This window comes from Oncorhynchus mykiss, chromosome 30 (genome assembly GCF_013265735.2).
Source record: "Oncorhynchus mykiss isolate Arlee chromosome 30, USDA_OmykA_1.1, whole genome shotgun sequence".
Taxonomy (NCBI): Eukaryota; Metazoa; Chordata; class Actinopteri; order Salmoniformes; family Salmonidae; genus Oncorhynchus; species Oncorhynchus mykiss.
The window spans coordinates 10,175,875-10,318,303 of NC_050570.1; the positions used below are offsets into that span (position 1 = coordinate 10,175,875).

The following is a 142,429-nucleotide window of genomic DNA, read 5'->3' on the forward strand; positions in this document are numbered from 1 at the left end:
GCAAGTGGTTTTTGTGTGCTCTCGTCTAGGTGTCAACGCTAATTCGTTAAACATGTTGTCTCCTTTCGTAGGCAATTGTTTGTTCTTAAAAACATCTTAAAGATTGTACCCATTTTTTCAATTTCCGCCTAAAATGACATACCCAAATCTAACTGCCTGTAGCTCAGGACCTGAACCATGGACATGCATATTCTTGATACTATTTGAAAGGAAACACAGCAGGGGTTCAAACTGTAGAACCCAGTTCCTACATTTTAATATATCAATTGATTTTATCAAACAAAACTATGCTACATTTTATCTCTGGGACCCTCAGGATGACAAATCAGAGAAAGATTACTTAATGTATGTACATTATTTACCTTCAGAGGTGAATGTATCAAACCAGTTGCCGTGGTAAAAGTGTTTTGTTGTTGGCTAACAAGTTGAATCAGCAATACAAAATTTGGTTAAATTATTTATTTACTAAATTACATATACACAGAATGAATCATACATTGATGGACCTATTATGTCATAAAGAAAACGTCCCTGGTGGACAGAACAGGGTTTGATTGAAAGAGTGGGAAGACTGAGTAACAAAGGGAGATGCTATGCATCATAAATACAGAATCTTATGCATTCTAAATAACCGCCCATTTGAAAAAGGAGAATGCAATAAATATTTACTCTGAGCTGCGCTTTGGTAGATTGGTCGTCGATGGAAGGCCGGTTTGTCCTTTATGTATCTCTGGTCCTCCGAAGAATGTCTCGTGGTGAACTGGAGCGTGGTAGAATACTCTGTCTGTCCTCTCTTAGCCCACGTTTAGCGACTGCTGCTAACTCAATGGCTAGGAAGTATCACTTCTGGAGTGAATAAGAGTTCAAAGTTCATACCAAGTTGCCATACTTTTAAGCTCATGCTATATTCTGGCTGGTATAGTCGAACTTCATCCTTCCGGGGTGTAGGTCGTCACCTACACATTGAAATTTGATGCTAATTTGGTTAGGTTCTCTAAGGTTGGCTTAGTTCTGTAGGTGGTCTTTGTCCTTTCAACGTGGGGACCTCAAGTCCACACATCCTTGGAACAGCTTACTATCTGAGCCCTTTTAACGTAGGACTGTCGCCCTAATGTCCTCGGAACAGAAAGTTACATTTTTGTCAAGGGCTTTATATAGTGGTAGGAGAGAGGGCATGTTTCATAGTTTACAACCAATGTCTCTTCACATGGGCGGGGCCACTGAGTGAGCAGAGCTTTAACCTTATGAAAACCCAATTCTCTCATCTGGAAGCTAAAAGTACATTTCATCTTTTCACAAATAGTTTCATATTTAAAAATGTAAATTGCACAAGAATTCCATGTGAATCTGATAACTAGAATGTGTAGACTTTCCAAGATACAGTTTATGTCGTCCTATCAGTAATAATGTCTCAGACGCCGACTGATCTGGCATCATATTCATTAACTTCTTATGGCTGAAATCCTGTTAACGGGATTGATTTGACAACAGCCTGTCACGGTCATCGAAAAGAATGGACCAAGGCGCAGCGTGATGTGTACATGTATTTTTATTTGAAATTACTGTTGCCAACAAAACAAGGAAACGACTGTGAAGTTTAACTAGGGCTATAGTGCCACTAACAAAGTCAACTACCCACAAATGCGAAAGGAAAAAAGGCTGTCTAAGTATGATTCCCAATCAGAGACAACAATAGACAGCTGCCTCTGATTGAGAACCACACCTGGCCAAACACAAAGAAATAGAAAACATAGAAATAAAGAAACTAGAATGCCCACCCTAGTCACACCCTGGTCTAACCAAAAGAGAGAATAAAAGCCTCTATGGCCAGGGCGTGACACAGCCAGTAAAAGTGCAGGGCACCAAATTCAAAAAACAGAAATCTCATAATTAAAATTCCTCAAACATAGTATTACACCATTTTAAAGATAAACTTGTTAATCCCACCACAGTGTCCGATTTCAAAGAGGCTTTACGACGAAAGCATACCATAAGATTGTTAGGTCAGCGCCTAGTCACAGAAAAACACAGCTATTTTCCAGCCAAAGAGAGGAGTCACAAAAAGCAGAATTAGAGATAAAATTAATCACTAACATTTGATGATCTTCATCAGATGGCACTCATAGGACTTCATGTTACACAATACATGTATGTTTTGTTCGATAAAGTTCATATTTACAGTGGGGAGAACAAGTATTTGATACACTGCCGTTTTGCAGGTTTTCCTACTTACAAAGCATGTAGAGGTCTGTAATTTTTTATCATAGGTACACTTCAACTGTGAGAGACGGGATTCTACAGTGTTCTACATTCTACAGACACAATGACCCTCCTCCACAGAGTCCAAACCACATTCACTCAGCCCCTCTATCCTGGGTTTTCTTTCTCTAGACTGCTGAGCTGGTTAAACTGTAGTAGGGTCCACATAGATACTAGTCATGCTGGTGTAGTCTATAGCTGAGCTGGTTAAACTGTAGTAGGGTCCACATAGATACTAGTCATGTTGGTGTAATCTATAGCTGAGCTGGTTAAACTGTAGTAGGGTCCACATAGATACTAGTCATACTGGTGTAGTCTATAGCTGAGCTGGTTAAACTGTAGTAGGGTCCACATAGATACTAGTCATGCTGGTGTAGTCTATAGCTGAGCTGGTTAAACTGTAGTAGGGTCCACATAGATACTCGTCATGCTGGTGTAGTCTATAGCTGAGCTGGTTAAACTGTAGTAGGGTCCACATAGATACCAGTCATGCTAGTGTAGTCTATAGCGGAGCTGTTTAAACTGTAGTAGAGTCCACATTGATACTAGTCATATAAAATAGTAAAAAAATGTTTAAAACTTGATTTAACTAGGCAAGTCAGTTAAGAACAAATTCTTACTTACAATGACGGCCTACCCCAGCCAAACCATGATGCTAGGCCAATTGTGCGCAGCCCTATGAGACTCCCTATCACGGCCGGTTGTGATACAGCCTGGAATCGAACTAGGGTCAATAGTGATACCTCTAGCACTGAGATGCAGTGCCTTAGACCGCTGCGCCACCCGGGAGCCCCTAAATGTTAGTAATGTTAGTGGTTACCTAATTAGAATAACACACTGTAATGTTAGTGGTTGCCTCATCAATATCAACAATTCATCATTATAAAAATAATATTATCTCCACCCACCCACTTCATGTCTGTCCCAGTTGTGTTAAGACCTCCTCTCAATGAACTGTGCCTCATTCTAAATGGTAACTTTGTGTTGATACTCCATACTGGACTTTACTATGGTTCTACATACAGTATCTGTATTGATAGTCAATACTGGGCTTTACTATGGTTCTACATACAGTACCTGTATTGATAGTCCATACTGGGCTTTACTATGGTTCTACATACAGTACCTGTATTGATAGTCCATACTGGTCTTTACTATGGTTCTACATACAGTATCTGTATTGATAGTCCATACTGGTCTTTACTATGGTTCTACATACAGTATCTGTATTGATAGTCCATACTGGTCTTTACTATGGTTCTACATACAGTATCTGTATTGATAGTCCATACTGGTCTTTACTATGGTTCTACATACAGTACCTGTATTGATAGTCCATACTGGTCTTTACTATGGTTCTACATACAGTACCTGTATTGATAGTCCATACTGGGCTTTACTATGGTTCTACATACAGTACCTGTATTGATAGTCCATACTGGGCTTTACTATGGTTCTACATACAGTACCTGTATTGATAGTCCATACTGGTCTTTACTATGGTTCTACATACAGTACCTGTATTGATAGTCCATACTGGGCTTTACTATGGTTCTACATACAGTATCTGTATTGATAGTCCATACTGCTGGTCTTTACTATGGTTCTACATACAGTATCTGTATTGATAGTCCATACTGGGCTTTACTATGGTTCTACATACAGTACCTGTATTGATAGTCCATACTGGTCTTTACTATGGTTCTACATACAGTATCTGTATTGATAGTCCATACTGGGCTTTACTATGGTTCTACATACAGTATCTGTATTGATAGTCCATACTGGGCTTTACTATGGTTCTACATACAGTACCTGTATTGATAGTCCATACTGGTCTTTACTATGGTTCTACATACAGTATCTGTATTGATAGTCCATACTGGGCTTTACTATGGTTCTACATACAGTACCTGTATTGATAGTCCATACTGGGCTTTACTATGGTTCTACATACAGTATCTGTATTGATAGTCCATACTGGGCTTTACTATGGTTCTACATACAGTATCTGTATTGATAGTCCATACTGGGCTTTACTATGGTTCTACATACAGTATCTGTATTGATAGTCCATACTGGGCTTTACTATGGTTCTACATACAGTACCTGTATTGATAGTCCATACTGGGCTTTACTATGGTTCTACATACAGTACCTGTATTGATAGTCCATACTGGTCTTTACTATGGTTCTACATACAGTATCTGTGTTGATAGTCCATACTGGGCTTTACTATGGTTCTACATACAGTATCTGTATTGATAGTCCATACTGGGCTTTACTATGGTTCTACATACAGTATCTGTATTGATAGTCCATACTGGTCTTTACTATGGTTCTACATACAGTATCTGTACCTGGAGGGTTTTTGTCCACATATTTCTTCATCTCCACAACTTTATCTGATTCTCTCTCTCCCACCTCACTTCATGGATTTAAAAGGAAATTATATTTTTACTGACATTCTGTTTCACCGACATAATTGCATAACACAAAATAATGAATGCTGGATAGATAAAGGTCACTTCCTCCCATAAGAGTCATTGAAGCGTTCCATGAGATAGGCCCCTGACTTCACAGGGGGATATTTGTCGGACCCGTCAAAACAGGTGATGAGGGCTTCATCGTCTGGCTGCACAAAGAAAGCCAGGGACTGCCGTGTGCTCAAGTCTCCAGCGGGGGGCAGCAAAACCCTATGGACCTGAAAGGGAAGGTGAGACGCAAAATTCAAAGGCAAATTTAACTTTGCTTCCACAGAGAGCCAAATCATATTTACTAGGCAACAAACATAAGAAAATGAAATGAAACAGGCAGGGACTAACTGAACTTAAGAAAATAAGTTTGTTTGTTGCAAAATGTTTTGCTAAAGTGTGCCCTAATGAATACGACCCTGGATTCAAATACTATTTGAAATCTTACAAATGCTTTAGCATTTCCTTTTGTGCTCCAGGTGGGTGGGGTTTGTTTCTACTTTTAGGACTTTTCTATTGTTTCCATTACAATAAACTCAATCAAGCCCTGCTTATTCTAAATCATTTTAAATAGTATTTGAACGCAGGTCTGTTTCCACGAGCAATGAGCCTGAAACGTCTTGTATGATCTTATCAAGTAACGGTGTGTAAAATGGAAGGGCAAGTCTCACCGCTGAGAGGAAAATATCACTGGTCCACCTCTGCATCAGGTCAGCTATGTTGATCAGTACTGTCCCAGGGATGCTGGGAGCGGAGATGAACTCCCCTGACCTGGTACGCACCTATGGAATTGTCATTTTAATATCCAGTTTACCACATTACTGATAGAACACACATAAGCCACGTTAATTCAAATTAAATTGATCAATGTTCAATTTATTCTACAAAAGATTTCACCCCAGGTCACTTGGTAAATTTGTTAATATCTCCAAAGTGGTCTGATATTGAGATGACTGCAGGTCTCAATTCCAAACTAATGGGGGGAAATGGCAACATCTAATAAGATGGCATTTAGAGGTATGGATAAAACATTGTTTTGTCAAACTTTGCTATTGGGGTGAACAAATATCATTAACTTACATACAGTGCATTCGGAAAGTATTCAGACCCCTTCCCTTTTTACATATTTTGTTATATTACAGCCTTATTCTAAAATGTATTGAATAAAACATTTCCCTCATCAATCTACACACAATACCACATAATGGCAATGCAAAAACAGGTTATTCATTTTTGCAAATGTATTAGAAATAAAAAAAAACAGAAATGCCTTATTTTCAAACCCTTTGCTAGGAGACTCGAAATTGAGCTCAGGTGCATCCTGTTTCCATTGATCATACTTGAGATGTTTCTACAACTATTGGAGTCCACCAGTGGTAAATTCAATTGATTGGACATGATTTGGAAAGGCACACACCTGTCTATATAAGGTCCCACAGTTGACAGTGCATGTCAGAGCAAAAACCAAACCATGAGGTACGAGACAGGATTGAATCGAGGCACAGATCTGGGGAAGGGTACCAAAACATTTCGGCAACATTTAAGGTCCCCAAGTGGCCTCCTTAATTCTTAAATTGGAAGAAGTTTGGAACCACCAAGACTCTTCCTAGAGATCACCACCCAGCCAAACTTAACAATTGATGGAGAAGGGCCTTGGTCAGAGAGGTGACCAAGAACCCAATGGTCACTGACAGAGCTCCAGAGTTCCTCTGTAAAGATGGGAGAACCTTCCAGAAGGACAACCATCTATGCAGCACTCCACCAATCAGGTGTTTATGGTATAGTGGCAAGACGGAAACCACTCCTCAGTAAAAGGCATAGTTGGAGTTTGCCAAAAGGCACCTAAAGGACTCTCAGACCATGAGAAACAAGATTCTCTGGTCTGATTAAATAAAGATTGAAATCTTTGGCCTGAATGCCAATCCTCACTTCTGAAGGAAACCTGGCACCGTCCCTATGGTGAAGCATGGTGGCAGCAGCATCATGCTGTGGGGATGTTTTTCAGCGGCAGGGACTGGGAGACTAGTCAGGACCGAGGGAAAGATGAACAGAGCAAAGTACAGAGATATCCTTGATGAAAACCTGCTCCAGAGCGCTCAGGACATCAGGGGCGAAGGTTCACCTTCCAACAGGACAACGACCCTAAGCACACAGCCAAGACAACACAGGAGTGGCTTTGGCACAAGTCTCTGAATGTCCTTAAGAGGCCCGGACTTGAACCCGACCGAAGATCCCTGGAGAGACCTGAAAATGCTCCCCATCCAACCTGACAGAGCTTGAGCGAATCGGCAGAGAAGAATGGGAGAAACTCCCCAAATACAGGTGTGCCAAGCTTGTAGCGTCATACCCAAGAAGACTTGTGTCTGTAAACACTACCAAAGGTGCTTCAACAAAGTACCGAGTAAAGGATCTGAATACTAATGTAAATGTAATATTTCAGTTTTTTGCAAACCTGTTTTTGCTTTGTCATTATGGGGTATTGTGTGTAGATTGATGAAGGGGGGAAACAAACAATTGAATCAATTTTAGAATAAGTCATGGGGTATGAATACTTACCGAATTCACAGTAGTCCATTAAAATGTGGCTTAATAAGTTGCATGGACTGTGTGCAAGAATATAACTAGAGCCAAAGTTTTTAATGCCAGGTGACGTAGCCAGAAACACTGCCCCTAGTAAAAGCTGCAGAGGATTCAGTTATCTTGTTTACCTGCAGGCCACCCTCTTGACTCTGGAAGACCAGGGTGATGCTGCCATAGTCCGAGTGTTCTCCACAGCGCAGCTGGCCCTCCTTCACCCTGTCACTCCTCACCGAGGGGTAATACAGCGACCTCAGGGTACTGCTGTTCTTATCACCTGCAGGGGACAACAACAATCAAGCCTGATTCACACAATAGGGCCCCAAATGTATTTCCCTTTCACAATGTCCTTTCAAAGATGGTTCCAGAACTATTGCAACACAGTGTCAGAATGTCACAGATACACATTGACATTGAAAGGAAACCATGATTCATGTGTATTTGTAGCATTCTATACACTGTGTTGCAATAGTGCTTTGAGGAAGAAGCTTGATCCAAAACGCTTCAGCAATTCATATCGTTGAAGGGAATAAGCTGTTATCCTGAACTTTATTTTACAACGGGGCAATTCCACAGTAACAGACTGACACAGACTCAGATTTACACTTTAAAGTGTCAAACAGAATGAGGGTTTGTGCTGTTTGTGCCGTCATTCTGTTACCAAACTTTGCATCTGCGCTGTTCTTCAAGTAAATGTGTTTTTGTAAAAAAAAAAAAAGTAAATTGTTAAAGTAGTCCTTGTTCCTTGTTGCAAGGTTTGTTTAACTTTGCAAGCACAGTTTTGTTTTTTTACATACATTTTAAAGTGAAAAATCTGATTCTCAGTGTCACTTACCATGGAATTTCCCAACTTCAGTTTTACATTCTTAGGACTGAGCACCCCTTCACCCAGGTGTGATTGTACATAGATAGATTGTACATAGATAACCCCGTGAGAGAGAGGGAGAGAGCTGTACTCACTCCCTATGTGTCTGTGTGCACTTAGGAAGACCTCAGCCTCCAGGCCCAGACTGTAGGCCATCACACGAAGCACCCGGAGACACAGGTCCTTACAGCGCAGGAAGAACGACGACTGAACCTCAAAGAATCCATTCCCTCCATCCCACGATGGCCATTTCTACAGACCAGGAAGAGTTGTGTAAGAACTGTGAAATCAAAGCTACATAGGATATAAAAGATGACCGGTTTTGACAACTTTCAATGTATTCCTTTGTGTAGCCTGGTGAGTTCTGTTCCTAGATGGAGTTCTATCAGCCTGGTGAGTTCTGTTCCTAGATGGAGTTCTATCAGCCTGGTGAGTTCTGTTCCTAGATGAAGTTCTATCAGCCTGGTGAGTTCTGTTCCTAGATGGAGTTCTATCAGCCTGGTGAGTTCTGTTCCTAGATGAAGTTCTATCAGAGTGGTTGAACTCTGTATATGGCTCAGAGTGAAGTCAATCCCTTTGTACCTTGACCTTAACACTGATAGCAACAACAACCACAGCAGAGAAGTTGGATGTGTCTACAGCTGTCGCAAACAAACAGAGAGACAGATTGTTTACTATGTCTGGATGAAGGGATGCAGTGTTGAAGGCTTCCTTTAGGTCTCCTGGTCTCTTGGGATTTAAACTGTGAATACAGAGAGATTGTCCTAACCATTCAATCAATGTACACAACACTATACTGAGTGGAGACTATGGACATAATATATTATCATAGAATATAACATAATGACTAGACTGTTTGGACATGAAAGCACAGACAGATGTTTTGACTTGACAGTGTGCCTCTATACCTCTCTGTCTCCAAAGACACCCAGCCATGGTTAGGATTATTAGAGAAACTTTTCCTGCTGAAAGGCAGTTTCATTTCGTCTGGTTGCAGAAAGAATTTCTTGGATATGTTCATAACCTCATCCACCTATGAAGAATAGCCTCATGTTGATCACCCAAAGCACAACATCCACTCGTACTGACATGCCAAATATTTCCAATAGCTTTAAAAAAAAATAGATCTCTGAGCAATGCTGTTACTCACGTCTTGTTGTACTATCCCAGTATTCTTCAGATAAACAAATCCCACTTCCGTAAAGGCCGTTTTCAACTGCCTGCTCAGGATCTCTAACTGCTCGCCTGAAACATCGTTTCCCCCTAACTTGTATGCTCCAAAATCAACAACTGGTATCTTCATGTTGAGAGTTGGAACACTGATCTGGCTAAACAATGAAACAGTGTGTTGAATATGTCCCGAGGTTTGGAATTATGCATACTAGATTGCACCCAGACCGTGTGTCGCTGGGGTTGTTTTCATTATGAAGAATCTGTTGCACAACGTAAAGAAATAGGGCGGGACCTACATGATTTTGTCCAATAGAAACTCTCGTTTTATTTGACAAACGTTTTGCAACTGTTTGGATTTATGATTTTACAACCCAGTTGAGTGAGCGAATTTTTACATAATTCCTTTTTCTCAGCGTGCGTGAACCATGTGACAACTGTGAGCCAATAGTAATGTGACCCTTAATTATCACAGGTTGTGCAATCCTGTTATTTCACCTTTGGATGTTGTTAATTGTCTGATATGAGTCAGAGCATTTATCCCAAGGCCAATGTAGTGTGATCACTGTAAAGCTTTTTGGTCAGGTATCAAGTGGTTGCAGAAGGGAGAAGCCGAGATGTCCAAGTTTTGGAAAATATCATATTATGTATTATAAAAGTGATGAATATGTGAAATGTTGCAATTGAGGTGGGAACCACGAAGCAACCTCTTCCGAATGCCCCACAAGGGTCGAAGAGAAGGAGGTGGCCAAAGTCAGGGCTGTACAGAGCATTTCATATGCAGCAGCTGTGAAAAGGGTTGAGGGGTTGAATGGCGCACCAGAAGATGTAGTTCCCTTCAGTAACCACGAGCACAACCGTTCCTTGATTTTAACTGGCGGCTTTATTCTGTAGTTTTAGTCAGAATTATCACCTTCCGTGAGAACTATAAAGTAAATGAAAAATACAGTTAAGCACACTCTTACAACCTCCTTATCTTACGAGTGACTTATTAGCTTGGTATAACTCTGAAATGCTTACATACGTGACAGTTTAACCGGCGCGATAACAGTATCATATTAAACACATGAATAAAGGAAAAATACTTAATTGGCTGCTTATTACAGAAGGGAGGAAATCAAACTTTACACTTATTATTCCTGGCATGAATTCACACTTCATCCCAACATACACGCTGCAACCTTTATGAACTACACCCGATGACATGAAAACTTAGCTAACACAGCGCAGGATTGCCTTCCCTCCCAAAGTGTGTTGCTACAATAAGGATCCCCGTTACAACAGTATTAGCTACGTAGTTCCGCAGACACGTAAACAATTCAAACAAAAGACAACAACATAACCTCTAAGTCTAACTGTCAGTTACAGAAGAGTCCATGGCAGTGGATAGGCCTACACTGCAGCATGCAGGGGATGCCTTTCACCTGAATGATCCTGACATTTTAAAGGTTAAGAAGGTTGAATTTGTGGCATTTCAGGTATTACAATTTTTTCCTGAGGTCTTGGCTGATTTCTTTTGATTTTCCCATGATGTCAAGCAAAGAGGCACTGAGTTTGAAGGTATGCCTTGAAATACATCCACAGGTACACCTCCAATTGACTCAAATGATGTCAATCAAATCAAATGTATTTATATAGCCCTTCTTACATCAGCTGATATATCAAAGTGCTGTACAGAAACCCAGACTAAAACCCCAAACAGCAAGCAATGCAGGTGTAGAAGCATGGTGGCTAGGAAAAACTCCCTAGAAAGGCCAAAACCTAGGGAGAAACCTAGAGAGGAACCAGGCTATGAGGGGTGGCCAGTCCTCTTCTGGCTGTGCCAGGTGGAGATTATAACAGAACATGGCCAAGATGTTCAAATGTTCATAAATGACCAGCTTGGTCAAATAATAGTAATCACGGTGAACAGGTCAGGGTTCCATAGCCGCAGGCAGAACAGTTGAAACTGGAGCAGCAGCACGGCCAGGTGGACTGGGGACAACAAGGAGTTATCATGCCAGGTAGTCCTGAGGCATGGTCCTAGGGCTCAGGTCCCCGAAAGAAAGAATTAGAGAGAGCATACTTAAATTCACACAGGACACCAAATAAGACAGGAGAAATACTCCAGATATAACAGACTGACCCTAGCCCCTCGACACATAAACTACTGCAGCATAAATACTGGAGGCTGAGACATGAGGGGTCAGGAGACACTGTGGCCCCATCAGATAATACCCCCGGACAGGGCCAAACAGGCAGGATATAACCCCACCCACTTTGCCAAAGCACAGTCCCCACACCACTAGAGGGATATCTTCAACCACCAACTTACCATCCTGAGACAAGGCCGAGTATAGCCCACAAAGATCTCCGCCACGGCACAACCCAAGGGGGGCCCCAACCCAGACAGGAAGACCACGTCGGTGACTCAAACCACTCAAGTGACGCACCCCTCCTAGGGACGGCATGGAAGAGCACCAGTAAGCCAGTGGCTCAGCCCCTGTAATAGGGTTAGAGGCAGAGAATCCAAGTGGAGAGAGGGGAACCAGCCAGGCAGAGACAGCAAGGGCGGTTCGTTGCTCCAGTCACTTTCCGTTCACCTTCACACTCCTGGGCCAGACTACACTCAATCATAGGCCTACTAAGAGATGAGTCTTCAATAAAGACTTAAAGGTTGAGACAGAGTCTGCGTCTCTCACATGGGTAGGCAGACCATTCCATAAAAATGGCCTTCAGCTGTTTGCTTAGAAACTCTAGGGACAATTAGGAGGCCTACGTCTTGTGACCGTAGCATACATGTAGGTATGTACGGCGGGACCAAATCGGAAAGATAGGTAGGAGCAAGCCCATGTAATGCTTTGTAGGTTAGCAGTAAAACCTTGAAATCAGCCCTTGCCTTAACAGGAAGCCAGTGTAGGGAGGCTAGCACTGGAGTAATATGATCATTTTTGTTGGGTTCTAGTCAGAATTCTAGCAGCCGTGTTTAGCACTAACTGAAGTTTATTCAATGCTTTATCCAGGTAGCCGGAAAGTAGAGCATTGCAGTAGTCTAGCCTAGAAGTAACAAAAGCATGGATTAATTCCTTGTGTCATGCACAAAGTAGAAGTCCTAACCGACTTGCCAAAACTATAGTTTGTTAACAAGAAATTTGTGGAGTGTTTGAAAAATGAGTTTTAATGACTCCAACCTAAGTGTATGTAAACTTTCGACTTCAACTGTAGACTCTAAGCTTTCATTTGATCCCCAATTTGACATATTGAACTTCACATGTTGGTGCTCATAGGTCCTTTCACGTGGAAATGACCATAGGCTACCGGTCTACTTTACTTTCAAGCATGCTTGGCTATTGAATGAGCGATAGATAAATGGTAGTCTAATTTCAGTTGTGCAGCGGGAATAAACCAGTCATGTCAGAACATCTGCTAGTGATTTAGATATAATACAAGTCAAGGAAACATATGAGGCTACATGTTGCTATGCCGTCTCCTTACTAACGGAAAATACATCTCTTTTAGCATTACATTTAAATGTTTTCATTAGCTTAACATTATTATAATTCCCGCTCGTCAAACGCTGACATTTCACCCAAAATAATATTAGCTTGAAATACGATTCTTCAACCATTAATAGTTGTGCGTAAGTATTGTCTGAGCTGTACATCAAGTTCAGAATTTATAAATACCAACCTTCGCGGGAAAAATGCTGTACGCAAGGTTGTCTTTTTTCTGTGTTCGCACCTTTGGGGTCAACAACTAGATTCAGGTTGCTACGGTATCAAACACAAACCTTTGATAAATGAGGCCCTAGGTCAGCGATCATCTAGATTCAGGTTGTTACGGTATCAATCACAAATCTTTGATAAATGAGGCCCTAGGTCAGCGATCGTCTAGATTCAGGTTGTTACGGTATCAAACACAAACCTTTGATAAATGAGGCCCTAGGTCAGCGATCATCAACTACATTCAGGTTGCTACAGTATCAAACACAAACCTTTGATAAATGAGGCCCTAGGTCAGTGGTCATCAACTACATTCAGGTTGCTACAGTATCAAACACAAACCTTTGATAAATGAGGCCCTAGGTCAGCGATCATCAACTACATTCAGGTTGCTACAGTATCAAACACAAACCTTTGATAAATGAGGCCCTAGGTCAGCGATCATCAACTACATTCAGGTTGCTACAGTATCAAACACAAACCTTTGATAAATGAGGCCCTAGGTCAGCGATCATCAACTACATTCAGGTTGCTACAGTATCAAACACAAACCTTTGATAAATGAGGCCCTAGGTCAGCGATCATCAACTACATTCAGGTTGCTACAGTATCAAACACAAACCTTTGATAAATGAGGCCCTAGGTCAGCGATCATCAACTACATTCAGGTTGCTACAGTATCAAACACAAACCTTTGATAAATGAGGCCCTAGGTCAGCGATCATCAACTACATTCAGCCGAGGGCCTTTTGTTTTTTCTTGAGCGGATGATCAAGGGTTCCAAACATAATTATAAATCATTTGCAGACTGCAAATTGACCGCAGGAAGCGATCACATATACGTACTGTCTCTCTATTATGCGTGGGAATACTTTGGAACAGAATCAATATCACTTGGAGCTGATTTTCTGGTGTTTTTAGTCTTATGTCCAACAATAAATAAATACAAAAATGTGGTGTATGAAGGTTGCTACAGTATCAAATGCAAATGTGTCCCTTTCCAGAACAGAGCTGTAAGAATTTGATGTGGATGTCCAGAGAGGCCAGGAAGTGTAAACTGGGCCCCTGCTCCCCTCTTTTAATCTGATGAAGATGGTCTGTCCAGAGAGGCCAGGAAGTGTAAACTGGGCCCCTGCTCCCCTCTTTTAATCTGATGAAGATGGTCAGTCCAGAGAGGCCAGGAAGTGTAAACTGGGCCCCTGCTGCCCTCTTTAATCTGATGAAGATGGTCTGTTCAGAGAGGCCAGGAAGTGTAAACTGGGCCCCTACTCCCCTCTTTTAATCTGATGAAGATGGTCTGTTCAGAGAGGCCAGGAAGTGTAAACTGGGCCCCTGCTCCCCTCTTTTAATCTGATGAAGATGGTCTGTCCAGAGAGGCCAGGAAGTGTAAACTGGGCCCCTGCTCCCCTCTTTTAATCTGATGAAGATGGTCTGTCCAGAGAGGCCAGGAAGTGTAAACTGGGCCCCTGCTCCCCTCTTTTAATCTGATGAAGATGGTCTGTTCAGAGAGGCCAGGAAGTGTAAACTGGGCCCCTGCTCCCCTCTTTTAATCTGATGAAGATGGTCTGTGATTCCAGGAGCGTGACCTTCCAGCTGATGTTCACCTCAGTTGCCTTTGGAAGACTCTGTGTGTCCCTCACCAGAGTGTCCGACGAAAAGATTGTTCTTGTGTCAGAGTTTGACAGCAATGTAGAGGTACTGTAGAATGGGTTGCTCCTCTCATGAGCCCATCACGAAAGCCACTAGAATTGGACCAAATTGTTGCTCTTTTCTTGTTGCTCTTTATAGTGTCATCATGAAACTTTCATTCTTACCCCCACAACAAAGGCTGCATTAGACTAACTGTTAAGTTCACTTAGCTCTTTCACACATGCCCGATGTGGGGCTGAAGTTCATTATGTTTTCTAGGCCTGTCTGTGTAGCTGCTTCATCCCATTTTACTGGAATGGGAGATTCAATATAGGCCGAAAGTTTTTTTTATATTTTCTGGGTCACTTTTTCAAGAGAGCTTTTATTACTGCCACTTTTAGTGAGTTTGGTACACATCCGGTGGATAGAGAGCCGTTTATTATGTTCAACATAGGAGGGCCAAGCATAGCAGCTCTTTCAGTAGTTTAGTTGGAATAGGGTCCAGTATGCAGCTTGAAGGTTTACAGGCCATGATTATTTTCATAATTGTGTCAAGAGATATAGTACTAAAACACTTGAGTGTCTCCCTTGATCCTAGGTCCTGGCAGAGTTGTGCAGACTCAGGACAACTGAGCTTTGAAGGAATACACAGATTTAAAGAGGAGTCTGTAATTTGCTTTCTAATGATCATTTATTCAAAGAAGTTCATGAATGTATTACTGCTGAAGTGAAAGCCATCCTCTCTTGGGGAATGCTGCTTTTTAGTTAGCTTTGCGACAGTATCAAAAATACATTTTGGATTGTTCTTATTTTCCTCAATTAAGTTGGAAAAATAGGATGATCGAGCAGCAGTAAGGGCTCTTCGATACTGCACGGTACTGTCTTTCCAAGCTAGTCAGAAGACTTCCAGTTTGGTGGCGCCATTTCCGTTCCAATTTTCTGGAAGCTTGCTACAGAGCTCAGGTATTTTCTGTATACCAGGGAGCTAGTTTCTTATGACAAATGTTTTTAGTTTTTAGTTGTGCAACTGCATCTAGGGTATTGCACAAGGTTAAATTGAGTTCCTCAGTTAGGTGGTTAACTGATTTTTGTCCTCTGACGTCCTTGGGTAGTCTGGAAGGGCATCAAGGTATTTTGGGTTGTCTGAGAATTTATAGCACGACTTTTGATGCTCCTTGGTTGGGGTCTGAGCAGATTATTTGTTGCGATTGCAAACATAACAAAATGGTGGTCAGATACTCCAGGATTATAAGGAAAAACATTAAGATCCACAACATTTATTCCATGGGACAAAACTAGGTCCAAAGTATGACTGTGGCAGTAAGTAGGTCCGGAGACATCTCCGGTAACCTGCTTAAATGACTACCGACCCGGAGATGGTCATGGCTCACATCAACACCGTTATCCCAGAAACCCTAGACCCCCTCCAATTTGCATACCACCCCAACAGATCCACAGATGATGCAATCTCTATTGGACAAAAGGAACAGCTACGTGAGAATGCTATTCATTGACTACAGCTCAGTGTTCAACACCATATTGCCCTCAAAGCTCATCACTAAGGTAAGGACCCTGGGACTGAACACCTCCCTCTGCAACTGGATCCTGGACTGCCTGACGGGCTGACCCCAGGTGGTAAGGGTAGGTAACAACACATCCGCCATGCTGATCCTCAACACAGGGACCCCTCAGGGGTGCAGGCTCAGTCCCCTCCTGTACTCCCTGTTCACTCATGACTGCATGGCCAGGCATGACTCCAACAGCATCAGTAAGTTTGCAGATGACACAACAGTGGTATGCCTGAACAATGACAACGATGAGACAGGCTATAGGAGGTCAGAGACCTGGCCGTGTGGTGCCAGGACAACAACCTCTTCCTCAACGTGATCAGGACAAAGGAGATGATTGTGGACTACAGGAAAAGGAGGACCGAGCATGCCCCCATTCTCATCGACAGGGCTGTAGTGGAGCAGGTTGAGAGCTTCAAGTTCCTTGGTGTCCACATCACCAAAAAACTATTGTCATGGTGCTGACTTTTGCCCAATACCTGCAGCAAAAGCCTCTACCCCGTCCTCTGGCTGGGCAGAGTACTTTAGGATTTTAGTTACCTTGGTGTAACAAGGGCCTAGCCGTGCGGCCCTACCAACCCTCCTATTTATTCGTAATGGCCCTTCGCGTGAATTGGGTTTGTTCCTTCGTTCACGTTGTCACTCCCTTATTTTCCGGTCTAGTATGAGGCCTTGGATAGATATACTCCTATTTAAATATTCTAAGTGTTATGGATTCCTCCTATATGTCCTTACTTTCAAGTTTCTTTACCTCTGTATATATCAATACCTAACAACTTCTCCTATTAGTTATTATGCTCGTCAGCTAGTAGTTACTTGGAAACTAGAATTGTTATATGTTTTGACTCTCTTAAAAATATATTATTGTCCACACAATGAAATATTCTTTAGTGCAATCACTTTAACCTATAACCAGGGTTACTTTCTGTTCAGTGAGAGTGTCAAAGGCGTTTGCTCTCCAGATCGTTAATCTGTTCTAGTTGTCAAAGTTTCAAGCTTTTATTAAGTCTCTCTGTTTTTTGTCTAATACACATTATTACAATTCAATGGTTATACAGTTTCTAAATATAATGCTCAATCAATCCTTAATGCTTTAAGCTATGCCAGATAATATTGCAAAACTTTAAATGCGTTAACACTTCTAACAATATTGACTAAATAGCAAAAATAGTTCAATTACCTTAAATGCTCAGCCCCTTGGTCACTTTCCTATAATTGGTATTCTCACAGCTATGACGCTAGATTCCCAATTCCAATATCTCTATACACTTCCAACTCTGTGTATGGACTCAATATATTGTAACTGGTACTTGGCTGTTTTTCCTTGAATTGCTAATCACCTCTGGTTCCTGGTGTCTAAAATGCGAACGCCCGCTTTGTCTGTGTGATCAAGAGGTGGTTAGACCCCTGTTTTTCGGAGACTCAGACTTATTTTCATCTCTTGTCACACCCTCTCCAGTATCTGAACACTCCTTTCTCTTAGTTCCTCGCCTCATTATCTCCCCTTTATAGCGTACCCCTAACATTAGCACATCTATCCTCTGTACCATGCCATAGCTAACCTCCTGCCCATTTTCCATCTTCAACCAATACCTACTCTTGAGGTACTGACCATCACTCAGTACTGAGTACTGTTTGCATATGACCCATCTTTGGGCCAGTCCTCTGTGTCATCTTCCGTATATTTACAGTACCCTAACTTATTACATGTTGCACCACAAAAGCAAGCTTTACAAAAATATGTAATAAGGCTATTCCCAGATCTTGTATCTCTAATTATTTTTCCTTTGGTTATGCTAAAACAACGCTCGCACCGATGATTCCATCCTCCCACGGTCCTGGCTCCATCCTGTGTAATATATTTCATTGTTTAGCCCTGGTAACTCTATCCTTCCTGTTTGCCTGCCCCATTCTATTTCTTTACCATTATACACAACCCTCAACTTTGCCTCTTCTCTGTCCTGGGTCATTTCCCAAGCCATCCCTCTTTTTACCATTACCTTTGTTCTACTCTAACTATCCTACCTTTTTTGCCCACCCTTTCCTCCCTCTCCCCATCTTGTTTTAAATAATATCCAGGTCTTACCCCGTTGCACTTCCCGGGGTTTTCCTAGGAATATGATGGGGAGAAAAAATTGGTAAGCACAAAACCCATAATTGCCTTAGTTCATTCTATTTTCCGTGAAAATGGTGTACGGCATTATGGACCATGGCTATAACTGCCCATATTACTATGGGTAGTGCTTTTCCTAATACCTCCCTCCGAATTTGGCTTCTGTTATTTTTCAGTTTTTTTCAGTTCTTTCCACAACTGCATTACTATTATTATCAATATTAGCCCTTCCATTACCAGCGTATGCAAATCCCTTCAATTGTTCACATAGTCCTGTGGTATCTGTCACTTTTACTTTAAAGCCTCCTATCTGGCCTATTGCCCCGAAGACTGTTGCCATAGTTTCTCCAAATTGTATTAACCCATAATGTTTCCCCAGTACCGGTGCCCCTTGTTGTATTACCACCACAGGTACCATAGACAACATTACTATCCGTCCTTTGGATAAACCAAACCTAATCACTGCCACTAGGGTGGTAAGTGTTATTGCTAACAACGTTATAACCCCCTGACCCTGCCTATTTTTCCAACCTAACATTCCCCAAATCATAATCTGTAGTAGTTGACACAATGTTATAGCTACCTTCTCCTGAGGGTCGTTTTGAGTCAGGTCCGTGTCCTCAAAGTCGGATTGGTTGGAGGAGTTGGATGCCATTTTCTTAGAAGGTTTTTGGTAATGTCTATGGTTTAGAAGCTTTTCTTCAATGTGTTGTAATCAGGCTGCTTAAGTCGTTTGTGCCTTATTGTGCAGAAACAGCTACCCTTTATTCACCTTCAGCCAGTGTCTTCTCCCCTTGTCATGCATTGCCTACTTCCTTTACTAGGGCAGTGCATGCTCGCGGTTGACACCTCGGCGGGTCACAAATTCGTGACCTCTAGCAGGTCTACCCGTGTTCCATCTGTTTCCCGTTGCTCTAGTCGGCCAGGAGACTTTAGACGTACTCTCTCGTATACCATAGTCCATATTATTAATCCTTTGCATATCTTCCACAAGAGTTTTAGCATTAACTTTAATAACTCTCTCAGTAGTCTAAGGGTTATTTTTATTATTTTAAACAGGAATAGGCACACTTTCCTCAGTACTGCATCTACTGGGAGTCTCATTCTTTTTAGGGTAATAGGGTAATCATGAACGCTATGAATATCAAGATCCCTACTGTAATACTTAGTCCTAGCCAGAATCTTTCTTTTATTTCTTGCCACCATGAAGTGACTTCCTCCCATTTGTCATTTATGGCTGTGACCACCTTATTTACCAGTTCCACTATTATATAATTTGCCATTTTAGCCATCCCTGTGGTAAAACCCCCTCATGCTCTAGTTAACCAGTTGACTCCTAAAGCATTACTCATAGTGGTGTCCTCATCTCGATACCACGTTATGCCATCTGCTCTTTCATCCCAGAACCTTCTCTTCAATTTGTTACAGTAGTTTTCCTGCCCCATAGTTTTTAACAGTTCCAAGTTTCGTTTAATTATACTGCACCCGCCTGATGCCGTACCATTGTCAAATAACTGTTTACACGTGGACATATTCCAAGTTAGGGTCATATTCTTATCCCAGTCTGACCCTTTTCCCCATAGGTCTCCCCATGGTTCGTCCTGTTGTGGCCACATTAGTTTTATGGCCCATTCCTTGTACCCTCCCATCAGCCACCGGGCGGTCATGGGTTCAAGGGTATATCTAGCCCAATCCGCTAGAGAGGGATCTGTTCTAAGGGTCTGATCCCTAGTGCCAGCAAATCCCCTTGGTTTACATGGAATGTAATGCCTCCATAGCATGCTAATTGTACGTATCCTCCGGTTAACGGAGTGGGGTCTAACGGGCGTTTATCCCATCCCATTGCTAATGGGTCAAATGTTTTGGACACTGTGGTACTCTTCATACTAGTGCTGGCTTCAAAGTTTCTAATGACCGTTTAGTTCATTATTAATGCCTTCCTAATCATTTTACCCATGGTGGTATTCCATTTTTGTAGCATTAATCCCTGCATCCATATATGGGTATCAGTATTCAATCTTCCTATCGGGGGGAAACTATATCCAAATTGATGCTGTCCTGTGCTCTTATATGTTTTAAAATACCTCCTCCAGCCAATATTCTGGAGTGGCACGCACCCCGTGCGTTTACCATGTCTACCAACTTTTGGTTTGCTTCCTCATCCCTGCCTGAGAAGGCCGGAGCTACCCCCAGCATTCCAGGTGAAGGATAATGTCCCCCTGACCATCTATGGAAGTGGGGGATTCCTGATTCTTTCAATATGCCGTGGGCTGAGATGCAATGGTATCGTGTCCAGGCCTCAGTTTTATTCGCGGGGGGTCTAACCCATTGGTCATAATACTGTTGGGCGGTCTTCCCTCTTTTCCTATAGAACAGGCTATTTGGTTCTTGTCCCCAGTTCCATAATGGGGCTTTAGCACACATTCTTTGGGCCATCTCAAGGCTTTGTTGATCATTTTCTTTCAAACTCCTAAGGTCTAGTGTTGTCCATGGGGTTGACCTGGGACAGGCCAACCCGGGGTTTGTATTATTCTGTGTCGTAAGGCATACCCATCCTGAGGTGGAATACTTTATCGGTTTTTCTCCTGGCCTGGCGGAGTGGGGAATGTCATGTCCCCACACTCCATATTCCATCATGTGGAATCTATCTAATGGACCACTAGTAAATCCCGGATATCTATAGGTCCTATTTTTTGCATATGGTAAAATAATACCCTTGCTTCCTCCCAGTATTATATTATCCCATGAGGAGGAATTACCAGTGTGTAGGTATAACACTATATCATTCAACCATTTAGCTTCAGGGCCTGGTCCTGTAATTCGCTTCTGCGTGCTGCGCCTTACTCGGTACCTGGAGCTATTCCCTTTCAGGCATAGTATGTCTAGGCCTTCTTGATCCATACTCTGTTTTAGGCCTTCTGTCTGTGTTAGGTTAGTTTCTGTTTTGTTACGTGCCAGTGTGGTCGGGGATGCCACTTCCCTTTTAGCTCGCTCTAGGGTGCAGCTAACTGTTGTGCTAGTATTATTTGCGCCTGGTTCACGGGGTGTTGTTATTGCTGCACTTGCAGATGCGTGACTTGTGGTCATGCTATTTTCGCTTATCCGAGGCCAACGTGTTGTTATTCTATTTGCTCTTCTCCGAGGCCAGGCCGGGGTGTTCAAAGCAGTCGTTAAACTGTGGCACTCAACAGTCTCCCAAGGTGAACTGGCCGTACTTTGATCATAGATAAATTTGATCTCCGTTATATTCTCTGCATCACCCAGCTGTCCCCTCCATTGGCCGCCTTTATATGAATTCATATATTGTCCATTCTCACGTCTGATTAACTAGTACTGGTCCTTTGGTTATATTTACTATATACCCTTGGAGTGTGTTACTGGTAACTGATTTCCACAACACCACTATGGTATTATTATGATCCCAGGTCAGATTCCAGTTCGTAATATTATATCTCTGTTTTAGCTTGACTGAAGGGTGTCCTGGGCACAGTTTTAACACACAAGGTAGAGGGGGAGACTGGGTGTTAGCTATCTCCACCACTGTGCTGATCCCGGGTAAACCCATTAACTCTCTGGGGCTGGGTCCTGTATCTGTGGGAGTATGATTTAGCGCCACACAGGCCTGTGTCAACTTGGGTCCCCAGTCCCTACCTGCTTTCCACAACCCCAATGTTGTTTTAAGCTTTCCAATTGTTCTCTCCGCGCAACCATTTGCTTGAGGAGTATAAGGAGGGGAGAATATGTGCGAGACTCCCTGCTCGCACACCAATCCTCCACTCTCTTATTCTTATACTGGGTCCCATTGCCAGTCCTTAACAATGGGAATGGACCTAGAGCAAGGGTTAGAAGGTTAAGCATCTGCAATACTGGCAACGCATTTGATGATCTTGATGTGAGCACTATTGAGTATCCTGTAGCCATACACACCGCTACTATAGCAAACCTATGTCCTAACGAGGTGGCCACCTTCATAGGACCCATAGTATCTAATGCTATCTGCTTCCATGGTGTATTGCATTTAATGTGTTGACCTGCTGTCCTGCCTAGATTACTTACTTTTTGTTCCTGACAGGTAGCGCATTTATTACACATCTCTAGAACTTCCTCTCTAGTGTAGAATATGCTTTCATCTTTTAGCCTTTTCATGAATATTCTGGACCCCAAATGGCCCCAGCCTTCATGTAGTGCCTTAAGTTGATCTTTTTACTGTTTGTAGAGAACTATTCTTCCCATTTGAACTAGTTCATCTACCTCTTTATTGCCTAGTTGGTTAAAGTCTGCTTCTGCACTTACTGACTCGGCAGTGTGAGCCTTTTAATGACTTACCACTATGTCCATTTTATCCATTAACTCATGAATTTTCCTCCACTCACCCTCATATTGAATTGGCTTATTTTTGGCACCTCTGTACCCGTTATTCTGCCAAATCTTTTTATCTGAGGTCATAGCTCGCGCACAGTAATAACTGTCGGTCACTATTTCTATCCTTTTCAGGTTAGACCCTATGCAGTATAAGAGTGCTTCTAATACTGCCATAACTTCTGCTTTTTGGGCCATACCTGTTATTGTCCGGCTATGTTTAGTCAGAGTCTCTCCTGTAGCTTTATTTTTCACTATAAAGCCCCATCTGTTTTTTTCTGACTTCTCGCTTCCATCCGTAAAGACCACTATAACCCTGGGTTTTTCTTTTGGTGTTTTATGCTTCCTTTGCCTTTTTTTAGGAGGTTCATCTTCTTGTTCCCAACCTTTGTCTGCTACAAAGAGTACTCCCTTGGTTCCTACTACATTTCTCCATTTGTCCCAGGTGGTGGTTGTCACCCCTAGCATTTTCTTTGTGTGGTTGTCTGCCCATAGCCTGTTTAGCTCCTGGTCTTTTATTATAATTTGTTGACCCTGAGTCAGTGATACTATCTTGTTCCAATATATTTGTAATAGAGCCATCTTGGCTCCTTCAGACGTATATTTCATCACTGGTCCCTTTAAGTGTTTACTGCAGCACTTCACTGTTCTCTCCGATCCTTCATTGGCCACCCATATGAACCCGTCCCTATCTATGTCCTGCCCTTCTAATTTTACAAATATCCATAGGGGCAGATCGGTGTTTCTTGGATCATTAGTCCGGGCTGCCATCTTTTTTAACTTTATCCATGATTCAGTCATTTTGTCTGTTCAAATTTTGGGCTCTTTCCCATATTGCTTATGTGACAGCTCTAGTTGGTCATTTCGTCTGGTAATGCCCTTATAGCACTGCTTAGCTACTCTGCTATAGCCGGGTATATGGTTTCTAATATACCCTAGTTTACCTAGACATTTCTGCATCTCATTCAATGTTTGTGGCTTCTCCATTTTCGGCACTTTTTCAAGGTATCCTTCACTCGCAGTTATTCCGTCGCTGATTGTGAAACCGAGAAAGCTGACTTCCTTCCTGCCTATCTGGCTTTTTGTCAGATTCAGTTTCATGCCTGCAGTATTCAACTTGGTTAAGGCCTCTTTTGTGTCTGGCTATTTTAAAAAATAAATAATTTACCAAACATTTCTAAAAACCTGTTATTGCTTTCTTATTATGGGGTATTGTGTGTAGATTGATGAAGGGAACACACTATTTAATCAATTTTAGGATAAAGTTCTAACGTAACAAAATGTGGAAAAAGTCAAGGGGTCTGAATACTTTCTGAATGCACTGTAGACGTGTCCCAGAGCCATACAAAGAGATGTATCTGTTACGCTGGTTAGGCAGCCTTAGTTGTGGAGCACAGCAGTGTCTTATCTTTGAGTCAGGTACCAAACCACCATTTCTAATTGAGCATGGTCTTGATCAGGGGCGGGCAAAATACGACCCGTAGGATGAATCCGATTTAAATGTAGCCAGCTTTGAATTTGTTTAAAAATACAAATAGAAAACAATAATCATAGAAAGAGTTTGGTTCACCACCTCGGCTAGATTTCAGCCCCCTTTGATCTTATACTTAGAGATCGCAGCACCAATATAACTGACTGGGTTCAAAATCAGGCCAACCGGATGCTTCACATTTATACATCTGGTGATATATCTGTCTCATTGTTCTATCTGTGGTCTCACCTTCCCATAGAAGGCTATATTAATGTATAGCCTAAACTGTTATGACACTGAAGACAGAATTTGGCAGATTGGTGGTTATGACTTCAGACGAGTCCTGTGAAGCTTGTGGGGGTCGTAGAGCAAAACATAGAACCCTGTTGTGTTCGTGAGAGTCTCATGTTTCCAAGGAGGTTTTGAAGGCCACATCGTTCGGACGCTGCATACGTTTTTGTGAGAAGACCAATTTTCGGGATGTAGCATGGTCTGACAAACACAGCTGTAGCTCTGCACCTTTCACTGCAGACGAGGAAGGGTGACATCAGCGGATATGGTGGATCTAATGGGGATGTTTTTATTATGCTAATTTGATTTCTGCGGGGGAGCGGATATCAACTCTAGAATTTTTTTAAACAGTTTAACGGCTGTGATGGGAGAAAACTGAGGACGGATCAACAACATTGTAGTTACTCTACAATACTAACATAATTGACAGAGTGAAAAGAAGGAAGCCTGTACAGAATACAAATATTACAAAATATGCATCCTGTTTGTAACAACAGAGTTGAATACATCCAGTTGGACAACTAACTAGGTATCCCCCTTTCTCTTCCACTAAAGTAATACTGCAGAAAATGTGTGTAAGCAATTATTTTTATGTCCTGAATACAAAGTGTTATGTTTGGTGCAAATCCAATACAACACATTACTGAGTACCATTCTCCATATTTTCAAGCAAAGTGGTGGCTGCATCATGTTATGGGTATGATTGTAATCGTTAAGGACTGGGGAGCTTTTCAGGATAAAAAACTAATGAAATGGAGCTAAGCACAGGCAAAATCCTAGAGGAAAACCTGATTCATTCTGCTTTCTACCAGACACTGGGAGATTAATTTACCTGTAAGCAAGTCAATAACCCTTAACACAAGGCCAAATCTACACTAAAGTTGTTTACCAAGAAGGCAGTGAATGTTCCTGAGTTGGCCGAGTTACAGTTTTGACTTAAATGTGCTTGAAAATCTATGACCTGAAAAATGGTTGTCTAGCAATGATCAATAACCATATGGACAGAACTTGAATTCTGAAAAGAATAATGGGCAAATATTGCACAATCCAGCAAAGCTCTTAGACACTTAGCCAGACAGACTCACAGCTGTAATCACTGCCAAAGGTGATTCTAACATGTATAGACTCAGGGGGTTTAATACTTATCTAATCAAGATATATTAAATTTTTCATGTATTTTAATTTTTTACAAACGTTAGATTTTTTCTTCCACTTTGACATTACAGAATATCTTGTGTAGATCATTGATAAACAATGACAATTAGTCCCATTTGAATCACATTTTGTCAATACTTTCTAAAGGTACTGTACTTCATTTATTCTAACAACTCATTTTTTTTTTTAAATCATTTTTTGATTTATTCCATATTCAACTTGAGGCCATCACCTGGAACAAAACTATTTGTCTCTCTTGAAGTTCCACGCAATTCTCTCTCCCTCTAATCCCTCCCTCTCTCCTTCTAACCACACCCATCTGGCAGAACCAGGAAGTCCATCCTCCTCCCACAAACTCTTCTGATGAAACAAAACTGATCTGAGTCTCGTTGTCAACTGTCTGTGTGAGAGTGAACAACCGTCCAAATGGCTCAGCAGGGAATTCAGCTGGACCCAGACCAGTTCTGTCTGTCTGGATCTACTGAAGGAACCAGTTACCATCCCCTGTGGACACAGTTACTGTAGAAGCTGTATTGAGGGCTGCTGGGATCAGGATGTTCTGAAAGGCTATAGCTGTCCTCAGTGCAGACAGACCTTCACTCCAAGGCCCGCTCTGAGGAAAAATAACATGTTGGCTGAGGTTGTGGAGAAACTGAGAAAGACAGGACTCCAGGGTGCTCCCCCTCCTGCTCTGTGCTATGCTGGACCTGGAGATGTGGCGTGTGACATCTGCACTGGGACCAGAAAGCAGAAAGCCCTCATGTCATGTCTGGTGTGTCTGGCCTCTTACTGTGAGACTCACCTCCAAACTCACAATGAATCCGCTGCTTTCAAGAAGCACAAGCTGGTCAAAGCCACCGCACAACCACAGGAGAATATCTGCTCTCATCATGACAAACTGCTGGAGGTTTACTGTCGTACCGATCAGGCCATGATACAGTGTCAGCTAGAGCAGAGAGGACTGAGAAACCGGTAAGACCAGATCAACTTGTTTGTGACTGTCTGATAAACAAAGAATTAAAGATACAGTAGGAACTAAGGCTGTTTGAATATGAGATCATTCAAATGAAATTGATCCACGGCAGAACAAATATCAACACAAACCTTGATTATATAGATATGTTAACCCAGACTCTCCAAATGTATCACCATTTTCTAAAATCAAACACTATTATCATTCTGAATGCCCTTTAATGAGTCCAAAGTTCAGTCTCAACCCATTGATACATGTATGCCTACCATAAAAACTATAATAATTCACAGAGCAACATAATATCACATATTAATATTAACATAATATATAATATTGTAAAGGGACCATCAATATTTTAGACCTTCCTCTCTATGGGCCCTATGTCACATCACTATACTATTGATCTACTGACAAATAAAGCTTGATAGCTCATTGAAGAGTGATTCTCCACAGAGGCAGCTGAGGATGAGTCAGCAGAAGGTCCAGCAGAGATTCCAGGAGAGAGAGAAGGAGCTGAAGGAGCTCCAACAGGTTGTGAAGTCTCTCAAGGTGAGTATTGTTGACCAGAGGAGACACCATTTCACTTCTCTCCTCCAGGCAGAGATAGTGAGAGGGGCCCTTATCCAATCCCACTGACCCCACTGTTGGGAACAGGCTGTCTGGACCCCTTTCAGAGAGCCAACAGGATATGAACCCAGTTCTACCGAGGGAGAAACCAACATCTTGACCATTACACCAAGAGAACATTCCTTATTGGACCGAGGGCCGACACTGATTTTGACGTCTCAGGCGGACTACCTCATCACATAACCTTGAGTAACCACGGCTGACCCATGTCCTCTATACATTCCTGTCACTTTCTCTCAATTAAATTACATTTAATTCAAAGGTATTTATTGGCATGGGAAACATATGTTTACATTGCCAAAGCAAGTGAAATAGATAATAAACTAAAGTGAAATAAACAATCAGACATGAATAGTAAACAATAAACTCACAAAAGTTTGAAAGGAATAGAGACTGTGTACCAACAGTAATAGGTGTGTCAGAAATACATGCTGGCTCTCTGTCACTCACAGGAGGGGGTGACGAGGGCCTCAGCCAGCCTCAGTAGGATGTACTGGGGAGCCAGCTGGATGCAGGCCATGGAGGACACCTGGAGCACCTTCCCTGACAGGGCCTGCTCCGTTAGAGGATAGCCCTTCCTGTGGACCTCAGACAGGCCCTCCACCAGGACAGACAGGCCCGCTACCAGGACAGACAGGGACGCACTCATGACCCAGTGCTGGGAGAGGAGAGGAGAGGAGAGGAGACATGGAGAGAGACATGGAGAGAGACATTAACATTGACTGAGTCATTGATGAGGATGATATTTGTTGTTCATGTGTGTGCGTGCCTGTGTGTGCGTGCTTACTGATGACTCTGGCGGGGGAGAAGGGTGTTTTCTCCATGGACAGGTTGCAGGAGGTGACACACTCTACTTTATGGAGCAGAAATGAACATTAGATTTGCCTTTTTTTTTACTCACAACATCTGAAAAATGTGGTACTTGTACTTTCCACTGAAATGAAAAATGTAAATATCTCATGTGAAGCATGTCAGTGAAGAGGCCTGATGTTCTCCATTACATTGACCTGACTGAGTGATGCAGGCGCGGTACAGTATCTGCAAGCCGTACAGGGGGAAGAGCCTTGCCAGGACCTTGACGTTCTCCACGTGTGTCTCTTCAGAGAGTTCAGGAACACCCCAAAGTGGTCAACAGGGAACTGCCTGCACAACAAACACATCAATACTGGAATAGACCACAACAACCACATCAATACTAGAATAGACCACAACAACCACATCAATACTAGAATAGACCACATCAACCACATCAATACTAGACTAGACCACATCAATACTAGAATAGACCACAACAACCACATCAATACTAGAATAGACCACAACAACCACATCAATACTAGAATAGACCACAACAACCACATCAATACTAGAATAGACCACAACAACCACATCTATACTAGAATAGACCACAACAACCACATCAATACTAGAATAGACCACAACAACCACATCTATACTAGAATAGACCACAACAACCACATCAATACTAGAATAGACCACTTAAACCTAGGTATATACATACACTGTAACACAAAGGTGAAACATAGTCTGTGTGAAGTTGAGGTTGTGTTACCTTTTTTGGGCCTGAAGTTGAGGTTGTGTTACCTTTCTTGGGCCTGAAGGTGAGGTTGAGGTTGTGTTACCTTTCATGGGCCTGAAGGTGAGGTTGAGGTTGTGTTACCTTTCTTGGACCTCTAATGAGGTTGTTGTAGACCATGTGTATGGCGATGAGCATCAGCAGCACAGACATGAATGAGGATGAGGAATCCCAGGTTGTTGGCCACTGACTGCTGGATGTAGGTGATACCCAGAAACACTACCGTCGACTTCAGGTTCACCAGCCAGTAGAACCTGAGAGGACAACATAACAACAAGGGTTGAGGGTGTGAGGGAAGATGTTGTGTTCTGAAGAGAGATCCGTGAACTACATCTTCTCTCACTCTATCTTGGTCCGTGCAGATGACTGGGACCTCCTCCTCAGACCAACTGACTGGGACCTCCTCCTCAGACCAACTGACTGGGACCTCCTCCTCAGACCAACTGACTGGGACCTCCTCCTCAGACCAACTGACTGGGACCTCCTCCTCAGACCAACTGACCGGGACCTCCTCCTCAGACCAACTGACCGGGACCTCCTCCTCAGACCAACTGGCCGAACGCCCAGGTTATGTTCTGGAAGTTAAGATAGGAGGCGTTGTGTGATAACAGCCAGTCAGCAGCAGGAACCAACCCTAAGAAGCATGCCTATGTAGCTTGTTTGTGTAGCAGTATATATTAGGACTGAAGGGACCACCCTGGTAGAGCTTCTGACCAACCTGGTAGAGCTTCTGACCAACCTGCAGTGAGTGTGCAGAGTTTGTTGTAACCTCTCCACTGGCCGAATCTTAAGTTAATTTACTAATTGACTTGATGAGTCCTTGATGGTAGTTTCCTTTACAAGGGGAAACTTTCTGGAATGAAATGCAGGCCCTGTGATCGCCACATGAATCTTGGCACCAATTACCAAATTGGCTAGTCATTGAGTATACTAAACATTAGGAACACCTCACTAATATTGAGATGCACTCCCCCATGTTGCTCTCAGAACAGCCTCAATTCATCAGGGCATGGACTCTACAAGGTGTAGAAATGTTCCACAGGGATGCTGGCCCATGTTGACTACAATGCTTCCCACAGTTGTAATTTGGGTGGTGGAACATTCCTGATATACACAGGAAACTGTTGAACATGAAAGACCCAGCAGCATTGCAGTTCTTGACACAAACCGGTGCACCTGCCTGGCACCTACTACCATACCCCGTTCAAAGGCACTTAAATATTTTGTCTAACCCATTCACCCACTGAATGGCACACATACACAATCCATGTCTCAATTGTCTCAAGGCTTAAAAATAATTAGTTAACCTGTCTCCTCCCCTTCATCTACAGTGATTGAAGTGGATTTAACAAGTGACATCATTAAGGGATCATAGTTTTCACCTGGATTCACCTGGTCAGTCTATGTCATGTTCATTATGTTTTGTACACTAAGTATATATCAACACAGAGATGGCCAAAAGATTCACAAAAATTGATATTTTTGCAAATACAAGATACTCTACAGACCAATGTATCAAACTAAAATAGAAAATACTTTTGTAGAGATTTATGTAGATAAAATATAAATACATACAGGTCAATACATTCACTAGTACACACCTTCACTTCAACAACATTCTCAGTAACGTAAGAAAAAAACGTTTTACTTTCCGTGACTGTGATATTTGGTTGTTTATCTACCTTAGTTGAATGCACTGATGGTAAGACACTGGTATGACACTAAGTCTCTACTAAATAACTATTATATCAATATAAAAATGAACAGTTGCAAACCACGATGGGTAATATTATTGTCCTTCTTGTGGGTGAGGAGCTCATTATTATAATACCCAGCGTGCTTCAAGTGTTCCTTTTTTCACATGTTTATAATTTAGCACTCTTATCAAACCATAGTGCCTTCAAACTTCTGATGCCAATGCAGGGGGCCCCAAAATTACAAACCCATATATAGAATTGTATAGAAACATATTTGTATTTTACAACAACATTTTTACAAATTACAGGTCTTTAAAGTATCCGGTTAAAAAATCCATAGGATTGCAGTTTAGGCCAGTAAACTACAAATGACAAAATACTCAAAAGTAATTGAAATATGTATTTCAAAGACATAACAGAAATACTGTCCATCTGTGTCTCCACATTATCTTCTGAAACATGTCTGAAGGGAATGCCTGCTGTTGGAACACTACTCTACCCTAAAGCCACTCTCCAATTAGGGACACATCCTAGTTAAGCAGTACACCTTGCTGCAGTCAGCTCTCTATGCCTGTTTGGTGAGCCACCATGCAGCTGGTGGGTCTCCAACCCAGCCACTATCTCAAAGACTACGGACCTCGTGAGGAACTCTTTTCATGTAGTTTTGATTGGTATGGTGGCCAAAGACATTTCATTTATAGTTTTGACTTAAACGGATACTTCAGGATTTACTTCCCCAGTCAGATGAACTCGTGGATAACATTTGTATGTCTCTGTGTGCAGTTTTTAAGTGATTGCCCAGTGATTATGCTCTGAGGAGAGAGAGGTATTTTGGTATTTATTTATTTTTATTTTGAAAGTGATTTGTTAAACATTTCTTTTCAATAAAACTCCAGGACGTTTACTGTTAAAAATGGTCCTTTGGCTCCAATGTCCTGGTGATGCTCTGAAAACACCCTGCAGACAGAGTATTCTACCACCACAATTACAAAATACCATGAAAATCAATTTATCAAAATAAACTAGAAAAATACTTGGAATTTGTCTTGTATTATATTACAAAATGCTTTTGCAAGTAGCCGGCCCGAACAGCAACAACATTCTTAGTAACTGTTACAAAACTATTGTTCTTGCTTGTTGACAGTGCTACTTACTGTATGTTGTTATCTACCTTAGTTGAGCAAGTCACTATGGATAAGCTAAATGACTAAAATGGAAATGGAAATGTGAAAAGTAACATTCAAAATTAACTGCAAAGCACAATGGGTATTATTATTGGCCCTGTTTCGGGGCAGAGCTCATTAGAATAATATTCAGCAGTGCTTTGCAATTGTTAATTTTTACATTTCTGTTGTAGTCATTTAGCAGGCGCTCTTATCCAAAGAGACTTAGATCATTGATCTTAAGACAGTTAGGTGAGACAACACATCACAATCGTATCAAGTACATTTTCCCTCAACAAAGTATTTATCAATATTTTTTATATTTATTTCATTTAACAAACACTCTTATCACACCATAGTGCTAACACACTTCTGATACCATTGCAGGGAGAAAGGGATTTAACGGTTCAGAAGATGTGAACTGTTAAAAAACATGGTATAGTAAAGTATTTAGTATTTTGAAAATACAAAATGCATTGGAGCCCAGTGTAATTCAACTGACAAAATACTCAAAAGTAATTAAAATACATATTTAAAATACATAAATACAAATAATCTCTGCCTTCTACCCAATACCCTATTACACTTCCTTATCAAAGAAACCACACCCCCTGTAGATACAGAGTACACAGTCAAGTAGGAAGCCACTCCCTCTCCTCTGGTGTAGAGCTCAATGAAACAGAAAGTAATATTTGAGACTACTGCCATTGTTTAACCTACGAGAGAAAGCACCAAAATGGCAGAGAATCAGGAACTGTTCTGTTGCTCCATCTGTCTGGATCTACTGAAAGATCCGGTGACTACTGCCTGTGGACACAGTTACTGTGTGGGCTGTATTAAAGAAAGCTGGGATCAGGATGATCTGAAAGGTGTCTACAGATGTCCCCAGTGCAGACAGACCTTTACCCCAAGACCTGTTCTGAAGAGAAACATTGTGCTGGCTGAAGTGGTGGAGAATCTGAAGAAGACAGGACTCCAGGCTGCTCCCCCTCCTGCTCTGTGCTATGCTGGACCTGGAGATGTGGCGTGTGATTTCTGCACTGGGACCAGAAAGCAGAAAGCCCTCATGTCCTGTCTGGTGTGTCTGGCCTCTTACTGTGAGACTCACCTCCAACTTCACTATGAATCTCGTGCTTTGAAGAAGCACAAGCTGGTCAAAGCCACCGCACAACTACAGGAGAAGATCTGCTCTCATCATGACAAACTGCTGGAGGTTTTCTGTCGTACCGATCAGCAGTGTATCTGTTATCAGTGTGTGATGGATGAACATAAAGGCCATGATACAGTGTCAGCTTCAGCAGAGAGGACTGAGAAACAGGTAAGACCAGAACAACTTGTTGGTGACTGTCTGACAAACAAAGAATTAAAGATACAGTAGGAACTAAGGATGTTTGAATATGAGATCATTCAAATTAAATTGATCCTCAGCAGAACAAATATGAACACAAACCTTGAATATATATATATATGTTAACCCAGATTCTCCAAATGTATCACCATTTTCTAAAGTCAAACACTATTATCATTCTAAATGCCCTTTTTTCAGTCCAAACTTCAGTCTAACCTCCTTGATACATGTAGGTATACAGTAAAACTATGATCATTCACATAGAAACATAATAAAATCACACTGCAAAGGGACCATCAATATTTTAGACCTTCCTCTCTATGGGCCCTATGTCACATTACTATACTATTGATCTACTGGACTAATACAGTTTGATAGCTCACTGAAGAGTGATTCTCCACAGAGGCAGCTGGGGATGAGTCAGCAGAAGGTCCAGCAGAGATTCCAGGAGAGAGAGAAGGAGCTGAAGGAGCTCCAACAGGCTGTGGAATCTCTCAAAGTGAGTGTTGTTCACAAGAGGAGACATACCATTTCACTTCTCTCCTCCAGTCAAAGAGAGAGGGAGAGAGAAGGGCCCATCTCCAATCCCACTTACCCCACTGTTGGGAACAGGATGTCTTGACCCCTTTCAGAGAATAGACTGCTTATGAACCCGGGTCTACTGCAGGAGAATGCAATATCTTGAACATTACACCAAAAGGACATTCCCTATTGGGCTGTGGGCCAACACCGAATTTGAAGTCGCAGGCGGGGCTATCTCATCACATAACCATGAGTAACCATGACCGACTCATGTCCCCTATATATGAACATGGAGCCCTCTCTCGCAATTTTTCTCAATTGAAAGGGCTTTATTGGCATGGGAAACATATGTTTACATTCCAAATCAAGTGAAATAGATAATAAACAAAAGTGAAATAAACTATCAGAAATTAACAGTAAACATTACACTCACAAAAGTTTTAAAGGTATAGAGACATTTCAAATGTTATAATTCAAGTGCAAACAGAGTGAGCCGTGTGCCAGACTGAGTTCTGGAGTTGAAATGGAAATGAATGAGGGAGAGTTAAGTGAGGTAGAAGGTGTGGTGAAGACCTCAGAACCAGAGCCTAGCATCAATGGACATGATAAAGAAGAATCTGGTGCAGTAGGAGTTACATTGTTGGAGAAAGTGGATCCATACCTTTTGGCAGATCCATGTGTGGTTTCAGGGTGGGTGGTAAAGGAGTTGGGTGCAGTTGAATCAGTGAAGGTAACCTGTAGTGGACTTGTGATATTTGTTTGAGTTTCTTCTGGCTAGAGGGAGTGGGCGTTCTGTGTCATGCAACTTGGGTCAAGATCTGTTGCTTCCTTTGCTCTTAGGAACAGGGCACCATTGAAAGGAGTGATTTCTAGGGTAGTGTTAAGTGTGGAGCAATTGAAGTTGATGATTCCTGGTGAAACAGAGGAGTCACTGTCAGTCCTTTTGAGTGTTTACCCAACAAAGTCATGTCAGGATACATCAGTTATCCTTTTTATAGGTTTTGTGCCAAAGCCGCTGCCCTTTTTCAGGTGCAATGTTGATGGTCATGTTGCAGCAGTTTGTAGGAGGGTGATTCCAAGATGTGGGAAGTGTGCCGGAGGGCATGGGATAGAAAATTGTGTTGTTTCGGTGTTGTGTGTAGGGGTGCACTGTTGCTGGGGATCGGAAGTGTCCAGTGAGAGAGAGGCAGGTTTAGGTGGCTAGAGTCAGAGTAGTGCAGAAGGTGTCGTATGCTGAGGCAGTGAAGAAAGTAGAGGAGGATGGGTCAAGGGTGAGGGATCCTGAGAGGATCCCTGTGAGTAGTAGATCTGTGCCAGCACAGAGGGATAGGACAACGAGTGATATATGCTTCAGTAAGGTTGGCTTCTTAGCGTTCATAGCAAATCACAGAAAATAGATGTTGTGGTGGCAGCTGCAGAGAAGTATTTGGGCATACGACACTGAGTTACAGGCTGTGTTGAGTGGTGGTGTCCCGTCCTCCCAGGGTGTTGACATGGTGCATGTTTCTCTCTCTCATTCTATCTCTCTCGCGGCAGTTGGTCGTGTGAGGGTCGTGAGGAGGGCTGCAATTCTTTTTTCTTTTGGTTGTTGTGTTCTTTCTTTGATTTTTTCAAATATTTTTTTCTTGGTGGAGCGTTTGTTTATTGGTTTCCACTGTTTATCATTTTGAGTTGAGGGGGGAGTAGGGGTAGTTTGTTTGAGGTTGGGCAGCGTGATGGCCGCGATGTCGTCATCCGAGTGGGGAAGAAACGCTGTCGTTCGTAGTGGCTTCAGGTGCGTTCAGGAGAATAGTGTTTATTATGGACAAACAGATCCTTAAGGAGTTGCTTAGTTTTGGTAAATTTGAAAGTGGTTTTCGTGTGCTCTCGGCTGGGTGCCAAGCATAATTCCTTAAACGTGTTGTCTCCTTTCGTAAGCAAGTATTGGTTTCTTAACAATGCAGAACAGCAGGTAAATGTCCACTTCAAGGTTAAGCAGGGGGATGGGTGGTACGCAGGGTTTGATAGCACATATTTTTCAGTGTTTTGAGTGTGTGGACTTAGGGTATAATGCTACCGCAGACAAGCCTGACCACCTGGCAGCGGGAGCTAGGACTCAGGGGGCGAAGGCTTGGTCTAGCTTTGCTATGGGACAGTCTACTGGAGGAAGTACCAGGGGGAAGAGAGTAGAGCAGGGACAAGTGGTGGTGCGCAGGCATCGGAGAGAAACGGTGTGGCGGGAGCTAGTGGGATGGTGGAGGTGAGGCGGGTTGCAGCTGGGCAACATGGGCAACATGGGCAGAGGCAGGTTGCTGTAGTAATGGAGACTCCGGTGGGCTCATCCCAGGAAATATTTATTGCCTGCCATTGGAGAGGAGGGACTAATCAAGGAGGCAGACAGGGGAGGAGGAGGAAGGTTTTGTGCCAATGGAGGAGGAGGAAGAGGTGGGGTGAGTAGGTGGGAGTGGAGGAGGAGGAGGCCTCGTTTTCAGGTGGCTCATTGGATCCAGAGCTGACAGCCAGTCAGGAGGAGGGCCCAGTATATATGGTGAGAGAACTTAAAAGGTTCCTGATGGAGACTAAAGTCTTATTTTATTGATCCTGGAAAGTTTTTAAGGTCAGTACAACTCGCGATGAAGGATGTGGTGTTTAGTGTCCTCTCACTCAGGATGTTGTATAGGCTAAGAAAATGGGTCAGGGGTGCTTAAAACCTCTTTGGGCTGAGATCCCGCTAACGGGATCGATATGACAACAGCCAGTGAAAGTGCAGGGCGCCAAATTCAAAACATCAGAAATCCCATAATTAAAATTCCTCAAACATACAAGTATTTTACACCATTTTAAATATACATTTCTTGTTAATCTCACCACAGTGTCCGATATCAAAAAGGCTTTACGATGAAAGCAAACCAAACTATTATGTTAGGTCAGAGCCAAGTCACAGAAAAACACATCCATTTTTCCAGCCAAATAGAGGAGTCACAAAAAGCAGAAATAGAGATAAATTAATCATTAACCTTTGATGATCTTCATCAGATGACACTCATATGACTTCATGTTACACAATACATGTATGTTTTGTTCGATAAAGTTCATATTTATATTTAAAAAAATCTCAGTATACAGTGCCTTGCGAAAGTATTCGGCCCCCTTGAACTTTGCGACCTTTTGCCACATTTCAGGCTTCAAACATAAAGATATAAAACTGTATTTTTGTGTGAAGAATCAACAACAAGTGGGACACAATCATGAAGTGGAACGACATTTATTGGATATTTCAAACTTTTTTAACAAATCAAAAACTGAAAAATTGGGCGTGCAAAATTATTCAGCCCCTTTACTTTCAGTGCAGCAAACTCTCTCCAGAAGTTCAGTGAGGATCTCTGAATGATCCAATGTTGACCTAAATGACTAATGATGATAAATACAATCCACCTGTGTGTAATCAAGTTTCCGTATAAATGCACCTGCACTTTGATAGTCTCAGAGGTCCGTTCTTCATCAGAATGCACTCCCAGGAATCCTAGTTCCACAATAAATGTTTGTTTTGTTCGATAATGTCCATCATTTATGTCCAAATACCTCCTTTTCCCCCGCGCTTTTAGCCCAGTAATCAAAATTAATGACGCGCGATCACTAGGTGCAGACGAAAAGTCAAAAATCTCCATTACAGTCCGTAGAAACATGTCAAACGATGTATAGAATCAATCTTTAGGATGTTTTTAACATAAATCGTCAATAATGTTCCAACCGGAGAATTCCTATGTCTTCAGAAATGCAATGGAACTCAAGCTAACTCTCACATGAACGCGCGTGGCCAGCACGTGGCTCTCTGGCAGACCTCTGAATCATCCCCCTCTCATTCATCCCCACTTCACAGTAGAAGCATCAAACAAGGTTCTAAAGACTGTTGACATCTAGTGGAAGCCTTAGGAAGTGCAATTTGACCCCATAGACACTGTGCATTCGATATTCGCTGTCCTTGAAAATAAGAATTTGTTCTTATTGACTTGCCTTGTTTAAAAAAAAGGTTCTGAGCCATAGCACAAATCTTAGTGCAGGTGTAGCAAAATAGGTGTTAGTGGTTAGAGCCAAAATCAATTACCTTGTCTTTGCTTTCATATATGTGTATGCACCTAGTACAGGGCTCAGTTCTCTGTTTCACCAGGGCCCAGGCAGCTGTCCTATCAGAAATTACATGTAATGCTCTTACAAGATACCACTTTTTCTCAAGATTCCAAGGCTTTTGCGATAGGTGGGGACAGCAGAAGGGGGCGATTGAGTCTCTTGGTCAGTTGTAGGGAAATCCCAGATTCTGGTTTTCTGTCAGCAGTATACAGATTTTTCCTCTTCAGAAGCCAGAGTACTGGGGGAGCTTGAGCGGTTCATAAGTGTGGTGGAGGCTGAGCTGGTGGGGCAGGGTAGAGTGGGGCAGGGTAGGGTGGGGCAGGAAAATTATCTATCTGAACTACGTAGGGACCTAAGGGATTTATTTTCAGATTAAAGCAGAAGGAGCACTTGTAGGAGCTAGATTTTCTATGTTGAGAGAGATGGACGCTCTCAGCTATTTTGGGTTGGAAAATCCATTGTTTACATTTATCTGATGGGCATGCAACTTCTGTTGTGGGGGAAATGAGGGAGCCTGTCGCAAAAAAATCAAATTTACATTTCCCTGGCCTTTCACAGACAAGCCCGACCACCCCATGTTGCGTGAGTTCGTTGGGGTGGGTGAACTGCTGCTAAGCTGTAAACAGGCGGCTTTGACTCTCCTGCCCAAAAAAGGGAATTTTAGCAACTTAAACAACTGGAGGCCTGTGGCATTGCTCTGTGTGGACTCTAAGGTCTTCGCCAAGGTCCTCGCTAACAGATGTTGTGAAAATTCTTACACAAGTCAATCTTAAATTAAACATCCTTTATTTTTCCGCACCCTGGAGAGGTTCCAACCAACTCAATGCACCACAGACAAGTTATATTTGCATGATTTAGCATAATTAATTAATCATTACCGTTTTGTTTCATTCATGTGACCGACCAACACTGGTTCATAACATGTGAAAGACCAATACCTCACAAGACTTCTTCTCTCTAAGCTGAGACCTTGAAACTGAGATATCTTTCGTTCTCAAAACAAGGTCTGGGCGTACTGCCAAATTGCAGCTCCTGATAGTGAGGATTCGTTCACTCAGCCACTTGCATGAACACAGAAATTGGTTTTTAGAACAGCACATGAATAGAACACAGAAATTTGTTATAAGAGCACAAACATTCAAATGTCCATCACACAGACTCAAGTCCCACCTGGACTCTATTGTACACAAGGACCAAACGTACCATGTACCAGGACGCTCAATAACAGGCAATCTGTTCATAATCAGGAGAAAGCCTTTGATAGGGTGGACCATGAATATATATCTGTTCACTGTGTTGTTTTGGTTGTGGGGAGAATTTTGTGGCCTGTTTTTAAGTGTTGTATGCTGGGGCTTCATGTATGGTCAAGGTGGGGTCAGTCTGGGTAGGGCGGGGCATTCACCAGGGATGCCCTCTGTCGGCAGTTATACACTCATGTTATTGAGCCCTTTCTAGGCCCTTTCTGGACCTAAGTTGGAGGCTACAGGGAGTGTGGGGGCCAGGCATAGGTTTGGGGACAGTCATGGCAGTGTCAGCATACGTTGATGACGTCTGTGTTGGTTAGGGATGAGCAGGACCTACGACCCTGGAGAATAGTTTGAGGGTGTATGAGGGGGCGTCGTCTGCTTAGGTAAACTGGGGCAAGAGTGAGACTCTGTTATGTGGGGCATGGAGGGACAGGGCACCGCCGCAGCTTCCAGGGGGGTGGCAGTGTGGCTGTGAGTGGCTCAAGATGCTTGGAGTGTAACTGGGCTCAGAGGGGTGGGTGAGGAAGGACTGGGAAGGAGTGTCACAAGCTGTGGCGTTGAGGCTGACAAAGTGGAGGTGGCATCCTCTCCCAAGTGTCATACAGAGGGAGGGTGCTGATCATCAACAACATGGCATCATCCTATGGCATAAATTGGCCATTCTCAACCCCCTGGCGCAAGTTAGTGAATTTTTTCTGATCGGGGCATCACTGGCTGAGGGAGGCGGTGCTGTACCTGCCTGTTAAGGAGGGTGGACAAGGCCTGGTGGACCTGGAGAGCGCAGGTGCTACTGTACCGTACGGAGGTGGGTTAGATGGTACCAACATGTGCTCTGTCGAGGAGGGCTGGTGATTTGGTGCTGGATCAGCAGCTGTTCATCATGAGAACAAAGAGACTCAATACAGCAGGGGTCTCATTTCTATGCTGCAGTACTGAGGGCCTGGAAGATGCTGAGGCCCACATGAGAGGGAGGTGTGGTGCCTGGACCGTGGGTATAGGAGGAGCACATCTTCCACAACCCACTGATCCCGTTGAGGTCTGCTCATTTAGCCACCCTGCAGGGACCTTTAATCTCTCTAGGGGGTGTGGGATGCTACCGTCCCACCTGGCCAACATCCAGTGAAATTGCAGAGCGCCAAATTCAAAAACAGAAATACTCATTATAAAAATTCTTAAAAAATACAAGTGTTATACATCGGCTTAAAGATTAACTTCTTGTTCATCCAACCGCGGTGTCAGATTTCAAAAGGGCTTTACGGCAAAAGCATACCATGCGATTATCTGAGAACAGCGCCCAGCAGACAAATCATTACAAACAGTTACCAGCCAAGTAGAGGAGTTACACAAGTCAGAAATAGTGATAAAATTAATCACTCACCTTTGATGATCTTCCTATGGTTGCACTCACAAGACTCCCATTTACTCAATAAATGTTTGTTTTGTTCGATAAAGTCCCTGTCTGTATTCAAAAACCTCATATTGTTCGCTCGTTTTGTTCAGTAATCCCACAGGCTCAAAGGCAGTCACAACAGACAGACGAAAAATCTGAAAAGTATCAGTAAAGTTTGTAGAAACATGTCAAACGATGTTTATAATCAATCCTCAGGGTGTTTATAGTCATAATAATCAATAATATTTCAACAGGACAATAACTTTGTCAATATAAAAGGAAAACAAGAAAGGCGTGCTCTCGGTCGTGCGCATGAAAAACCTCTGGGACACTGAATGGTCCACTCATTCAAAGTGGTCTTACTCCCTCATTTTTCAGAATACAAGCCTGAAACAATTTCTAAAGACTGTTGACATCTAGTGGAAGCCATAGGAAGTGCAATTTGAGTCCTACGTCAATGGATACTGTAATGGCATTCAATACTTCCTGAATTGATTTTTCTCAGGTTTTCGCCTGCCATATCAGTTATGTTATACTCACAGACATTATTTTAACAGTTCTGGAAAGTTTAAAGTGTTTTCTATCCAAATCTACCAAGTAAATGCATATCCTCTGGGCCTGAGTAGCAGGCAGTTTACCTTGGGCACCCTTTTCATCCGGAGATGAAAATAGTGCCCCCTACCCTAGTGAGGCTAATGGGAACAGGTTTGTACATCAGGCGGGAAACAGTGAGGAGGGGTATGGAGCAGCCTGAGGAGGGGCCACAAACATTTTCACAACTGCAAGTGACAGTAGAGCCTGGGGGAGTTTGAGGAGGTGCTGGGTAAGGTGCTGTACACCCTTAGTGTCAAGGTTAGACACATCAGGAGCCTAGCAGGAGTGAAGGGGCATCAGTGGCAAGGGTTTGTGGGGGATGAGAGCATGGCAGGGTATAGGTGGAAGGTCTATAAGCTCCCAGTGCTGGAAAGGTCAGGGGTCTTCCAGTGGAGGCTATGACATGGAGCCCTGAACACCAATAGCTGGTTGGCTTGGATTGCCCTGGGTGTTGGGGAGGGGTGTCCGTTTTCTGCAATGGCAGACTGTTTATCTTTTTTTGTGTTGCCAGGGTAATGCCATTACTGTTGATGCCTTAGTGTTGAGATTGAGTTTTACAAAATGATCAACAGTGTGGAGATGTTTCAGGAGGTATGGGGCCTAGGGGGGCTGTCTGTATGTATGGCTGGAGAGGAGGGGATGGATGTACGGTTGGAACGTGGTGCTGGATGGTGTATTGTACTGTGACATTGGGTACTGTATAATGTGATTGTGTGGAGGTTGTGGTGGCACACAATGTGCTTTTAGGAGGGGTTAGTGTAATGAGGATGGCTCATTAAAGTAAGACAAGTCAGTTCTGTCTCTCTCTCTCTCTCCCCCCCCCCCCCCCTCTCAACCTCTCAACCTCTCAACAGCGCTCTGCACAGGCAGCAGTGGAGGACAATGATCAGATCTTCACTGAGCTGATCCGCTCCATTGAGAGAAGGCGCTCTGAGGTGAAGAAGCTGATCAGAGCCCAACAGAAGGCTCAGGTGAGTCAAGCTGAAGGACTCCTGGAGCAACTGAAGCAGGAGATAGCTGAGCTGAGGAAGAGAAGCACTGAGCTGGAGCAGCTCTCACACACAGAGGATCACATCCATTTCCTCCAGGTAACTAAACTGCCTTGATACGTGATACATCATTATTTTTTGTCTGTCTTTCTGTTCTGTCTCATTTTTCTATCTCTCTCTCTCTCTCTCTCTCTCTCTCTCTTTATCTATCTATCTATCTATCTCTCTCTCTCTCTCTCTGTCCCTCTCTCCAGAGTTATCAGTCTCTCGCCAGTATCAGTGTATCTTCAGACTTACCCAGCATCATTGTCCATCCTCTTCAGTACTTTAGAGATGTGAGTAAGACTGTATCTGAACTGAGAGAGAAAGTAGAAGACTTCCTTAAAGGAGAATGGACCAAGATCTCCACTACAGGTGTGTTGAAATTCTACTACAATACTAAGTCCTGTAAATCCAAACTGTAGTGCAATAAAAAGGTCCTACAGCCATCACCTTAGACATGTGGAATATCAAATCAAATTGTATTTCTCACATGCGATGAATACAACAGGTAGACCTTAGTGTGAAATGCTTACTTACAACCCTTAACCAACAACGCAGTTGAAAAAATCAGGGGTTAAGAAAAAATGTACTAAATTAAATAAATAAATAACTAAAATAAAAAGTAACACAATAAAATAACAATACCGAGGCTGTATGCAGGGGGTACCGGGACCGAGTCGATGTGCGGGGGTCAGGTTAGTCAAGATAATTTATACAAATAGACAGTGTACCTGGCTGTTTGGTTAATTGGTCAGCAGTCTTATGGCTTGGGGGTAGAAGCTGTTAGGAGCCTTGAACATGGTATGATGATAACATTCCTTCTCTCTGTCAATGTGTTTGTGTGTCTGTAGTGAATATAGTGGATATTGTACTGCCTCCAGAGCCCAAGACCAGAGAACAGTTCTTACAATGTGAGTCTTTTTATTCTGAAGTAACTAACAGTCTCTTTTTACTGACACTCCTAACAATCCCTGTGGAAATGTATAGCAATAGTAGATCTAATTAAAGACTTGGTATCTATCTGACTCCTCATATTTCTCTGATTTGATCGCTGCTGTGCTCTAATCAAAGACAGGGTAGATACAGTATCTGACTTAACTTAATGTTCTAACTCCCCTCATTGGTCTCTGCTCTGCTCTTCTCCCAGATTCCTGTCAGCTCACACTGGACCCAAACACAGCACACACACGCCTCTCTCTGTCTAAAGGGAACAGAAAGGTGACCTATACAGGCCAAGTCCAACCATATCCTGATCATCCAGACAGATTCACAAATGACTTGATGGTGCTGTGTAGAGAGGGTCTGTCTAGACGCTGTTACTGGGAGGTGGAGTGGAGTGGGCTGTGTGTTATTACAGCAGTCTCATATAAAGACATCAGCAGAACAAGGAGAAGTAATACATTTGGACTCAATGACAAGTCTTGGAGTTTACACTACTATAGTGATGGTTATTGGTTCAGACACAATAGTGTTAGGACGAAAATACCAGGCGTTCAGTCCTCCAGAGTAGGAGTGTACCTGGATCACAAGGCAGGTACTCTGTCCTTCTACAGTGTCTCTGACACAATGACCCTCCTCCACAGAGTCCAGACCACATTCACTCAGCTCCTCTATCCTGGGTTTTCTATCGATTGTATTTTCTCTGGTACTGCTGAGCTGGTTAAACTGTAGTAAGGGCCCATTTACTAAATTAATTAAAATTATTCAAATGCAAAGTTTTCATCTTGTACATCAAAATGTCTCTATGGTACTTCTGAGCTGGTTAAACTGTAGTAGGGTCCACATAGATACTAGTCATGCTGGTGTAGTCTATAGCTGAGCTGGTTAAACTGTAGTAGGGTCTCCACATAGATACTAGTCATGCAAGTGTTGTCTATAGCTGAGCTGGTTAAACTGTAGTAGGGTCCACATAGATACTAGTCATGCTGGTGTAATCTAGAGCTGAGCTGGTTAAACTGTAGTAGGGTCCACATAGATACTAGTCATGCTGGTGTAATCTAGAGCTGAGCTGGTTAAACTGTAGTAGGGTCCACATAGATACTAGTCATGCTGGTGTAATCTAGAGCTGAGCTGGTTGAACTGTAGTAGGGTCCACATAGATACTAGTCATGCTGGTGTTGTCTATAGCTGAGCTGGTTAAACTGTAGTAGGGTCCACATAGATACTAGTCATGCTGGTGTAGTCTATAGCTGAGCTGGTTAAACTGGAGTAGGGTCCACATAGATACTAGTCATGCTGGTGTAATCTAGAGCTGAGCTGGTTAAACTGTAGTAGGGTCCACATAGATACTAGTCATGCTGGTGTAATCTAGAGCTGAGCTGGTTGAACTGTAGTAGTAGTGTCCACATAGATAGTAGTCATGCTGGTGTTGTCTATAGCTGAGCTGGTTAAACTGTAGTAGGGTCCACATAGATACTAGTCATGCTGGTGTAATCTAGAGCTGAGCTGGTTAAACTGTAGTAGGGTCCACATAGATACTAGTCATGCTGGTGTAATCTAGAGCTGAGCTGGTTAAACTGTAGTAGGGTCTCCACATAGATACTAGTCATGCTGGTGTAATCTAGAGCTGAGCTAGTTAAACTGTAGTAGGGTCCACATAGATACTAGTCATGCTGGTGTAGTCTATAGCTGAGCTGGTTGAACTGTAGTAGGGTCTCCACATAGATACTAGTCATGCTGGTGGTGATGGTCCCCAGATGTGATGATCCATTCTGCTCTGTTTTTCTTTACAACATATGTATTTTTGACTGATTTGATCTTCAGAGATTTCATGCATTAAAATACAACGTTTAAATCTTGAATTTTGTTGTATCTTTTTTGACTAATTTGTTCTTATTAACTAAGTCAGTTAATAAGAACAAATTCTTGCTTACAACGATGGCCTACCCCGGCCAACCCCTCCCCTACCCCGGCCAACCCCTCCCCTAACTCGGACGACGCTGGGTTATGTTCAACCCGTGCTTTTGGTTCGCCAAAACAAAAGGCTCCGTGTTGCCACCAACTATCAGCTCTCCTGCGCCTGACTTTCCTACAGTCCTTAATGCATACCTTGACAGAATACCACACCACCTACGGAGTCAGCAGGAGCAGGTACCTATGGTAACGGAGTCGAGGAGCGCGTCCATGAGCACACGGCGTTGATTCACCATCTCGGCACCGCCATGGACCCCATCGTCCAGACGATGGATCACTGGGAGAGACAGGGAGGTCCTCCAGTTCCTCCCCCAGCACAAAAGGGGTCCTCACTACCCGTCCCTCCTGTACCCAGTTCCAGTGGGATGCGTCTCGCCCTTCCCGGGGAGTATGATGGGACGGCGGCACGGTGCCAGTGCTTCCTACTACAGCTGGACCTCTACCTGGGCACCGTTTATCCAGCTCCCTCGGGAAGGGAGAGGGTGGCCGCCCTCGTTTCGTACCTCTCAGGGCGAGCTCTGGAGTAGGCCAATGCCATGTGGGGAGAAGGGTTTACACGCCGTTTCCGGGCAGTCTTTGACCATGCGCCCGAGGGTAGAGCAGCGGGTGAAAGTCTGTTCCACCTGAGGCAGGGAACGAGGAGCTTCCAGGAGTTCTCACTGGAATTTCGGACCTTGGCCGCCAGAACGGGATGGAGCGACAGGGCCCTCATCAACCACTACCGTTGCAGCCTGCGCGAGGATGTCTGTTGGGAGTTGGCCTGCAGGAATACCACTCTTACCTTCAACCAGCTGGTGGACATGTCCAGTCGGTTGGATAACATGCTGGTCACCCGCGAATGTCCAGAGAGGGCTCTGTTGATTCCCGTTCCCAACACCACCTCTCCGGTGCATATGGAGCTGGGATGTGCTGCGCACAGGGAGACCGGAGGAGAGGCTTTCAAGTGTAACATCTGTGTCCGCAGAGGTCACACTGCTGGTCAGTGCCGTGTTGGTTCCTCTAGGGTTCGAGGCACCATTCTCACCCAGAGCCCTCTGTTACACATGTGTTTTTGTTTGTCACTTTTCCTGAGTTTTCCCCGCATTCCAAGCATAAGGCGCTCATCGATTCAGTTGCGGCTGGGAATTTTATTGACAGATCATTTGCCCATAGTCTAGGGATCCCCATCGTTCCCGTGGATGTGCCCTTCCCCGTTCACGCCTTAGATAGTCGACCATTAGGGTCAGGGTTGATTAGGGAGGTCACAGTTCCTTTGGGCATGGTGACGCAGGGGGGTCATACGGAGAGAATTAGCCTCTTCCTTATTGACTCTCCTGCATTTACCGTGGTGCTGGGCCTACCCCGGTTAGCTTGTCATAACCCCACTGTTTCTTGGCCACAGAGGGCTCTCACGGGGTGGTCGCAGGAGTGCTCAGGTAGATGTTTAGGAGTTTCCGTTGGTGTTACTACGGTGGAGAGTCCAGAACAGGTCTCCACCGTGCGCATTCCCCCTGAATATGCCGATTTGGCTCTCACCTTCTCCAAAAGGAAGGCGAATAAATTACCACCTCATCGACGGGGCGATTGTGCGATAGATCTCTTGGTAGACGCTGTACTTCCCAGGAGTCACGTATCCCCCTCACAGGCGGAGACGTAGGCTATGGAAACATATGAATCCCTGCATCAGGGGTACATTCGGTTCTCCACTTCACCCGCCTCCTCAAGTTTATTTTTTGTGAAGAACGAGGGAGGTCTGCTCCCGTGTATTGACTATCGTGGTCTGAATCAGATCATGGTGAGGTATAGTTACCGGCTACCACTCATAGCCTCAGCGACAGAGTCAATGCACAGGGCGCGCTTATTCACCAAACTACATCTCAGGAGCGCTTATAACCTGGTGCGTATCCGGGAGGGAGATGAGTGGAAGACGGTTTTGTCACTGGAATTTCATAGTTACTATTAATTATACATTAAATCACTGTCTATTTTATAAGAATTTGTAAGATTCCTATTTGCATAAAATAGACAGAGACCAGTCTTGTCAAAATTAGATAGTAGTATTTATTCTCAGAGCGCGCAGCCATGTAACCATGAACAACAGTTGATATACAAAATATGACGTCATTGGTTCTAGAATGAATCTCCTCCTCTCGACCAAGACAAAGCAGGTTTAAAAGTTCTTTCCGACCTACTAGCGCACACACATGACACACAATATAACTGAATTAACTCTTGACCCCTCACCATTATCCATCACCACTTAGCTGACAGTTCCAGTTAACGGAAAACCTGGGAAAGCACTAATCTAACCTTATCTAAACATCCAAATCAAATCAAATTTATTTGTCACATACACATGGTTAGCAGATGTTAATGCGAGTGTAGCGAAATGCTTGTGCTTCTAGTTCGACAATGCAGTAATAACCAATGAGTAAACTAACCTAACAATTCCAAAACTACTACCTTATACACACAAGTGTAAAGGGATAAAGAATATGTACATAAAGATACGCCCAATTTTTCAGTTTTTGATTTGTTAAAAAAGTTTGAAATATCCAATAAATGTCGTTCCACTTCATGATTGTGTCCCACTTGTTGTTGATTCTTCACAAACAATACAGTTTTATATCTTTATGTTTGAAGCCTGAAATGTGGCAAAAGGTCGCAAAGTTCAAGGGGGCCGAATACTTTCGCAAGGCACTGTATATGAATGAGTGATGGTACAGAGCGGCATAGGCAAGATGCAGTAGATGGTATTGAGTACAGTATATACACATATGAGATGAGTAATGTAGGGTATGCAAACAAAGTGGCATAGTTTAAAGTGGCTAGTGATACATGTATTACATAAAGATGCAGTAGATGATATAGAGTACAGTATATACATATGAGATGAGTAATGTAGGGTTGTTACGGTTTTCTTCGGGTGAAGTAGAGTCAGACCAAAATGCAGCGTGGTATTCTTGAAACATGTTTAATGAAGACGAAAAAACGAACAATACAAAAACAAACGTAACGTGAAAACCTATACAGCCTATCTGGTGAAAACTAACACAGAGACAGGAACAATCACCCACGAAACACTCAAAGAATATGGCTGCCTAAATATGGTTCCCAATCAGAGACAACGATAAACACCTGCCTCTGATTGAGAACCACTCCAGACAGCCATAGACTTTGCTAGAGAACCCCACTAAACCACAATCCCAATACCTACGAAAACCCCAAGACAAAACACACCACATAAATAAACCCATGTCACACCCTGGCCTGACCAAAATAATAACGAAAACACAAAATATTAAGACCAGGGCGTGACAAGTGTATGTAAACATTAAGTGGCATTGTTTAAAGTGGCTAGTGATATATTTTACATCAATTTCCATCAATTCCCATTATTAAAGTGTCTGGAGTTGAGTCAGTGTGTTGGCAGCAGCCACTCAATGTTAGTGGTGGCTGTTTAACAGTCTGATGGCCTTGAGATAGAAGCTGTTTTTCAGTCTCTTGGTCCCTGCTTTGATGCACCTGTACTGACCTCGCCTTCTGGATGATAGCGGGGTGAACAAGCAGTGGCTCGGGTGGTTGTTGTCCTTGATGATCTTTATGGCCTTCCTGTGACATCGGGTGGTGTAGGTCTGGAGGGCAGGTAGTTTGCCCCCGGTGATGCGTTGTGCAGACCTCACTACCCTCTGGAGAGCCTTACGGTTGTGGGCGGAGCAGTTGCCGTACCAGGCGGTGATACAGCCCGACAGGATGCTCTCGATTGTGCATCTGTAGATGGATAGGGGGGTGCTCACTCTCTCTGTTTCCCGAAGTCCACAATCATCTCCTTAATTTTGTTGACGTTGAGTGTGAGGTTATTTTCCTGACACCACACTCCGAGGGCCCTCACCTCCTCTATGTAGGCCGTCTCGCCGTTGTTGGTAATCAAGCCTACCACTGTAGTGTCGTCCGCAAACTTGATGATTGATTTGGTGGCGTGCATGGCCACGCAGTCGTGGGTGAACAGGGAGTACAGGAGAGGGCTCAGAACGCACCCTTGTGGGTCCCCAGTGTTGATGATCAGCGGGTGGAGATGTTGTTACCTACCCTCACCACCTGTGGGAGGCCCGTCAGGAAGTCCAGTACCCAGTTGCACAGGGCGGGGTTAAGACCCAGGGTCTCGAGCTTGATGACGAGTTTGGAGGGCACTATGGTGTTAAATGCCGAGCTGTAGTTGATGAACAGCATTCTCACATAGGTATTCCTCTTGTCCAGATGGGTTAGGGCAGTGTGCAGTGTGGTTGAGATTGCATCGTCTGTGGACCTATTTGGGCGGTAAGCAAATTGGAGTGGGTCTAGGGTGTCAGGTAGGGTGGAGGTGATATGGTCCTTGAGTAGTCTCTCAAAGCACTTCATGATGACGGAAGTGAGTGCTACGGGGCGGTAGTCGTTTAGCTCAGTTACCTTAGCTTTCTTGGGAACAGGGACAATGGTGGCCCTCTTGAAGCATGAGATAAGTTGCGTCGGTTCAACCACAGGTTAACTACCCTTTCTGCTTACTTAAAAAAAAACACTTCCAATCTTCTCTAACCTGGCTGGAATGGTATTTATTTGATTTAATTACCCCCTGTTTCAGGCTCCACAATCCCTCACTTATGAATTCATATTGTTAATCAGATATAATAAAACAGAGTAGAAGTTTACTTAGTTACAGTTCTATTTATAATGGGGATATTGTTTAGTCATTTATTCATACAATTCTGGGCACTATGAGTATCTTGTCATGCCGTACGGGTTGATGAATGCTCCATCAGTCTTCCAATCATTAGTAGATGAGATTTTCAGGGACCTGCACGGGCAGGGTGTAGTGGTAATTGGCCGACTCCCACCACGGTAAATGTCCTGGCTCCCATTACCTTACTGCTGAAGGGTGGCCCGGTGCGCTTGCAGTGGACAGCTGAGGCGGACAGGACTTTTAGTCCCCTGAGGGCTCTGTTTACCTCGGCTCCTGTGCTGGCTGATCCGGATCCCTCTTTGGCGTTCATAGTGGAGGTGGACTGTCCGAGGCTGGGATAGGAGCGGGCTGGGGTACACCACCAAAGCTACGCCCCTGTGACAGACGCACTGTCCCGGCTGTATGACACAGAGGAGCGGCCCATGGATCCCACTCCCATACTCCCGGCCTCCTGCCTGGTGGCGCTGGTAGTGCGGGAGCTGAGGGTTTATGTTTCCTCCTGCTCGGTGTGCGCCCAGTGTAATGCTCCTAGGCACCTACCCAGAGGTAACTTACCTGTTCCACAGCGGCCATGGTCACACCTGTCGATCGATTTCCTGACCGATCTTCCCCCATCACAGGGAAACAATCCTGGTCGTTGTGGATCGTTTCTCTAAGTCCAGCCGTCTCCTCCCTCTGCTCAGTCTCCCTACGGCCCTACAGACTGCGGAGGCCTTGTTTACGCACGTCTTCCAGCACTATGGGGTGCCTGAGGATAGTGTCTGATCGAGGTCCCCAGTTCACTTCCAGAGTCTGGAAGGTGTTCATGGAACGTCTGGGGGTCTCGGTCAGCCTTACCTAAGGTTTTCACCCCGAGAGTAACGGGCAGGTTGAGAGAGTAAACCAGGATGTGGGTAGGTTTCTGAGGTCCTATTTCCAGGACCGGCCAGGGGAGTGTGCAGCGTTTGTGCCCTGGGCAGAGATGGCCCAGAACCCGCTCCGCTACTCCGTAGCTGCGCCAGAAAGTGGGCGCAGACCGTCACCGCAGTGAGACCCTGGTGTTCGCACCAGGGGACCGGGTCTGGCTCTCGATCCGAAACCTGGCCCTCCGCCTGCCCTGACGGAAGCTGGGTCCGCGGTTTGTAGGGCCATTTAAAGTCCTGAGGAGAGTGAACGATTAGGTTAGTGGTATGTTATAGGTTACAGTTTCTCCCCGATTACCGCATTAACCCCTCGTTCCATGTGTCTCTCCTCAGGCCGGTGGTGGCTGGCCCGCTCCAGGAGGTTCCTCCGCCCCCTCTGGACATCGAGGGGGCCCCGGCGTACTCCTTTCGTTCCATCCTGGATTCGAGACGTCGGGCAAGGGGCCTTCAGTACCTCGTGGACTGGGAGGGATATGGTCCGGAGGAGAGATGCTGGGTTCAGGTGGAGGACGTGTTGGATCCTTATCTGCTGCGTGAGTTCCACCGTCTCCATCCGGATCGCCCTGCACCTCGTCATTGCGCTGCCGGTGCTGCGCATGGGGGGGGGGGGGACTTTTTCCGAAGTCACTCCCACATCGTATCCATGTAGACTAATAGACAGTACATAATACACTCCCACATCATATCCATGGAGACAAATATTTGATGTATTTGACTTTTATTTAACTAGGCAAGTCAGTTAAGAACAAAAGTGAATGACAGAATGACAGATTTGTACATTGTCAGCTCGGGGATTCGAACTTGCAACCTTTCAGTTACTAGTCCAACGCGCTATGACAATTTAAACCAGTGGTAATCAAAGTCTTATTGTGGAAAAAATGGGTTTTAAAAAGTTTTCATACCATTTAAACTGACTGTTGAATACCACTGATCTAAACTGACTGTCTAAAACTGACTGTTGAATACCACTGATCTAAACTGACTGTCTAAAACTGACTGTTGAATACCACTGATCTAAACTGACTGTCTAAAACTGACTGTTGAATACCCCTGATCTAAACTGACTGTCTAAAACTGACTGTTGAATACCACTGATCTAAACTGACTGTCTAAAACTGACTGTTGAATACCCCTGATCTAAACTGACTGTCTAAAACTGACTGTTGAATACCCCTGATCTAAACTGACTGTTGAATACCACTGATCTAAACTGACTGTCTAAAACTGACTGTTGAATACCCTTGATCTAAACTGACTGTCTAAAACTGACTGCTGAATACCCCTGATCTAAACTGACTGTCTAAAACTGACTGTTGAATACCCCTGATCTAAACTGACTGTCTAAAACTGACTGTTGAATACCACTGATCTAAACTGACTGTTGAATACCACTGATCTAAACTGACTGTCTAAAACTGACTGTTGAATACCACTGATCTAAACTGACTGTCTAAAACTGACTGTTGAATACCACTGATCTAAACTGACTGTCTAAAACTGACTGTTGAATAACACTGATCTAAACTGACTGTTGAAAACCACTGATCTAAACTGACTATCTAAAACTGACTGTTGAATACCACTGATCTAAACTGACTGTCTAAAACTGACTGTTGAATACCACTGATCTAAACTGACTGTCTAAAACTGACTGTTGAATAACACTGATCTAAACTGACTGTTGAAAACCACTGATCTAAACTGACTATCTAAAACTGACTGTTGAATACCACTGATCTAAACTGACTGTCTAAAACGGACAATTGAAAACTACTGATCTAAACTGACTGTTGAATACCACTGATCTAAACTGACTGTTGAATACCACTGATCTAAACTGACTGTTGAATACCACTGATCTAAACTGACTGTCTAAAACGGACAATTGAAAACTATTGATCTAAACTGACTGTCTAAAACTGACTGTTGAATACCCCTGATCTAAACTGACTGTCTAAAACTGACTGTTGAATACCACTGATCTAAACTGACCATCAATGAAATGAATACACAGTACTGTACATATAATATATATATTAAAGTATGTGGACACCCCTTCAAATTATTGGATTTTGCTACTTCAGCCACACCCGTTGCTGACAGGTGTATAACATTGAGCACACAGCCATGCAATCTCCATAGATAAACATTGGCAGAAGAATGACCTTACTGAATAGCTCATTGAGTTTCAACGTGGCACCGTCATAGGACGCCACCTTTCCAACAAGTCAGTTCAAATTTCTGCCATGCTAGAGCTGCCTTGGTCAACTGTAAGTGCTGTTATTGTGGAAACGTCTAGGAACAACAACGGGTCAGCCTCGAAGTAGTAGGCCACACAAGCTCACAGAGCGGGACTGCCAAGTCCTGAAGCACGTAACGCGTAGAAATCGTCTGTCCTCGGTTGCAACACTCAGTATCGAGTTCCAAACTGCCTCTAGAAGCAACGTCAGCACAATAACTGTTCATCAGGAGCTTCATGAAATGGGTTTCCATGGCCTAGTAGCCACACACAAGACTAAGATCACGTGCGCAATGCCAAGCGTCGGCTGGAGTAGTGTAAAACTTGCCACCATTGGTCTCTGGAGCAGTGGATATGCGTTCTCTGGAATGATGAATCAAGCTTCACCATTTGGTAGTCCAACGGACGAATCTGGGTTTGGCAGATGCCAGGAGAACGTTACCTGCCCCAACGTATGGTGCCAAGTATAAAGCTTGGTGGAGGAGGAGGAATAATGGTCTGGGGCTGTTTTTCACTGTTAGGGCTAGACCTCTTAGTTCCAGTAAAGGGACATCTTAACGCTACAGCATACAATGACATTCTAGACAATTCTGTGCTTTTTGGGGAAGGCCTAATTGCCAAACATCAGTGCCGGACCTCACAAATGCTCTTGTGGCTGAATGGAAGCAAGTCCCCGCAGCAATGTTCCAACATCTAGTGGAAAGCCTTCCCAGAAGAGTAGAGGCTGTTATAGCAGGAAAGGGGGGTCCAACTCCATATTAATGCCCATGATGTTGGGAGATGTTTGACAAGCAGGGGTCCACATACTTTTGGTCATGTAGTGTACATAAATAAACCAAGTGGAACTCCAGCTCTACAGGGGATGAAGGTAGTGTAGAGGTCACAACACTGTTTCTATGGAGGCTATTGTGGAGGAGCGTTCCATGGTGTCGTAGAATCGCAGGCAGTTCTTGTACTGCAGTAGCTTCTCTGCCAGAAGGCTGCTTCCTACTCCTCTACTCTGCATCACACTCAGGTTTAGGTACCTGGGACACAGGGAAGGAAATAATGCTAGTGTGGATCTGTCTCAATACTGTCACCTGTCTAAATACTGTCGTGTCTCAATACTGTCACCTGTCTCAATACTGTCACCTGTCTCAATACTGTCACCTGTCTCAATATTGTCACCTGTCTCAATACTGTCACCTGTCTCAATACTGTCACCTTTTTCAATGCTGTCACCTGTCTTAATACTGTCATCTTTCTCAACACTGTCACCTGCCTCTACACTCTCACTTGTCTCAATACTGTCACCTGTCTCAATACGGTCACCTGTCTCAACACGGTCACCTGTCTCAACACGGTCACCTGTCTCAACACAGTCAAGTGTCTCAATACGGTCACCTGCCTCAATACTGTCATCTCTCAATATTGTCACCTCTCAATACTGTCACCTGTCTCAATACTCTCAATACTGTCACCTGTCTCAATACTGTCACCTGTCTCAATACTGTCACCTGTCCCAATACAGTCACCAGTCTTAATACAGTCACTTGTCTCAATACTGTCACCTGTCTCAATACTGTCACCTGTCTCATCTGCACAGACTATATTGATACTTTGCTCAGGTCACCTCAAGGTGTCAAGGAAATTCTCAAATTTGTATCACTGAAAATCTTGAACACAAGATTTAAAGAAATAAAATGGCTTCCTCATCTCTTTTGACTCATCTGCATGGACTATATTTATATTTACATATGGGAGAATCTCATACTGCACCTGTAAGATATCCACCAGAACACCAGAGTGTTTATGGTCATCAACATGGCTAAGAAGAAGAAAAAATGCTCCAGATTCCCTTCATGCAGTGTGTTTGGGTACCAGTTACCTGTAGTTGGACAGGAGAACAGTACTATCAGTGGCCATAGGACTGAATCACCATAATACAGACAGACCCCCATCAACTATTCCAACATGAATGTATGTTCCTCTTCAGTTTCTATGGTTACAATGATGCATCTGATAGAGAAGCCTTTACCTCCAGAGAGTAGGTAGACCAGCTGGATGATGAGGGCTCCAAGGAAACAGCCCCCTCCGTAGGACAGGGTGAGGAAGTGCAGGGAGATGCCTCTGATATGACTGGGTGTCAGGTGGAAGGAGATCACAGAGCCTGGAACAGAGAAGAGAAGAAGGCTGGGAAGAGGAATACGCCTTCATTCGGTTCAAACGTCCCTTGTCTGTCTGTAATACACCAGTAGGGGTCATCCTAACCCTAGCTTCCAGAGTTCACAATACTATCCTCCATGTTGGCAGTTGGTTCCTGACTCTCCAGAGTCTAACTTCATCCCAACGACATACAGTTGAAGTCAAAATATTACATACACTTAGGTTGGAGTCATTAAAACTCATTTTTCATCCACTCAACAAATTTCTTGTTAACAAACCATAGTTTTGGCAAATCGGTTAGGACATCTACTTTGTGTATGACACAAGTAATTTTTCCAACAATTGTTTACAGACAGATTATTTCACTTATAATTCACTGTATCACAATTCCAGTGGGTCAGAAGTTTACATACACTAAGCTGACTGTGCATTAAAACAGCTTGGAAAATTCCAGAAAATGATGTCATGGCTTCAGAAGCTTCTGATAGGCTAATTGACATAATTTGAATCAATTGGAGGTGTACCTGAGGATGTATTTCAATGCATACCTTCAAACTCAGTGCCTCTTTGCTTGACATCATGGGAAAATCAAAATAAATCATTCAAGACCTCAGGAAAAAATTGTAGACCTCCACAAGTTTGGTTCATCATTGGGAGCAATTTCCAAATGCCTGAAGGTACCACGTTCATCTGTACAAACAATAGTACGCAAGTATAAACACTATGGGACAACACAGCCGTCATACTGCTCAGGAAGTCAATGCGTTTTGTCTCCTAGAGATGAACGTACTTTGGTGCGAGAAGTGCAAATCAATCCCAGAACAACAGCAAAGGACCTTGTGAAGATGTTGGAGGAGCCTGGTACAAAAGTATCTATATCCACAGCAAAACGAGTCCTATATCGACATAACCTGAAAGGCCGCTCAGCAAGGAAGAAGCCACTGCTCCAAAACCGCCATAAAAAAGCCAGACTACGGTTTGTAACTGCACATGGGGACAAAGATCGTACTTTTTGGAGAAATGCCCTCTGGTCTGATGAAACAAAAATAGAACTGTTTGTCCATAATGACCATCATTATGTTTGGAGGAAAAAGGGGGAAGCTTGCAAGCTGAAGAACACCATCCCAACCGTGAAGCACGGTGGTGACAGCATCATGTTGTGCGGGTGCTTTGCTGCAGGAGGGACTGGTGCACTTCACAAAATAGATGGCATCATGAGGGAGGAAAATTATGTGGATATATTGAAGCAACATCTCAAGACAATAGTCACGAAGTTAAAGCTTCGTCGCAAATGGGTCTTCCAAATAGACAATGATGCCAAGCATACTTCCAAAGTTGTGGCAAAATGGCTTAAGGACAACAAAGTCAAGGTATTGGAGTGGCCATCACAAAGCCCTGACCTCAGTCCTATAGAAAATGTGTGGGCAGAACTGAAAAAGCGTGTGCGAGCAAGGAGGCCTAGCCTGTCAGGAGGAATGGGCCAAAATTCACCCAACTTATTGTCGGAAGCTTGTGGAAGGCTACCCGAAACATTTAACCCAAGTTCAACAATTTAAAGGCAATGGTACCAAATACTAATTGAGTGTATGTAAACTTCTGACCCACTGGGAATGTGATGAAAGAAATAAAAGCTGAAATAAAGCATTCTCTCTACTATTATTTCCGACATATCACATTCTTAAAATAAAGTGGTGCTCCTAACTAACCTAAGACAGGGAATTTTTACTTGGATTAAATGTCAGGAATTGTGAAAAACTGAGTTTAAATGTATTTGGCTAAGGTGTATGTAAACATCCGACTTCAACTGTATGCTGTTCATTGACATTCTAAATGTTACACCCAGTTTGTCTCTGTGTACGAACAGTGTAGCAGCAATAGGTGTGTCAGAAATACATGCTGGCTCTCTGTCACTCACAGGAGGGGGTGACAAGGGCCTCAGCTAGACCCAGTAGGATGTACTGGGGAGCCAGCTGGATGCAGGCCATGGAGGACACCTGGAGCACCTTCCCTGACAGGGCCTGCTCCGTCAGAGGATAGCCCTTCCTGTGGACCTCAAACAGGCCAGCTACCAGGACAGACAGAGCTGCACAGGCATGACCCAGTGCTGAGAGAGGAGAGGAGGGAGGGGAGAGGGAGAGAAACAGAGAGAGATATGGAGAGAGAGACATTAACATTGACTGAGTCACTGATGAGGGTGGTATTTGTGCATGTGTGTGCATGCTTGTGTGCCGTGTGTATCTGTGTGTGTATGCCATGTGTGCATGCCTACTGATGACTCTGGCGGGGGAGAAAGGTGTTTTCTCCATGGACAGGTAGCAGGAGGTGACACACTCCATGAGAGGGGCTAGCAGCAGCAGAGGTAGGATGCTGATGAGGTTCATGGCACCAATGGGCAGGAGGAAGCCATTCAGGTGCAGGTTAGAGTTCATGGTCTGAATGTAGTAACCTGATGGAATCTGTGGAAGAGGTCAGGCTAATAACAGATTCTATGGCATCTTTTTTGATCATAAATAAGCATTATAGATTTGCCTTTTTTACCCCGAATATCTGAAAAATTATGTATTTGCACTTTCCACTAAAATAAGGACCTGAAAATGTTGTAAAAATCTCCTGTGAAGCATGTCAGTGAAGAGGCCTGATGTTCTCCATTACATTGACCTGCCTGAGTGATGCAGGCGCGGTACAGTATCTGCAAGCCGTACAGGGGGAAGAGCCTTGCCAGGACCTTGACATTCTCCACGTGTGTCTCACTGTAGCACCCCCCGTTGTTCTCCTTGGCGCGGTCCAGCCAGCTGGCTACGTCTCCACCCAGGTGGCGGTAGTGCAGGCAGCACATCTTCAGAGAGTTCAGGAACACCCCCAGAGTGGTCAGCAGGGAACTGCCTGCACAACAACCAAAATGTAAGGTTCTAAATAAACAGAATAAAAACTAACTGACAACTATGGAAAGCTCAAACCAAGTTCTTTCACCCAATGGGTCAGACAGCTGAACAGACAAAAACATGTTCCCACCAGCTAGAATACAGCTTGAACAAATGCAAATGTAGCTACTTTGTTGTTATTCTGGCTGCACTGTTTGACGTGACAGTAAGTTAGCATTAGTTGGCTAGCTGGCAAGCAAGGGAAAAGAACGTTGCTAGCCAGTATGGCAATGGAACATTTAGAAGGAACGACTGGGTCGCGTCCATAGATACAGAACAAAAAGACTGAACAACTGGGTCGTATCCAATCTTAAGTGACCGCACCATATACATTCCTCCTACACATAACATTTAACTTCTGGTGTAGCAAGTATTTCAAATTACAACCCAACGACTGAAACCAGACATGATTGCCGTCACTGATAAGGGTGGAGAGCTGTGGATTAATAGGGCTCCAGGTCAGGTTACAATAAGGGAGAAGGAACAGTTTATTACCCACATCACTTAACTTCCTGCCTAAAGTGGACTATATATACTTGTTTTTATTTTACCCCTTTTTCTCCCCAATTTCATGGTATCCAATTGTTAGTAGCTACTATCTTGTCTCATCGCTACAACTCCCGTACGGGAGTATATATAGTCAGGCCTCCTGGGTGGCGCAGTGGTTAAGGGTGCTGTGCGCCAGCTGTGCCACCTCTGGGTGAACTCTGGGTTCACGCCCAGGCTCTGTCGCGAACGGGAGGTCCGTGGGGCCACGCACACTTGGCCTAGCGTTGTCCGGGTTAGGGAGGGTTTGGCCTTGTCTCATCACGCACCAGCGACTCCTGTGTGCAGTGCATGCTAACCAAGGTTGCCAGGTGCACATTGGTGCGGCTGGCTTCCGGGTTGGATGCGCGCTGTGTTAGAAGCAGTGCGGCTTGGTTGGGTTGTGTATCGGAGGACGCATGACTTTCAACCTGAGCCTAACCTAAATGTTATGTGTAGGAGGAATGTATATGGTGCGGTCACTTAAGATTGGATACGACCCAGTTGTTTAGTCTTTTTGTTCTGTATCTATGGACGCGACCCAGTCGTTCCTTCTAAATGTTCCATTGCCATACTGGCTAGCAACGTTCTTTTCCCTTGCTTGCCAGCTAGCCAACTAATGCTAACTTACTGTCACGTCAAACAGTGCAGCCAGAATAACAACAAAGTAGCTGCATTTGCATTTGTTCAAGCTGTATTCTAGTGACATTTATTTGGATATCCATAACAATAACAATGAGCTAATGAGGCACTTTTTTCGCCTGACATAGAGAATGTGCTCTCTCGTCAGGACAATGTTGTTCAGAGGTGCTAGCCAACAACACAGCTAGCACAATCCCTTCAAACTGAAGCTGTAAAGACTGTAAACCAGCTGCACTTTGTTTCGTTTGACCTTTTTTCAAATGACATTTCTTTGTATTCTGTGTATACATAACAATTTTGCTAGCTGATTCATGATTTCGACTGGCTGAGAAACTCTGCCTGTCTGTCTGTCTTGTTTCGACTCCCGACATGCTCATTACTATGGGTTGAATTTGAATATTGAAACAAAGTTGCAAATGTCGCAGAGGCAGACATCAAGGTTTATACAAATCCCCGTTGTTGAAAACTAAATGTTAGTCTAAAATAAATGTGAGATAATGTCTAGATGCATTTAATAGTGGAGATCAAGTTTATAAATTGCCTGGCTGGGCTGATGAGAAAGTGGATTGTGCAGTCAGATGGAACACAGTAAATAGACATTTTAACATAATAGATTTAGCCAGTGGTAACTTGTGGAATAGACCCCCTTGAACTTTGCGACCTTTTGCCACATTTCAGGCTTCAAACATAAAGATATAAAACTGTATTTTTTGTGAAGAATCAACAACAAGTGGGACACAATCATGAAGTGGAACGACATTTATTGGATATTTCAAACTTTTTTAACAAATCAAAAACTGTAAAATTGGGCGTGCAAAATTATTCAGCCCCCTTAAGTTAATACTTTGTAGCGCCACCTTTTGCTGCGATTACAGCTGTAAGTTGCTTGGGGTATGCCTCTATCAGTTTTGCACATCGAGAGACTGAAATTTTTTCCCATTCCTCCTTGCAAAACAGCTCGAGCTCAGTGAGGTTGGATGGAAAGCATTTGTGAACAGCAGTTTTCAGTTCTTTCCACAGATTCTCGATTGGATTCAGGTCTGGACTTTGACTTGGACATTCTAACACCTGGATATGTTTATTTTTGAACCATTCCATTGTAGATTTTGCTTTATGTTTTGGATCATTGTCTTGTTGGAAGACAAATCTCCGTCCCAGTCTCAGGTCTTTTGCAGACTCCATCAGGTTTTCTTCCAGAATGGTCCTGTATTTGGCTCCATCCATCTTCCCATCAATTTTAACCATCTTCCCTGTCCCTGCTGAAGAAAAGCAGGCCCAAACCATGATGCTGCCACCACCATGTTTGACAGTGGGGATGGTGTGTTCAGGGTGATGAGCTGTGTTGCTTTTACGCCAAACATAACGTTTTGCATTGTTGCCAAAAAGTTAAATTTTGGTTTCATCTGACCAGAGCACCTTCTTCCACATGTTTGGTGTGTCTCCCAGGTGGCTTGTGGCAAACTTTAAACAACACTTTTTATGGATATCTTTAAGAAATGGCTTTCTTCTTGCCACTCTTCCATAAAGGCCAGATTTGTGCAATATACGACTGATTGTTGTCCTATGGACAGAGTCTCCCACCCCAGCTGTAGATCTCTGCAGTTCATCCAGAGTGATCATGGGCCTCTTGGCTGCATCTCTGATCAGTCTTCTGATCATTTAGGTCAACATTGGATCATTCAGAGATCCTCACTGAACTTCTGGAGAGAGTTTGCTGCACTGAAAGTAAAGGGGCTGAATAATTTTCCATGCCCAATTTTTCAGTTTTTGATTTGTTAAAAAAGTTTGAAATATCCAATAAATGTCGTTCCACTTCATGATTGTGTCCCACTTGTTGTTGATTCTTCACAAAAAAATACAGTTTTATATCTTTATGTTTGAAGCCTGAAATGTGGCAAAAGGTCGCAAAATTCAAGGGGGCCGAATACTTTCGCAAGGCACTGTAGGTATATGCATACACTGTAACGCAAAGGTGAGACTGTCTGAGATTGTGTTAACCTTTCTTGGGCCTGAAGGTGAGGTTAAGGTTGTGTTACCTTTCTTGGGCCTGAAGATAAGGTTGTTGCTGACCATGTGTATGGCGATGAGCATCAGCAGCACAGACATGAAGGGGATGAGGAAGCCCAGGTTGTTGGCCACTGACTGCTGGATGTAGGCGATACCCAAAAACACTATCGTGGAGTTCAGGTTCACCAGCCAGTAGAACCTGAGAGGACAACATTACAACCAGGCTTGAGGGGAAACGTTTTGGAATGAAATGCAGTACCCTGTGATCTCCACATTAATCTTGGTACCCTTAACCAAATCAGCTAGTCACTGAGAGACTATATATCATCACAGAGACTGGCAAATGAAATATCAAAATTGATCTTGTTACCAATACAATATACTCTAAAGAACGATGTATCAAACTACAATACAAAATACTTCTGTAGTTGTAGTTAGATAAACTACAAATACATACAGGTAAATACATTTGCAAGTACACACCTTCACTACAACATTCTCAGTAATGTTAACATTTAGTTGTTTTACTTGCTTTGACTGTAATATGTGGTTGTTTATCTACTGTACCTTAGTTGAATGCCTTGTAAGTTGCTCTGGTTATGAGTGTCTGCTAAAGGACAAACCTTAACATTTAAATTAAAAAAATTGTCAATTACAAAGCACACAGGGTATTATTATTGGCCTTCTTATGGGTGCGGAGGTCATTATTTTAATACCCAGCATGCTTTTCAACTGTTCTTTTTTACTTTGACATTTTTTGTGATTCTCAACTGGGGGTCGCGGGACTTGTGTAACAGTACAAATTTAGACCGTCCCCTCGCCCATACCCGGGCGCGAACTAGGGACCTTCTGCACACATCAACAACTGACGCCTACAAAGCGTCGTTACCCATCGCTCCACAAAAGCCGCGGCCCTTGCAGAGCAAGGAGAACTACTACTTCAAGGTCTCAGAGCAAGTGACGTCACTGATTGAAACGCTATTTAGCGCCCACGCTAACTAAGCTAGCCGTTTCACATCCGTTACACTCACCCCCCTTTTGACCTTCCTCCTTTTTCCGCAGCAACCAGTAATCCGGGTCACGGCACCAATGTAACAGTACAAATTTAGACCGTCCCCTCGCCCATACCCGGGCGCGAACTAGGGACCTTCTGCACACATCAACAACTGACGCCTACAAAGCATCGTTACCCATCGCTCCACAAAAGCCACGGCCCTTGCAGAGCAAGGGGAACTACTACTTCAAGGTCTCAGAGCAAGTGACGTCACTGATTGAAACGTTATTTAGCGCCCACGCTAACTAAGCTAGCCGTTTCACATCCGTTACACTTGCACAGGAATATATATATATATATATATATGTTTTTAAAATAAAACATTATGTTGAAAGGCAAACGGTGCACGGCTTATTGTTGCTGACTTTACATATGCAGCGTGTCCAGCAGTGGTGAAATTCGCTAGCTACGTTCGGCCTTTTGAGGGTTTTCGCGCTGCACACACTCACTGAACAATACAATAACGTTCTCGCCCCCCCCCCCCCCCCACACACACACTGACGCAAAGAAATTACAGATTTCTCAACACACACGGTACAAGAAAGGCACATTGCGCATCATACCTTGCGGCACAGCACATTGCTAAGCGCAAAAAAGCCCACACTAGCAGAGAAGATCTCATACTCCCTGCTGATTTATATCTGCACTGGTATCTTGGGAGAGTCAGCCAGCCACCAACAAACTTAAAACCATACCCCTATCCAGTAGCAATTTTAGCATGTAAATCTTGGTGGGGCAAACAACCTCCCCCAAAATGTTTTGATGCATGCCAGCAAACACACAACACAACACTAAACAATACATTAATTTCACTATAACGGGGACCAACAGTGCCCACACAATTAAAGCTGTCCCAACAGCAGTCCCTACACCTTACCACTGCTACACCTAGCTATCAGCGGAGCCTTGTCTGGCAGCGAACCAGTTCATTCCTTTAAAAAAACATAGCTGGTATGACTGACTTGCTTAAACAAATGTGGTTTTAACTGACAATTGAGATGTACAAAGTATGGCATAAGGGGACGACGAGCGGATAAGAGGCAATCCATAATTTAGATAAAGACATTAATGAGCGAGCTAGGACGGACGTAGTCATTATAACTATTTGTTCAGCACTTTTAAAATGTACTGCGACAGAATTCAGAACATTGGTCATTCTTATAGTATTCTCCTTGTACACCAAGTGAGAACCGTAGGATAGATAAAGGGGGCATATAAGCAGACAATGAAAGCTCTTACGATATTCAATGATTAATATTACATTTCTCTAAAACATGTTATAGGCTACATGTGCACCACCAAGTCAGAACAGTAGGCAAAATTAAGAGGGCAAACAGGACCAAATTATTAGGGTGAGGCACATGGGCTACTAACAGCTTACTACACAACATACAATTAGTATTACTTTCTTATCTACAGTATACATAACTCCCTAGCATATTACATAATTTATGCAGCAGCATACAATACATTTTTGGACTCACCTTGTGCTGTGCTCACTTGAACAGGAAGGTAGCGCTGTGGTCCTTTGTGGGCAAATTTTGTCATCAAACTTTGTCATCAAAGTCCAGCATTCTCTGGATTTATGGTGCTTTCAAGACAACTGGGAACTCTGAAAAAAAACAAGTTTGAATCATGATGACGTCAGTGATCTTCATGTCGGCGCTCTAGAAAGAGGCCCAAGTTTCCGACTTGCAATTCCGAGTTGGATGACTGTTCAAAAACCTATTTGCCCAGTCGGAGATCGTTTTTTTTTCCAGAGTTACCAGTTGTCTTGAACTTACTGAAGTCAGATTTCTCAGTTCTGAGTTTCAGGTTGTTTTGAGTGCTGCAGAAGTCATGCTTGACACCATGGCCGATATTGAATGTTTATCCATTTAAGCTTGTTTATGTTTATCCAATGGTCGGTGAGCACCGATACGTTTTTCTCTACATTATTTATCTTCATATGACAAGGATTAAAAAGGATTTGCCAATAGTTTGTCGACTTGATTCATGATGATGACTGATAGCCTGCTAGCTAAGAATTTGAGCCTTCTTGGATGGGCACTTCTAATGTAACTCTATGGCAGCACCCAAGGGGCTTACATTTTCGAGCTTGAAAATACAAATTACATTGGAGTGTAGTTCAGTGTTATTAAAATTACAATATACATATTTCAAATACATGTAACAGAAATACTGCCCGTGTGTGTGTGTGTGTGTGTGTGTGTGTGTGTGTGTGTGTGTGTGTGTGTGTGTGTGTGTGTGTGTGTGTGTGTATGTGTGTGTGTGTATGTGTGTGTGTGTGTGTCTGTGTGTGTGTGTGTGTGTGTGTGTGTCTGTGTGTGTGTGTGTGTGTGTGTGTGTGTGTGTGTGTGTGTGTGTGTGTGTGTGTCTGTGTGTGTGTGTGTGTGTGTGTGTGTGTGTGTGTGTGTGTGTGTGTCTGTGTGTGTGTGTGTGTGTGTGTGTGTGTGTGTGTGTGTGACCATGTCTGCTAACACACCTACCTCCTCACCAGTCAAATCCATCAAGTGTGCTCGGGCTTCTGTGTTTGATTATTGAATAGCTGAATTGTTGAATGGCTCTAGGGTGCATTAGGTAATACTGTATATTTGTAACTAATTGACCTTGTGTTTTCATATTTTCATTCATTTCTCTACTGAGACTCTAGCAGGGTTGAATTACTCGTTCAATATTATAGAGACGTCTTTGTATTCCATTTGTGCATTTGAGAGCAGTTACATTTCCCCAGACCCATTCCTCAGCGTTATACTGGACCAAGCAATTCAGTCTGTGATAAGAAAGGTTTCCATTGGGCTGAAACACCAAACTCAGGATTTTTTTTACTTTTTTTGTGTATTTTCAAGCCGGTACAGCAATTCATTCCATGATAAGAAACCATTGCAGGGGCTGGCTTTCCCTGAAATGGGTTTTAGAAAATCAGGTGGAAACAAGCACTGTCATTATCTGGGCACAGGGGAACAAACAGAATATTCTAGTCACCCTGCATGTGCAGCAAAATCGACTTGGCAAAGGCAGAGCGACTTTCAATTGGTGCATTAGTATATCACCTCAAGATAGCCGCGTGAGACAGCAACATATCACAATCGTATCAAGTATATTTTCCCTCAACAAAGTATTTACAAAAAAAGGACATATACATTTAGTTAATTTAGCAGACACTCTTATCACACCATAGTTCTACCAGACTTCTGATACCATTGCAGGGTGAAAGGGTGAATGGGTTCACAAGATGTGAACCATGATAAAAAAGATAGCATAGAAAAGTATTTTGAATTTTGAAAATACAAATTACAGCAGTGTAGTTCAGCCCAGCATAATTCAAATGACCTAAGTAATTAAAAAACGTATTTCAAATATGTAACATAAACACTGGCATAAATATCTGCCTATTACCCAACACTGTTACATTTCCTTATCGAAGAAACCACAACCCCTGTAGATACAGAGTACACAGTCAAGTAGGAAGCCACTCCCTCTCCTCTGGTGTAGAGCTCAATGAAACAGAAAGTAATATTTGACACTGCCATTGCTTAAAACCTATGAGAGAAAGCACCAAAATGGCAGAGAATCAGGAACTGTTCTGTTGCTCCATCTGTCTGGATCTACTGAAGGATCCGGTTACTTTTCCCTTCAGACACAGCTGTATGCAACGTCATCTTCTTAGTTTAACTTCCATCCAAACCACATCCCTGTAGACACAGAGTTTCACAGCCCAGTAGGAAGCCACTCCCTCAATGAAACAGAAAATAATCTTTGACAAGCTGTTGCTCATCTTTCGGGTGAAAGCACTAAAATGGCTGACAATCAGGAACTGTTCTGTTGCTCCGTCTGTCTGGATCTACTGAAGGATCCGGTGACTACTGCCTGTGGACACAGTTACTGTATGGGCTGTATTAAAGAAAGCTGGGATCAGGATGATCTGAAAGGTGTCTACAGATGTCCCCAGTGCAGACAGACCTTTACCCCAAGGCCTGTTCTGAAGAGAAACACCGTGCTGGCTGAAGTGTTGGAGAATTTGAAAATGGCAGATTTCAAAGGTACCACTCCTGCACACTGTTATGCTGAACCTGAAGATGTGGAGTGTGATGTCTGCACTAGGAAAAAACTCAAAGCTGTCAAGTCCTGTCTGGTGTGTCTGGCCTCTTACTGTGAGACTCATCTCCAGCCTCACTACTATGTGTCCCCACTAAAGAAGCATAAGCTTGTCAATGCAGTGACAGATCTACAGGAGAAGATTTGCCCAAACCATGACAAACTGCTGGAGGTTTACTGTCGTACCGATCAGCAGTGTATCTGTCTGCTGTGTTTGATGGATGAACATAAAGGCCATGATACAGTGTCAGCTGCAGCAGAGAGGACTGAGAAACAGGTAAAATGTTGAATATTACTCTCCCATTATATGCAGTATATTTGTTTACATAAAGAATTGCATCATTATTGGACGGATCAAACCACATGGCATTAATGTCAACCGATCCAACAAAAAAATCTAATCTATTAGCATGCCTTCAATGTAATGTCCACCATTATAGAGTAGCAAGTGCAACATAACCCAGGCAGGTTCATCTCTCACTAAAACATAAAGGGTGGGTTTCCCAGACACCAATTAAACCTAGTCCTGGACTAAAAACAAGCATTAAGTGGCAATATGTAACTTTTTGCGCAGCCTGACCAAATTAACATAGAAATGTGAGTTATAGATCTGTCATTCTACTTGAAAGCAAGTCCAAGAAGCCGTATATATGTTCTATATGCGCTATTTCTATGCTTCCCGTTCTTAAATTATTTTACTTTCGTTTTTGTGCACCAGCTTCAAACAGCTGAAACAACAATATTTTTGGTTATGGAAAATATATTTCCAGCGGTTTAGATGGTACAATGACTCTCTACACTCTACTTACACTCTACACTCTACTACACTCTCTACACTCTGTCACATAAACTGAAATTAGGCAAACTTTTAGAGTTTTAGCAACCAGGAAAAGGCTGAGCGATTTCTCCACAGTGCAACTTTAATAGAGAATCTAAATTTAAAATGCTGTCCAGGTTGAGGCTTGATCCGTGTCTGGGCAACCACCCCAACATGCTGTTCAGTCCGGGATTAGGCTTGATCTGTGTCTGGGAAACCACCCCAACATGTAGGCAACTTAGATAAGTATGCTGAACTCTCAAAGAGATTTCCTTTTGGTATGGCAGGGTTTCTATTAGTAAAATATGTTATGTGATGTTTGGTATGGCAGAGTTTCTACTAGTAAAGTATGTCATGTGATGTGTTTTTGAGCAGCAACAGTTGGGAGAAACACAGAAGGAAGGGAAGCAGAGAGCCCAGAGGAAAGAGAAGGAGGTGCAGGAGCTGAGACAGGCTGTAGATGCCATTAAGGTGAGTTTAAATCAAGGTTCAAATTATGTGGGTGTCAATGGTGCTGGGGCTCTGGGTTTGGGGAGCCAAGAGGAACAGGGGGTTCACAGTCCTTGTGAGAGCTGTTTTTCTGTCCTAAAAGGAGTCTTCATGGGTAGCCGTGGATGACTTTGAGAGAATGTGTTCCATGCACATCCTTTCATATATTCGCTCCATTGAGAGAAGGTGTTCTGAGGTGAAGGAGCAGATCAGAGCCCAGGAGAAGGCTGGAGTGAGTCAGGCTGAAGGACTCCTGGAGCAACTGGAGCAGGAGGTTGCTGAGTTCAAGAGGAGAGATTCTGAGCTGGAGCAGCTCTCACACACAGAGGATCACATCCATTTCCTCCAGGTGACCTTACTCTCTGTCTTAGACAATGTTGTCAGTGAATTGTGTTTGAGCTCCAGAAGTCTTTGACTCAATTCATTCTGAATTTATTTTCAGAGTATCGATTCTCTCTGTGGCCCTCCTGGACCAAAGGCATTTCCTAGCAGTTTGGAAGCAGTGAAGAAATTTGTCTCTGAACAGAAAGAGAGAATGGAAAATACATGCAAGGAGGAAACCGACAAGATGTTGAATTCTCTCGAAAAAAAAATGTGTATGGCTAATAGAATCTTATCTACACTGAACCAAAATATAAACGCAACATGTGTTGATCCCGTGTTTCATGAGCTAAAATATAAGATCCCAGAAACGTTCCATATTCAAAAATAGAGTATTTATCTCAAATGTTGTGCAAAACTTTGTTTACATCCCTGTTAGTGACCATTTCTCCTTTTCCAAGATAATCCATCCAACTGACAGGTGTGGCATATCAAGAAGCTGATTAAACAGCATGATCATTACACAGGTGCACCTTGTGCTGGGAACAATAAAAGGCCACTCTAAAATGTGCAGTTTTGTCACAACAAAATGCCACAGATGTCTCAAGTTTGGAGGGAGTGTGTAATTGGCATACTGACTGCAGGAATGTCCACCAGAACTGTTGCCAGAGAATTGAATGTTAATTTCTCAACCATAAGCTACCTCCAACAGCGTTTTAGAGAATTTGGCAGTACATCCAACCAGCCCCACAACCTCAGACCACGTGTATGGCGTTGTGTGACCAAGCGGTTTTCTGATGTCAATGTTGTGAACAGAGTGCCCCATGGTGGCGGTGGGGTTATAGTATGGGCAGCCATAAGCTACGGACAATGAACACAATTGCATTTTATCGATGGCAATTTGAATGCACAGAAATACCGTGTCTGTGAACAACATATGCATTATATCTGTAATTCCCAGTCATGTGAAATACATAGATTAGGGCCTAATGAATGTATTTCAATGTATTTATATTTTGGTTCAGTATAATTTATACATATAGCATGTCAAGTGAAAAATCATAAAATCATTATTAAGGTGGTTGAATTGCAGTGAGAAGTAATACATAATGGTTGAACTTTCTCTTGGTACGTTTCTGGTTAAAGTAATAAGAGTTTTGTAATTCTCAGGTAAAAGTTTTGTGAATGACTCAAACTCTACCTGTCTTCACAGTGACAAACCCATCTTCACCACCTGTGCAAGAGTACAGTACGAGAAGTGGATTTCTGAAAGGTGAGTAATAATTATTTTTGCCTCTGGCGCTCTCCTTCTTCTTTGGTATAACGGTGTTCCACAACAATTACATGTGCATTCCACCACCTACTGTGCGGCTGGATAATAAACCTCCCAAAAATGAAATATTGAGGGACTCATTCAAGGGTTTTTCTTTAATTTTACCATTTTCTTGCACACTCTTGGCATTCTCTCAACCAGCTTCAAGAGGTAGTCACCTGCTATGCATTTCATTTAACACGTGTGCCTTGTTAAATGTTAATTTGTGGAATGTATTAATGCGTTTGAGCCAATCAATTGTGTTGTGACAATGTAGGGGTGGTATACAGAAGATAGCCCTATTTGATAAAAGACCAAGTGCATATTATGGCAAGAACAGCTCAAATAAGCAAAGAGAAACGACAGTCCATCATTACCTTAAGACATGAAGGTCAGTCAATCAAGTGCAGTCAACAAAATAACAAACGCTATGATGAAACTGGCTCTCGTGAGGACCGCCACAGGAAAGGAAGACCCAGAGTTACCTCTGCTGCAGAGGATAAGTTCATTAGAGTTACCAGCCTCAGAAATTGTAGCCCAAATAAATGCTTCACAGAGTTCAAGTAACAGACACATCTCAACATCAACTGTTCAGGGGAGACTGCGTGAAGCAGGCCTTCATGGTCGGAATCAAAAGGGGTTTGTTAGGCTGATACAGTCCTCTCTACAAGATCTCAGTGCAGTTCATTGCAGCAAAGAAACCACAACTAAAGGACACCAATAAGAAGAAGAGACTTGCTTGGGCCAAGAAACACGCGCAATGGACATTAGACCGGTGGAAATCTGTTCTTTTGTCTGATGAGTCGGTTCCGACCTAGAATATGTGGACAACTATGAATACCTAGGTGTCTGGTTAGACTGTAAACTCTCCTTCCAGACTCATATTAAACATCTCCAATCCAAAATCATAGGCTTCCTATTTCTCAACAAAGCCTCCTTCATTCAAGCCGCCAAACTTACCCTAGTAAAACTGACTATCCTACCGATCCTCGACTTCGGCGATGTCCTCTACAAAATAGCTTCCAATACTCTACTCAGCAAACTGGATGCAGTATATCACAGTGCCATCCGTTTTGTTCCCAAATCACCTTATACCACCCACCACTGCGACCTGTATGCTCTAGTCGGCTGGCTCTCGCTACATATTCATCGCCAGACCCACTGGCTAAAGGTCATCTATAAGTCTATGCTAGGTAAAGCTCCGCCTTATCTCAGTTCACTGGTCACGATAACAACACCCACCCGTAGCACACGTTCCAGCAGGTATATCTCACTGATCATCCCCAAAGCCGACACCTCATTTGGCCGCCTTTCCTTCCATTTCTCTGCTGCCAGTGACTGGAACGAATTGCAAAAATTGCTGAAGTTGAAGACTTTTATTTCCCTCACCAACTTTAAACATCAGCTATCTGAGCAGCTAACCGATCGCTGCAGCTGTACATAGTCCATCTGTAAATAGCCCACCCAATCTACCTACCTCATCCCCATTCTGTTTTTATTTACTTTTCTGCTCTTTTGCACACCAGTATCTCTACTTGCACATCATCATCTGCTCATTTATCACTCCAGTGTTAATCTGCTAAATTGTAATTATTCGCTCCTATGGCCTGTTTATTGCATACCTCCTCATGCCTTTTGCACACACTGTATGTAGACTTTTTCACTTAGTTGGCGGAGATTAGACATGATATCAACACCATACCACTCCTGGTTACTTTGACAGCATCCACTTTTCCCCGTGCCTTCTTCACCATCCTTGTGACTTCTAAAGGGTTTCCCAAATAAACCGCCTCGCTCTCTCAACCTTCCCCTTTCTCTCTCTCTTTCGCACTCTCTTTGCCTCCTCCCATCTCACTCTCACACACACACATACAGCACTGACCTAGTATGTTTTACAACCTCTTTTGCAGACTATCGTACCATAGAAGTGGATCCCAACACCGCATGTGCAACTCTCTCTCTGTCAAACAGAAACAAGGAGATAGCATGGAGTGACAAGGCCCAGGCCTATTCAGACCATCTAGACAGGTTTACTTACTATCACCAGGCTCTGTGCAAAGTGGGGCTGTCTGAAACCTGCTACTGGGAGGTAGAGTGGAGCGGGGGCATCGTTGATGTGGCAGTCTCATACAGAGGGATCAGCAGGAAGGGTTGGGGCAATGACTGTTGTTTTGGACACAATGATCAGTCCTGGAGTTTGGTCTGCTCTCCCTCCAGTTGTTCATTCTGGCACAATAATAACAACAAAACCAACATTCCTGTCCCCCGCGCCTCCAGAGTAGGAGTGTACCTGGACCACAAGGCAGGTACCCTGTCCTTCTACAGCATCTCTAACACAATGGCCCTACTCCACAGAGTCCAGACTATATTCACTGAGCCCCTCTATCCTGGGTTTGGAGTTGATTTAGGATCATCTCTAAAGATATGCCACCTGCCAGTATGACAATGCTCTAACAACACTCAAACCCCTCCTAACATGTTGTGGTCCTGGTACACTAACCCCAGGCTTGCTCTACTGGCGTTTTACTCACTTTATTTTTGTTAAATATGCTGTGTCAGATTCTTTTGTAAAAATAATTTAAAAAGGAGTGCCGATATTTTGGTTAAGGGCTTGTAAGCATTTTGATTTTTGATTCCAGATATTGACCAATCAATTTCAGCTCGTCTATATTAGTAGATGGGCACGCTCTCATGGCTTCATATGTGTTTTTTGATTAATGTCAGATTAATCCAATTAAAGTAAGAATGGTATGACCTTGACTCTGTTTTTTCTGACTTTTTTTTGTCCAATACAACAGGTTAAATGTGTATAGTACCGTTTAGTTACTGTTTCAAGGCATCACCTCTACACTGTTGAGCACATACACACCCCTCTATAATACAACAACCCACCAGTTGAAGAAGGAGAGTAGCTGGTGCTGGTCGTAGCCCTGTAGTTTGTATGGCCCCATGGGACAGAGGATGGCACGGATGCCCCCGATGCCCAGGGCAGCTGCAAGCAGGCCAGTGTAGAACAGGATGTGCTGCTCCCGGTGCGCCATCTGGTGAATCATGTTGTGCGTGTCGATGTAGAAGTCCTCGAACGGGAACGCCACCACTGGGAGCATGGCAGTGCCTGAGGGGGGACGGGGGAGTGGAATCAGAATTTCATTAGAGGGATTTTATTTGGATTGGGAAAATGTCAATAGTATGGGGAAAAGTAGGGATCTGAGAAGTAGAGAGCTCAGAGGTAATTCAGTCCTAATGTGTCAATTATTTAGAAGGGATGATCCATCAATTAATTGTATTTTATAAAGCCCTTTTCCCAACAGAAGTTGTCACAGAGTAAGACAAATGGTGGTAGAAGTGGGTACACATTTGAAAGTTCAGCCATGTACTGCATAACATGACAGAGTTGGTAAATACGGAAACAGAAGGAAGTTAAATTTAGAGTATAAGATGAAGAAAAGTCTACGTTTTTTGCATCATCTAAGATGCACGTTTTTTGTACTAAGATGCTAGCTCCATGATTTTCAAATATCTCGATACGACCCGTCAGACTCAGATAAGTCAGTTTAAGAATAACATAATCAGTTATATTCCAGGAAGATTAAGTACTTTGCCATCTGGACAAATTTAGTTAAAATTTCAAACTGTCGGAAAATCAAAACTTGCTAAATCGAGGTAGATAATTGCTAACTAGCTAGTTGAGCTAGGCTAGTTGATCTGAACCACAAATCTATGACAAACAAAAGGCATGTACTGACAATTAATGTACTGCAATCAATGTGCCATTGTAAGTGGCATATTAGCTTTCAAGACTTAGACCTCAATACATAGCTAGCTAGATGATTTTGTCTACTTGGCGGCATTCATAATTCCCTTATGTTATGTGTTAAGTCTCATTGGATCTAACGTTATTGAGATGCCAGTCAGGTAGACTGAGGCTAGTTAGATAGGCTGTGTGGGGGTAATCCAGGACACAGAGATCACCCATTAGGTGTTGTGGTATAATAAACAGTCCTTTTTACAAGCAGGCATGGTCCTTAGAGATGTAGCTAGACAGGGTGGACTCCTATGGTCAGTTGGCATAGGCCTGCACTGGGGCTCAACTGTAGTTACACCACTATCTCTAATATTCCAGAACTTATTTCTTCAGAACCTTGTCATTTTCAGTTGTCTAACTCTGACAACTGCTGTTGGAAAAAGGGCTTTATAAAATAGATTTGATTGATAGATCATCCGTTCTAAATAATTGACACATTAGGGCTGAATTACCTCTGAGCGCTCTACTTCTCAGATCCCCTACTTTGCCCCATACTATTACTGTGTGTCGGGCTGCTTTCTCTGAGGTGAGACAAAACATTCAAATAATGAGTCATCATAAGTAATGAGGTTGATTTGAGCTCAAATCCAGGGTCCAACTGCTAGCATTGAGCACATGCATTCCTCTGATGCATTTGTCACCCACAGCACTCAGACCCATGTACATCTACAGTTGAAGTCAGAAGTTCACATACACCTTAGCCAAATACATTTAAACTCAGTTTTTCACAATTCCGGACATTTTATCCTAGTAAAAATTCCCTGTCTTAGGTCAGTTAGGATCACCACTTTATTTTAAGAATGTGAAATGTCAGAATAATAGTAGAGAGAATGATGGCCACTCCAATACCTTGACTTTGTTGTCTTTAAGCCATTTTGCCACAACTTTGGAAGTATGTTTGGGCTCATTGTCCATTTGGAAGACCCATTTGCGACCAAGCTTTAACTTCCTGACTGATGTCTTCAGATGTTGCTTCAATACAGCCACATAATTTTCCTACCTCATGATGCCATCTATTTTGTGAAGTGCACCAGTCCCTCCTGCAGCAAAGCACCCCCACAACATGATGCTGCTATCCCAGTGCTTCACGGTTGGGATGGTGTTCTTCGGCTTACAAGCCTCCCCCTTTTTCCTCGAAACATAAAGAGGGTCATTATGGCCAAACAGTTCTATTTTTGTTTCATCAGACCAGAGGACATTTCTCCAAAAGGTACGATCTTTGTCCCCATGTGCAGTTGCAAACCGTAGTCTGGCTTTTTATGGCGGTTTTGGAGCAGTGGCTTCTTCCTTGCTAAAAGGCCTTTCAGGTTATGTCGATGTAGGACTCGTTTTACTGTGGATATATTGATTTGCACTTCTCGCACCAAAGTACATTCATCTCTAGGAGACAGAATGTGTCTCCTTCCTGAGCGGTGTGATGGCTACGTGATCCCATGGTGTTTATACTTGCGTACAATTGTTTGTACAGATGAACGTGGTACCTTCAGGCATTTGGAAATTGCTGCCAATGATGAGCCAGACTTGTGGAGGTCCACAATTTGTTTTCTGAGGTCTTGGCTAATTTCTTTTGATTTTTCCATGATGTCAAGCAAAGAGGCAGTGAGTTTGAAGGTAGGCCTTGAAATACATCCACAGGTACACCTCCAATTGACTCAAATTACGTCAATTAGCCTATCAGAAGCTTCCAAAGCCATGACATCCTTTTCTGGCATTTTCCAAACTGTTTAAAGGCGCAGTCAACTTAGTGTATGTAAACTTCAGACCCACTGGAATTGCGATACAGTGAATTATAAGTGAAATAATCTGTCTGTAAAAAATTGCCGGAAAAATTACTTGTGTCATGCACAAAGTAGATGTCCTAACTGACTTAAACTATAGTTTGTTAACAAGAAATTTGAGGGGTGGTTGAAAAACGAGTTTTAATGATTCAAACCTAAGTGTATCAACTGTACATGTATCTATGTCTCTAGACAAAGGGGGGGAAATTACGGCCCGCAGGCCGTTACCGGCCCATCGGGCACTTCAATCCGGCCAGCGAGGTCCTTTTTACTTTATAAAAATGTTTTGCCCTTTTTTCTCCCCAATTTCATGGTATCCAATTGGTAGTTACAGTGTTGTCCCATCACTTCAACTCCCGTACGGACTCGGGAGAGGCGAAGGTCGAAACACAACCCAGCCAAGCCGCACTGCTTCTTGACACAATGCCCGCTTAACCCTGAAGCCAGCTGCATCAGCGTGCATGCACCCGGCCCACCACAGGAGTCACTAGAGTGCAACGGGACAAGGAAATCTCAGCCTAACCCGGACAAATTGTGCACCGCCTCATGGGTCTTCCAGTCACAATGCAGTGCCCTAGACCGCAGAGTTTTGCAGTGCAATATAATGCAGTGCAGTCCACACATCCTCTCCTTCAATGCAAATGTCATGTAAACTCAGAACGTTAATCTCTCTCCCTCCACCGTGTAGTTTCTCTAAGAGACTATAATCCATAGAGGTCATTCCGCATTAAGAGATAGATAAGGATTAGGCATTGAGAAAATAAAGCAGTGAAAATGATGTTCCATGAATTAAATCAGTTTGAACAATAAGTACTCCCTATACCAATATACAAGGATGAGTGTTCAACATCAATGTTCCACTCATCCCCCTCCCCTTGAAAACAAACAGGAGCACCTTACCAAAGAGATGGAGCAGAGTACACAAGTAGAGCACCTTGGTTCTCCCAAGGCAGGTATCAGCAAACCATCCCACCATCACAGGAGTGAGTGTACTGGCCCCCACAAAGCACAGGTTAACGGTAGCAGCCTGGTAGTGATCATAGCCCAGCTTCACAGTACAGAACAGGATCATGTTACACACAATCCCAAAGAAGGTGAACCTCTCAAACAGCTCCACCAGCAGGATGAAGATGATGACTTGGAGCTTTTTGCGGGTCTGCTGGGGATGTTTCTGCGGCAGCCCCCTGCTCGGGCACGGGGTCATGGAGGGCCGACACAGCTGGTGGTGCCCCCCTTCCATGGAGGGCCGACGCAACTGATGGTAGTTCCGCCCCTCTTCAGGCAGCCCTTGGAGGTCCACTGCCACCATACTGCCTGCCTGGTTATCTGGCTGCCTGGCTGGCTGAATGTGTCTAGAGAATATAACAACAGAGAGAGAACACTGGGACGGAGCGCCTTCCTTCTCAGAAGAGGAGTTACTGTAGAATCCAGGGCTGGAATTATACACCTTTCTGTGAGTGGGTCTGGAACCGGAATGGGGGTGTCAGTGATCAAAGTGTCCGCACTGGGTGCTCTGTAATTGATTCTGTTGTGGCTCAGATGTGTCTGCTGATTATGCTGTGCCATATGTTCCCTGTGACCCATACGCAGGTGTGAGTGATAGGAGATATTTAGGAAGTGTCCCTGACATATTTTCTAAATGAGCTTCAGGGTATTCTGAGGGTATACTAATATTGTTGTTTTGAGAGCTCCTCTGTTACAAGACAGAGGTAATGATAAAGGGATCATGGGCTTCAATGGTTTCTGTAATGTTTATAGTATATTGATAAAAAATAATGGAGTTATTAATAATTGATAGTTAATGAATCATATTTTTCTATATTGATTTTTAAAAAAGCCCTAAATTATTTTCTAAAATAGCAAAGACTATAATTCTGGGTGCTGTGTTTTGTTATCAAACCCTTTGGACAACTGAGTTCTCTGGCTGTACCCTCATCTCCACCCAAAAAGACTACCTCAAAAAATGTTACATGCTTATATCAAATCAAATTACAGACAATTGAAATAGAGGCCAACACCATTACAGACACCTAAATTATGTTACACTCAACTGCTAGAACAGTCTCCCAAAGTGAAAGTTAATTTAGGTTCACCCTGAAGAGGTGCTGCCACAATTAGACAGCTTGTGTGAAGTGTGAGACCTTGAAGAGTCAGCAGGTCTCCAAACTGTTTGCATCTCTCCTCTGTCAAGCAAGGCTGGCTCTGATATAATCTAGTCATCCTGGAATGATGCTGCATTCATGTAGGCTGCCTGCTGACACCATCATCATAGGAACACCACATGGACAAACCCATATAATTACATTTGAACTTAATATAGGATCTCCCTAATGGTTTGCCGGGCCCATAGAAAAATAACCGCATTGTACATTTTCCAATATTTAAGGTTACCCCTTTTTAAGGAAATAAAACAGTCTATTTCCACGTCAATTTTCTAATGGTCGTCACTAGTTACCACAGCCACAAAGTCAGAATTATGACTAAACCCCGCCTATTTCTACAATTTATCTTCTTAACATATGATTTGACACCTGTCATATATATATATATATATATATATATATATATGTAAACATTCATACACATAGCTCATATATTATACAGCGCCAAGCCAAACCGCCTGACTCAAGTCATCTTACGTACCCTTGCTAAAACAGGAACTAGCTCACACAGCCAGCAATAAAACTACCCCCCTAACACTAACCCCTCAGCTTTGTTGTCTCCCGACCCCAGGAAACAAAGACATTCCATCGCATGAACACATACACCCAGCCATAAAAACTGCCCCTCTACCTCACGAACCCCTGACACAAACATTTCCTAGTATAAACACATCTCACCCCCCCTACTGGTCGGGTGCCAAGAGCAAAGGACTTTTGCTGTGCACCAATGGGGCCCGCTCTGGCTAGAGCAAGGCCCGCCTCCAACCCTTTGTGACCAGTCAGAAGACCAAAACGACAAGACTCCACCTACTTTATTCTATGTATAAAAATGAATGTAACCTTTGTATAAGGTCTCTTTTTCACCTGACTCCTTGCCGAGTTGTATGAACTAGATCCGTGCACGTAAAACTGCGGGACAAGATATCTTTGACTCATTAAAACTGTCTTTTGTTACAACTGAAATCCACTCTGTCCAGCGTCCGTGATTTGGTCTCAACTCTCCAGTATTTAAACACTAACACACCTAACCTTAACTCTAACCACACTGCTAACCATATGCTCTAACCTTAAATTAAGATCGAAAGGCACATTTTTACTATAGCCAATTTTAACTTTGTGGTTGTGGTAACAACCCTTGCTTCATGATGTCGCTGTGGTTACCGCACAGCGTCTACACGGAGTGTCGCGTTCCGCGTTGGTGATTGGCTAGACATTGCGTGGCGTATCATGGGGGATTTTTTTTTTGTAATCACAACCAAGTAATCAGAAGGAAAGAGAAACATCCAAATGTTTCTTAGATAGTCCTCGATGTCATTTCAGATTAAAAAAAATGTATTTATAAAGCCCTTTTTACACCAGCAGATGTCACAAAGTGTTTTTACAGAAATCCAGCCTAAAACCCCAAACAGCAAGCAATGCAGATGTTGAACAACAGTGGCTAGGATTTCTAGAAAGGTAACCTAGAGCGGAAATAGGCTGAGGGGTGGCCAGTCCTCTTCTGGCTGTGTCTGGTGGAGATTATAAAAACAGAGGCGACTCGTCATTCAGGGCAGGTGAGAGCCCCACCTGTTTTGAGCCCTATTGCATGTTTTGCATGTTATTTAGGCATTAATACATGTCTCATATCATTTCGCTAACAATGGTCTCTTGTAAGGAAGCTCCAAAATACAGTTTAAAATGTATTTTTTAAATGTTTATTAGCAACAAATCAATACAGAAAGTACACAAGGGAACACAAGTATATATAGATTATATGCAATGGACAATCGAGCTAGGGGGTACAATATTACATCACAATTACACAAGGACCTTAAGGGACATACATACACTTACAATTTTAACAGCTTTTTTGTTAGTAGAGTATTTAACTGTCTTAAAATACAGTTCAATTTATTTTTGTAGGGTAAGAAAATTTGTTTTTTTTTGTTTGTAAATGTACATTTGTGTATATGAAATTTGGCCAAAAGAATAATGAAATTAATTACATAAAAATGTTTCAGCTTATTTCTATCGTATGTAAAGAATCCAAGCAGTACATCTCTCCACAATAGTGTCAAATCTTCATAAATGTGTTCAATTATAAACCTACTGATGTCTTGCCACAGTTTTCTTACATGCATACAATGCCAAAAAAGATGCAACACTGTTTCTGGGTGGTCATTACAAAAGGAGCCATTTGAGTTGATGTTTTCCTTAAACTTCTTCATATAGTGGTTGGCAGGATAATATTTATTAATAATTTTAAAGGAAACTTCCTTAATTTTGTTAACAAGTAGGTATGTGTGTGGCAACATCCAAACTCCGGTACCACCTCCACGCACCAGCCCTCCGGTGGCAGCCCCCCGTCACCAGGCTGTCTCTCCATCTCATCCCTACAGGTGCTCCCGCCTGCCGGAGCCTTCCTCCTCTCCAGCGCTGCCGGAGTCTCCAGTCTGTCCTGAGCCGCCAGTGCCGCCAGTCTGCAAGGAGCCACCAGTGCCGCCAGTCTGCAAGGAGCCGCCAGTGCCGCCAGTCTGGAAGGAGCCGCCAGTGCCGCCAGTCTGCAAGGAGCCGCCAGTGCCACCAGTCTGCAAGGAGCCGCCAGTGCCGCCAGTCTGCAAGGGGCCGCCAGTCAGTGAGGATCCGCCAGTGCCGCCAGTCAGCCAGGATCCGCCAGAGCCGCCATTCAGCCAGGATCTGCCAGAGTCGTCAGCCAGTACGGAGCTGCCCCTCTGTCCCGAGCTGCCCCTCAGTCCCGAGCTGCCCCTCTGTCCAGTGGGGTCATTTAGAAGGGTCTCCGTGGTTAGGAGGCCACGGAAGCTGACAATGAGGCGGACTAAGACTATGGTGAAGTGGGGGCCACGTCCAGCACCAGAGCCACCACCGCGGACAGATGCCCACCCAGACCCTCCCCAATAGGTTCAGGTTTTGCGGCCAGAGGCCGCACCTTGGGGGGGGGGGGGGGGGGGGGGGGTACTGTCACACCCTGACCATAGTTTGCGTTGTATGTTTCTATGTTTTGTTTGGTCAGGGTGTGATCTGAGTGGGCATTCTATGTTGTGTGTCTAGTTTATCTATTTCTATGTTTGGCCTGATATGGTTCTCAATCAGAGGCAGGTGTTAGTCATTGTCTCTGATTGGGAACCATATTTAGGTATCCTGTTTTGTGTTGGGTTTTGTGGGTGGTTGTTTCCTGTCTTTGTTGCACCAGATAGGGCTGTTTCGGGTTTTCCACGTTTATTGTTTTGCATTATGTTCATGTTTAGTTTTCTTATTAAAAAACATGAACTTCAACCACGCTGCATTTTGGTCCGCCTCTCCTTCCCAGGAAGAATCCCGTTACAGTCATTGTAAATAAGAATTTGTTCTTAACTGCCTTGCCTAGTTAAATAAAGGTGAACAAAAATAAATTGTCTTGAAAGGACCGTAAATCCAGGGAATAACAGACTTTGATGACAAAATTTGCCCATGAAGGATGGCCAAAAATGTATTTGCTGCTGCATAAATTATGTAGTATGCCAGGGAGATATGTTTACTGTAGCTAAGAAAGTAATACTAATTGTATGCTGTTAGTAGCCCATGTGCCTCACCCTTATAAATTGGTATATTTTCCCCTCATAATTTAGCCTAATGTTCTGACTTGGTGGTGCACATGTAGCCTATTGCCTGTTTTAGAGGAATGTCATCATCAAATATTGTAAGAGATTTAATTGTCTGCTGATATGCCACCTTTATTCATCCTACTGTTCTGTACAGAGTGAATATTGTTAGAACGGCCCATGTTCTTAATTCTGTCGCTGTACATTTAAAAAGTGCTGAACAAATAGTTATATATTGCCTACATCCGTCCTAGCTCGCTTATGAATATCTTAATCGAAATTACAGATTGCCTCATATCTGCTCATCGTCCACTTATGCCATAGTTCGTACACCTCAATTGTCAGTAGAAACCACATTTGTTTAAGCAAGTCAGCCATATCAGCTATGTTTTCTAAAAGGCAGTAAATGAGGCTGAATGAACTGATTCGCTGCCAGACAAGGCTCCGCTGATAGGCAGGTGTAGCAGTGGTAAGCAGTGGTAAGGTGTTGCTAATATATGCATATTATTATTAGTATTGGATAGAAAACACTCTGAAGTTTCTAAAACTTTTTGAATGATGTCTGTGAGTATAACATGACTCATATGGCAGGCGAAAACCTGAGAAAAATCCAACCAGGAAGTGTAAAATCTGAGGTTTGTAGTTTTTCAAAGCTTGGCCTACCTACGGCTTCCACTAGATGTCAACCGTGTTTAGAAACTTGTTTCAGGCTTCTGCTATAAAGGAGGGGCTCATGAGACCTGTTTGAGTCAGTGGTCTGGCAGAGTGTCTCAGGCTCGTGACGCGCGCTCCCGACAGAGTTAGCTCTCGTTCCAGTGCTTTACTTCAGACATAGGAATTCTCCGGTTGGAACATTATGGATGTTTCATGTTAAAAACATCCTAAAGATTGATTCCATATATCGTTTGACTTGTTTCTACGACCTGTAATGGAACTTTTCAAGTTTTTGTCTGGACGAAGTGCTCACGCTTCATGAAGACGGATTACTGGGCTGAACACGCTAACAACATGTCGCTATTTGGACATAAATGGACTTTATGGAACTTTATGGAACAAATCAGTCATTTATTGTCAAACTGGGATTCCTGGTCGTGCCTTCTGATGAAGATCATCAAAGATAAGTGAATATTTATAGTGTTATTTCTAACTTCTGTTGACTTCAAAATGGCGGATATTTCTCTGGCTGGATTGGGCTCGGAGCGCCGTTCTCAGATTATGCTTTTTCTGTAAAGTTTTTTTAAAATCTGACACAGCGGTTGCATTAAGGAGAAGTCTCTTTAATTCTGTGAATAACACTTGTATCTTTTATCAGTGTTTATTATGAGTATTTCTGCAAAATCACCGGATGTTTTGAAATTAAAACATTACTGCACTTAACGTGCCAATGTAAACTGAGATTTTTGGATATAAATATGCACATTATCGAACAAAACATACATGTATTGTGTAACATGATGTCCTATGAGTGTCATCTGATGAAGATCATCAAAGGTTAGTGATTAATTGTATCTATATTTCTGCTTTTTGTGACTTATCTTTGGCTGATGTGTTTTTTTGACTTGGCGATGATCTATGTTGTGCTTTCACTGTAAAGCATTTTTGAAATCGGACACGATGGGTAGATTAACAAGAAGTTTCTTTCATTTGCCTTATTGGCCTTGTTAATGTGTGAAAGTTACATATTTCTAAAAAATATTTTTGAATTTCGCGCACTGCCTTTTCAGTGGAATGTCGTCGAGGGGTTCCCCTAGCGGAAAGCCTGCACTAGAAATGTTTTAAGGCCAGATCATTCTTCAAGATGTTCAAACGTTCATAGATGTTATGAACCCCGTTGGCCCTGCAGTCTAGGGGGGATAGAAACGAGACCCGTAACATATCTCATGCAAATCATAACTGTAAAAAGGAACAGTGAGAACTAAAATAAATCCACAGACAACTTAAAACTACCGTCAAACACATCGGGTTTATTTTAAACACACGGTAAATGGGGTGTGGGAAAAAGGGTCTGAGCTGGAGCCAAGGAAATAAATAATAAATAGCAACAAAAAAAACAAGCTAGTCTTACTTGCTTCGATAACCGCTAGCTAACTAACCAATAAAATACAGTGGGTGGTCCGCCCAGTTCTAACTAGGATTCTTAGACAATGTTTTCCTACAGGTAATGTATGCCCACTTGTCTTGGTATCCCCTTTTCCCACCAACAAACAGTCATTCAACACAACCATACATACTTACAAGTTAACAGACAAAGTGAGATGTAGGCACCAAAACAAAAAGAGATAATAGCTCAATTCAAAGAGAAAGAGAGAGAGTTTGGGAAAACAACTGACTGGGTTTTTAAACCAAGGGAAAGGGAATGTGATTGGGTAAGGGAAAAAGGAGGAGGTGTGTCTTTAGATTGATGACTGATTGGCGACTGATGACTGCCACCTGTGACTAGGGCAGAACGAGAAAAAAAAAAACACCTACAGGATACCTGTATCCGTAACAGATGACCAGCGGGGTCAAATAACAATCACAGTTGTTGTAGAGGGTGCAACAGACAAGGTAGCACGTCCGGTGAACAGTTCAATGTTCCATAGCTGCAGGCAGAACAGTTGAAACTGGAGCAGCAGCATGACTGGGGATAGCCAGGAATCATCAGGCCAGGTGGTCTTAAGACATGGTCCAAGGCTCAGGTCCTGAGAGAATTAGAGGGAGTATACTTAAATTCACACAGGACACCAGATTGGACAAGGATAATTTCACCAGATTGGACAGACTGACCCTAGCCCCCCGGTACATAGACTATTGCAGCATAGATACTGGAGGCTGAGACAAAGCAAAGCAGAAAATTGCACGCATAGCTAGCTAACTAGCTTAGTAACTAGCTCATTTGCTAACTGGCTAGATAGCTAACTAGCCAAGGGAAGCTAGTGCCAGAGGATTAGCTGTCTGAGCCTTTTACAGTAATTAATCCTAAACATGTTCAACAACAGTCTGCTAGGCTTGCTAGGGCTGCTCAGCCCTGCAAATAGCTTGGATAACTTTACTAATGTGTGGTCAAGCTGGTGGGTCTTTGAAGCTCTGATTTGGCTGTCTGGTCTGTAAACATTCAAGTAGCCATGTACCTGATGCTCGCTAGATTAACATTAATTACTGCTGTTCATAGGAGTTGCTGTTCAGTTTTAGGATCCCCTTTGCATAGATTTGCTTTGTTGCTGACATCTATATTTTATAAAATTGTTTAAACATCAGCAAGAGGATCCACAAAATAAAAAATGGCTTGTGCTCTTTCTTAGCTCAAGTCATTTGTTTGTATGATAACAGGGGGGAAGATGTCAAGCTTCCCTGCCTCCGCTTCCAAGAGTTTAAGCTGAACTCCTCTGAAGATGTACCAGGACAGTGGCAGGGAACTGCACCGATCCAAAAGTGTGGAATATGACTCGACACGCGACGCCACCTACCCTCTGCTCTCCCCCATTTACCACCACGACAGCTATGAGAGTGACCTGTCTGCAGCTCACCACGCCCATCAGATAGACACCTCAGCCACACAGAGTAAAAACACCAGACCCCTCTCACCCATTAGATATGGTTGGTGTACAAGAGCAGTATTACCCAACTTGTCTAAGCAGAATATGAGCTAAATTGTCATGAGCACCACCTGCTGTTTAGCTAGGGTTGATCCCCTCATCAACAAGTAAGGGGATAGTTCACCCAAATTACAAAATTGGTTTCCTTACTCTGTAAGCAGTATATGGATAACGTATGACAGCAATCCATTAGGGCCGGGGCAATACCAGTATGGCGATACTCGTTAGTATCGTGGCAAGGAAACAAAACACAAAGTGGATTTAACTTCTTTAGGGAAACAGCCCTAATGTTGGAAACAAAAAGCATTATGTTGTCATCCAGAGTTAAATGTATTTATTTTCCAAGCATTAGCACACAATATTTTACATACAGCAAGCAGGACCAAAGAGTCTGTCTGCTTCGTGTTTTGATTTTTGCCATGGAAACATGATCCACCACAGAAGCCCCCAGAGAGGACAGCAGTGACCGAGGCGGAGGATCCAGAGGCATCTCTCTCTCTGCATGAGAGAGGTGGCCGGTCAACAAAGCCAAAGAGGAGCAAAAAGAATGCAGAGGAGGTGTTCTGGCATATCTTTTTAGTTTCTTCTTCAGTTCGACAATTCCTGTTTGCATTTGAGTCAGAATTTGATAATTTAGTTGTTGATAAATATTGATATTTTCAGTTCTGTAAATTAGGGTCGCAAATGTCTCCACATGAAGCGCCTACTGAAGGAGAGGAATGAGGAACAGGAGAGGGAGCAGTAGTTGAAGAAGGTGGTGGAGGAGGAGATTCAGGAGTGGCTGCAGATGAAGAGCCCCCTTCTTCACCCAGTTATTAACACAATCCCAGAGAGGAACCGAGAGGAAATACAGAGAGAATGTAGGTTCCTTAACAGGAGCCTTGTGGAATTATTCAGATAAGTATTCAGAACCGCTTTGCACTCTATATTAGCCTGCAGTTCTTAGAAGAGATCGACATGCTAGCCATTTGCTAAATATTCCCCTTTTCTCTCTCCTCATGCTAACTAATCAGCAACAACACACAACTGAACCATGTTATTGAAGCAAACAGCAGTGTGTTACAAGTTGATATGAACTTGTGGAACTGAATTAACGCAAGGCAAATCCTGTAAATGTTAATTTGAACTAGGGTTTGAATGTTTCTGACAACATAGCTTTGGTTTCCATGGAAACTAGTATGAGATGTTCCGGTACTGAGGTTGGAGCACTTGTGTTGTAACAGGAGGAGGCAGCCAGTAGAGGGAGCACAGACAGAGAGCAGAGGGGAAGTTTAAGAAATGGCTTTGTGCTGAGGAAAAGAGTCGACCCAGTCCCAAGGCACCCGGCTGCCCACGAGGTAACATAACGGTCTTCACCTTGTTTATGGTTGTCAATGTGTCATATACACTTTGTGGAGAATGCTAATTATGAGGGAATTAAGTCAAGGTCAGAATACAGCGTATCTGTAGACACACCTCTGCCACACCTCAATTTCTGCAAGCTCCACCCCAAACGAATACCAGGCTGGCACATGCTTTGTCCATAATACAATTCAAGGTCAGAATACCCTTACAAAAAAAAGTTAATTAAAAAGGGAAATAAGTTCCATTTACGCTCGCTTAACTCCGGTCTGAATTCTCCCAAAACTGTATTTCTCAGATACAGTGGGAAAAAAATGCTAACAAAAATGCTAACGTGGTGACATCAGTAGAGAGCTGTAGAATATTAATCAATAACAGGAGATATGGTGTCATTGGGTGGGTGTTTGTGTGCATGTAGTCAATAGTAGGATGTGTGTGTGTGTAGCCAATAACAGGAGATATGGTGAAAGATAAACATTTCTCAGGCTACAGTGCTTAATGTGGAACCATCATGTGACACACACACTGAAGAACAAAATGGTGGCCAGCCATGGTGCACAGTGCCTTTCACACTCACATGTATTGTTCTGTGTCCAGCTTTGCCATGTGCTTCTGTGGGCTGAGATGTCAACGAACCAGTGTGTGGGTAGAGAGAGGAAGAAGAGGGGGTCTCTGACTTCCAGAACAGTAGACTCTTAACACCTCCCTGAGAGGTCATTGTATAAATTGAGGTCAAATGGATTCATTATACAGAGAAAAATTAAATCAGCCCTCATTAACAAGATGTCTGAAAACAACAAGATAACTAACGTGAAATATACTGGGCCTGTTAATGTTAATGGGTTCAGAACTTTTGTCAACCAACACAGTTAAAAATATATGGCAAATAGAAATCAAAACTAGATGCTCGTCAGATATAGATGGGAGGGGTTGAAGGTAGCTAAAGAATGGGATTAAAAACAAACAAAATATAACTTTTGTCAAATATACTGTTTCCGTAAAATGTATATAGTATGTATAAGCTGGAAGTAGAAGCCTAAGTGTTGTTGTCCATTAGTGTACTCCAATTAGGGGAGGGGTGGTAGGTTTTGGGGAAAATAACTAAGGGAAATATATATTTATGTATATATACAGTATTGGAAATGATGCAGACAATTACTTTGATGGAAGTTACAATCTATCTGATCTACTGGTAGCTATAGTGATTCCCTCTGTTGAAGGATGTGTACCTACAGTAGTGAGCCTTGTAAGCACCCAGAGACAAGTCTTAGATGTGATTTCTTGATCAACAAGAAACTTCTCACTGACTAATCCCTCCTTCCTGTCCTCACAGACCCTGGACCTTGCCTAGAAAACTACAATTCCCAAGATGCAGCGGTGCGGTGCAGGTGGCCAGGCAACCTGCACCGCTGGTGGCCAGGCAATTTGCACCTGCCAGGAATGGTAGGGGGGTACCTTAGTAGTCTGTGAACCAATGAGAGTGGGGAGAACAACAGAGTAGAGAGAGGGATATGGTAGGAGAGGCATAAGTACACTAACTTCACAGGGAAGCAGTTGGATGAATGAGCACAAAGAATGTGAGTGATTTGAATGTATACAACATATCCTAAATGTAAATAAAAAGTTCCAGCACATTGAGGAATAACATGTTATATGTGATGTTGTTTCTACTGTGACGGAATCTGTTGGAGGTCAACATTTTATTTAGTGTGTAATGAACTCTGAACCTGAGGAAATACCTGAAGCGGTGCCGTGTAGGGAACACTTGTAGAGGATATAGACTACTGAAGCCTTATCTTCAATACTTCTTCAGCAATGTATTTTCTGTGTAACTACCATTTTTTGTTTTGTTTATTCAGTTCCCCAAGACTGAATAAGTAAAAGGGGCACAGTTCCAAGTATGAAATATGCATGTACTTCTTTAGCTCCTCTTGAGGAAGAGTTCTCCCCATGTTTCTGAGTAGGATGTGACCAATCTCTGTCAACAGTTTCAACTGTTATTGATGCATCTAACAACATACAGAGTAGAGAACCAGTTCTGTCACTGCTGCAGGGCATCTCAGCCTGGCCCTAGTTTAGTGGTGTCTGACTGGCCCTGTGGTGATCCCTTACCATGCAGTCCTCTGTGGCAGAGCAGGACGACTCCTTTGACTTCCTTTTTAAGATTGTCCTGGTGGGAGACTCAGACGTGGGGAAGACCTGTGTGGTCCAGAGATTTAAGTCTGGTGTCTTCATGGAGAAACAGCAGAACACTATCGGGGTGGATTTCACCGTCAGAACCATGCTCATCAATGGCAGGAATGTCAAGGTAAGGTGCATGTGTACCTTCTCTATTTTTCTAGGATAATCAATAATAAGTACAGGACATGCTGTGTCATTATTTCAGTTTGGTCAATAGGCCTAGCTAGCGCAACTGTCTTTACACAGTGCAAATCATAGTCAAAAGAACAGGGGTGGTCTAACTAACATTTGACCACCCGCTTTGTATTTTCTGGGTGTACGCCAAATGACTACAATTGAGTGTATGAACGGTGTAAGTGTTTTCCTAGGTGCATGTTTGTCTGTGTATTTGAAAAGGGGAAGGGAGATGATTTTGGACCTTAACATCTTGTCCATAAATTAGTGACAAACCTCCCTGTACCAGTTTCTCCTCCACAGTGAGGTATAGAAGTAAATAAACAACCCACAGTCCCTTCCCTGTTAAGTGTTTGCCGAAGTGACTGGATAGGTGTAAGCAATATGGTGACATCTCCAGCTGGCCTTCCAATGTGCTTAGGGGAATGTTCTCCATGCTTCCACCGATCTGGGGGAAGGTGCTAGGGGTGGTTTTTCAACAGACACTTTGTTCCTTAGCTGAGTGTGTGTGTAAGGAATTAGTGTAGTGTGTGTGTGTGCTCCAGCTGAAGTGTGTGTCGTCTTGTCTCCTCAGCTGCAGGTGTGGGACACAGCTGGACAGGAACGTTTCCGCTCAATCACCCAGAGTTATTACCGCAGCGCCCACGGCGCCATAGTGGCCTACGATATCACACGCTGGCCAACCTTTGACTCTTTGACACACTGGATCCAGGAAGTGGAACAAGACGGGGCCGCAAGCGTTGTGCTCATCCTCATTGGTGGGTGGGACACAGGAAACACATGGTTTTATATAAACTCTGTTAAAAAGCCTACTTAAGATGTTAATGACTTAACAGATGTGGTGCTCATCTTCTGGCGGGTGAGAGAAATGTCTGACACCAACTTTCTTCCAAACGTTCATCAACAGAAACTAAAATAGAAAGACAAATTTCCTTCTGTAACTTCCTTTTCTCTTCTCTCCTAGGGAACAAGTCAGACCGGCAGGCGGAGAGACAGGTGCTGTTTGAGGATGCCTGTACCCTGGCTGAGGGGCGGGGTGCGCTGGCCGCCCTGGAGACCTCTGCGAAGGAGGCCCAGAATGTGGAGGCAGCCTTCATGCTCATGGCCCGGGAGCTGATGGTGAGGAACGGCCTCGCACTCACAGACCAACACTCAAAGGCCTCCCCACACTTCTTCCCAAACTCCCATCCAATCCATGGCGCCGATCCTACAAACAGGGAGTCATGTTGTTGAGAGAATTGACAGGAAGCGTGGGAGAGGGTTTGTGGTGCTGATAACTTGGAATCAACATCGCCTACAGTCCCTTGACACTTGCCCTTGTAGATGTAAAGCCACAAAGCCCACTCGTTTTTGACTGCTTACTTCTACAGGTGCTGTCAAGAAGTATGCTTCGGGATAGGGGATGAGTGTATTATATTGTGTGGATGTGATATGAGTACTCTACTGATAATGGTGACTATCACTGCCACTTAGTTCACCAGTAGTTTAAACATGGCTGCCAGTAGTCAAACACTTGTTACCAGTACTTAATGTTAAGTATCCCTTGCCACCTGTGGTTTATTGTATATGGGGGGGAATTATGTATTCACCTTATGTTGGATATGTAACAATTATTTACATAAAGTGAGATATTTCTGTCCTGCTAATGCTGAGTGTTATGGTGTCCACTCTAGCTTCCCGGAGATAAAGCCTACAGCTGGCCTTCCAGGGACAGGATGTGGGGAGGTTGTAACTGTTAGGAGTAGAATAAAGGCCTCAATGGTTCTTAAACATCCTGGCCTGGGAAATTAGGCCAGGGTCAGGGGTTAAGATAACACCAGGAGAAAATAAAGACAGAAAGGGCAGGGAGAGAAAGACTGGTTTCAATGAACACTTTATTGTCCTTCAATTTGTCAAATACAGTGTTGCATTTATGACAATTCCACAGTCACATCTTTCCCTCAGAACCTTTGGCCAATTGAACATAGCTAAAAATGTTGACATCCCTGCATAAAACACTCCATAACAATCACATAAAAATATATATTTTTAAATACCACAAAATGCTTTACATCCCCACAATGGCCTGCCTTCACATACTAATGGCTATTGAAAGACGCTCCAAACCTTACTTGAACACAGCCAGATATGTTGCACCTGTTTAGTTCATGGTAAATGGAACAACTAGCCTTGCATCAATTGTGGAGTCCATCAAAGAACATTCCTGGACTTAAAACTGGTCACTTGCATGAAGTTGTTCCTGTAACAAGTCTGGATAGCATGGCAGACAGATAAATATATTGTAAAAGCTAACCCAGCACAGTAAAGTAAAATGGCCTATCAGTGTATTTTATGTATTCAGTCCACTAAGAATATTATAGCCACAACAGACAGCATTACATCATCGTGCACATGTTGATGTTGTTTCTCCCCACCAGACGCGTTCATGACACGCAGATTAAAATACCAAAATCAATTATTCATTTGGGGACAGGTCGAAACACATGAGACATTTCGCTAGCCAATTTGTTCTGGGAAATAAATATTGGGTTAGTTTACGCAAAAATAAACGAGGTATTTTTTTTGTGGATCATTGTAGAATTGACACATTTGAAATACAAAAGTCGAAAATTAAAACACAAAAGGGGAAACCTAGTTAACCTCACATTCAGTGAGTTGAAAGTTCTATGCATAGCACCTGACTACGCAGACACCCGCGTGCAGTTTGGATGAAATGATTGAATAACATGCATACATTTATTTTGAAATGCTCGTGCACGGAACTTGGCAGGTCTAGTCAGCATGCTACACTCCGTAGAACAGGACACGCAACAGAAATGTAAAAGTTAAGGAAATCTCAATGGCAGTACAGTAAATGTGCAGACATTCTAGACGTGCGATGTAATTCGCTGTATGAGTGACTGTACTAGCATGGCCGAGTGAGGCGGTTGAGGAGGATGTTTAGAGGTTTCTTGGTCACAGAGGGGTCTATGTCAACTATTAGACCCTGTCCTAACCAAAGAGAGGCTGTGTTTACACAGGCAGCACCATTTAGATTTTCTTGACACTCATTTCTCTTTTGTCCAATCCGATCAGCTCTGAAAAAGATAAGAAAATAAATCAGAATTGGGCTGCCTGTGTAAACACAGCCTCAGAGACCCAGACATTGAGCTGCTGTTAATCGACTTGGCAAGCAGTGCTGTGACCAGGGGACAGAGCAGTGCTGTGACCAGGGGACAGAGCAGTGCTGTGACCAGGGGACAGAGCAGTGCTGTGACCAGGGGACAGAGCAGTGCTGTGACCAGGGGACAGAGCAGTGCTGTGACCAGGGGACAGAGCAGTGCTGTGACCAGGGGACAGAGCAGTATTGAGACTTGGGCCCCTACTCCAGAGGCCATCCCTCCTGCTGGAACACCAGCTCCACAGCCTCCTTCACATCCTGCACCATGAAGGATGGCTGGGTCAGGTTGGGGTCAAAGCGGAAGTCCCTGTGACCGTGGAAGATCCGATGCTCTGTAACAGTATGCCTGGGGTCAGGGGGCAGTTCCTGCTGGTCCCGGCTATACACCCCCGTACACACCAGGATGGAGCTGCACCCCACAGGGAGGGGCTCCTCGCCCCCGTACACCCCTGTAACTCCTCCCATCTCAGCACAGGTCATTTCGTGGGGGTCCTCCAGGGGTTGGCTCTGAGGCTCCCCCCCTCCGAGCTGCATCAGGGCTCGGGTGCGGTGGCAGGACTGTAGGTAGCGGTTGTAGAGGTTGGCACCGTAGATGTCTGCCATGGGGTTGTCACTGAGGGAGAGACGGGAGGGAAGGCAGAGAGTTAAGGGGGCTTGAGTTAGTCAAGATGGAATACACAGATTAAAACAGTATCTATGCTGGGCGGGCAGGCAGTCTCACCCGATGGTGTAAACAGTGTGTAACCCAGGCAGGCAGTCTCACCCAATGGCGTAGAGTCTCTCCACAGGTTCAGTCCAGCCCAGACTCTCAGCCTGCTGTCTGATGAGCAGCTCAGCATAGTTATAGGTCACCACACTGGGCTTTCCAATCAGAGCTTCATACTTCAGCTCACAACCAGTCACCTTCTTATACAGACTCTCCAGACACACCAGAAACATGCCGTGACCAAACCTAGCAAACAGGGATATTTACAACACACATGTTCTGTTTACAACAATTTGGCTACAAGACCTAAATTGCCTTGATGCTATGCTCTGAGTGGAAGTGCGTGTGTTCCCACCTGGGGTTCTTGGCCTCAGCCACCCACATCAGGTCCATGTTACAGGCCAGCACTGGAATGTGAGGGTACTGCAGTGTTGTCAGGGCATTCCCAGGCTTCCCATTGGTTAAGAGCACATCCATTATTAGCTGGAGGTTGGTCTCCCATCTGACTGGCTCACCAAACAGAATGATGGCTAAAAAAATTGTTAAAGACAATCAGTCAAAAATCAATCTTCTGTAGGTTTCAAAATATTTGTTTTATTTGTATATATTGATCTAGTAGAAAAAGAAACGCACACCTATTAAGACGAGGTGCTGGCTAGCGGAGTAGAAACTTGAAAATAAAAGAGAGCCGCACACTCTGGAGCTCAGATGCAAATATTTAATACCAACGTTTCGACAGCCAAGCTGTCTTCATCGGGGTATAATCACAAACACTACGGGATGACTCGTTTATATAGCGTCAAAAGACACAGATGTCTGTAATCATGGCCAGGAGTGATTATACCCTGATGAAGACAGCTTGGCTGTCGAAATGTTGGTATTAAATTTTTGCATCTGAGCTCCAAGAGTGTGCGGCTCTCTCTTATTTGTATATATTACCTTCTATCGGGGGTAACTCTTTACTTGGTGGAACCTGTAAGATAATTCAACACTGTAAACATGCTGGAGATACAAATGGTAAATGCATAAGAGTTGATGGGTCATAAATGTCCAATTTAGCTCTCCATTCTCCTCTTTCATACCATTATTAGTTTGTTCCTGCTGAACACAACCCAAGTCACGCCCTATCTCCTCCAACTACACCCTCACCATGTCTTTGGGTCTTCTGTTGTGATCCACCATGTCCTGAAGCGGATAGGCATCCCTCAGCATGTCTATGGTCACAACATTCTGAAATCCCAGACTGGTGTTGGATAGGTTAAGGTCAAACTCAAAATAACAGAACATTAAACAGAGCAAGACAATGCAACAGATTCATAGAGGGAGAGCAGTGACAATGATAATTTAAAAAGGATTCCTGGCATTTAAGGGACAATCTGCACTTTATACTTAAATTATTGAACTTTTAAATTAATGATATACCCATTGATTATTGAATATAACTTATAAATACCTCATGAGCTTATTTCAACTGTCTTACCCCATGAGAACCCAAAATAGAGGCTTGTTTTACTCCACTGTTTGTAAACTTTGCAATTGTAAACAAACACAAAAGCCTCAAAACATGGCTTAAACTATAATTTCTCATCATGGTCAGTCCTTGCATCAAAAACTATGTCTATGAATTTGAGAGTGGTTATAATTCTCCAGCAACATCCCTCAGCTGTTTACTGCAACAATGGGGGGGCTTTGTAATTGTTTAAACTGCAGATTTCCCCTTTAAACTGTCCTACTGTTTACCAAACAGTTTAAGCCCAAATGTATACAAAGACCTCATATTTCTTGGGTTACTGAATGGCTCAGGAAAACAAATGTGTGCTGAGTTTGCTCAATAGATGTATTCAGTTTTGATCCCAGTGTACATTTGACATAGTTGGCTGTGAAAGGATATCCTTTTAGAGGACAAGAGACACTTAATCTATATAAAACATACTGCTATTCAGCACCTTTTATATTACTGAAATGTTGTGTATATCCCTAGACATCTCACAAGTCGTCATCCCAATTATCACTGCTGCTCTGTTACATAGGTAATCTCCCTCTCTTCAAATGTCATGGAAAGAGTCACCCCCATGATCACTACTCTGCCTGGAGATTAGTAAGGATACTTGTGAGCCACCTCCAGCACTGGGCCCTGTCCTGACACCAGAACACACATGTTGTGATACTGACTGAACATACGCAAAGGACTGTGGGACAGCATCACCTGGTCTGGAGACACCTGCAGGGGAAAACACAAGCAAAACAATCAGTAAAGCACAGAACCAGTTAGTGGAGGATTGCTGGGTGCAACATGACCCAGATGTTAGTGGAGGATTGCTGGGTGCAACATGACCCAGATGTTAGTGGAGGATTGCTGGGTGCAACATGACTCAGATGTTAGTGGAGGATTGCTGGGTACAACATGACCCAGATGTTAGTGGAGGATTGCTGGGTGCAACATGACTCAGATGTTAGTGGAGGATTGCTGGGTACAACATGACCCAGATGTTAGTGGAGGATTGCTGGGTGCAACATGACTCAGATGTTAGTGGAGGATTGCTGGGTGCTACATGACCCAGATGTTAGTGGAGGATTGCTGGGTGCAACATGACCCAGATGTTAGTGGAGGATTGCTGGGTGCAACATGACCCAGATGTTAGTGGAGCATTGTTGGGTGCAATATGACAATATAACCCAGATGTTAGTCCAGGATTGTTCGTTACAATATGACCAAAACGCATCACTGACTGCCACCTCCAGAAGGTGAGACATGTCAGCATGACCCAGATTTTAGTGCAGGATTGTTTAGTGCCCTATGACAATATGACGCATCCCTCACCTCCACTTCCAGCAGGTGCGACAGTTGTTCAGCTTTGGTCTGCCTCATAGAGTTCCCTGCGTTGGTCACAAACACCACAGGCACTTTGTACTTCCCCTTCCTGTCCACCAAGCTCCTAAAGATCTGTTTGGCTGCAGGGATGGGTGTGCGGCCCCGCACTAGCACCCCATCGATGTCGAAGAGAAGCCCGAACAAGTTGTGGCCCTGTGGAGACAGATTAAGGGTGTGTGACGTGCAGCCTTTCTTCAGTGGACTTTGTGACAATGGTTTATGGTAATGGTCTTGCATCCTTGTATGTGTATAGGCCTTAGGCCTACATGCTGGACCAGACCACCCTCATCTTCTTTATGGTAGGCCTTTAAAGTGGGTTAGTAGTGGGATTAGTCTGCAGTGACACAGCGACCAACCAAACAGTTAAACAACTCAACAGCAATGTCCTGAACTGGTCCCCTTCTGTAGAAGGGTTGTCCAAGCTATGGACAGGACAGGTAAAGACAGACAGACTGCATCCTAGTAGTGTGTTTACATTAACTATTTTATGTCCGTCAACCAGCTCTTCAAGTTTCAGCCGGTTGGGAGGGGTATTTTTAGGACACAGGCTTGGCAGGGACTGTGGCTAATTAACTACAGCTAAATGTAAAGGTGTCACAGGGGAAACTGTCTAGCTAATCTATCAAAGTCACCAGATCGGAAAACTGTGCGTTTGAAACGGAGATTTGGAGCTAGCTATCTGGAATGTGAAGTGACCACACTTTGAATCAAAGTTTGATTACAGTAATTAGTTAGCCAGCTAACTATAAACGAGCCAGAATCAACAGTGAAACATTCGACTTACATTGCTGGAACTCTGTGATGAGATATACAGTTGTTTGCCTGCTCCTGCGTGACTTGACTTCAGGAGTCGCCAACCAAATTTCAAAACGTTACATCTTTGCAGTAACTCTGCCATTTCCCCTAACGTTAGCTAACAAGCTTAAGTTAGCTAAAACAATCACTACAGACAAAAAAACAACAGCAGTAACGTTACACACTACCAAGCACTAACTAGCTATAGGAACTACATAGCTAGCTATATCATACACGACAATAGAAGGTGAAAAGTGTGCCATCTCTAAACTTGATAGCAAGCTGCCATATGAATAACAGATGGCCACGCGTTGGCAAGCTTGCTTTCCGTCGGTGTCAACCCATACCGCGCTTGCGCACATCTCAATTTTATGGAAGTGACGTTGTCTACATCGAATTGAGCCAATGGACTTTCTTTCCTTAAATAAAGTTTCGATTTAGAGATTTTTATTGCGGTCTGTTTCTGTTCAGAGGAAACATCAAACATGTTTAATGTATCTTGTTCTCCTACTTGTGCATTTGACGTGTAAACATGCATTGTCAATCTAGTTATTACAATTAATCATAAAATACATCTTTATTGATCAAAATGAAACACCCACTCGGTCTTTCATAGCAACACACAATAGATACATCAGTAGCGGAAAACCTGTTTGTCTAAAATGAACTTTTATGTGCACATTGTTCATCTTGTTCTGTTTGTATTTAATTACTGTATCAATGTAATAGAAAATGTAATGTCATACACACCCAGGTCTCCTTGGCCTAAAACCTAAACAAACAAAAAAAGTTCTAAATCATGAGACATTTTAGATAGCACATGTGCTGCATCTCATATCATCAGGTGTCAACAAAAAAATATATATAACTTAGTATGTCAAAGGGGGAATACAGGATCATGATGAGTAGGGAGTCCTAAGTTAAATTGTCCAACAACAATGCAAAATTATTCAGTTTCAAAACATTTCCTGTTGCGTGGGCAACTGAACAGTACCCTGGTCCCCAGTGGGCTTTAAAAAAATCTCAGCTGTATCGGAGGTCGTTCTCCAGGCCGTAGATCTTGGCCTTCAGGGTCTTCAGCTCCCCCTGGACCTTCCTGGTCCGAGCGTTGGTCTGACGCACTTCGTGTAGGATGGCCAGGTCCTGATTCGGGCCCACGTTCAGGGTGACCTGAAACACACAGGTACCACACCCACACATGAGCCTGCACATAGCTGTTGTATGTTTACTTAGCTTCTAACACACCTCGGTACACGACATTCACCTCCTACGTACCTTGAAAAGCTGTTTCTCCACATCTTTGAGTTTTTGTCGGAGGTGTTTGATGTCGGTCTTGAAGCCCTCCACCTCCATGGCCCTCCTCTTCTCCAGGGCCTCGTACCGCTGGGTCGTCATCTGAAGACGCTTCGCCATCTTGTCCGACCGATCCTACACACAAAGGTGAGCAAAACACAGTGGAGTAAACACGCACACGCCACCATGTATAACACAAACAATAATTTAGCAAAATATACATGGTGTAGTCAGAATTATTCATATCATGTAAGGATTCGTGGCCACACACCTTGAAAATCTCCCTGCCCATGTCCCCCTCCTCTCTGATCTGAGCCAGGTCTGTCTCCAGGGTAACACACTGCTCCCTGTACATCTCAGCCAGGCGGTGGGCCTGCTTCAGCTCTTCCTGCATTGTCTGGGGCCACAGGAAATAGCAGGACACAACAACACCACAGGAAATCCATTTTAGAATAAGGCTGTAACATAACAAAATGTGGAAAAAGTCAAGAGGTCTTAATAATTTCCAAAGGCACTGTATATACACAGTGCATTCGAAAAGTATCTAGACCCCTTCCATTTTCCCACATTTTGTTACGTTACAGCCTTATTCTAAAATAGATTAAATAAAATATATCACTCTACCTCATAATAACAAAGCGAACACAGGTGATACATTTTTGCAAATGTATTACAAATAAAAAAACAAATACCTTTACATAAGTATTCAGACCCTTTGCTATGAGACTCGAAATTGAGATCAGCTGCATCCTGTTTCCATTGATCATCCTTGAGATGTTTCTACAACTTGATTAGAGTCCATCTGTGGTAAATTCAATTGATTGGACATGATTTGGAAAGGCACACACCTGTCTATATAAGGTCGCATAGTTGACAGTGCATGTCAGTTCAAACGCCAAGCCATAAGGTAGAAGGAATTGTCCTTAGAACCCTGAGACAGGATTGTGTTGAGGCAAAGATCTGGGGAAGGGTACCAAAACATTGCTACAGCATTGAAGGTCCCCAAGAACACATTGGCCTCCATCATTCTTAAATGGAAGAAGTTTGAAACCACCAAGACTCTTCCTAGCTCTGGATGCCTGGCCAAACTGAGAAATTGGAGGAGAAGGACCTTGGTTAGGGAGGTAACCAAGAATTTGATGGTGACTCAGAGGCTCTGTAGGCTATGGGCTCTTCAACCCTGTTCCAGGAGTCTTGTTACACTAGGCTCTGGGCTCCCCAATCCTGTTCCAGGGGTCTTGGGCCTATAGGCTAGGTTATTTTAGTTGTGATACAAAACTTAGCAAAACATATAGGCCCATGGGCTAGGCTTCATGATGCAGGCGACTATGATATGAAAAAGTCACAAAATGCATGCTCTGTTTCTTGCCTTTGACTGCACACATTGGGCATCATTAACAAGTGATAATATTCTCACCCGTCAGACTATTCTAAATGTAATGTTGTCTTTACATATACTAAATCATGTGTGTGACATTAGTTTTGATATAGAATGGGCTATTATCGTCATCCGATTGAAGGGAGCTTTTCGAGCGGTTCATTTTCATGCCAGCCAGGTAGGTAGGGTACTCCGGTTGTAAAGCGACGCAATGTGCTTAATATTAGGAATGTTGAGAAATAAATATAGTAGGCCCAGCCTATAGAAAGCTAATGGGATCCTCCTCTTTTTAATAGAGGCCATCAAAACTCTGTTTTCTCACACAATTGCATAGCATATAGAAATGTTGTGCAACATGGGCATACAATAACACTTATTTCATTCCATGCATCAACCAGCTACGAGGAGCTGGCACTCGGTGGGCAACAGGTGATCCTATTCCGCTCAAACTCGTGTAGTGATTTTCGACTGCATTTGCATTGATTTCAGAGTGATTAGAGAGACAATAGAGCCCCGAGTACCTGGCCATTAGCAAGTTTGAGTGCTACTAACGACCATCAGCGGCATCAGAGCACCGTTTTGGAGAAGCCTAGTTACCGTGACTCAACAGTCATGTGGAATTTGACTGCGGTCATAAATATGTCGGAAATATGGTCACCGTAACAGCCCTAGGCACAACAACGCTTTTAACACCACTTGTTAATGTAAAATAAAAAAACGTAAAAGAGACTCCTTTATTTGAGGTGTTGGATGGGACATGATCCCAATGATGTAAGACCTCTGATCTGAAGCATGTGTACCACTACCCACCCTGAGCTCTTCCCTGTGGACGTGCTGTGTGTCAGGCTGGGGCTGGGTTAGAAGCAGGGCCATGCTGCTGCCGTGTCCTCTGGATCCTGGTCCCGGCTGCTCCCTCCCATGACCATCACTGGCTTTCCTCAGACGGTCCTGGGTTGAGTCCAGCTCTCGCAGCAGCCGGTCCTTCTCCACCATCCAGCCCTTCTCGTGGGCCCGCGTCTCAAACTTCAGCTGTAGGAAGTCCCTGGTGCTCTCGTACAGCAGGTTCTGGGTCCGGTCCAGCCTGGGAGGAAGAGTAGAGAGGGACAAGGAGTGGAACAGAGAGGAAGGGAGAGAACATGTATTCAGGATAGGGGTATGTGAACTAGGATAGGCATTTTACATTTTTTTTGACTGTTGGGAGTACTCCAACGATTTTTACTCAGGCCCGCATTGGAAAAAAAACATGCACATTTATCTATATCCCAACAACGCCTAATTTAACATAACCATTACAGGATAACAAATCCAAATCGCCCCATATACAGTGAGTATGCCAAACATAAATAACACATTCCTAATATTATGTTGCACCCCCTCTTCAGCATGAATGTGTTGGGGCAGGACTCTACAAGCTGTCAACAGCCTTCCACAGGGGTGCTGGCCCATGTTGACTCCAATGCTTCCCACAGTTGTGTCAAGTTGGCTGGATGTCCTTTGAGTGGTGGACCATTCTTGATACACACAGGAAACTGTTGAATGTGAGGTGCCTGGCACCTACTACCATACCCAGTTCAAAAGGCACTTAGATCTTTTGTCTTGCCCATTCACCCTCAATGGCACAAACACAATCCATGTCTCAATTGTCAAGATTTAAAAATCCTTCTTTAACCCGTCTCCTCCCTTTCATCTACACTGATTGAAGTGGATTTAACAAGTGACATCAATAAGGGATACTAGCTTTCACCTGATCGGTCTGTCATGGAAAGACCCCCTTTTTCGATCTTGTCTCATTCCTGCAACTCACCAACGGGCTCGGGAGGTGAAGGTGGAGTCATGCGTCCCCGAAACATGACCTGCCAAACCGTGCTTCTTAACACCCGCCTGCTTAATCCGGAAGCAAACTGCACCAATGTGTCGGAGGAAACACTGTTCACCTGACGACCGAAGTCAGCCTGCAGGTTCCCCGCCCGCCACAAGGAGTCGATAGAGCACGATGAGCCAAGTAAAGGCCCCCCGACCAAACCCTCCCCTAACCCGGACAACGCTGGGCCAATTGTGCGCCACCCTATGGGACTCCCGATCACAACCGGTTGTGAACTCGAACCCGGGTCTGTAGTGACGCCTCTAGCACTGCGATGCAGTGCCTTAGACAGCTGCGCCTCTCGGGTGGCCCAGAGAAGGTGTTCTTAATGATTTGTATACTCAGTGTATATTCATTCAATAAAAAAACAAGTGCCATTTAAGACTAATTTATTGAAACTGTAATATCAACTAGTTACATTATATTATGGAACAGAAACTTCAAAAAGGCAGTAACCTCAGCAGTGACACTTGCTTGAAGCAGACAAGACACTCATTTCCTGAGCCCTTATCACAGAAAAGACAACTGTTTTATGATAAAAAAAAACAATGTAATTCAGTGCCATTGGAAAGTACTCAGACCCCTTGACTTTTTCTATATTGTGTTAGGTTACAGCCTTATTCTAAATTTGATTAAAACGTTTTCCCCCCTTCATCAACCGACACACAATACCCCATAATGACAAAGCAAAAACAGGTTTTTAGAAATGACCAGAGAATCTTGTTTCTCAATGTCTGAGAGTCTTTAGGTGCCTTTTGGGCAACTCCAAGCGGGCTTTCATGTGCCTTTTACTGAGGAGTGGCTTCCATCTGGCCACTCTACAATAAAGGCCTAATTGGTGGAGTGCTGCAGAGATGGTTGTCCTTCTGAAAGTTTCTCCCAAGAGGCTTCAAAGCCTCTTAATGGCCAATACATAGCATCATCGCCAGGGTTTATAGACATCATTGAAACAGTCAAAACAGTTACTCTCAAAGAGTGATAATTTAAAACGGGACTCAATTTGGCGAGTTCAAAGTTCAGGGTTATAAACCAAAACATGTCTTATTTTCAATATACAGACGTTCAATTTAGTTTAATCTGCCTGTTCTTTGGAATTGTACAAATGGATGAACAATTCCACATTGAACACTGCATGGGGATGAATTACAGCCACACCATCCGTTTGGTGAGTAGGCCTAAGGCCACAACATCCGTTTGGTGAGTAGGCCTAAGGCCACAACATCCGTTTGGTGAGTAGGACTAAGGCCACAACATCCGTTTGGTGAGTAGGCCTAAGGCCACAACATCCGTTTGGTGAGTAGGCCTAAGGCCACAACATCCGTTTGGTGAGTAGGCCTAAGCTTAATGATTCTGATGAAAATACGCTTGTTCTAGTTTTACCATCTATGTTCAGGGGGATTGTAGCCTGGGCTAACCAATTCTAAATGGCAGTAGCACTACGGAAAGTAGCCTACGCAGAAAAGACAGGACGCAATGATTTCAGCGCTCGTTGTGGGAACACGTTTCTCTCCTTCAGTCAGTCAACCAGTCCATTTTCTATTTGTGATTAAACGTTTGTATAGGCATTTACAGTGCCTTCAGAAACTATTCATATCCCTGGACTTATTCCACATTTTGTTGTGTTACACCCTGAATTCAAAATGGATTAGAGACATTCTCCACCCATCTACACACAATAAAAATAACCCATAATGACAAAGTGAAAACATGTTTTAAAAATACAAAAATATCTCATTTAAATTTGCTAACATTTCAAAAAAACATTTTCACTGTCAATATGGGGTATGGTGTGTAGATGGGTGAGAAAATGTATTTAATCCATTTTGAATTCAGGCTTTAACAACAAAAATTGGAATAAGTCGAGCTAGGAATACTTTCTGAACCCACTGTATTTCTGTACGCCTAACGGGCGCTTGTGTATGTAACGGAATGGGTCGGAACACAATTGATTGAGTGAGACACAGTGGGGAAAGGGAGTTTAGGGAGAAGAACTACGTGATAATTGGCTTGGTTCTTTTTTTTTTGTGCCCCGCAAATGCACATGAACAAATGGAACACTAAAATCAAAGCGAATGAAAGTTGTCTTCGAGTCCTAATTCGATCTCTGGTTGATGATAGAGTTTTGACGTCAGTTGGAGTACTCATGTCCATCCCTGACGTGAACCCACTCTGACAGTGAGAGTAGTGATGCAGTCCTGGCCTCTGGTTGAGACAGCTCTCTCTACATATCATTTGGTGGTACAGTATGTGGGGTGGAGGAATATGAAATGTAGTAATGATATGAAGAGTGCAGTAGAGTATAGTAGGTAGTTTGCATACTTGTCAGTGAGTACAGTGATGCGGTCCTGGTCTCTCTGGTGCTGGACCTGTCCCTCCTCCACGTGGATCCTCCTGTCCTCCAGCAGAGACTCCACCTGCTCTTTGGACAAACGAGTCTGCTCCTCCATCTGAGCCTGCAGCGCCTCCACCTGCACATTACACCAGTTCAATCGTTTTCAATGAGCTAAATGGGTTGCTTTTGAGAGTGTGTGTCGTACTACCTGTAGTAGTAAGGTCTGGTTGTCTCTTCTGTACTGCTCTGGGCTTCCTCCATTCACCACTCCCTCTGATCTGGATGTCCGGCTTCCCTCTGCTCACAGACAGAAGCAAGGCTAAGTGGCACAGTCAGGGGAATATTGCACTCCCAAGACAGATTATTCCACATTTCCGTAAACTGATTTGTGCTCAGAGCACACTGTAATCCTACTTACTAAATTTGATTTTAGTAGCTCCCCCCCTTAGGCTTAGGTTTATCTTACATAGGGAAGATCTTTCAACTCTTAGGTAGAGCAAATTGTTATGAGATAAAAAAAAAAATCAAATGCAGGGCCAGTCCTGGCCTTTTGGGGCCTTAGGCAACATTTTGTTGGGAGGCCCCCTTACACATTTTTCACATGGGACTGAGAGAAGATTTTGCTATTTTATAACAAATGTTATGGTATTCTACTACTTTCTGCATTGGTCAGAGAGAAAATGTGCAGTTTTACAGCTAATTTCCTGCAATTCTACACATTGTGCCATGTTGATATTATATCTGAGTGAGAGTGAATAACAAAATCAAATGGGGGCCCCCTGGAGGTCAGGGCCCCTAAGCACGTGCCCTGGATGCCCGGTCTGTAATTCGACCATGATTACTATAAGTTTAGATAGCTGGCTCGACTAATTTACCAATCTAAAACATTTTAGTTGACATTAACTTATTGAGTGATTGTCAGTGACTGACATGAGAGAAAAGTTGCTGATGCACTACCACATTTTGAAATTGCACCTTGTATATTCTACTATTCCAACTCTCAACAGTAAGTTGAGACCCCGATGGTCGCCTATGTCGCTTATGCCTGGGGTCGGCCCTGATCAAATGCCATCTTGAATGATTTTACTTGTAAACCTGCAATATCTCAAACCAACAGATACATCTAAATATGTATACCCCTAAAATATAATGATCAAATCATGAAAACAGAGAATTTTCTTCAACCTTTTGCAGATCCAGTTCTTGACTTTGCCATCTTCCGATGATCCAGAATTCTGGGCTCTAGTTCCTTCTGGGCTATGCTAACCTACAGCACAGTAGACAGACAGGCAATAGTCATGTAAGTTGCCAACTAGATATCGATCCCTTTCCGAAGTCATGTAATGTCAAATAAGACAATGGAGCATAATTAAGTTTCCTGAAGTGGAACTGTGAATCCTGACCTTGTGTGGAGGGTCACGGTGGAAGTAGGTGATCTCCCCAGTGTCTGGCCCCACCAGGGCTAACAGGTGCTGGATTTTCTTCCTGTCCTCCAGCTCTCTGAACACAAAGACAATAGAAAACCTGTATTTTTCATGTAAAGATGTAAATGTCAATAGCAATTGTAAAGTGTAATTGTGAATCAAATGAGGGCTCACCTGATCTTGAGTCTGTCATTCTCTGCGTACAGACGCAGCGCCTGTTCCCTCTCCTGGAAGAGGTACACCTGCATGTCACTCAAAGCCTTCTGCAGCTCAGATATCTCCCCTTCGCGCTGTCGCACCTCCCACTGCAGCTTGTGCTGGGAGGGCAGGGAGAGACAGGGAGATTAGCACACACCCATCAGTTGCTGTCTGCATGCGTGCACTCCCCACACCCACACACACACACACAGTTCACCTGGTCCTCTGTGGTGCCTCTGTACTTCTCCAGCATCTGCATCAGATCATCGTGTTCTCCATCAAACTGGGCGATCTTCCCCCTGTAGAACTCCAGCAGCTCTCTGGAGGGGCGCAGGTAGGCCAGGCGCTCAGTGATGGGGGGCAGGGGAGAGTCCTCCACCCCAGGGGTGTGGTCTGTCTGCCTGGAAGGGAAGACAACCCAGAAGGGAGGACATTATCCCACTAAGCTAACAAAGATAAAAACCAATCTAGGAACAATTCCTTAGTCAGATTAGCGTAGGAGCCGTAGGGAGATTAGACTCAATAATGAGATTAGACACAATAGATTTGGTCACTACAATTATGTAATCTGATAGAGGAAACAATTAAACAACACAATAGGTAGCCTTTACTTACCTGTCTTTTGTTGGAGGTGACTCCATCATGTTGACCTGAAACACATTTATTGTTCAATTTGAGACACAGTTAGATGATTGTTATGATATGTGTGGAAGCCCCGGAGGTTTTTAGATAGGGCATCCCGAGTGGCGCAGCGGTCTAAAGCACTACGTTTCATTTTATGAGGCGTCACTGCGGTCCCTGATATACGGAGTCCCATAGGGCAGCGTACAATTGGCCGAGCGTTGTCCGGGTTTGACCGACATTGTAAATACGAATTTGTTCTTAACTTACTTGCCTAGTTAAATAAAGGTTCAATACAAAAAGTATAGCAGTTATCTGTTGTTGTGACTTGTGCCATGATACTGGGTGTTCAGTTGCCCACATGATCTCTCGAAACAATGTAATTCCCAAATTGAGTAATATCAGGTGCATGGCCGCTCTCCTACCCGTCGTTGCTAAGCGCCTGTGTGGCAAAAGACGCGGGGAGTTTGAAACTGATAACGTAGCTGACTGGTTCCACTTGTGCTAGCTAGGTGGCGATCTGTGTCTATTAATTGTATTTATGAAATATCATAGTTTGCTAGTTCGTTCTATCAAAGTGAGCTGCCAGCTAGAACAACGGTGCACTCACTTCACAAACAAGTCACAAAAACATTCGCCAGTCAAATTTGCTTGCGTAAGACAGCTAACACAGATGGATAACAGTACAAAATGTTTAAGTGGCATATCCGATGGCAGTATTTCAACAATGATTCTAAATCTGTATTAAATATTGACATTCGTTTTCCCTTTACCTTTCACTGTTTCATGAATCTTCAAACTGTCTTTAGATCCCGGAAGTTTTCAAAGTCTTTCTTCGCAGAAAAAAAAGTGCAGTGTGATTCGAGTAGCGAAGCTCTACTGCCACCTACTGTTTTATGTAGTGAATTGAAACACTGTGTGACCGTCTGGACTTCTGCACCAACTTCTGCACTGTTTCACGGTATCTTACATAAGGAAATAGTGAAATATGTTTTTTCTTTGTCATAGACAATTAAGCCTAAAACGCAATTGCCACAGGCACTACTTTATCATATGTTACAATAACCTAACTGTACAGTAGTATTAGAGGTGGTGGAATAAGGCTATGAATTATTTGCGCCTGGACTAGACACTGATATAAGGCCAGTTTTGTATTCGTTACCCTATCAATTGAGATTATGATTTGGGGAGTGTACGCTGATCCTAGACCTGCGCCCGAGCAACTGTTACCCGGTGCTATTCTCTAAATACGGCCCCTGGTGTCACTCATCTACTACCCTGCGTTCAGTATCGGTAGCGCCACTTTCGGTAGCGCACACAGGACGATTGAACGCCGGTTGGTGGCACCGTTTTTTTGTTGTTGAAAATGGAACGAAAAGTAGCTCGAGAATTTAGACACAAGGTAATAATTTAATAATTAAATATTTGCCTAATGTGGTAAGTAAAGTAATTTATGTTATGTAAAGTAATTGGTGTTTCATTTCTCTTTGGCTGTTATCACTGTATGATGTACTCTGAACCCTGTTGGGGTAACGCTTTTACACAGCTGCCTTTACATTTAATATGTCTTGATAGGTATTGAGAACTAATTAGTATAGGACTAACATATGTTTTGTCTTGGATTTTTATTGCATTGTTTCATTCTTTATTTCTCAATTGTGAAATTAGACTGTTTGTGTGTTAAACAACGTCATTCTCTGTATGATTTCAACGTTGCTCCCTCACATGTAAGGATATTTAATTTCATATATTCCTTTTAAACACTGTATGTGTGTATGGGCTATACAGTAACATACATTTAGATTGTCCGAAGAGTCTGTACAGGTAAGCTAGGCTACAGTATTTCATGATGACTTATGGCCTGTGTGTTGGCGTTCTTGATTGGTTAGTCATTGTGCATTGTCTGTATTGCAGAAAGTTCTTTTTTTTTTTTTTTTTTTGGTCATTCATGATCCAACACATATATACCAATGATGCAAAGAAATTAAAGGAAATGCAGAAGTCTAGAGGCGTCACTACAGACCCTGGTTCGATCCTGGGCTGTACCACAATCGGCCGTGATTGGGAGTCCCATAGGGCAGCGTCGTTGGGGTTAGGGTTTGGCCCGGGGTATGCAGTCATTGTAAATAAAAATTTGTTCTTGACTAACTTGCGTAGTTAAAGAAATATAAACAAATTAATTGTAGGCATACAATTGTTCATTTCCCAAATGCAGGTTACATTATCAGGGTAATAATGTCAAAAGAGAAACTGTGTAAAGGGAACTTGATACATTTTGGTGTTTTCAGTCCTCTGTAATGTGGATCCCGAGCTATGTTGTAGGTTGTTACTGGGTCGCTCCCCTTTTGATCATTTAGACAATGTCAGGGATGTCCAGCCATGCAGAAAGGAAGGAACAATTTACAGCAGCATTTAGACACCGAGAGAGCAGGCAGGTAGGCAGGCATGAGCAACAACGACTCATTTTATTTGTCTTTTAGTGGTGAATATAGGCTAATGTTGGATTGAAGTGGGCCCTTTCATCTCTATTATAGCTGATTTGACATTAATGTGTGATGTATTCACCCCTGGGCTTTGTTGGATGTTTGAGAATAAGGGAGTTTGAATGTTTAGAGATCACAAGAGAACTTCAGTTATAACATAAGCTGTGTGTTGGTCCATGTTCCTAGACTACCCAGTGGTCTGTGGGTGGTGCTTTATGATCGGCTTCATCAGTTTATGGGGCCAAAGTCTGCACATAGTCACATTGCTTACGCTGTCTCTCAATGTCGAGTCAGATAGCTTTACGACACTATAAACACACCGGCATACACCCAGCAACCTTTGCATATTTGTGCTTTTGTCCGGTAATGTGTATCTAGGTGTGTGTGTGTGTGTGGACGTGTTTAACTATGCTTGTGTGGACCAGAAGTCCCCACAAGAATAGTAAACAAACAAACATTTGACATTTTGTTAGTCCCCACAAGGTCAAATGCTATTTCTAGGGTGTTTAGGGTTAGGTTAGAATTAGGGTTAGGAGCTAGAGTTTGTTTTAGTTTTTTGGTTAGGAGCCAGGGTTATGTTTAGGTTTAGGGTTAAGGTTAGGTTTTAGGGTTAAGGTTGGGGTTAGGGAAAATAAGATTTAGAATGGGACTGAAGTTTGTGTCACATGGTTGTACTGTAAGGTTATACTGCTCACCTCACTATTCCAAACCCCCCTCCAACCTCCCCCTCCGTCTCACTCCCTCACTCCCTCTCCCCAGTCCAGTGGCATAAGAGTGGCTCCCAGCCCAGAGTCCTAGTGAGGGCCGGCCACTTCGAAGGAGAAGGGATCTAGAAAGAGGGAAAGCTACCTGGCCTTCTGCCACCAGCATCAACAATAGAATAGAGATACTATTGATGCTAATGCTTTTATGGGCACACAAACACAGCAAACATATACACAGGCACACGCACACACACACGCACACGCACACACACACACACACACACACACACACACACACACACACACACACACACACACACACACACACACACACACACACACACACACACACACACACACACACACACACACACACACACACACACACCTAGGGCTAGGGTGCATGTCCCCTGTCATGGTGAAAGGACCACAGCTGAGAGGGATGTGTCAGTAAGAGTCTGCAGCTTTCCCCAACTGTGGCAGCTGCTATCTTGTCTGTGATAAAGACGATGACGATGATGAAGATGTCTTTGTTGTCTAGGTGGAGCTACTCATTGACAATGAGGCAGAAAAGGATTACCTGTATGATGTCCTGCGGATATACCACCAGTGAGTACCACCATCTCTGTCTGACTTTCACATTAGTTTAGTGCTAAATTATTGACTTGTTAGTAATTTTCAGGACAAACAATCTTCGCCACAGTTTTTCAATTTTCTTCCCTTAACTGATTTCAGTTTGCTGATCCTTTATTTGAGGAAGTGTATTGTTAGTAGTGTACTCTGCCAGTACTAGATAAATTAATTGTTAGTAGTTAGTAGTAGTTGTTAGTAGTGTCCTCTGCCAGTACTAGATAAATGAATTGTTAGTAGTTAGTAGTAGTTGTTAGTAGTGTACTCTGCCAGTACTAGATACATTAATTGTTAGTAGTTAGTAGTAGTTGTTAGTAGTGTACTCTGCCCGTACTAGATAAATACATTGTTAGTAGTTAGTAGTAGTTGTTAGTAGTGTACTCAACCAGTACTAGATACATTAATTGTTAGTAGTTGTTAGTAGTGTACTCAACCAGTACTAGATAAATACATTGTTAGTAGTTAGTAGTAGTATTTGTTTGTGGTGTACTCAACCAGTACTAGATACATCAAGATTATCTTTTTTCTGTCACTTCTATTTCAACCAAGCAAACCTCTTGATTTCTCTCAAATCACACATTTATGTATAATATGGGATTAAGTCTCCTGTGTGTGTGTGTGTGTGTGTGTGTGTGTGTGTGTGTGTGTGTGTGTGTGTGGTGTATGTATATGGGGGTGTTTGTGTGCATGCTTGTGTGTGTATACAAGTATTTTATGTTGGGGAGATGGGTTTCGTTCAGGAATGTGATGTTAATGTGGACTGAATGGGGAGTTAGAGGAGCTGGTTTCCATGTGGTCTGGGTATGGAGCCAGAGCCCTGAGACCCCATTGGTTAGACCTACAGTATGATCAGTTTTCCACTGTGCTCCGCCAAGCCTGGCCAGCTATTCACAAAAGCCATTTCCCCCTTCAAACACAAGTCAGGAGTGAAATGGTGAACATTAATAATTAATAGTCATAGGTCATAGGCCTTTTTGTTCCCATTGGTAGGTTGATGGCACATTCTTGATATACTTGATAAGGCTGCAGTGTTTATCAAACTGCGCTGTCCTAGTTGTTCTATACGCAGCTTTGAGGCAGTTTTTCCTCCTAGTCATGTATGTCAGAAATAGGAATGATGAAGGCGTTCAAAACCTCTCGCTCTCTCTTAAATGATTGTGCAGTGACACTGTGTGTGTTTGTGTGTGTGTGTGTGTGTGTGCGTGCATGCGTGCATGTGTCAAACATTTGTGTGTGTGTTGAGCTGACCTCTGACCCTCTGCTCTCTCCCTCAGGTCCATGGAGTTGTCAGTGCTGGTGGGGGACCTGAAGCTGGTCATCAACGAGCCCAGCCGCCTGCCGCTGTTTGATACCATCCGGCCCCTCATTCCCCTCAAACACCAGGTGGAGTACGACCTGCACACCCCCAAGAGGTCACGGTGAGTGGAGGGGTCGCTGCCACCCACCAGGCTGGAGCTTTAACAGTCCATAGACTTTCAATGAGATGCATTTGTCTTATACTTTCTAGTCACTCCAAGATAACGGCAATGTACACTACATTGATACACAGAACTGATAACCCCTTCCTGTCATCTTCCATCTATCCCCTTCTCCCTCTCCCCCCTGTCTTTCTTCTCCTCCTTCCTCTTCCCCCGCCTGGTGGCGCAGTAAGCTAAGGGAGGTGCGTCTGGATCGTACTCATCCTGAGGGCCTGGGGCTGAGCGTAAGAGGGGGCCTGGAGTTCGGCTGTGGACTCTTCATCTCACAGATCGTCAAGGATGGACAGGCTGGAAACAGTGGCCTGCAGGTGTGTGTGTGTTTCTGTTTTCACGAGGTCATGAAAGGGACAGTCTTTTCATATGATGTGGTCAATATTCCCACTAGGTGGAGTAAAGAAACATTGATTAGTTACCCTTTGAGAAGCAGATTCATAGACTGCACCACCTGACTCTGTTGAGAAATGTCAAACGTCTTTGTATTAGTCATTATGCAGTTCATATGGGTATCTCTCCTTGCTGTTTTACACATAGTAATCAGGGTTGGGGTCAATTCCTTTGAAATTCCAGTCAATTCAGAAAGTAAACCAAATTCCAGTTCCACATTTTCCTCATTGAAAAAAGCATTGAAGAAAATTGGAATTGGAGTTTCAGTGTTGTTCCTGAATGATATGGAGTTGAAATGGAATTGACCCCAATCCTGATAGAAACATATCACATACAGTATGCATGCATCAAATACAACCAATCAGAGGAACAAACTGCTTTGATAAAAACATCAGTGGATTTTTACCTTCCTGTCCTTCATGAAGTAATTGAACCTACTGTACTGTCTGGGGCGGCAGGTAGCCTAGTGGTTAAATCGTTGGACTAATGTCATGAAAATGTTCCATCCCAATGATAATAACAATCAATCAATAGCTTTGACCAATCCCCGAGGTTTGTAAGACCATGGGTTTAATAATAATTAGTCAAAGACTCAGCTTATGCAAAAGGTTAGTACAGTTTATTCACTACCCAGCCGACAAAGATTAGGGAGACCGTGAGAAGCACTCCCTGTCCTCCCCCAAGATTAGGGAGACCGTGAGAAGCACTCCCTGTCCTCCCCCAAGATTAGGGAGACCGTGAGAAGCACTCCCTGTCCTCCCCCAAGATTAGGAAGACCGTGAGAAGCACTCCCTGTCCTCCCCCAAGATTAGGGAAACCGTGAGAAGCACTCCCTGCCCTCTCCCAAATCTCCCAGCCTAGCCAGGTCAGCACCGCATTTTGCTCAGACAGTCTGTGTTTAAGATACTATAAATAATATATTGTACAGATATATTGTTTTACCCTAATTCTGACTAAAACTACACACATCATTAATTATAATTTTACTGACTATAATCAATTTTGTACAATGATATGGTTTCAGGGTGGAATATTCTAATCATGAATTTAAACATATAAATTTCATCAACTAATAACCGAAAGGTTGCAAGATTGAATCCCCGAGCTGACAAGGTAAAAATCTGTTGTTCTTCCCCTGAACAAGGCAGTTAACCCACTGTTCCTAGGCCGTCATTGGAAATAAGAATTTGTTCTTAACTGACTTGCCTAGTTAAATAAAGGTAAAAATAAAATACTGTAGTTGTTCCCCTCAGCCAGCACGACAGATGTCCCACACTTCCATTAGCTCAGTATCCAGTGACACAAATTGACACACCACTACTGAGGTGACACAGCCATCCTGTCTGGCACCTGGAGGAAAAAACTATTCTGAAACTCATCCTTACCCAGTGAGCACAAGACTTATATGCAAAATATGCATGGAGGGTGGAGGGGTTGTTGTCAGACATCTGAAGAGAAGCAAACACACAATGCCATAACACTGAGAGAAATGTAGCCACACATTCTATCACAACCCATAAAAAATGATGGTGGTCTGACCTGTGTGACCTCCAGATGGGAGATGAGATTGTACGCATCAATGGATACTCCATTTCTTCCTGTATCCACGAGGAAGTCATCAACCTCATCAAGACCAAGAAAACCGTGTCGCTCAAAGTCAGGCGTAAGTTCACCCATCCCATTCAGGGCATATCCCAATAATGTACTTATCTTTATGTATATAAGTAATTACACTTAATTTTCAATTTCTGTCTCTTTGCTTCTTTTCTCTGTCCAGAGGTTGGATTGATACCAGTGAAGAGGTAGGGCTGTTTCTCTCTTGGTTGGTATTGTATTTGACAACTTTCTGTTTTAGCAAAAACGAGATGAGGTGTGAGATTAATAAAACAACAAACGATATATTCTGGATAAGGGGCATCCAGGAAGCATGTGTTATGTATTTCCTGTGTCAGGCGTCCCTCACAAAACAGGTTTTCAACCGACCTCAAGGTATCATCCTGGTTAAATAAAGGTTAAATAAATACATAAATAAATATAGAATTAGATTTCTGTTCTTCTCCAGTTCCACAGAGGAGCCTTTGAAGTGGCAGTTTGTGGACCAGTTTGTGTCTGATTCTGGGGTGAGAATGAGATTCATATTCTTTTAGATGAAATATTCTCTCACATTCTTTATTCCTTTGGCCCTTCTTCATTCTCATTTTTGTAATTTAACAAACACTCTCATCCAGAGCGACCTACAAATAAATACTGTAATGCAACCAAGCACATAATTTTCTCTCTCTCTCTCTCTCTCTCTCTCTCTCTCTCTCTCTCTCAAAAGACGAAAAACAGTGTGGCAGGCCTGGCGTCCATGGGAAGCAAGGAGATCAAGGAGAAGAAGGTGTTCCTGAGCTTGGTGGGCACCAAGGGCATGGGCATCAGCATCTCCAGTGGCCCCACACAGCAGCCTGGTATCTATGTCAGTAACGTCAAACCTGGCTCCCTCGCTGCTGAAGTAGGACTACAGGTAAGAGTTTGGCCCTGTTTAGCATACTGTGAACCACTATGAAATGAACATCTAGAAATGCATCACGATGATCACCTGGCATTAATAAACTCATAGTGTTTCGTCAAGATCCATGAGAAATCTTACTGGCTAGGAATTGTTTTCCGAACCATGTCGCAGAGTGTTTATGTGAGAAGATCCCATCGAGCTTGGTCCTAGTATGCTACAATGTCCCAATGTGGATTACAATAAAGTGCTGAAATGTGTGTGTGTTGCTGCATGGTTGGTATTGCGAGTTGTATTGTGTTTTGTGTTGGTAGATTGGTGACCAGATCGTCGAGGTGAACAGGGTGGAATTCACTAATCTGGACCACAAAGAGGTAGGACACACAAAATGCAAACAAAGGTTTGATACCTCCAGAATACAGTTTTGCTTGGTAAATAATATATTTGCTTGGTAAATAATAAACTTTATTTTGTGTTTATTGCTTAGTAAAGTTTAATCTTTATTGTGTCTGCAGGCTGTCAGAGTTCTGAAGAGCAGCAGGAGTCTAACCATCACAGTTCTTTCTGGTGCTGTAAGTACACCGTCAACTGCTACGAATAGTGCTTCCGTACAGGAATAGTCCACTCAAAAACTATCTTTTTCATTTTTTTTAATTAGTCCATTGTCGATATAGTCCCAAAAATGTTTTTATGTCATCAGTTTTCAATATATAGCACTTTCAAGAAGCAAAGTGCAGAATGCGACATCATTATGAAGATGCAATTCCACAACTTATCTGCAGCAGCATACCCCTAACAACTTGCTAGACCCCTAATAACTTAGTATATCCATAACAATTTGCTATACCCCTAATAACATACTACAGTATACCCATAATGACTTACTATACCCATTACAACTTACTATACCCCTAATGACTTACTATACCCCTAACGACTTGCTAAACCCCTAATCATTTACTACGGTATACCCATAAGGACTTACTATAACCCTGACAACTTACTATACCCCTAACGACATACTATACCCCTAATAACTTACTACAGTAAACCCATAAATGAATTACTATACCCTTAACGATTTACTATACCCCTAATGACTTACTATACCCCTAACAACTTGCTATACCCCTAATAACTTACTACAGTATACCCATAAAGACGTACTATACCCATAAAGACTTACTATACCCCTAACAACTTGCTATACCCCTAATAACTTACTACAGTATACCCATAATGACTTACTTTGCCCATAATGACTTACTATACCCCTAACAACTTACTATACCCATAATGACTTACTATACCCCTAACAACTTACTATACTCATAATGACTTGCTATACCCCTAACATCTTACTATACCCCTAATGACTTACTACAGTATACCTATAAATATTTACTATACCCCTAACAACTTACTATACCCATAATGACTTACTATACCCCAAACGACTTACTATACCCCAAACGACTTACTATACCCCAAACGACTTACTATACCCCTAATGACTTACTATACCCCTAATGACTTACTATACCCCTATCAACTGCCTATACCCCTAATAACTTACTACAGTATACCTATAAATATTTACTATACCCCTAACGACTTGCTATACCCCTAATTACTTACTACAGTATACCCATGATGAATTACTATACCCGTTACAACTTGCTATACCCCTAACGACTTGCTATATCCCTAACGACGTGCTACAGTATACCTATAATGACTTACTATACCCATAACAACTTACTATACCCCTAACGACTTACTATACCCATAATGACTTACTTTACCCCTAACGACTTACTGTACCCCTAACGACTTACTATACCCCTAACGACTTGCTATACCCCTAACGACTTGCTAAACATCTAATGACTTACTATACCTCTAATGACTTACTATATTCCAAATTACTTACTATACCCCTAATTACTTACTACAGTATACCCATGATGAATTACTATACCCGTTACAACTTGCTATACCCCTAACGACTTGCTATATCCCTAACGACGTGCTACAGTATACCTATAATGACTTACTATACCCATAACAACTTAATATACCCCTAACGACTTACTATACCCATAATGACTTACTTTACCCCTAACGACTTACTGTACCCCTAACGACTTACTATACCCCTAACGACTTGCTATACCCCTAACGACTTGCTAAACATCTAATGACTTACTATACCCCTAATGACTTACTATATTCCAAATGACTTACTATACCCCTAACAACTTGCTATACCCCTAACAACTTGCTATACCCCTAACGACTTACTATCCCCCTAACGACTTGCTATACCCCTAACGACTTACTATACCCATAATTACTTACATTACCCCAAACGACTTACTATACCCCTAACGACTTGCTATACCCCTAACGACGTACTATACCCCTAACGACTTGCTATACCCCTAACGACTTACTATACCCCTAACGACTTGCTATACCCCTAACGACTTACTATACCCATAATTACTTACATTACCCCTAACGACTTACTATACCCCTAACGACTTGCTATACCCCTAACGACTTACTATACCCATAATTACTTACTATACCCCTAACGACTTACTATACCCCTAACGACTTACTATACCCCTAACGACTTACTATACCCCTAACGACTTACTATACCCCTAACGACTTACTATACCCCTAACGACTTACTATACCCCTAACGACTTACTATACTCCTAACGACTTACTATACCCCTAACGACTTACTATACCCCTAACGACTTACTATACCCCTAACGACTTACTATACCCCTAACGACTTACTATACCCCTAACGACTTGCTATACCTCTATTAACTTACTACAGTTTACCCATAATGACTTACTATACCCCTAACGACTTACTATACCCCTACTAACTTACTATACCCCTAACGACTTACTATACCCCTATGAACTGACTACAGTATATCCATAATGACTTACTTTAAACATAATGACTTACTATACCCCAAACTACTTACTATACCCCTATCATCTTGCTATAACACTAATGACTTATTTTACCCCTAACAACTTTCTATACCCCTAATGACTTACTATACCCCTAAAGACTTACTACACCCCTAACATCTTACTATACCCCTAATGACTTACTATACCCCTAATGACTTACTATACCCCTAATGACTTACCTTACCCATAATGACATACTATACCCCTGACAACTTACTATACCCCTGACAACTTACTATACCCCTAACAACTTACTATACCCCTAATGACTTACTATACCCCTAACATCTTACTATACCCCTAATGACTTACTACAGTATACCCATAATGACTTACTCTACCCCTAACGACCAACTGTATCCCAAAAAACTTACTATACCCCTAATGACTTACTACAGTATGCCCATAATGACTTACTACACCCCTAACAACTTACTATGCCCTTAATAACTTACTACAGTATACCCATAATTACTTACTATACCCCTAACGACTTACTATACCCCTAACGAACAACTAAACCCCTAACGACTTACGATACCCCTAACGACTTACCATACCCCTAACGAACAACTATACCCCTAACGATTTACTATACACCTAACAACTTACTATACCCCTAACTACTTACTATACCCCTAACGACTTACTATAACCCTAAAGACTTGATACTGTAGTGTGTATATATATATATATATATATATATATATATATATATATATATACTGTAGTATATATATCTATATATATACTGTAGTATATATATCTATATATATCATTCATGTACAAGTCCAAAAATGGATGTAGCAATTGCAGATTTCCCCTTTAAGACCTGATAATGATCAATTCGCATTTCCACCTCAAGACAGCGAGTAAATTGAAATAATAAACAGTATATGTGATTATTTTAGGCGATTGTTATTCTCTTATCTCCCGCTCTCACTACATCCATCCGTGTGTTGTTATTTCCTTGTGGAATGACACTTCCGTTCCAGTCCATCAGAGATCAGTGATTGGAACACTCTTACACCCCCTTTCTGCTGTCTGTCTGTCTGTCTGTCTGTCTGTCTGTCTGTCTGTCTGTCTGTTTGTTTGTCCCGCACAGGGCAGTGAGTTGTTTATGACAGGCGAGGAGCGTCTGGCGGTGGAGGCTCGCAGGGAGCTGGACAGACAAGAGCTGATGCAACAGAAGAGGGTTGCCCTACAGACCAACAAGATCATTAAGGAGCAGCAGGAGAAGGAGAGGCAGTGAGTGGATATTGAATGGTTGATTAAAATGTGATATTTGGTTCTACTTTTAACAATATTTGATTCGTTTGTCCTCCAAGAGTTGCTGAATCTCCTCTCTACTTCAGTTTACTCCTCAATTCATAACGAGGTAGCAGCGGATGATCCCTTACCAAAAACACCATGGAACCACACAAGTGGATATAGGGCATTCCAAATCATCAAGTGTAACTCAAAGAAGTGATCAAACATATTTCCATTGTGGTGCTTAGAGCCAAATATTCTATAAAATCGTTTTCATGCCAAACAATGTTGGGGAGATTGGACAGAAAAAAACACTTGATGATTATAGATTATTGTATTCAGAGAGCTGAAGCTTTGCCATTTGGTGGTAAACTGATCAATGTCCTTTTACCAAAAGTTATTGTTGTCTGTGCATATGCTTTATGCACACACAGAGAGAGAAAACATAGGTGCCTGACCGCCTCGATTCAGTCTTATGTAGCAAAATTTGAAACATTTTTTTTTTACATTGAATAAAAATAGAGACTCAGAGCTAGAAAATTGTAGATCTTACACTGCAGTTGAAGAACAATGGGAAAGTAATTCTGCGTTGAGAAAATGTCCCTTGAATGTTTTGGTACACCTACTGGAGAGCTCTTCTTTGTTTACACCCATTCAGCATCGTTCACACCCTCTAAGCCTTGGCCCCACCCATCTCTTTAAGGATTCACATGTGAGGCCACTTGGTAAACAGACTGATTAGTTTAATAAACAACCAAAGATTTCGAGACTAAAAGTGGTGAAAGTAGTAGCCTACAATAAAGAAAAACTCCAGGTAAATATACACTTTATCGAGTCCTTTGCCTCTACATCCTAATCTGACTTTGGTGCAGGTCATGTGTTCTTCACATAACCGTCTCTGGTAAACACACACTATATCAAATCAAATGTTTATTTGTCACATGCACAGGATACAGAAGTTGTAAACAGTACAGTGAAATGGTTACTTCCATAGTAGCAATGTCAAAAACAGAAAGTGTCTAGATACAAATATTTTATAGATATATTATATTTATTAGATGACGCTTACCTGACACACTTGTCTAAATTGATGGATCATGTGAAGGAAATGTTATAACCACCTCCCAGCCACATCTAGCTAAGTGGATGGGTCACTATTGTCTAGACATGTACACATGTTCATTAAATACAATAGATGGCCGTAATCACCCGCAGACACACCTGGCTAACTTGATGGGTCATGTAATCATCTGGCAAAGTGTTTTGTTTACATATGTAGTCTTTTGTCTTTTGTTTAGACATGTAGCTAGCTAGATAGCTAAACAATGCACAGGCATAATCCCAACTCAAACTACTACCAAGCAATGCAAAAATTGCCATTGCTGTAGTTTGAATCTCCAGGTAGCTAAAGCTAACCAACCAGGTTCAATGTTAGTTAGCTAACATTAGGGTATAACTAAGAATGCAAATGGATTTCTGATTCAAATAATATTACTACACAGATCATACACGTAACGTTAGCTAGCGAGCCAGCAAGCTAACGTTTGCTAGCGAACAGTACGCTTTAACTTGCAATGAAAATGACTTTCTGACAAAATTAGAAACTTAGAATGTATCTAGACTCTTCCCCTTATTCATGGATGAACGCTTCACGGCAGACTGGAACCATTTAACTCGTTTAACGTTTTGTTTGTAGTTATGTCTTGTTTGGCCAGCGTTGTGTCAAGTCACTCCGATGGCTAACGTTATATACAGTGCATTTGGAAAGTTACATTACAGCCTTTTTGTTACATTACAGCCTTATTCTAAAATTGATTAGATAGTTTTTTTTCTCTCATCAATCTACACACCATACCCCATAATGACAAAGCAAAAACAGTTTTTTTAAACTTTTTTGCAAGTTTTTTTTTTAAAATAAAAAACTGAAATATCACATTTACATAAGTATTCAGATGTTTTATTCAGTACTTTGTTGAAGCACCTTTGGCGGCGATTACAGCATCAAGTCTTCTTGGGTATGACGTTACAAGCTTGGCACCCCTGTATTTGGGGAGTTTCTCCCCAAATCTTCTGTGCATATCCTCTCAAGCTCTGTCAGGTTGGATGGGGAGCGTCGCTGCACAGCTATTTTCAGGTCTCTCCAGAGACATTCGGCCAGGTTCAAGTCTGGGCTCTGGCTGGGCCACTCAAAGACTTGTCCCAAAGCCATTCCTGCGTTGTCTTGGCTGTGTGCTTAGGGTTGTTGTCCTGTTGGAAGGTGAACCTTAGCCCTAGTCTGATGTCCTGAGCGCTCTGGAGCAGGTTTTCATCAAGGATCTCTCTGTACTTTGCTCTATTCATCTTTCCCTTGATCCTGACTAGTCTCCCAGTCCCTGCCACTGAAAAACATCCCCACAGCATGATGCTGCCACCACCATGCTTCACTGTAGGGATAGTGCCAGGTTTCCTCCAGACATGACGCTTGGCATTCAGGCCAAATAGTTCAATCTTGGTTCTATCAGACCAGAGAATCTTGTTTCTCATGGTCTGAGAGTCTTTTAGATGCATTTTGGCAAACTCCAAGCAGGCTGTCATGTGCCTTTTACTGAAGAGTGGCTTCCATCTGGCCACTCTACCATAAATGCCGGATAGGTGGAGTGCTTCATAGATGGTTGTCCTTCTGGAAGGTTCTCCCATCTCCACAGAGGGACTATAGAGCTCTGTCAGTGACCATCGGGTTGTTGTTCACCTCCGTAACCAAGGCCCTTCTCCCCCGATTTCTCAGTTTGGCGGTCAGCTCTAGGAAGAGTCTTGGTGGTTCCACACTTCTTCCATTTAAGAATGATGGAGGCCACTGTGTTCTTGCAGACCTTTAATGCTGCAGACATTTTTTGGTACCCTTCCTCGTGTCTGTGCCTTGACACAATCCTGTCTCTGAGCTCTACGGACAATTCCTTCAACCTCATGGCTTGGTTTTTGCTCTGATATGCATTGTCAACTTTATACAGACAGGTGTGTGCCTTTCCAAATAATTTCCAATCAATTGAATTTACCACAGGTGGACTCCAATCAAGTTGTAGAAACATCTCAAGAATGATCAATGGAAACAGGATGCACCTGAGCTCAATTTCGAGTGTCATATCAAAGGGTATGAAGACTTATGTCATTTTTTAAAAATATTTGCAAATATTTCTAAAAACCTGTTTTCGCTTTGTCATTATGGGGTATTGTATGAAGACTGACGAGGAAACAATATTCAGACCCCTTGACTTTTTCCACATTTTGTTACGTTACAGCGTTATTCTAAAATTGATTTTTTTTAAATTATCATCAGCAATCTACACGCAATACCCCATAATGACAAAGTGAAAACAGGTTTTTAGAAATGTTTGCAAATGTATAAAAAATGTAAAATAAACACACATTCAAGACAACACAGGAGTGGCTTTAGGACAAGTCTCTGATTGTCCTTCAGTGCACCAACCATAGCCCGGACTTGAACCCAATCGAACATCTCTGGGAGACCTGAAAATAGCTGTGCAGCGACGCTCCCCATCCAACCTGACAGAGCTTGAGAGGATCTGCAGAGAAGAATGGGAGAAACTCCCCAAATACAGGTGTGCCAAACTTGTAGCGTCATACCCAAGAAAATTCGATGCTGTAATCGCTGCCTAAGATGCTTCAACAAAGTACTGAGTTTTTTCTTTGTCATCATGGGGTATTGTGCGTAGATTAATGAGGGGAGAAAATGATTTAAAATACATTTTAGAATAAGGCTGTAACGTAACAAAATGTGGAAAAAGTCAAGGGGTCTAAATACTTTCCGAATGCACTGTATTTCAAAACAACGCGGTAGAAAGGACTATCAACACATACTGAACAGCTCACATTATAAACAGAAGCATGCTACATGGCAGACCAATCCAAACTCATCTCCCTGCGAGCTAGCAGAAAGGTTCCTGACTTTTTCTTTTGCTAAACCAACTAGGCATCAATTGTATTTTTATTCACGGATGGAACACAAGTTTGTTTTTAAGGCACATGAAAGTTTACATGTTCCAGAAGGCCTTTCTGTCAAAAAATGCAATTTGATTAAAAAAATAATGTTAAAAAACTGTAACTTGGCCACTCAAATGCCTCTCCTGTGAAGTCGTGACATGAGACTTATGCCTAGTTTCCTGAAACGAGTCACATATGTAATCTCTTTGAATAGACAGTAGGTGATGATTGAAACTTATGTTGATTTCAACTTGTCAACACACAAGATGAAGACAATCTTTGCTCAGTTTGACAAATTAGGTCCAGGCTTCTGTTCAGAAAACAATCTGTGAAGACATCAGTAGAGCACAGCAGCCTTTATCTCTTGGCTCTGTATACTAGAAAATGACTGACCTCCCACTAGCGATAAATGCAATCAGACTCACAAGAGAAGACAAGCAAAACAGGATTTTGCATTTTTTTCTGATTGGCATTCAAGATATACAAAAACGACATGTTGTCAACATTACTTTCATAGTGAATGCATTAATGTTACACTGGCACTATCTCCAGAAGAATAGGCTGAACTTATATCTCAGTGTGATAGATAGCCCATACATGTTTATGTTGTTAACATGTGTTTCTTTGTGTTGTGAATAGGAGAAAGATTGAGATTTCTCAGAAGAATGCTGAGGAGGAGGAACGCTACCAGAAGGAGATGGAGAAGTGAGTTCACCTTGCTTTGCATATTGATTGTTGTTTCTATAATATATGTATTTTGTATATTTTGTATTTTGTACAATAATGTTACGCACAATAACATATTCTACTCATAGAGAAACAGACGGATCAGTCAGGGACTGGAATAGATAGATGGATCAGTCAGGGACTGGGAGAAATAGACAGATCAGTCAGGGACTGGAATAGATAGATGGATCAGTCAGGGACTGGGAGAAATAGACAGATCAGTCAGGGACTGGAATAGATAGATGGATCAGTCAGGGACTGGGAGAAACAGACAGATCAGTCAGGGACTGAAATAGATAGATGGATCAGTCAGGGACTGGGAGAAACAGACGGATCAGTCAGGGACTGGGAGAAACAGACTGATCTGTCAGGGAATAGATAGATGGATCAGTCAGGGACTGGGATAAATAGACAGATCAGTTAGGGACTGGGAGAAATAGACAGAAACAGACAGATCAGTCAGGGACTGGGAGAAACAGACAGATCAGTCAAGGACTGGACTAGATCGATGGATCAGTCAGGGACTGGGAGAAACAGACAGATCAGTCAGGGACTGAAATAGATAGATGGATCAGTCAGGGACTGGGAGAAACAGACAGATCAGTCAGGGACTGGGAGAAACAGACTGATCTGTCAGGGAATAGATAGATGGATCAGTCAGGGACTGGGAGAAATAGACAGATCAGTTAGGGACTGGGAGAAATAGACAGAAACAGAAGGATCAGTCAGGGACTGGGAGAAATAGACAGATCAGTCAGGGACTGAAATAGATAGATAGATGGATCAGTCGGGGACTGGGAGAAACAGACAGATCAGTCAGGGACTGGGAGAAACAGACAGATCAGTCAGGGACTGGGAGAAACAGACAGATCTGTCAGGGACTGGAATAGATAGATGGATCAGTCAGGGACTGGGAGAAACAGACAGATCTGTCAGGGACTGGGAGAAACAGACTGACAGGTCCGTCAGGGACTGGGAGAATGACATAAAGGGAACCCAGGATCCATCTAAACTTCACAGACCATCTAGTTAAAATAAAAGCGTGTGTGTGTGTTTAGGATCGAGGCTACGGAGAGGAAGCACAACGGGGAGTGGGAGGAGGACTGGGCCCCTGGAGAACAAACCAAAACCAAGAGTCCCTCCCCTGCCCGGCACAAAATCAACACCCCACCCCCCGAGTCCAAGAGCTCTGGTAAGGAGAAGGGAACAGTCGCTACCTCTATAGATGAATGAATAGATTCCAACAGGGACCTGTAGAGCAGCAGGACCAGTAAAGGGCCTAGACTTACAGTTGTGTTGAACCTCTCTGCATGCTGTCTGTCTCCTGTCTTCTTCCTCTGTGTGCCGTGCTTTCTGACTTCCTTCACTTCCAGACTATGGAGCCAGCTCTTTTCAGGCTGACGACAATGATGAGGAGGAGGAGGAGGAGGAGGAGGAAGAAGAAGGGAGAGAAGTGAGTGACTGAGTCTCACAGTATACCGACACATCTCAGAGTCAGAGACACGTTTCAATACCACTGACAACATGCTCGATTTCCTTTGACAACCAAAACCTATTGACATTTTCCTATACTGTACATGAACAGTGCTAGCCTGGATGCTAGGCTGTTTCTGCTTTAGCTAGCTTGTCTTGTGTTTCCTAAACTGCCTAGAATCCAAGAGGGTGTTATATTTCTCAATACAACCCCTTGAGCTTTCTTTCTTTCTTTCTTTCTTTCTTTCTTTCTTTCTTTCTTTCTTTCTTTCTTTCTTTCTTTCTTTCTTTCTTTCTTTCTGTTGTGAGCATTGGATTCAGTTGACCAACTATAGTAGATGTTTTTTTTCTAGATTTGCTCAAGTTATTATGTGCCTTGCTAGGATTTGCGTCTGTCTGGGTATCAGAGTGACACTGGTTGATGTTGTTTTTCCTCTGTAGCTTTTGGATGGTTTTATCACTATGAAGGGAAGCTGCCCACACTCCGCAAGGTATTCTGTACGGTCGCAGTTTGGTGTGCTGTGAGTGTGTTCTCTCGAAGCTAACACATATGCAGTGCCTTCAGAAAGTATTCATACTCCTTGACTTACTCCACATCTGGCTGGTGCAGGAGGTAGGAGTAATGATCTGGCGGGTGTAGGAGGTAGGTGTAATGATCTGCCTGGTGTGGGAGGTAGGAGTAATGATCTGGCTGGTGTAGGAGGTAGGCATAATGATTTGACTGGTGCAGGAGGTAGGAGTAATGATCTGACTGGTGCAGGAGGTAGGAGTAATGATCTGACTGGTGTAGGAGGTATGAGTAATGATCTGACTGGTGTAGGAGGTATGAGTAATGATCTGGCTGGTGGAGGAGGTATGAGTAATGATCTGACTGGTGTAGGAGGTAGGAGTAATGATCTGGCTGGTGCAGGAGGTAGGAGTAATGATCTGACTGGTGCAGGAGGTATGAGTAATGATCTGACTGGTGTAGGAGGTATGAGTAATGATCTGACTGGTGTAGGAGGTATGAGTAATGATCTGACTGGTGTAGGAGTATTGATCAATAAACCTTTGCAGGAGGTAGGAGTAATGATCTGACTGGTGTAGGAGTGTTGATCAGTAAACCTTTGCAGGAGGTAGGAGTAATGATCTGACTGGTGTAGGAGGTATGAGTAATGATCTGACTGGTGTAGGAGGTATGAGTAATGATCTGACTGGTGGAGGAGGTATGAGTAATGATCTGACTGGTGCAGGAGGTAGGAGTAATGATCTGACTGGTGTAGGAGGTATGAGTAATGATCTGACTGGTGTAGGAGGTATGAGTAATGATCTGACTGGTGTAGGAGGTAGGAGTAATGATCTGGCTGGTGCAGGAGGTAGGAGTAATGATCTGGCTGGTGCAGGAGGTAGGAGTAATGATCTGACTGGTGCAGGAGGTATGAGTAATGATCTGACTGGTGTAGGAGGTATGAGTAATGATCTGACTGGTGTAGGAGGTATGAGTAATGATCTGACTGGTGTAGGAGGTATGAGTAATGATCTGACTGGTGTAGGAGGTATGAGTAATGATCTGACTGGTGTAGGAGGTATGAGTAATGATCTGACTGGTGTAGGAGGTATGAGTAATGATCTGACTGGTGTAGGAGGTATGAGTAATGATCTGACTGGTGTAGGAGGTATGAGTAATGATCTGACTGGTGTAGGAGGTATGAGTAATGATCTGACTGGTGTAGGAGGTATGAGTAATGATCTGACTGGTGTAGGAGGTATGAGTAATGATCTGACTGGTGTAGGAGTATTGATCAGTAAACCTTTGCAGGAGGTATGAGTAATGATCTGACTGGTGTAGGAGGTATGAGTAATGATCTGACTGGTGTAGGAGGTAGGAGTAATGATCTGACTGGTGTAGGAGGTATGAGTAATGATCTGACTGGTGTAGGAGGTATGAGTAATGATCTGACTGGTGTAGGAGGTATGAGTAATGATCTGACTGGTGTAGGAGGTATGAGTAATGATCTGACTGGTGTAGGAGGTATGAGTAATGATCTGACTGGTGTAGGAGGTATGAGTAATGATCTGACTGGTGTAGGAGGTATGAGTAATGATCTGACTGGTGTAGGAGGTATGAGTAATGATCTGACTGGTGTAGGAGGTATGAGTAATGATCTGACTGGTGTAGGAGTATTGATCAATAAACCCACCCAGCCTTCTTCCTCCCAGCCCCCTACCTCTCCCTCCACTTTCCCCCAGACTCAACCCCGCCATCCCCAACTTCTCCCCCCCCTCATCCGCAAGCCTCCTCCCTCGGCTTCTACAGCGGCCTCCAGAGGAAGTCAGCTCCGTCCTCCTCCTTCCAAGTACCCTCCCTACTCCTCCTCCCACTACCCTCGTCCCTCACAGTCCTACATGCCCCCCTCCTCCCCCCGGCCCACCCCTCAACCTCCCCCTCCTCCCCCCCCACCTCCCCCACCCCTTCCACCCCCTCCGCCCCCACCCCACCAGCACCCTGAGGAGAGGCTGGGGGGAGGGTCCTATGGATGGTACCACCACCATCACCCCTCCAGTCATCCAGAGACAAGGAGCGAGTGGAAACGGGGTGGGTAGCCTCCCTGGGGTGTCTATGGTCTGGTCTGAAAACAGCGCCTAGCCCTTGCCTTCCACCGAAACCTTTTAGCTGAGTTGATGGGAGCAGACAACAATTCGCAATGACTGAATGGTGTGAAGAAGACATCTCTTTCCTCTCCATTGAAATGAAATGCTGTTTTTTATTCAGTTTGTCAAGTCTCTGTGTGATTTGTAAGGTTGTTATAGTATTTGACAGCAGTGGGTGTAGAATCGCATGGCGTGTTGTGGTGTGATATGCAGTAAGTAGTGGGTGTTGTTTGTGTGTGAAGACATTATATTGTCAATGGAGGCGAAAGAGGCTGTAAGTCAAGACTGAATAGCTCCTTTTGAAGTGCACAATATCTCCTGTCTTGATGTGTTCCACTTCAAACACCCCTGTGTGTGTGTGTGTGTGTGTGTGTGTGTGTGTGTGTGTGTGTGTGTGTGTGTGTGTGTGTGTAACATTCATATTCCCATAGTGTTTTGCAAAAGTAATTTGGGGATGAATACACAGTACTCTTTCCCTGGTTCAGGAGATGAGAAACACTTCCCACGTCAGTGGTGTATCCAATTCAAGCAATCCCCTGGTAAGTCTGATATTTGAGAGTGTTCATTACGCCTGCCTAGAAGGAGGTACTTGTGTGATGTGAACAAATGTTGAGACAAGCTGGAGATATGTTGACATTGAAACCACACAACTTTCTTCACAGTTCTAGAACATCCCCAGGGCTCTGACCTTACAGGGTTAAACATAGATATACATAGGGTTAAATCACAGGGTTAAAGCTCTGATGTCACTGGTGTCATCATGAGCTGTTTGTTCTGGGATTCAGCAGTAGAATCCTGCTTCTCACTGTAGACCACTGTAACCCCATTGCTTGCTGTCATATTTGCTGCTGAATGGATGTTCCCAATAACAAATAGCTCCTAGCCCGCCCAACCAGAGGTGTCAGATGGCCTCTGCCATGTCTAAACCAGTCATGTTACCCCAGAGCCAGTCCCATCGACCTACCCCATGCCAAGAAAAACATGCTCCTAACCCCCCTCTTTAGCTCTCCCTAAAAACCCTCAATCCCTTTGTGGACGCTTGCTATGTTCTCCTGTCACTGTCCCTAGTCGGGGTGCTAGTTGGTTGTCACTGTCCCTAGTCGGGGTGCTAGTTGGTTGTCACTGTCCCTAGCCGGGGTGCTAGTTGGTTGTCACTGTCCCTAGTCGGGGTGCTAGTTGGTTGTCACTGTCCCTAGTCGGGGTGCTAGTTGGTTGTCACTGTCCCTAGCCGGGGTGCTAGTTGGTTGTCACTGTCCCTAGTCGGGGTGCTAGTTGGTTGTCACTGTCCCTAGTCGGGGTGCTAGTTGGTTGTCACTGTCCCTAGCCGGGGTGCTAGTTGGTTGTCACTGTCCCTAGTCGGGGTGCTAGTTTGTTGTCACTGTCCCTAGCCGGGGTGCTAGTTTGTTGTCACTGTCCCTAGCCGGGGTGCTAGTTGGTTGTCACTGTCCCTAGCTGGGGTGCTAGTTGGTTGTCACTGTCCCTAGCTGGGGTGCTAGATGGTTGTCACTGTCCCTAGTCGGGGGGTGCTAGTTGGTTGTCACTGTCCCTAGCCGGGGTGCTAGTTGGTTGTCACTGTCCCTAGTCAGGGTGCTAGTTGGTTGTCACTATCCCTAGTCGGGGTGCTTGTTTGTTCAAGATGTTTTTCTGGTTTCTCTGCTGTACAAGACAAGGATGGTTAGTGTACAGCGTATTTAAGATACTGTTTGAAGAGGTCTTGTTTCGATCATTTTCACAATTGTACAATATTATTCCAGTCTCACAGTGTGGAAATATATATAAAACACAGGAATATCACGTTTTTGATTGTAACTCCCCTGAATGTGGTATGACTATAGGACAAAGACAATGTATTCGAAAGAGCTTCTGAAGTTGCATAATTGTAAGTTTGTTAATGGGAAAATATAGCTGTTTTTTCCCATTCCTGAAAGGTTTCTGTTTTGGAGATAATAGCGAGGCTACGCTAATGTCCCTTCCTCTCTTCCTGTCACCCTGTTTGATTGCATGACTATGGAGATAGCACTCTGCTCCCGCTGGTCATTTACCATATGTCAGCACCACAGGAGGTTGGTGGCACCTTAATTGGGGAGGACAGGCTCGTGGTAATGGCTGGAATGATATCAAATACATCACACACATGGTTTCCATTGATGCCATTCCATTTACTCTGTTCCAGCCATTGCTATGAGCCGTCCTCCCCTCAGCAGCTTCCACTGGTCACCACCGTCCAGAAAAACCAAGGGAGGATCGAGTCTTCATATATTATCCATGTTGTCAAGGGTGAATCCACAGAGACTATTATAGTCTTTGCAGTTTATCAACAGAACTTGTCAGTAAACAAGTACTTAACCCTAAGATGCAGAGAGGGAGAGAGAAAAAGAAAAATCTTAGTGTCTCTTCTGAATGACATCTGGTTCCTGTGCTACAGCCGCCGGAGATGCTGAAACAGATGGTGACGTATAACACCTCCTTTAGGTCCAACAACAAGAGACAAGTAATCCATACCCATCACCACCTTCCCCTCTGACTCTCTTCTCCTTTGACTCTCCTCTCCTCTGCTCTCCTCTGCTCTGAGTGGTTGTTAGTAGTTTAGTGGCTGTTTCCCCTTCCTCTTTCCTAACTAAATCAATCCCTCTTTCTTCATCGGAGTGATGCGTGTAGTGACTGCCTCCTTTACTTCTCTGGTTCTCAATCTGTCCTCTTTGTTTGATGCACTAGTTCCTTTTAGTCGCACGTTCGATAACTCAACTAATGACTGTGGAGTGCACATGTATTGGGCATTCTTTTGTCTCTGTGTCGATATGCGGATGGTGTGGATGTTGAATGGTGTACATTATGTGGGTGTACGTCTTCTTTTAGTGTCCAGGTTGATCTCATGTTATCTGACAGTGCATTGTCCTGCTGTCAAGGCCTTTTTAGTATTTGATACAAAATGAGATTGGGAACACAAAAAAACACTCTCTGCTCTATGAAGAAAGAGCTCCATGTTTTTACACAACCCTACAGATCATGATTATTGTTAAAACCAACTTTGATTTTACAGTCCTTGTTCTTAAATTCATTCCCTACACTTCCAGATCTGTCATAACAAACTCTGTGGAAATCTCAATTGGTACTCTGCTATTCCCTATATTCTGCACTATACTGTATCTGGTGGAAAGTGGTGCACTATAGGCAATTTGTGATGCAGCCTCGTACCTCAGAGGGCCTTTTGTTCTTGTGATGCTTTCAAAAATCTGTTGATGTGTCCATGAGCAAGGAACTTAACTCTAATTGTTCCAGGGTTGCCGTCAATAATGGCTGTTCCCAGGCTCTGACCCCGCTCTCTAAGGGTTCTCAAGAGTGGTGGGATATGCAAGAAAACGATTTACCAATTCGCACTTGTACATGTGTGAAATAGGACAAATGTAAGCACCCATTGAATTATTATCGTGTTATGATTATATTCAAAATACGTCAATGTCATTGCAATGAATAGGCTTGTACTCAGCATGTCATCTTACTCAGTCAGATTCAATCAACGTTCATTCAGAAAGCAATGCTTTTATAGAGACGCTTTTTATTCCTCCTTTGTCCATGAATGCAGAATGACGAGCTGTGGCCCTCAGATTTTGATGGTCACAGATGACGGTGTGTGTGCTTTTGTGTGTGTATGTGTGTGTGTGTGTGTCAATGAGGCCTGTCCTAGAGGAGAAAGATGACCTTTAGATGTCACACTGTGAATGTGATATGTGAGACACGTGAAAGGCAGATTGAACAAGCCTGTTTTGTTTTTTATTTTCAACTCCTTTTGAGATGTTTTGAAGTGAAAATTAGAAATGCAGTCGCTATCTCACTTTTTCAAACAACAGTGATTGAACAGTGGAGGAAACAGAAAAACGGATTTTCAGTAACAATGGAAATTTGCTTCAAAAATCAATGTTTTATACAGTACCTTGCAAAAGCATTCACCCCCTTGGTGTTTTTCCTATTTTGTTTCATTACAACCTGTAATTAAATAGATTCTTATTTGGATTCAATGTAATGGACATACACAAAATAGTCCAAACTGGTGAAGTGAAATGAAAAAAATAACTTGTTTTAAAAAATGCAAAAAAATAAAAAAGACGTTCGTGCTTATGTATTCACCCCTTTGCTATGAAGCCCCTACATAAGATCTGGTGCAACCAGACCTTCAGAAGTCACATAATTACTTAAGTAAAGTCCACCTGTGTGCAATCTAAGTGTCACATGATCTCAATATATATACACCTGTTCTGAAAGGCCCCAGTGTCTGCAACACCACTAAGCAAGGGGCACCACCAAGCAAGTGGCACTATGAAGACCAAGGAGCTCTCCAAACAGGTCAGGGACAAAGTTGTGGAGAAGTACAGATCAAGGTTGGGTTATAAAAAAATATCCAAAACTTTGAACATCCCACGGAGCACCATTAAATCCATTATTTAAAAAAGGAAATAATATGGCACCACAACAAACCTGCCAAGAGAGGGCCGCCCACCAAAACTCACAGACCAGGCAAGGAGTGCATTAATCAGAGATACAACAAGGAGACCAAAGATAACACTGAAGGAGCTGCAAAGCTCCACAGCGGAGATTGGAGTATCTGTCCATAGCACCACTTTAAGCCGTGCACTCCACAGAGTTGTGCTTTACGGAAGAGTGGCCCAAAAAAAGCCATTGCTTAAAGAAAAAAATGAGCGAACACACTTGATGTTCGCCAAAAGGCATGTGGGAGACTCCCCAAAAGAAGGTACTCTGGTCAGATGAGGCTAAAATTGAGATTTTTGGCCATCAAGGAAAATGCTATGTCAGGTGCAAACCCAAAACATTTCATCACCCCGAGAACACCATCCCCGCAGTGAAGCATGGTGGTGGCAGCATCATGTTGTGGGGATGTTTTTCATTGGCAGGGACTGGGAAACTGGTCAGAATTGAAGGAATGATGGATGGCGCTAAATACAGGGAAATGCTTGAGGGAAACCTGTTTCAGTCTTCCAGAGATTTGAGACAGGGACGAAGGTTCACCTTCCAGCAGGACAATAACCGTAAGCATACTGCTAAAGCAACACTTGAGTGGTTTAAGGAGAAACATTTAAATGTATTGGAATGGCCTAGGCAAAGCCCAGACCTCAATCCAATTGAGAATCTGTGGTATGACTTAAAGATTGCTGTACACCAGCAGAACCCATCCAACTTGAAGGAGCTGGAGCAGTTTTGCCTTGAAGAATGGGCAAAAATCCCAGTGGTTAGATGTGCCAAGCTTTTAGAGACATACCCCAAGAGACTTGGAGCTGTAATTGCTGCCAAAGGTGGGTCTACAAAGTATTGACTTTGGGGGGGGTGAATAGTTATGCACAATCAAGTTTTATGTTTTTTTTGTGTCTTATTTCTTGTTTGTTTCACAATAAAAAATATTTAGCATCTTCAAAGTGTTGAATGCTCCCCGTAGCCAGGCCAGTGCGGCAAGTTGTGTATATCCAATGATACAACCCCCCCCCCCCCCCCCCCCCCCCCCCAAAATCCATTTTAATTCCAGGTTGTAAGGCAACAAAATTGGAAAAATGCCAAGGGGGTGAATACTTTCACAAGCCACTGTAGTTACAACCATTGCATTGAAACGCTGAAATGTGTTGGTTTTAGCAATAAAACATTGGTTTTTGAAGCAACAATTTTATTTAAAGAGAATATATGAATATATAGTGAATGAATATATATATATGAATATATAGTTAGCTGATATTCATACAGACGTTCTTATCGCTACAGTCGCATAGACCTTTATTTTACAAAGCTCGAGATGGAAAGATATGGAAAATGGATCCACAAGCTTGGTTTTTATCATATTATTAAATTAATCAATTTAAAGTACATTTAAAGACATAGAAGTGGTTGTCAAAAGAAATCTAGCTCTTCAACACTCAGCACACTCATTCTCTGCTAGGGCCGGATTACATGCAAAAGTCATTTAAATACATAATGATAAATGGTACGCTACATTGATCTGGTTTGTGTTGAACCTATGAAGAAGTTTTACAATGTTGTAAACTAATAAAAGAAAGAATTGCCTTTTCAGTTTACATCACAGATTGTGTAAAATGTCAGAATTATTCAAATCCTTTGTATGGACTAGAGCAATAAATCAGTTGAGACCAGGGTGATATAAGGCTATATTGCAGGCCTATTGCTCAACCATGTATCCTATTGGTGCCATACCTCAATGCAGAAATCACACGGTGAACTATCTAATCCAGAGGCTCTTAAGCTTTTACAGCTCGAGACCCAAATGAAAAATGTACTGTCCTCGAACAACCCAAAATTAATAGAAACAGTGTGTGATTATCAATGTTTACTCATAACTCGGGACCCACCTCTCACATCCTCAGGGCCAACTTTGTGTCCGAAAGAAACCCTGGTCTAATCATATGTTGTTTGTGTTTCAGAAATATGTGGAAGACTTTGATCCCCTCTCCATGGTACTGTATGCCTGAGCTGAGCCTGTATATATATGCCAGACTATTAGACATATAGGATCATGTCATGTATACAGGTGTAGAACCAACCATATGCAAATACATCTCTTTGAAGAAGTAGATCATTCATATCCCACTGGGCACAGACGTCAATTCAACGTCTATTCCACGTTGGTTCAACGTCATTTCATTGTTGGAATCAACATTGATTCAACCAGCGTGTGCCCAGTGGGATGCCAATAATATCGTTACCAAGAGATCAAACAGAAGACGTGCCTTTGAAGATCTGTGAATCATGTCTTTGACTATAAAGCTGTGTGCATATGTCAGTCTCCATCCAATGTGAGCCATGCCTTCTAGGTAACCATAGATCCTCATTGAGTCACTGTTACAGCCAGTCTGTGTTATAGCCTTCCGGGGGAACCCTCAGTGGAACATCTCTTTTGTTCTCATCTTTCTTTGAAAAAGTAAATGCAACCTCAGGGAAGCAGTTTTCTACATCTAAAGCCATATATCATGAAGATATAATGTATAGATTGTACCATCTATACAATCTTAGAAAAAAAGGTGCTACAGTATATAGAACCTAAAAGGGTTCTTTGGCTGTCCCCATAGGATAACATTTTCAATAAGGAGGGTTCTATGGGCACTGCCGAAGAATCCTTTTGGAACCCCTTTTTATCTAAGAGTGTACATGTCTATTCACTGTGATCCAGTGTTGTGATGTAACCACCACGCTCTCTGGCTGTGTTAACAGTTCTCCTCGGAGCAGATAGCCGGACGAGACGTGAGACAGCTGAGAATCAAAAAGGTAATCAGAACCCGCCTCAGGATGAACTGTCCAGGTATGACTATACTTCCCAGGTTGCTAAGCTTTTCATGAAGGAAAGAAGGATCCAAACACATTTTACTTCGGGGCTAATTTGGAGCTAATCTTGCCCTGCAGAACCATTCCTTTATTGCCTCATACAGACGTTCAGGAGGATGATGACAATGCATCTAAATCTTTAAATTGTATGTAATTAATGGATGACATGTAATTGCAATGTCTACCAGCATGTTAAATGTGCAACCAGAGGGAAAAAAATCCAGACCACCTTTACTCCACACACAGAGACGTGTACAAAGCTCTCCCTCGCCCTCCATTTGGCAAATCTGACAATAATTCTATCCTCCTGATTCCTGCTTACAAGCAAAACCTAAAGCAGGAAGCACCCGTGACTCGCTCAATAAGGAAGTGGTCAGATGGTCAATACACTTTTTCCCCTATTTTTTTTCTTCTTAAAACTGCATTGTTGGTTAAGGGCTTATAAGTAAGCATTTCACTTTAAGGTCTGTTGTATTCAGCGCATGTGGCAAATACAATTTGATTTGATTTGATCTCTCTTACCTTAGGTTGGACCACTTGATCTGGCTGTGGAGGGGGGTGTAGACTCCCCTCTGGGAAAGCTAGTGGTATCTGCCATTTATGATGGAAGCTCAGTAGACAAACATGGTGAGTCCATAAATGTCATAACGAAGTCCATAAGAAAGCAACCCCATGTGTATATGTTAAAGCATTCTATTCAAAATGCAACACATCAATACTACTTTTAGATATTCTTTGTTGTTGGTGTACATAGACAAATTAGTTTGTGTTTCAACACTTGATTGATTTTGGCTTCATATAAAGAACCTGACAAACAAGAATCTCTTTCCTTACGCTCTGTTGTTAACAATAAAGTTGGAATGTTGTTTTGTGTATGATTTCAGAATAGCAATGAGAAAAGGTTTATTATACCCAATCTTTCAGTCTGGTATTCATCAGGCTGACTCATTTCATATCCTCCTCTATAGTAGAAACTAATCCCAGGCTATTGAGTGGGAACTGGTTCCAAAGCAAAAATTCAATCTACATAGTCAGCACTAAGGTTGTGGTTTGTAAAAAAAAAAATGCAGACAGCAATTAATTAGTTTATTGTCCTGGCTGTGTGTGTGTGTGTGTGTGTGTGTGCCTCCCCAGGTGGGATAGTACCAGGAGATGAGGTGATGGCTGTGAATGGGAAGGTCCTGACTGACTCCTCACTGACAGAAGGAGAGAACTCTCTAAACTTGGCCTGGAACAGTGGAGGGGTACTGTCTCTTTTACAGCAACTCTGACAGCAATATCTAAGATCAGAAATACTGTCGGGTATTTCTCACAGCCTAATCGATGAGTTAGGCAGCTTACGCTCATGACTATTCTCAATAAACAGACATGTATCATATTGATGCTGTATTGTTTGGTACTACCCTGATCATTTGTACTGAAGGTCATTTGTTGCTGTACATGAGTTTTATTGATATGGTTATAAAGGCCAGCCGTAATCAAAACGTTCACACTCAGACCAGTTTGTTTTATAGTAAAGAGAGGAGAGGGGAGGTGTGGGGCGGAGGAGAGAGGAGGGGTGGACTCAATTTTACCAATAGGTCCTTTGTGAAATTTTGAAACCATAGAAATACTGTATGGAAGAGGGATAGACATGTCACAGTTTTAGGAAGATGTTATGAGCCAAACGTGATAGATTTTTCATTTCTTTATATGTCTGTGTGTCTTTAGGATTGGTTTGAGCTGGTGATAGCAGTGTCACCTCCAAAAGAATACGAAGATGAGGTGTAAGTACATTTGCCATCAACTCAACATATTGTATAATCTCTCCATCAACTCAACATGTAGTACAATCTCTCCATCAACTACACATATAGTACAATCTATGTGCCACGATCGTCGTAGTGAGGAGACCAAAGCGCAGCGTGATGTGAATACATCCTTTTAATGATAGATGAAAACAAACACGAAGTACACTAAACAAACAAACTATCAAAACGAACGTGACCGCTATAAATACTGAGTGCAAACATACAACATCACATAGACAATAACCCACGAAATACCCAAAGAAGATGGCAGCCTAAATATGGTTCCCAATCAGAGACGACGACATAAGGCTGGTGCCATGTACGCAGGCCCAAGGAGACGCACTGGAGACGAGATGCGTAGAGCCGGCTTCATGGCACCTGGCTCGATGCCCACTCTAGCCCAGCCGATACAAGGAGCTGGAATGTACCGCACCGGGCTATGCACACGCACTGGGGACACGCTCCACCGCATAACACGGTGCCTGCCCGGTCCTTCGCCACACTCCCCCGTGTGCCTCCCCCAACAAATTTTTGGGGCTGCCTCTCGGACTTCCAGCCGCGCTGCCGTGCTGCCTCCTCATTACCGGCGCCTCTCTGCTTTCGCTGCCTCCAGCTCTGCTTTAGGACGGCGATATTCCCCTGGCTGAGTCCAGGGTCCTTTGCTGTCCAGAATCTCTCCAGGTATCGCTGCCTCTCCTGCTGCTGCTGCCTGTTACCACGCTGCTTGGTCCTTTCTTGGTGGGTGGTTCTGTAAGGGCTGTCTTGGGTGGAAGAAGGAAAGGACCAAAGCGCAGCGTGGTTAGTGTTCATCTTTTTAATAAGAAACTGAACACTTCAAAAATAAAAAACATCAAAGTGACAACCGAAACAGTTCTATCTGATGCAGACACACAAAGACTGAAAATAACCACCCACAAAACACAAAGGAAAACAGGCTACCTAAATATGGTTCTCAATCAGGGACATCGATAGACAGCTGCCTCTGATTGAGAACCATATCAGGCCAAACACAGAAATAGAAAATATAGAAAAACTAACATAGACTGCCCACCCCAGTTCACGCCCTGACCATACTAAATAAAGACAAAACAAAAGGAATAAAGGTCAGAACGTGACATTATAGTGGTGGTCCCCAAGCTGTCCCAACTGTTCTGGTGCTGTGACCCACCAAATGCTTTTTTGGAATGTTCCCATGTACCAACCAAATTACGAACTATCTAGCTGAAAGAAATCTTTCTGATCACAATTCATGGCTCAAATAGAATCCAATGGAATCCACCAGTGGATTCAATCAGTTCATTTTGGAGAACACAGACCCATAGGGTTTCTCCACACATCTGCATGTGGCGTTATTTCTAACTTGCTCCTACTTGTGACTAAAGACATGTTTTACGGCTCCTCGACGGATGACATCCAAGTAATTCACCTGTTTCTGTCTTTCTGTAGGACGTTCTTCTGAGTCACTTCATCACCCAGCCTGCCAAACAAGCCATATCCACCAACCACCCGTCTCATTATCTCTGACATACTTCTATCGTCACAATCAAATCCCTGCATCAAACTGTTTCAAATGCAACGCTGATCATTACTGAAAACAAGTCTGTTCAACCAGAACCACACTGTGATGTGCCACCTGTAAACTGTCTATGAACTTCATCCTCTGTTGAGTTTCATTTAGATCCCAGTACAGATACTTCTGATACTTCTGATATATATAATAATATGAATCTGGGGTACATAATCCCCAGAGCCATATATGTAGAGAGTTGAGACATTGAGGTTACTGCATTATTATGCATTTACATGACACTACAAAATTCTATGGCAGCCATGTTAAATATGGGCAATATTTAAACGATGCTGTGTAACTGAATATCTACAATTAGAGCATTATTTCAACATTATAAAATGTGGCCCAACTCTCTAAATACATGGCCCTGGTTACCCCCCTTCTTCTCATATTAGTACACCACAGCAAAGGAAGTGTATCTTATTGAGTTTTGAGTTAATCCAGTGGTGAAAACCTCCGAAGAGCCCGAGTGTCAACAGGCCTGTATTGTTCTTTCCCAAGTGGAGCTGGCAATGCTGAAAGTCTAATTAAATTCTTAGTGCATCTCAAAGAGCTTCTAGTATGCCATAGATCAAAGCATGAGCTGCCAAACACCCAAACATGTTCGTAGAGACTAATGGCGAGTAAACTGTAGGCTTATAGAAAATAAATACAGAGGCACACACTACATATATACGCACCCAGTCATTTATTGTGTTAACCACCAATGTTTCGGCATCACAATGCCCGCGATTTACCCAGTAAATGACTTCAAGCTTATACTGTGTATATATGCAGTTATTTTATTTTTATAGTCTTCTAGTATGCCATAACAAGCCCTTGGCTCTCGTTGAAATAACACCCCTAAGTCCCCAATTAAAGGTGTTTGATATTATCATTCCGTTACAATGGGTAATCAGAAGCAGACCCCGAGACCCAGCAGGTAGGCAGGCACACTGTGATGTAATCAATGTCCCTCCTCTGAAATCAACGCTCTCAGAATCAATAAAGGTATTTGTTGACTTTGACTGATGAGATTTTCTTGACTTAGACGATTCAGACAGTTTATAATGCTAGAATTCTAATGCATTAGTTAGTTTAATTTCTCTCTCATTGCATTCATTAAAATATTGTAGTGGATATCTTAAATCTCACTCATTATGCACTCCTGTGAAATTATTAACGTCCACAGGGGGCAGTCGTGATCCACTCCTGGTCTGATTTTACAGTACTTGGCAAGGTCTCCCTTAATGGTTTGGTAATTCATTTGGCCACTTGTCGTGTCATACTTACACTGCGGGAACACATAAAATATTCATCTTAATTATTGTAGCCTGTGTAAAATCGGTTGTTCATTTATCAATTGCATGTGTCTACAAATGAAGTAGTTCAATTAGGAGTGCATGCCTAGAGCTATAATACACAAGGCAATGATGTAATAGCAATGCTCACTGCTCAGGCAATGACGTTCAGTTCATTTTCAAATGTGGTGGAATACGTGACTGTCTATAGAATATTGTGTGTGAATGTATTGGATCGACCGGTTTGTGTACAGTAGTCGAAGGCTCATGCTCAAGACAAAGGTGGCCCAGAAATTGTGTCTCTCGTTCCCTCCTCCACGGTAACCGGTTTCAGTACCATGGCCAGCTCCTGGTAAAGGAACAGAACCCCAGATGGTCACAGAATCCATCCATCATTTCTGACAGTTAACCAATTGTCTTTTGTTTGAGGAGGACGTGATGGACTCTAGCTTTGTTTAAAAACAAATAGGGAAAAACTCTGGTCTCTGCAGATGTGATTTCTTGTTTGTTTCTTTCAGTGTTTTTTGTTATTGTTATTTTTTGGAAACTCATTCAGGACAAGAGGAGAAGGTAAGAAGATGCACAACATCTGCATTTTTTTTGTCCGTTTGTAAAATAACTCCCGTAGCCTACTTTTGAATGAAAATCATCTGTCTAGAGGGGCTTTTTGTTGCGCTCGGTGACTGAAGACATGTTGAAAATTACAGTGGAGTCAAGTCCAGTTGCTCTTGGAACGTTATGATCTCACGACACAAACCGGTAGGTGTTTTGGATCTGTGGGCGACGGCTCAGCTGTTGAATGAGTTGGTCGAAACAGTTACGGTGCATTCAGGAAGTATTCATACCCCTTGATTTATATTCCACGTTTGGTTGTATTACAGCCTGAATTCAAAATGGATTAAATCGATTTTCTCTCACCCATCTACACACAATACCCTACAATGACAAAATGAAAACGTGTTTTTAGAAATGTTTGGAAATTTATTGAAAATTAAATACAGAAATGTCTTATTTACAACAGTTTTCACACCCCTGAGTCAAAACTTTGTAGAAGCACATTTGGCAGAGATTACAGCTATAGGTCTTTCCACACCTGGATTGTGCAACATTTGCCCACTATTCTTCGCTCAATTATTCAAGCTCTGTCAATCTGGCTGTTAATAATTGCCAGACAACCATTTTCTGGTGTTGCCATGGATTTTCAAGAAGATTTAAGTCAAAATTCTAACTCGGCTACTCAGGAACATTCACTGTCTTCTTGGTACAGTAAGCAACTCCAGTAGATTTGGCCTTGTGTGTTAGGCTATTGTAGTGCTGAAATGTGAAGTAATCTCCCAGTGTCTGGTTTAAAGCAGACTGAACCATGTTTTCCTCTAGGATTTTGCCTGTGTTTAGCTCCATTTCGATGGATCGGTTACTGACTGACTGAATGAACTGAATGAAAGGAGAACGAGAGGATAGGTCACTGAGGTCCTACAGAGGGGGTATAGAGGGTATTGGGTAGATATATAAATTATAGACAGGGAGGGAAGAGAGGAGTGGGGTAACTACAACGTTGTTGACCCATCCTCAGTTATCACCTATCACAGCCATTAAACTCTGTAACTGTTTTAAAGTCACCATTGGACTCATGGTGAAATCCCTGAGCGGTTTCCTACCTCTCCGGCAACTAAGTTAGGAAGGCTGCCTCTATCTTTGTAGTGACTGGATGTATTGATACACCATCCAAAGTGTAATTCATAACTTTTTTACCCATCTACCAATACGTGCCCTTCTTTGCCAGGCATTGGAAAACCTCCCTGGTCTTTGAGGTTGAATCTGTGTTTGAAATTCACTGCTCGACTGAGGGACCTTACAGATAATTCTATATGTGGGGTATGGAGATGAGGTAGTCATAAAAAAAATCTTGTTAAACAATGTTATTGCACACAGAGTGAGTCCATGCAACTTATGTGACTTGTTAAGCAAATTTGTACTCCTGAACTTATTCAGTCTTGTCATAACAAAGGGATTGAATACTTATTGACTTAAGACATTTCAGCTCTTCAATTGTAATTAATTTGTTAAAAAAATAAATATATATATATATATACATAATTCCATTTTGACTATGGGGCATTGTGTGTAGGCCAGTGACCCATTAAGTGAACATTAAATCCATTTTAAATGTCGGATGTAACACAACAAAAGGTGAACAAAGTACTTTCAGAAGTATTGTGTACCGTATCTGTTTTAGAGTGAAATAAAAACTCCAATGAGAAACCTAGGCGTTTTTATATTTGGCCAAAATTACTCACCAGCAATGTTTTGTCTCTCAAAGAAGCTCATCATTTAGTTGTTTACTACTTGTTGTTTTAGTCAGAAAATGATGGGAAAATGTGACCATCTTGCTAAAAGCATCTCAAGACCTTTTGATGTATCATTAGGTAAATTAAGTCCGAGCCAGGCACTCATGCTCCTGGTATCCCTTTGTCATTTTCAGAGCAACTTTCTCTCCCAAAATAAAATGCCATAACTGACCTTACTTAGATCATTGACAACATCATCTTACTCTTTCTTTCTCACCACATCACGTTACACTAAAAAAAATAATATCCTCTTGTTTTTACAGTAACTTACTGGCAGCCTGGCAACCTGTAAGTTACGGTAGAAAAAGGAACAGCATATGTACCATATTTTACGGTATACTGTTACTATTTTTACAGTATAATATTTTATGGTATACCAATGTGGTTACTGTAATATATTTATAGTACCAATAAGGCTACTGTAGTTGTTTTACGGTTACAAATAGTCTTACTGTAAAGCCTCATTTACTTATTTCCCAGAGTGCCTTTTCGAGTGAATTGTAGCATTATCAACCATGACTGTATTTGTTAGTGATACAGACAAGGTTGTTGATTTCTTTATTTTCAGTCCTGTGGCCTTCACTAAGTGAGTTCTTAGTTGAACGTTATGATTAAAATTAAACATTTCATGACAATGTATTACATATCTCATAAGGCCTTATTTTGTGGCCTAGTTTTACCCTAACACAGTGGCCTGAAACTCATGGTTTACAGGCCACATCAGGCCTCAAACCAAAAAACTATTGTCACATGCGCCGAATACAACTGGTGTAGAATTCACCGTGAAATGCTTTCTTACAAGCCCTTTGCAACAATGCAGAGTTAAAAAATTAAATGGTAATACAAGAGGAATAAATAGAATACACAAGAATGGAACTATATATTGTACAGGGAGTGTCAGTACCACAACAATGTGCAGATGTATGAGCCACTTTGCAAGCCAGCGTAATGTGACTTTCCTGTAATTTTCCCTGGGAAACCTGGTAAAGTTATCAGTATTTTTCACCCTACTTTCAAATCACATTATCCTGGCTTGCAAAGTGATGTGTATTGGAATCCAGCCAGTGTTAGAATTTGTAACACTTTGAATTTTCATTCACCCACAACCTGCATTCAGAATAACTATCAGGGTTAGGGATATTGTGGAGACTATCTAAACCATTTCAACTGGAACAACCATTTCAGTAACGGGTGCAAAAAGTCTAAATGATTAGATTAGTTTACTTTTTTTTTGTTGTTATCTTTGTCTAGCATAAGATTATACCAATAATAATAGTCTTGTTATGGTACACAGTACTCTTACTGTAATCTTCTGTTTTACCATTGTTTAAAAGTTGTAGTTACTTGTAACTGGCAGTACCATTACTGGTACTGTAATATATTGTAAGGGGTTGGAGAAGGAGAAGGGAAGAGTTGTTTGAATTCAGGCTCAGTGATGTTGCAATTTGTCTCATTTCCACAAGGGGCGTGCTTACATGTAGCTTCCTATTTTGTGTGAGCTTGGTTTATGTTTCACTGAACAATTATTTATTTATTTCATATTAAACCACATGGCCACAAACAAAGCCATGCATATAAAATAACAAAACAAGAACCAATTCACTAAGAATAAAATATTTTATTTATAATAATAAATAGCCAAATCGTTTTCTCTCTTGCTTCAGAGGATGTGTTTGGGTTTTGTTGTTCGTGTGCTTTTAGTGTGGCATTCTCTTTGGAACATTCACAAATACATTAAGTGAACTGCATTTTTTACAGTAATCTGCCAAATACATTACATTTTTCTCGACCATTGAATTTCTTCCCACACTGCAATGTAATTCATGGTAATCTACAGTATTCAGTTATACAGTCTGCTACTGTTGATTGTATAGTAATTTACAGTGACAATTTCAGGATAAAAAAAAGTTTACCTTAGAGACCAGTGCCTGGTCCAAACACATCTATAATCCAAGTGGTACATCAGTTTAACAAAGGTCTACACATATCACTGATAAATTGGGAATCTTCTGACAGCAGCTAAATAATATCATCCAAGTGGTACAATAGCCTATCACTGGCAGCTAAATAATATCATCCAAGTGGTACAATAGCCTATCACTGGCAGCTAAATAATATCATCCAAGTGGTACAATAGCCTATCACTGGCAGCTAAATAATATCATCCAAGTGGTACAATAGCCTATCACTGGCAGCTGGGACACAGTTATAGGTTATACAAGGATTCCTTGGATGTGCTCCAATAGAGTCATATGCATTCAGAAAGTATTCAGACCCCTTCAGACCCCCCCCCCCCCCCCTCTAAATGTGGGTTGCCCTGCGTTCCCATTTGGTAATCCGACCCTGTATCACGTGTGTTGTTATGTGTTATTTCTTTCCTCGTGGCAACTGGAATAATGTGTGTGTGTGTTTGTGTGAGAGAGAGAATGCTGCCTCTCTATGTCACTAAATGATGCATGACCAGCATTCACCCCTGACCCTCAGTCAACAAAGAACATCATTTGGAGCACTACTGACATATGCACACACACGCACACACACACACACACACACACACACACACACACACACACTCTCTCTCTCTCTCTCTCTCTCTTTCCTTTCTACTATCCACCAGTTATCTCA

The 142,429-nt window shown here is 42.9% G+C and overlaps 8 protein-coding genes, 2 long non-coding RNA genes and 1 pseudogene across 23 annotated transcripts; 7 read left to right on the top strand and 4 right to left on the bottom strand.

The window, feature by feature from the left end:
• Positions 1 to 4,501: 4,501 nt before the first annotated feature.
• On the bottom strand, positions 4,502 to 10,541 carry si:dkey-10o6.2 (isopenicillin N synthase family oxygenase). The gene is made up of 7 exons (XM_021598756.2): positions 9,326 to 10,541; positions 9,084 to 9,208; positions 8,851 to 8,917; positions 8,271 to 8,427; positions 7,442 to 7,587; positions 5,405 to 5,515; positions 4,502 to 4,963 (listed from the first exon to the last, which is right to left on the bottom strand). The coding sequence occupies exons 1-7, from the start codon at positions 9,476 to 9,478 to the stop codon at positions 4,784 to 4,786; spliced, it is 939 nt and encodes a 312-aa protein (XP_021454431.2). The 5' UTR covers positions 9,479 to 10,541; the 3' UTR covers positions 4,502 to 4,783.
• LOC118945825 lies at positions 8,307 to 8,824 on the top strand. The gene is made up of 2 exons (XR_005040985.1): positions 8,307 to 8,448; positions 8,529 to 8,824. It is a non-coding gene; the product is annotated as an uncharacterized LOC118945825 (long non-coding RNA).
• Positions 10,542 to 25,861: 15,320 nt separating the features above from the next.
• Positions 25,862 to 26,608, top strand: LOC118945768 (annotated as a pseudogene).
• Positions 26,609 to 27,219: 611 nt separating this feature from the next.
• On the top strand, positions 27,220 to 28,949 carry LOC118945824. Its single transcript, XR_005040984.1, has 3 exons — positions 27,220 to 27,494; positions 27,685 to 28,865; positions 28,904 to 28,949. It is a non-coding gene; the product is annotated as an uncharacterized LOC118945824 (long non-coding RNA).
• Positions 28,950 to 32,368: 3,419 nt separating this feature from the next.
• LOC110521295 (tripartite motif-containing protein 16) lies at positions 32,369 to 71,768 on the top strand. Of its 3 annotated transcripts, none has more exons than XM_021598759.2 (6): positions 32,369 to 33,007; positions 33,441 to 33,536; positions 41,752 to 41,985; positions 42,141 to 42,300; positions 42,780 to 42,839; positions 43,076 to 43,783. In XM_021598759.2, exons 1-6 carry the CDS (start codon positions 32,426 to 32,428, stop codon positions 43,597 to 43,599), a joined length of 1,656 nt encoding a protein of 551 aa, XP_021454434.1. In that variant the 5' UTR covers positions 32,369 to 32,425; the 3' UTR covers positions 43,600 to 43,783. The 3 variants fall into 3 exon arrangements, with proteins under 3 accessions (XP_021454434.1, XP_036825332.1, XP_021454433.1); XM_036969437.1 differs by lacking the exons at positions 33,441 to 33,536; positions 41,752 to 41,985; positions 42,141 to 42,300; positions 42,780 to 42,839; positions 43,076 to 43,783 and adding exons at positions 67,263 to 67,358; positions 67,480 to 67,725; positions 67,819 to 67,972; positions 68,911 to 68,970; positions 70,920 to 71,768 and having other exon boundaries at positions 32,377 to 33,007; XM_021598758.2 differs by lacking the exons at positions 32,369 to 33,007; positions 33,441 to 33,536; positions 41,752 to 41,985; ... (1 more) ...; positions 42,780 to 42,839; positions 43,076 to 43,783 and adding exons at positions 65,430 to 66,347; positions 67,263 to 67,358; positions 67,480 to 67,725; ... (1 more) ...; positions 68,911 to 68,970; positions 70,920 to 71,768.
• slc15a5 (solute carrier family 15 member 5) lies at positions 52,998 to 76,027 on the bottom strand. The gene is made up of 9 exons (XM_036969441.1): positions 75,493 to 76,027; positions 71,902 to 72,124; positions 60,948 to 61,117; positions 57,486 to 57,706; positions 57,093 to 57,279; positions 56,739 to 56,927; positions 54,696 to 54,827; positions 54,437 to 54,545; positions 52,998 to 53,703 (listed from the first exon to the last, which is right to left on the bottom strand). Exons 1-9 carry the CDS (start codon positions 75,899 to 75,901, stop codon positions 53,559 to 53,561), a joined length of 1,785 nt encoding a protein of 594 aa, XP_036825336.1. The 5' UTR covers positions 75,902 to 76,027; the 3' UTR covers positions 52,998 to 53,558.
• An 8,318-nt stretch (positions 76,028 to 84,345) lies between these two features.
• Positions 84,346 to 89,249, top strand: LOC110521299 (ras-related protein Rab-19). 4 transcript variants are annotated; one of them, XM_036969329.1, is made up of 6 exons: positions 84,346 to 84,465; positions 84,571 to 85,244; positions 86,582 to 86,691; positions 87,368 to 87,556; positions 88,178 to 88,361; positions 88,568 to 89,249. In XM_036969329.1, the coding sequence occupies exons 3-6, from the start codon at positions 86,689 to 86,691 to the stop codon at positions 88,834 to 88,836; spliced, it is 645 nt and encodes a 214-aa protein (XP_036825224.1). In that variant the 5' UTR covers positions 84,346 to 84,465; positions 84,571 to 85,244; positions 86,582 to 86,688; the 3' UTR covers positions 88,837 to 89,249. The 4 variants fall into 4 exon arrangements, with proteins under 4 accessions (XP_036825224.1, XP_036825225.1, XP_036825226.1 ...); XM_036969330.1 differs by having other exon boundaries at positions 84,419 to 84,767; positions 85,131 to 85,244; XM_036969331.1 differs by having other exon boundaries at positions 84,419 to 85,244; positions 87,413 to 87,556.
• Positions 89,250 to 89,460: 211 nt separating this feature from the next.
• hdhd5 (haloacid dehalogenase like hydrolase domain containing 5) lies at positions 89,461 to 95,484 on the bottom strand. The gene is made up of 8 exons (XM_021598762.2): positions 95,126 to 95,484; positions 94,291 to 94,494; positions 93,578 to 93,690; positions 92,619 to 92,712; positions 92,409 to 92,442; positions 91,825 to 91,999; positions 91,527 to 91,715; positions 89,461 to 91,376 (listed from the first exon to the last, which is right to left on the bottom strand). The coding sequence occupies exons 1-8, from the start codon at positions 95,237 to 95,239 to the stop codon at positions 90,965 to 90,967; spliced, it is 1,335 nt and encodes a 444-aa protein (XP_021454437.1). The 5' UTR covers positions 95,240 to 95,484; the 3' UTR covers positions 89,461 to 90,964.
• A 210-nt stretch (positions 95,485 to 95,694) lies between these two features.
• ccdc77 (coiled-coil domain containing 77) lies at positions 95,695 to 105,141 on the bottom strand. Of its 2 annotated transcripts, none has more exons than XM_021598760.2 (12): positions 105,017 to 105,141; positions 104,238 to 104,272; positions 103,840 to 104,023; positions 103,599 to 103,741; positions 103,404 to 103,500; positions 103,186 to 103,267; positions 102,209 to 102,297; positions 101,988 to 102,136; positions 98,618 to 98,888; positions 96,701 to 96,826; positions 96,412 to 96,564; positions 95,695 to 96,306 (listed from the first exon to the last, which is right to left on the bottom strand). In XM_021598760.2, the coding sequence occupies exons 2-12, from the start codon at positions 104,264 to 104,266 to the stop codon at positions 96,160 to 96,162; spliced, it is 1,470 nt and encodes a 489-aa protein (XP_021454435.1). In that variant the 5' UTR covers positions 104,267 to 104,272; positions 105,017 to 105,141; the 3' UTR covers positions 95,695 to 96,159. The 2 variants fall into 2 exon arrangements, with proteins under 2 accessions (XP_021454435.1, XP_021454436.1); XM_021598761.2 differs by lacking the exon at positions 105,017 to 105,141 and adding an exon at positions 104,854 to 104,974.
• A 356-nt stretch (positions 105,142 to 105,497) lies between these two features.
• Positions 105,498 to 137,183, top strand: LOC110521300 (harmonin). Its single transcript, XM_021598768.2, has 20 exons — positions 105,498 to 105,645; positions 107,972 to 108,039; positions 109,335 to 109,478; positions 109,708 to 109,846; positions 111,477 to 111,585; positions 111,700 to 111,724; positions 111,985 to 112,042; positions 112,243 to 112,428; positions 112,728 to 112,787; positions 112,929 to 112,985; positions 116,528 to 116,670; positions 121,291 to 121,356; positions 122,436 to 122,569; positions 122,751 to 122,830; positions 131,919 to 131,951; positions 132,706 to 132,759; positions 133,344 to 133,443; positions 133,951 to 134,060; positions 134,527 to 134,582; positions 136,053 to 137,183. The coding sequence occupies exons 1-20, from the start codon at positions 105,610 to 105,612 to the stop codon at positions 136,063 to 136,065; spliced, it is 1,671 nt and encodes a 556-aa protein (XP_021454443.2). The 5' UTR covers positions 105,498 to 105,609; the 3' UTR covers positions 136,066 to 137,183.
• Positions 122,839 to 129,579, top strand: LOC118945815 (mucin-19-like). 8 transcript variants are annotated; one of them, XM_036969324.1, is made up of 3 exons: positions 122,839 to 123,898; positions 123,955 to 124,595; positions 124,652 to 129,579. In XM_036969324.1, exons 2-3 carry the CDS (start codon positions 123,998 to 124,000, stop codon positions 125,431 to 125,433), a joined length of 1,380 nt encoding a protein of 459 aa, XP_036825219.1. In that variant the 5' UTR covers positions 122,839 to 123,898; positions 123,955 to 123,997; the 3' UTR covers positions 125,434 to 129,579. The 8 variants fall into 8 exon arrangements, 7 of the variants coding, with proteins under 7 accessions (XP_036825219.1, XP_036825215.1, XP_036825216.1 ...); XM_036969320.1 differs by having other exon boundaries at positions 122,839 to 123,853; positions 123,966 to 124,595; XM_036969321.1 differs by having other exon boundaries at positions 122,839 to 123,853; positions 123,966 to 124,595; positions 124,712 to 129,579.
• Positions 137,184 to 142,429: the final 5,246 nt, after the last annotated feature.

Coding starts and splice junctions, on each gene's coding strand:
- si:dkey-10o6.2 (XM_021598756.2), bottom strand. CDS start 9,478: ATGAAGATACCAGTTGTTGATTTTGGAGCATACAAGTTAGGGGGAAAC. Junction 9,209..9,325: donor CTGGGATAGTACAACAAGAC/GTGAGTAACAGC, acceptor TATTCTTCATAG/GTGGATGAGGTTATGAACAT. Junction 4,964..5,404: donor GTGATATTTTCCTCTCAGCG/GTGAGACTTGCC, acceptor CTTCCCTTTCAG/GTCCATAGGGTTTTGCTGCC.
- LOC110521295 (XM_036969437.1), top strand. CDS start 32,426: ATGGCAGAGAATCAGGAACTGTTCTGTTGCTCCATCTGTCTGGATCTA. Junction 67,726..67,818: donor ATCACATCCATTTCCTCCAG/GTGACCTTACTC, acceptor ATTTATTTTCAG/AGTATCGATTCTCTCTGTGG. Junction 67,973..68,910: donor TTCTCTCGAAAAAAAAATGT/GTATGGCTAATA, acceptor CTGTCTTCACAG/TGACAAACCCATCTTCACCA.
- slc15a5 (XM_036969441.1), bottom strand. CDS start 75,901: ATGGTGGCAGTGGACCTCCAAGGGCTGCCTGAAGAGGGGCGGAACTAC. Junction 56,928..57,092: donor CTCCCCCGCCAGAGTCATCA/GTAGGCATGCAC, acceptor CTCCTCTCTCAG/CACTGGGTCATGCCTGTGCA. Junction 54,546..54,695: donor GGTCTACCTACTCTCTGGAG/GTAAAGGCTTCT, acceptor GTCCAACTACAG/GTAACTGGTACCCAAACACA.
- LOC110521299 (XM_036969328.1), top strand. Junction 87,557..88,177: donor TCAATGGCAGGAATGTCAAG/GTAAGGTGCATG, acceptor TTGTCTCCTCAG/CTGCAGGTGTGGGACACAGC. Junction 88,362..88,567: donor CGTTGTGCTCATCCTCATTG/GTGGGTGGGACA, acceptor CTTCTCTCCTAG/GGAACAAGTCAGACCGGCAG.
- hdhd5 (XM_021598762.2), bottom strand. CDS start 95,239: ATGGCAGAGTTACTGCAAAGATGTAACGTTTTGAAATTTGGTTGGCGA. Junction 93,691..94,290: donor CGCACCTGCTGGAAGTGGAG/GTGAGGGATGCG, acceptor TTTCCCCTGCAG/GTGTCTCCAGACCAGGTGAT. Junction 92,000..92,408: donor AGAGTTACCCCCGATAGAAG/GTAATATATACA, acceptor CAATTTTTTTAG/CCATCATTCTGTTTGGTGAG.
- ccdc77 (XM_021598760.2), bottom strand. CDS start 104,266: ATGATGGAGTCACCTCCAACAAAAGACAG. Junction 104,024..104,237: donor TCACCTCCAACAAAAGACAG/GTAAGTAAAGGC, acceptor CTTCCCTTCCAG/GCAGACAGACCACACCCCTG. Junction 103,501..103,598: donor AATGACAGACTCAAGATCAG/GTGAGCCCTCAT, acceptor CTTTGTGTTCAG/AGAGCTGGAGGACAGGAAGA.
- LOC110521300 (XM_021598768.2), top strand. CDS start 105,610: ATGGAACGAAAAGTAGCTCGAGAATTTAGACACAAG. Junction 108,040..109,334: donor GTCCTGCGGATATACCACCA/GTGAGTACCACC, acceptor TCTCTCCCTCAG/GTCCATGGAGTTGTCAGTGC. Junction 109,479..109,707: donor CACACCCCCAAGAGGTCACG/GTGAGTGGAGGG, acceptor CTGGTGGCGCAG/TAAGCTAAGGGAGGTGCGTC.
- LOC118945815 (XM_036969320.1), top strand. CDS start 123,646: ATGAGTAATGATCTGACTGGTGTAGGAGGTATGAGTAATGATCTGGCT. Junction 123,854..123,965: donor TGATCTGACTGGTGTAGGAG/GTATGAGTAATG, acceptor CCTTTGCAGGAG/GTAGGAGTAATGATCTGACT. Junction 124,596..124,651: donor TGATCTGACTGGTGTAGGAG/GTATGAGTAATG, acceptor CCTTTGCAGGAG/GTATGAGTAATGATCTGACT.